At 35.5% G+C, this 144,179-nt stretch overlaps 8 protein-coding genes and 1 non-coding gene across 14 annotated transcripts in view; 5 read left to right on the top strand and 4 right to left on the bottom strand.

Moving 5' to 3' along the window:
* Positions 1 to 6,892, bottom strand: part of LOC110788984 (serine carboxypeptidase-like 16) — an 8,954-nt gene extending 2,062 nt beyond the window's left edge. The window contains exons 1-11 of one of the 2 annotated variants that reach the window (XM_021993624.2): positions 6,626 to 6,892; positions 5,705 to 5,853; positions 4,743 to 4,846; positions 4,511 to 4,633; positions 4,135 to 4,237; positions 3,911 to 3,948; positions 3,106 to 3,210; positions 2,349 to 2,429; positions 1,923 to 1,997; positions 1,740 to 1,811; positions 1,449 to 1,576 (exon numbers count right to left, since the gene is read on the bottom strand). In XM_021993624.2, the coding sequence (XP_021849316.1) occupies positions 1,449 to 1,576; positions 1,740 to 1,811; positions 1,923 to 1,997; positions 2,349 to 2,429; positions 3,106 to 3,210; positions 3,911 to 3,948; positions 4,135 to 4,237; positions 4,511 to 4,633; positions 4,743 to 4,846; positions 5,705 to 5,853; positions 6,626 to 6,750 (1,103 nt within the window). In that variant the 5' untranslated portion in view covers positions 6,751 to 6,892. The remainder of the gene's footprint in view (positions 1 to 1,448; positions 1,577 to 1,739; positions 1,812 to 1,922; positions 1,998 to 2,348; positions 2,430 to 3,105; positions 3,211 to 3,910; positions 3,949 to 4,134; positions 4,238 to 4,510; positions 4,634 to 4,742; positions 4,847 to 5,704; positions 5,854 to 6,625) is intronic. The other variant, XM_021993625.2, reaches the window with a different exon arrangement.
* A 6,460-nt stretch (positions 6,893 to 13,352) lies between these two features.
* LOC110780748 (uncharacterized) lies at positions 13,353 to 14,249 on the bottom strand. The gene has a single exon (XM_021985071.1). The coding sequence runs from the start codon at positions 14,247 to 14,249 to the stop codon at positions 13,353 to 13,355; it is 897 nt and encodes a 298-aa protein (XP_021840763.1).
* Positions 14,250 to 20,801: 6,552 nt separating this feature from the next.
* On the bottom strand, positions 20,802 to 86,425 carry LOC110788985 (serine carboxypeptidase-like 16). Of its 5 annotated transcripts, XM_021993626.2 has the most exons (14): positions 86,084 to 86,406; positions 85,823 to 85,968; positions 85,560 to 85,663; positions 82,121 to 82,249; positions 81,349 to 81,451; positions 67,580 to 67,617; positions 61,287 to 61,388; positions 60,765 to 60,854; positions 48,723 to 48,797; positions 32,678 to 32,752; positions 32,432 to 32,565; positions 32,176 to 32,292; positions 27,008 to 27,062; positions 20,802 to 21,116 (listed from the first exon to the last, which is right to left on the bottom strand). In XM_021993626.2, the coding sequence occupies exons 1-14, from the start codon at positions 86,254 to 86,256 to the stop codon at positions 21,030 to 21,032; spliced, it is 1,428 nt and encodes a 475-aa protein (XP_021849318.1). In that variant the 5' UTR covers positions 86,257 to 86,406; the 3' UTR covers positions 20,802 to 21,029. The 5 variants fall into 5 exon arrangements, with proteins under 5 accessions (XP_021849318.1, XP_021849319.1, XP_056693468.1 ...); XM_021993627.2 differs by lacking the exon at positions 27,008 to 27,062 and having other exon boundaries at positions 86,084 to 86,409; XM_056837490.1 differs by lacking the exons at positions 60,765 to 60,854; positions 61,287 to 61,388 and having other exon boundaries at positions 86,084 to 86,407.
* A 5,480-nt stretch (positions 86,426 to 91,905) lies between these two features.
* LOC110788973 (cell number regulator 6) lies at positions 91,906 to 94,335 on the top strand. The gene is made up of 4 exons (XM_021993613.2): positions 91,906 to 92,210; positions 93,163 to 93,277; positions 93,617 to 93,885; positions 93,962 to 94,335. The coding sequence occupies exons 1-4, from the start codon at positions 92,109 to 92,111 to the stop codon at positions 94,196 to 94,198; spliced, it is 723 nt and encodes a 240-aa protein (XP_021849305.1). The 5' UTR covers positions 91,906 to 92,108; the 3' UTR covers positions 94,199 to 94,335.
* Positions 94,336 to 94,450: 115 nt separating this feature from the next.
* On the bottom strand, positions 94,451 to 104,253 carry LOC110788988 (3-hydroxyisobutyryl-CoA hydrolase-like protein 1, mitochondrial). Its single transcript, XM_021993628.2, has 14 exons — positions 104,073 to 104,253; positions 103,885 to 103,965; positions 102,841 to 102,909; positions 102,677 to 102,740; positions 102,218 to 102,297; positions 100,502 to 100,585; positions 99,317 to 99,401; positions 97,547 to 97,632; positions 97,340 to 97,461; positions 96,235 to 96,295; positions 95,400 to 95,498; positions 95,182 to 95,283; positions 95,059 to 95,100; positions 94,451 to 94,861 (listed from the first exon to the last, which is right to left on the bottom strand). Exons 1-14 carry the CDS (start codon positions 104,187 to 104,189, stop codon positions 94,742 to 94,744), a joined length of 1,212 nt encoding a protein of 403 aa, XP_021849320.1. The 5' UTR covers positions 104,190 to 104,253; the 3' UTR covers positions 94,451 to 94,741.
* An 89-nt stretch (positions 104,254 to 104,342) lies between these two features.
* TRNAQ-UUG (transfer RNA glutamine (anticodon UUG)) lies at positions 104,343 to 104,414 on the top strand. The gene has a single exon. It is a non-coding gene; the product is annotated as a tRNA-Gln (tRNA).
* A 750-nt stretch (positions 104,415 to 105,164) lies between these two features.
* Positions 105,165 to 108,709, top strand: LOC110788989 (malate dehydrogenase). Its single transcript, XM_021993629.2, has 7 exons — positions 105,165 to 105,392; positions 105,943 to 106,101; positions 106,507 to 106,682; positions 106,774 to 107,051; positions 107,168 to 107,303; positions 107,420 to 107,531; positions 108,377 to 108,709. The coding sequence occupies exons 1-7, from the start codon at positions 105,218 to 105,220 to the stop codon at positions 108,478 to 108,480; spliced, it is 1,140 nt and encodes a 379-aa protein (XP_021849321.1). The 5' UTR covers positions 105,165 to 105,217; the 3' UTR covers positions 108,481 to 108,709.
* A 22,292-nt stretch (positions 108,710 to 131,001) lies between these two features.
* On the top strand, positions 131,002 to 132,986 carry LOC110788990 (squamosa promoter-binding-like protein 8). The gene is made up of 3 exons (XM_021993630.2): positions 131,002 to 131,808; positions 132,007 to 132,173; positions 132,478 to 132,986. Exons 1-3 carry the CDS (start codon positions 131,225 to 131,227, stop codon positions 132,582 to 132,584), a joined length of 858 nt encoding a protein of 285 aa, XP_021849322.1. The 5' UTR covers positions 131,002 to 131,224; the 3' UTR covers positions 132,585 to 132,986.
* A 6,836-nt stretch (positions 132,987 to 139,822) lies between these two features.
* Positions 139,823 to 141,350, top strand: LOC110788965 (metalloendoproteinase 4-MMP). Its single transcript, XM_021993603.2, has 2 exons — positions 139,823 to 140,223; positions 140,433 to 141,350. Exons 1-2 carry the CDS (start codon positions 139,884 to 139,886, stop codon positions 141,194 to 141,196), a joined length of 1,104 nt encoding a protein of 367 aa, XP_021849295.1. The 5' UTR covers positions 139,823 to 139,883; the 3' UTR covers positions 141,197 to 141,350.
* Positions 141,351 to 144,179: the final 2,829 nt, after the last annotated feature.

The raw sequence follows: 144,179 nt of genomic DNA on the forward strand, positions 1-144,179 counted from the left end.
GGTCATCCTCAGGGGACTTATTCTTTCACTCTGACAGTAATGACTATATCAGGCTCAAGCCCCAGGTGCAAAAGGTATCTTCGCGCAAAATGATTTGGAATAACTACTGTACCAAAACATGGCTGCATATGCTGGTTGACCATGCAAGGTAGGATGAAAAGTGAAAACAAAGAGCATGTTTGCTAGGCATATGGTCTGTGATTATAATTCTTGCCTCATCTGTCAATACCCCTGAGAGTCTGAGACCATTTCACCTTTTCTTTAACTGTATTTCCAGTATGTTTGACTTCAGGTTTCTTACGCAGAGTGAATATGAGGAGACTATGGAAGTGCGCTAAGTCAGCTAACCAAAGATAAGATTCTGTAACAGGTCATGTTCTCAGATATTGGCATATTGCAGCCACTGCCTACAGCATTTTGGGGGCGCGAAACAAAGTTTTACGGGATAAATGTTTGACATTGATAAAATTGTTTAGGGTGCTAATTTTTGTGTTGTGAATAGAATTTGTAGTGTGCCTAGGAAGTGATCTAGCTAGGATTGATAGGGAAGTTCCCTACCCATAGCAGGTATCTCCTCTCTGTCCAAGAGTATTGGTTCTTTTTGGTGTTATAAAAAGCATCTAATTACTTCCCTAAAAAACCAAAAAACGGAATTCCAGACTCATTCGCATGGTTGTCTAAAACTCTCCAAACCTTTCTTAGAAGGTCGAGGAAGGATTTACTATGATGCTTTAAGTAAATATCCAACTCTTTCTTTAAAATACATTATCAGATACTCAGGACGTTTAAGGATGTCGCATTGGTTATAGTTCTGTTCTTAGTTTAAAAAGGCGTGCCTTGAGCTCAAGGCTCACCTAGGCTCAGCCTTCGGCGCCTTAAACTCTCCAGGCTCACTGATGTCAACCAGGCGCGCGCCTTTGTGCGCCTTAAGTAAGGCGCAAGGCGCAGCGCCTTGTGCGCCTTCAGTCTTCAGGCGCAGCAGGCTGACGTGGATCTTTTATTTACTTTTTTTCCCTTTTTAATGATATAAACACACCCCATGACTCATGTGACCTATCAGTGGCATATCTCTATAACCTAAGCTTTTTGGGTAGTACCAGTAGCATCATATGAGTTAATTTTCATATTTCCAACTTGCAATTACCATGGAAGGTTCTAATTCAGGCACTCCGTCGATGAGATCTAGCGATGCTTATAAACCGGCAAGAAAATTTGACACTCCAATAGTATTATGTTGTTTTGATTATAAATTGTGTTAATTTTGTTCTATACCGAATTTTAAGGTTTACTAGGAAATTATGTGCGCCTCGTATCCAAAAGGCGCGCACCTGAGCCTTGTGCCTTGCGCCTAGGCTCCATGACCCTTGTGCGCCTTAGTGCGCCTTGCGCCTTTTAAAACTAAGGTTCTGTCCTGTCAAAGAAAAAATATGATAAGAAGTATGTATTACCCGTATATGAGTGCCCTGATAGGCCTGTTTGTAAGATATTGATGATAACCAAAGCTGCTTATCATTGTTGTCATGTAAGATTGAGTCTTCAATGTTTGGTTGCATCGAGTCCAATGACCCACTGTTCCCTAAAAACCAATTTCAAGGTTAGTTTTCAAGATTAGTGATGAAAATAAATTGAATCAGAACGGTCATAATATTAACCAGCTTCCGAGCTCAATTAATACAGACTAGTAAAATAACGTAATACCGCCCTTGATGATCAGAATAGTAGAATATTAACCAGCTAACCTCCCGAACATTAAGTGCTTCTCGGACTTGAGGATTATTAGCCCAATTGTCGATGATCAAATTATAATTTTTCTATACCACAGGAAAGAAGAAAGGTTATTACTTTTTCTCCCATACATGGTAATTGATTGACACAAACACAATTTAACTTGTACAAGGATGAAGAGCAATAGAACTACATACCCTACACCAAATACTCGGGAAAGAATTGTCACATTTAGGCTCCAACATATTTTCATCGTTAAGTGGAGCAACAAACTGCATAAGAGATAATTGTTAGTCCAATACACAGACAAAGTACTTCTCTTTCAAAAAGACAGGTCAAATTCATTTTGGTCCAAACATCTAGGAGCTGAATAACTTGATTCAACACTTTATTTTGACGAAATTGTTTCAACGATATATAACAGTACCCTCATTGTTTCTTTGAACTCAGACAGGATATATAGTGCAATCATAGGCATCCCCTCTTAAAATTTCACAAGCAAAAGAGCTTGAATACTTGAAATAGACTAGAAGGCGTTGCAAAAAAGAAAAAGAAGCTCGATAATGGCCTGATAGCTCCAAATACGTATACCTACATGAAGATGTGATCATTCAATCACTTACATCAAGTACAGCTTGAACGTTATTTTCGCACTCTGCACTGCTAACGTTCCAGTATGGGGCACCGCAGCTCACTTTGGTTGACTGTAAAATTCAGAAAATCAAAGGATGAATAATTATATCAGCGCAGAGGATGATCCAGATTTAAACTATATCTATTGTACTAACATTTGTGCCTCTTTTATCTAAAAAAAATAAAAAATTCAAGATTCATGTAGAAAAAGTTGATTTCACTCCAGCAACTTGAAAGTTCCTATAGCTTGAAATTTCTCTTTGAATGACAAAACCACTGCTTACCTTTAACAAAATGAAAAACCTTGCTACACTTTGTTCGGACATGGTTACACTTACACTGCCATTTAAAAGAAAAATATCCTTTCATCAAAATTATTTAAAACTTAAAAGGAAATAAAATGGATGGGGGAAAACAGGAAATAATGCCGAATGGAAATTGGTAAAGAAACTTTAAAAAGGATTTGGGAGAAATTAATCAAAAAGATAATGATTCTGATTCAGTGATTCCAGTATTGAATGATTTGTGTCTGTTGCCGAGGTTTGTTGTAACATTTTAAGACAAAGAATTTATGAACTTGTTTTCTTTTGAGACTTCTACTGAGGATGAAAACTATATCCTTGTGAAAATGAGTGAAAAGGTCTGATCTCATAGCTGCAATTACTTGTGAGTAGTTTTTGAAAACAAGTTCACTTGCAGAGAACTACAAGTTTTTCACCATGAAATATTCTGCGTTCAAGTGTGTACCTCATACAGATCATCAGATAATAGGGATACACGATGAACAAATTTGATTTTCCCGATTCTATCAGTGTCAAATGGATCTGTCAGAGGACTTCCGAGAACATAACCCTGAATCAATAAAATGGTATGTGTAAGAGAAAAACTGAACATTTTTACCATATCTTACATGAAACAAACTGTACTACCCTGTGTGTCCTTAAAATTATTAACTAGTTTATTCCATCATTTTAATTACTTTAAATATGTTAACTTTTATGTCCACGGTGATACCATCAAAAGGTACAAGTCATGTAATAGTCTATTACTATCTGTTTACTGGCGACCTACCAATGCCGAATTATAAGGTGATCTTTTGAGTTCAAACTCATAACATAATTTCTCTGAAAAATGAAGGTGCACAGCAACCAAAATCATTGATTCTTGTTTGGTTTCACTAAAACTTTGTACGTTTCATATTAAAAAAAAATGAACAGGAGAGAATAGGGTAAAAAAATGGAAAACAAAGGAGTTAGGCTGGGTTTTAGAGCAGCCAACAAATACTTCATTTAATTAAGAGGGAGTAACTGCCACGTGGGAAAATCTACCTATTGTAGCAGGTTGATTTTTTTTACAATGGCCCAGTTTGAGAAGGTACCCTATAAAGATTGGATTATTCTTAGTTAATCAAAAGGTTGGACTGTTTAAAGCGGACCGCTTAAAGGTTGGATTACTAGAATCAAATTTTTCAAAAAGAAATGCACCTTAAATAGTTCTTAGAATATCAATAGATACTTAATAGTCTCTGACTCTGGTAGTGAGCATATCATACCTTAATATTGATATGTGAACCAGTTTCACCTTCGTTCCCTACGTGACAAACACTTAAACAATGAGTGAAGGATAAGAAGATTGAAATGGATGACACACAAGTTGGCACATACGAAGTATGTATTTCAAGCCTCTGTATATGCATGTGCAACCCATTTTTGAGGGTGGAGTTTAATGACTAATCTCTCTCACAATAATAAGCTGGATTTATAGAACGTTCAGTACCATTTACAATGTCTTGCGTGATGAAAGGGACGATAAGTCCACAATACGAGCTACCACCAACATAGAGAGGATTTTTTGCAAATTGAGGATGCTCCATAAGAAACTGCATGCATCACAAATAAGAATTGGTAAAATGACAGAGTTTTACCAGACTGAAGCAAAGATATTACGAGTATTACCACTGTGCACCAGCTGATGAACTCACAATATTCTCTTTATCTTTTCTACAAGACTTACAAATTAACAGCCATCAATATTTTTTATGAACAGATTACAAAAACTAGCAGCTGGATTCTACACTCTAGGAACTGATCATACTTCAGCGCAATAAAACACTAATAAGAGGTTGAGTTCGTTAAACATTCAGTTCACTGACCTTTTGTATAAACTCGTATATCTGTTTTGATGATTTTATATCCGTAGTATAGTAAGATTCAGCATTTGTTGCATAAGAGAATCCAGTGCCAACAGGTGATTCCAGAAATAGTATGTTGGAAACCTGTTTATAAGAAGAAAAAAAAGAAGGGTAAAAGAAAAAGCTCCACTCCACAGTTATATGGTCTAGTATTACAAGATAAACACGAATAAACCAAGTGTATCATATATACCTTGGTCCAAGAGTAAGGATTTAATTGAAGAGCTGGTAGATCAGTCTCCCAAGTAGATGTAGTACGGTTGAAATATACTCCTGTATAGTTGAAAGACAATGGACCTGTGTGGTTGAAGTACCATACATCAAACATAGCAACCTTACTCATAAACAACTCTCATACAATTTTGGTCAATTACGAGACTATGTCCAGAGTCCAGGTATTGCCACAGAGAATATTGTTCAAATAGGTATATGGCCATACTGACAACATTAATTCAGCAATCTCAGTTGAAATAGATGCAGAAGACGAGGCATACATGATTCAAGCATGGTAGAGGAAGGAATCTTATATCAAGTGCAGAGATATGAAAACAGTGTCGAAAATAACAACTCTAAGTACTAAGGAAAACAATTGTCCTGAGGAAGTGATTAGAATTTAGAAGGGATGTGACTCATCAAAGAATCTATGCCTATGCCAATACAATAAATAGACCAGGTTATCCTAGAATCTTTTTTATGTCCAAGTGATTAAGTCAGTTGATGGACATTTCGATCATCTTAAAGTACCAAGAGAGTCAAAACAATGCTGACCATCTCTTCTATACTAGTGGAAAAAAGGAGCATCTCATTTGAAAGAGGGTTCTAATCCTGCATTTGGAGTTAAGCATAGCACACATCGCTACTAGAAGTAAATCTAATAATACGAGACACCAAGATCAAACCAAGCTCCAAGCTTGTTGATTCCTTATTAGGAATTTGAAGAAATTTTGAATTAGTTTAGAAAACAAGCTCCAAATTGAAGAATAAATCCCATTCTAGCTTTATCTTGTTAGTCATTCCCAGGCTCCTAGTTTTTTGTTACTCTTTTCACAAAATACTCCAACAAAGTTATTTCGTTTTCCACTTTGATACATCGGGAAATCAAGTAATAGGTACTAGTGTACTACTTCATATTCAATAGAAAAGATATCAATTTACCAATATGTTCAAAATAAATTGCAGACAGGGAAGTGCAACCAGGTCCTCCAGTGAGCCAAAGCAAAAGTGGATCGGTTTCTGGGTCTCGCTCGGACTCAATAAAGTAGTAAAATAGCTGCACCTCCTCCCCCTTCCCCACTCCAACATATCTACAATAACAACATTTATGGTCCATGTAAACCAAACATAATAATATGAACTTCAATACTGTACAAAATAATATAGTAATTTGAACTCAAAACCAATTTATGCAAGCCTTCAGGCTCAGTTTACCACCAGAATACCCCGAAAATACTTTCCCAAGACACCCAACCCAAAGTTGACCTGAACCCAATTCACCACAAAACCGGGCAATACTAACTTGAAATCTTAAAAACCCGCCAAAAGTTATTCAATAATGCACTTCAAGCCCGGAAAATTAGTAAAAAAAACAACCTTTTTAGCACATAGTCCAAACCTGACTCGATCAAATGTTGGAACTTACACAAATGCGCTTAAGATTCACTAGTACTATGAAGTACCAATTATAACTCGTTATGATTGGAGGCATTTTTAGGATAAGTCTCATGTTCGATTCCTCCCTCCCTCGTTTGTAATTTGTATTGAGCTCACTCGCCCACACACGCAACTACACAAGTATGTGTATGAACTATGAAGCACAATTATTTATTTTAATGAACATGGCAATAGTATTGAGCAAGCAAATCTCGGATAGTTCAGTTAAGGAAAATGGTATTCGCAACAATTACAATCCTCAGGAAACGGAAAAAGGCTCAAAATAGAAAATTAGAAATACAAAGCACATATAATCAAGCATTAATAACACCAATCCAAAATTTCAATCTAACACTTGAATCTAGAAAAATGTACTAGTTCTAATAGTATAATTAGTAAAAATAACTAAAAAAATTGCGAATATACCCAGTATGAAGCTTGAAAGGAAGATTTCCGGGAAAACCAGGTAGATATTTGACGAGCCTTGATTCGGAATTTATTGGGGATAATATTAACATCAATAAAATCAGAAGAAGAATAAGTAGCTTCATCCTCAGTTACTCACTGTAATTTCCTGCTATCAGCCTCAATGATCAAAACTCTTGATTGAGTTTGGTAGGTTTTTAGCAAACACTAATCATTGGTGCTCCGTCGTCTTGTCTTTTATCCTCTCTTTAGCACATAACGAACACCATTCCATTAATACTCACCCATACTATTAAATAATAAAGGGAAATTTCCATTAGTACACTCGTACTATTGACTTCTGCCAACGATACACTCAATAAAAAATTAACTTGCCAATAATACACCTATAATGTTATTACGGTGAACTTTTTCATTAGATATTTTAACTATAGTTAACCATTGGTTAAAAAATAAAAATAAAAATAAAATGAAGAAAACATAACACTTTGATTTGAAGCAGAACCCTAAAATATCTTCCTCTTATTTTTTTCCCTTTCTTCTTCCTTTATCATCTAAAAACCTAAACAAAACTGAACACAGTCTACACTTAAATCTGAAAGCTACTGAAAAGGCGGCAAAAGTCGCTGAATTTGTAGTAACAATAGCAAGAGCAGCACACAACGCAACTAAAACGTTAGGTCCATAAGGGGGAGACACAACAAGTGAACTCTCAAATTAGTACTCAACCGACACAATCCCAACAAAAAATCTAATTTTATATATGGTTAATTGAGACTTTATTTTTGTAAGGCATAACACACATTTTTGCTGGATTTTTTTTCTAAATGTTGTCAAGTACTCCTAAACAGCTTGTGTACTAACAAGGAAAATGTGAGATTTACTTATTTTTAATTTTTTAATTTTTAACCCAGTTAACCACATTTAAATATTTAATGGAATAAATCATGGTAAATATTTAAGTGGAATAAGTGTGCCATTGGCAATATAATTAAAAGTAAGTGTATCATTGGCAGAAGCCAATAGTACAAGTGTACTAATGGGAATTTCCCAATAATAAATATCCCAATTATTCCTCCCAATATTTTAACGCGCGGATAGTGCAGGCGTGTGCACCAGGCGTGTGCACCTAGAGGAAGGTAGATCTGCACCAAAACGCAAACAATTTAACACAAAAAGCAAAAGAGGAAAATAAATGGAAAAACGAAAAAAAAATACCCTCAAAAGCTATAGCAAAAGAACATAATAAAAGCTATAGCAAAAGAACATAATGAAAAAAACGAAAAGAACGTTAAACAGAACTTAAAAAGAACACTAATATTAAAAACCTAAGAAAATGTACAAAGAAGAAAAGAACATGATCAATGCAGCATCAAAACAACAAAATAAATAAAGTATCTATAATATAAATGAATTTAAAAAAATAGAAAAGGTAAATTGAACAAAAATAATTAAAAAAGAACAAAAGTAAAAATTCTACATTACTTGAACAGAACAATGGAAAGAGAAAAAAGAACAAAAAAAACATAATAAAAGGTAAAAATATCGCCAAATAGAAGTTTTTAATATAAAGAAATGAACGTGGCAGTTAATTTATCTCTCCTCAATATTTTTTGAAAAAATTACAAAAGTTATTCTATAAAATAAAGAACGTGGCAGTTATAAAAGAAAATACCGATTATAATATTAAAAATTAAAAATATAATTAAAGTAAACAACAATATTAAAAAGGAGAGCAGAGATATGTTGTTTGGACACGTGGAGCTTCATCCTCTTCGAGCGATTGGTTTTTGCGATTTTAGGCGCTATTCTATTGGGTTCGTTTTTTCACATATCTGATACACACATATCAACTAAAAGACAAATAGCTAAAAGACAAAAAAAGAAGTACCATTCATGTAAAAAAAGTACCATTCTGTAAAAAAAAGTATCATTCTGTAAAAAAATGTACTATTTGTGTTTAGAAAAGTACCATTTAATTTTTTTTTGTCCTTTTTTCTATTTTGTCTTTTGTTCTGATATGTATTTCCCCATACATATCTGATATGTATTTGTACTTCCTCCTATTCACATTGCCACAGAAGCACAAAGTTCAAAGGGAAGAGAGGGGGGTTCGTTTTTTCGCATATCTGATATGTGTGCACATATCATTAAAAGACAAATAGCTAAAAGACAAAAAAGGAAGTACCATTCATGTAAAAAAAAATGTACCATTTGTGTTTAGAAAAGTACCATTTAATTATTATTTTTATCCTTTTTCCTATTTTGTCTTTTGTTCTGATATGTATTTCCCCATACATATCTGATATGTATTTGTACTTCCTCATAGAGAGGAAGGAGAAAAGGAGAGCAGAGAGATGTTGTTTGGACTTTGGGCACGTGGAGCGGTGGAGTAATTGAGTGGTCTACTGATGGGCTGGGAAGGGTACAAACATTAATGACACGGGTGTATTGACATCCGTTGGATTTAGTTGATCCATTTTTAAGAATACTTCTCATGCTTCTCACTTAATATATACTTCTCATACTTTTTAAAAAAATTGCGGGCTTTGGACAACGTAAAACAACAATTTTAGTTATGAGTTTGGCCCGGTCTGAAAATAGCTCGAAAAACCCTCTATTTTTGGCCTAAAATAGCGGTTTCCGGCACAAAAAATCGGCCCAAAATTTGACCCGGCCCGATATAATAGACAGATTTTTATGCCATCGACCCACCCTGAACCCAGCTCGGCCCGCCTTTTAATCGGGTCTAAAAGAGAAGTAAAACCCCCGGTATGAAATCAGGCCCCCTAGCTTTTCATTTCCCCCTTTGAATAAGTCAGACCCCTCCTTTTAACTTTTCTTAGCTGCTTCACCTCCTTTTCCATCTTTGCTCCTCTCCTTCGCTTCATCCTTTTTGCTGCTTCTTTTAATCGCTGCGCCCCATCATTTCAAATCATCCTCCTCGTCCATCATCATCCCTCATCCTCCATCAACGCACCATTGAAAACTTTTGATGAAAGAAATGCAGAAAGTTCAGACCTTTGATTAAGAGAAACTAAGGAAAGATGCAAACTTGTAGCTCAAGTATTTTTGTGGATTTTCGTGTAGCTGCTGCCCTTACAATCATTTGCCTTAAATACCACAATGCCAATCATTTGTGGTGGCTAACCTAGTATTACAAGTTACCAAACTGACCTTGTACTAAGCCTAATAAGACAGCAACAACATGGCTACAAAGATGACAAATAAAACAAACAAAAGGCCTTAAAATGTAAATTGGGCTTGCTTCATTGGGCTGAACTCTGAACTCCCCTTAATACTCCCCCTCAAGCTGAGTGGTAGGTGAACTTTGCACTCCAAGCTTGCTTAAGAGATCATAATGCTGTTTGGTGTTTACGACCTTGGTGAGAACATCAGCTGCCTGAGCATGTGAAGGAACAAACTGAGTTACAATTTCTCCATTGTTGATCTTGTCTCTGATGAAATGACAGTCCATCTCTATATGTTTTGTTCTTTCATGAAGAATTGGGTTTGCAGCAATGGCAATGGCAGCACGATTGTCACACTTCATAACAGCAGTTGGTAGCTTTTGGATTCCCATATCTTTCAGTAGAGCTTTTAGCCATGTAAGTTCACAAGCTGTCAGGGCCATGGCTCTGTATTCTGCCTCAGCAGTAGAGCGTGCCACTACTGTTTGTTTCTTGGATTTCCAAGAGATTGGTGAGGAGCCTAGGAGGATACAAAAACCAGTAGTGGATCTTCTTGATGTAGGGCAGCTACCCCAATCACTGTCACAGTATGCTGTTAGTTGTGCAGAAGATGATGATGCTAGCAAGATTCCTTGATTTGCAGTCCCCACAAGATATCTTAGAAGTCTTTTTGCTGCTTGCATATGAACTGTTGTTGGGTGTTGCATGAACTGAGAGAGAGTGTGAACTGTAAATGTGATATCAGGCCTAGTGATTGTGAGATAGATCAGTTTGCCCAATATTCTCTGATATAGTTTTGGATCAGGGAGAGGATCACCCTTTTCTGGACTCAGTTTGAGGTGAACATCCATAGGGAGCTTTAGTGGGGATGAGTTGTTCATGCCAAATTCTTTCAGCAGTTCAGCAGTATATTTCCTTTGAGACACAAAGAAACCATGATCATATCTATCAATCTCTAACCCCAAAAAATAGGTTAGCTCCCCAAGATCTTTCATATGAAAGGACTTTGATAACATCTTTTTAAGACCATTAATCTCCTCCACAGAGTTTCCACATATCATCAAGTCATCAACATAGATGAGAGTGATGGTGATTGTTGTTTCTGCTGACTTTGTAAACAAGCTGTAATCTGCTTTTGATTGAGAATAACCAATGGTGATCAGAGTCTCTGAAAGTTTGCTGAACCACTGTCTAGGAGCTTGTTTGAGACCATACAATGCCTTGATTAGCCTGCATACTTTGTCTGTTGGTTCAGTCTCCCCCTGGTTTACACTTATCCTAGATCCTAGTCCAGTTTACCCCTGTGGCAATTTCATATACACCTCTTCTTGTAAGTCCCCATGCAAAAATGCATTGGTGACATCCATTTGTACTGCAAACCAGTCAAACATTGCAGTCACTGCTATGAGAGCTCTTAGAGTTGTCATTTTTGCCACTGGAGCAAAAGTTTCACTATAATCAATTCCATGAATCTGTTTGTTTCCAAGAACAACAACTCTGGATTTATGCCTTTCAATACTACCATCTTTCTTATGCTTTGTTCTGTATAGCCATTTACATCCAATGACATGTTTTCCAGGTGGCAAGGTTATTATTTTCCAAGTGTCATTTAGTTCAAGAGCATCCAGTTCTGTATTCATAGCATCTGCCCAGTGTTTGTGTGCAACAGCATGCTTGAAATGCACAGGATCAGTTGTTCTAATCATTGTGGATAAGAAACAATTGAATTGTTTGGTCAAAGGAAACTGTGTCACAGTTATGACATTTGCAGAAGGTGTGACAGATGGATTAACATAGTTTTCCATCCAAGTGGGTGGTTTTGTTTGTCTGGTGGACCTTCTTAGAGTTGGCTGGTTTAAGGGTTCATTGGTTTGGTCTGTTTGTGGCTCTGTGTTTGGGTTAGTGTTTGGGTTTGTGTTTTGGGCTGTGTTTTGTTCAAGATCATCAGTGTGGTCATCAGAGTAGTCTATGACATCATCTGAAAAGTTATGTGGATTGGTTATTGGGACAGGAAGAGGTTTCATGTAGGATGTTATACAGTTTTTGTTCAAGGGAAAGATATCTTCATGGAACTTTACATCTCTTGACACAAATTGGGACATGTTCAAGAGATTTAGCAGCCTGTATCCCTTTTGAGTGGCAGGATACCCTATGAAAACACAAGGTACACCTCTTGCTTCAAATTTGTCACCTGTGTGATCTGGGTTTGATGCAAAGCTCAAGCAACCAAAGACTCTTAAGTGATCATATGCTGGGGCACAGTTGTTTAAGACTTCATAGGGAGTTTTGTTTTTCAGAATTGGTGTAGGCAATCTGTTTATCAGGTGTACAGCAGTCAGAGCACATTCACTCCAGTATTTCAATGGCAAGCTAGCTTGAAATCTCAGTGCTCTGCTCACCTCTAAGACATGTCTGTGTTTTCTCTCAACTCTTGCATTTTGTTGGGGTCTGTTGACACTGGAAGTTTGATGAATGATTCCCATCTTTGCAAAGAACAGTTTGCACTCACGATCATCAAACTCTAAGGCATTGTCTGATCTGATTATCTTGATTTTCTTATTGTACTGAGTATTTGCATAATTGCTGAACATCTCAATTGTTTCATATGACTCAGACTTGAGTTTCTACAAGTACAACCAGGTCATTCTTGAGAAATCATCCACAATTGTCATGAAGTACCTATACTTCCCTCTTGCCTCTACTCTGTAAGGCCCCCATAAGTCAATGTGAATCAATTCAAAAGGTTCTGCGGCATGTGAGTCACTCATGCAGTAGGGTAACTTGGTGAACTTGGACATGGGGCAAGTTATACAGGTATGAGTCTTATCTTTCACATAGGGCTGTACACAAGGAATGTGTTTGAGTTTTGACTTGGGTGCATGTCCCAATCTGTGATGCCAGAGGTCATACAGATCTGTTCTAGAGCTCACATTTGCAATTGTTTTTCTTGTTTCTTCCTTTGAGTGTTTCAAGTAGTACAGACCATGCTTCATCTCACCTTCACCTCTGAGCTTCTTGGTCAGAGAGTCCACAATAGTGCATGTTTTTGGACAAAACAACACATCACAGAGATTGTCTTTTGCCAGCTTATGGATAGACATCAAGTTGTGTTTGAACTGGGGCACATACAATACATTTATCATTTCAAGACCATTAGGAAGAGTGATGTCTCCATAGTGAGTTATCATTGCACTTGCACCAGTTGGCAAATTAATTGTCAGATTCGATGGTGCTTTTCTCACATTTGTCAGCATGTTTAAAGTTCCTGTCATGTGGTCAGATGCACCAGAGTCCATTATCCACTCATCACATCTTGCATTCAAGCAAGTAATCATGCCAGAAAAGGCATTGTCCGGTTCATCATCAGTGTCTGAGTGTTTCATGGAATTGAGTGCTGACACTGCACTTGAGGGTATGAGCTTGAGTAATTTTTCCAACTGCTGACTTGAGAAGACAATTTCATCATCCTTCTCATTCATCCCTTGAGCAGAATTAGCAGATTTCATCCCACTTGAACTGCTTCCCTTGTTACCAGACTACTTTCCAGTGGACTGACTTCTATTTTCAGTTTTGCCTCCAACTTTCTTGCTGTATTTGTAGTGCCATTTTGGATATCCAACAACAGTCCAACATCTCTCACTACTGTGTCCTTTGATCCCACAAGCAGTGCAGCTACCTGTTCTTTCTATGTTCATTCCACCCTTGCTATACATGGCAGATGTGTCACCCTCCAGACCACCATTGTGAACAAGCACATCTCTTTGAGTTTCTTCTTGTTGTATCACAGCACAAGCAGACTCAACAGATGGTAAGGGTGATTGCATTAACAACTGACTTCTTTGTGGACTATAACTGTCATCAAGACCATTTAAGAACTGAAACAGTTTGGCTTCCTCTTTTTGAGTTTCAATAGCTTTCATTACAGCTGATACATCTTGTGCAACAGTTGTGAGCAAAGGAAGCATGTTCGTTGACTCAATTTCATCCCACAGGCTGCTCATTACAGTATAATATTCATCCAATTTTCTACCATTTTGTTTCAGATTAAACAAGTCTTTGTTTAACTTATATTTTCTAGAGCCATTTGAAAGCATAAACCTTTTTTCTAACTGTTTCCATGCTTCATGAGCATTTTTAATAAACAAGATAGAATTTTTGATAGAATCAGATACATTAGCATGAAGCCAGCAAGTTACCAGATCATTGCAGGTGTCCCATTGAGTTGCATTGACTTCTTCCTCATTGCTTCTTGTCACAGTGCCATTGACAAAACCGAGCTTTCTTTTGGATGAGAGTTGTATCTCAAATGACCTCCTCCATGCTCTGTAGTCAGCTGCACCTTGTAACTTAGTCACACTGATGGAAAGAGGTCCATCAGATGGATGAAGAAACAAAGGATTTTGCATATCTGAGAATGTAAACCTCGAACCCATAGCAACTGTGAATGATTGTTCTCAGATTCACTCACTAACAGCTATAAAGCTGGGACCTTTGAGGTGGTTTTCTACGAAAAACTTCACTCTTGCAATTTTCACACAGATTCTCTGATAATCTGAACTCCTACAGCTCTGATACCATGAAAACTTTTGATGAAAGAAATGCAGAAAGTTCAGACCTTTGATTAAGAGAAACTAAGGAAAGATGCAAACTTGTAGCTCAAGTATTTTTGTGGATTTTCGTGTAGCTGCTGCCCTTACAATCATTTGCCTTAAATACCACAATGCCAATCATTTGTGGTGGCTAACCTAGTATTACAAGTTACCAAACTGACCTTGTACTAAGCCTAATAAGACAGCAACAACATGGCTACAAAGATGACAAATAAAACAAACAAAAGGCCTTAAAATGTAAATTGGGCTTGCTTCATTGGGCTGAACTCTGAACTCCCCTTAATAACCATCTTTAATCATCCATCAGCAATCGACCTTCATCCACCATTAATTGTCATCATCAACGGTCATCATCGACGCATTATCATCAGCAAATCGCAACCAATCACACGGCTACAAATAACGATGCTCATGACAATCAATCGTAGCCGTTCAATTTCATTAATTCCGTGCAGAAATTCACGCTCAAATGTTCGGACGAACTGATAGGAGGTCCGGTCGAACTTAGTTGTGGTTTGGTCGAACTTCATTCAGGTTCGATCGAACCTCAGACTTGCAGGAACTTTTCTAAAATTCAGGTTCGGTCGAACTCAATTTAGGTTCGCAACAAACATAAATACTCTGCTTTTTGCTCTGTTTCTTGCTGCTTTTGGGGTGATTTTGTTTGCGGTTTTGCACTGGTTGTGTCCGGCTGTTGCTACTGCGTTATTGGAGTTTCTATGATGCGCGGTTGTGTGAGGTAAGGTGGAGATGGAGTTGGGCGGTGAAGTTGGTTGCCTTGGTTAGGGAGGTGTTTGGTGTTGTAGGTTGGTTGTGCGAAGGTGGTGAGGAGGTGTTGGAGTTGCGTTGTTGACTTGTTGTTGCTGTAGCTGTGGCAACTTGGTGCTGTTGGAGTTGTGGGTGTGGGAGTGAGGTGGCAGCCGAGGTTGGTATAAGGAGGTGGAGTTCAGGTGGGCTGAGGTGGTGTTGTGTGGTTTAAGTAGTGTGGTGTAGGATAAGAAGGGTTTGAAGCTCCTTGCTTTGTTGTTCTTGAAGTCAAGTTTGACTTTTCTTGACAATGTAATGCAATGCCATTGATTTCTGCTATTGAAACGTGTACTTCGGACACTCCGAACAACACACACCTACAAAATTAAAATAAAAGACGAGTAGAGAACGAGAAATACAAAATAAATAATAATAGTAATAATAATAATAATAATGGTAATATAATAATAATAATAATAATAATAATAATAATAAAAGAAACGGAAACAAATAATAAAAACTAAACTATTTAAACTAAAAAGTTATAAAAACAAAGAAATCAAACAAATTATTAAAATAAGACCTAAAAGTTACTAATTAGGCTAAACGAATTTATTAATAATTAAAACGAGAAATTAAGGAAAATAGAGATTAAAAACACTAAAAATAACTAAAATGACTCAAATCTATCTATTATACTAAAAGAGAGGAAATCAATGTGGAGCTGACAAATGTCACTCTCTGATTGCCTCTCTTATAGATATAAAAAAAAATTAAAAAAAAATAGTTTGTTAACATTTTCCTTATAAAGTATTTGATTCTATTTTCCTAAGAAAAATATGTTATTCTATACATGTGGAATATTTTGTAAAATCTTTTCTATATTCTGTTAACAAATATAACCAATATGGTTATCTTTTTATAAAACAATTAATCCATTATACGGAGTACTCCGTACATAGTAAGATATTTATATAAAAAAAGGTTTAGAGTAATCTACTAATTTGTACTTACATAATATATTAGAATACAAATAAATTAGAAAACTAATACAATATGAATAAGAGTCTATGAAAAAGGTTACCATACTACTCCATAATATTTTAGCTACTAAACGATAATTATAGCCGTCAATTTATATATTATACTAAAAGATAGGAAATTAATACGGTGATGATAAATGTCACCCTCTGATTCACCCCTCTTTTCATATAAATTAATTTGAATCAAAATATTTTATTTACTATATGGGAACTAATACTCTAGGTACAAAAAAATTATAAATGATAAAATAGAAGGAAATTTATCCAGCTCTATAATGCCAAGTTTTACGTTTCTTATGGAATTATAATAACATTATATTATTATTTTTCCATTCTCACGCAAATAACAAACTATTCCAGAAACAATACAAACACATATGTGTAATCTTCAGCTGCAGAAATATTATGTGTGCAATTGCTTATTAAAATATAATAATAAAAGAGACACTAAGTATGACACATGTCATCTCATTGTGTGCCTTTCATTTTTTTTTATTTTTTAAGTTAGTAAAAAATTGTCTATAGAAGAAAAAAAATACACGGAGTATATAGTATTACCGATTGTTATACAAAATTAACGAGAAATTATTACCAAACTTAGAATATTCAAAGTATCAAATTTATCATTTATCAAAAAAAAAAATCAACTTTATCAATTACTTATTTGTTTTAATTTGAATCTCCTAATAAAACATATACTTATAGAACATAAAAATTAATACGGAGTACTCGGTATAAATTTTAACCATGGATATGTTATATTTTGGTCAATGAGGATTAATTTTTTAATCTCATTTAAAACTTTTGCTATAAATATGTACTTACGAATTACAGTTACACTTGGTTTATATATACATATAATCTTCTTATTTATAAAATCAAGCTAAAACCATTGTGCTCATAATTTTAGGTATATATTTATTTTTCCTCCTACGTAGTTGCTTAATTTAACAAGTCGTATACAACTCATACATTTACAAAAACCTGTGGATATAAGTATAAACTAGCTTAATTAATAGGTAAAGTCTTACGTAGATGCTAACGAAGATCTGAGATTAAAAAAAATATAAAGTTTCAAGAGGTAATAAAAAATGACTTAGATATAAACATCATAGTAGAAAATCAAATATGTATATCATAGATCTTTCACCTTAGAAAGAAAAAAGAATCACCTATATTAAGAAAAGATCACCTAGCTAGGTTATACGGGAAATATGTAAGACTACACTATATTTTAAGCTAAAAATAGATCATTCATATTATAAGACCTTAAACTAGCTATATGACACAAGACTATTTCATAATATTTTACAAACTAAATATCTAGGTGTTGATTTTATAAATGTAACACAACCATAAAGATATTGATCACCTAGACTATACGGTAAAAAATACTCACAGATAAAGAAAAGTTATTTAATTATATCATAAATCTTTCAACTTAGAAAAAAAAAATCACCAATATTATGAAAACATCACCTAGGTTATACGAAAAATAGGTAAGACTACACTATATTTTAAGCTAGAAATAAATCATATTATAAGACCTTAAACTAGCTATATGACACAAGACTGTTTCATAATATTTTACAAACAAAATATCTAGGTGGTGATTTTATAAATGAACACCACCATATATAAATATATTGATCACCTAGACTATACGGTAAAAAGTACTCACAAATAAAAAAATAAATTAATTTGAGGGATTTGGGACTACGTTAAGAATTAATTAAAGTTCCAAAGGGCCGGGGGAAAAAATTATCTAGATTATACGGAAAATAAGTAAGATTACACTACAGAGTACTATTTAAGTTAGAAACAGAACATTCATATTACAAACTGTATGACACAAGACTATTTCATAATAATGATTTACACACAAAATATCTAGGGGTGGTTTTATAAATATAACGCCACCATAAAGATAATGATCACCTAATACTCTAATACGCTAAAAAAAACTAACTAATAAAAGATTTTAATTTAATTTTAGGGATTTATGAATACAGTAATTAATTGAAGTGCCAAAATTTATTCGCATAGACAAATAGGGATGGCAATGGGCCGGATTTGGATTGGGTGGAGCTTCACCTGCATCCACCAGTTTATCAATCTCCTCCACCCGCATCCATTAGTCACCCTCATAACCCATCACATGTGTCCACCCATCCATCATCCGCATATGAAACAGGTAGATCGGATGATAGCAGATGAATGGTTTATTTTTTAAAAAAATACATTAACTTCTATATAGTCATTTTCATCAATAAAAAATTATTTTATACGGAGTATAAAAAATAACAACAAATGCTTTGAAAAAAATAATTTGCAACAAGAATTAAAAATATTTTCTTGAATACGGTTATTGCTTACATATTGTAATGTTTTTTTATTTACTCAATTACTCTAATTAACCAAACGAATTACAAAGACTCTAGAATAGAGTTTTAAAATTCAAAAATCTCTTATATATATATAAAAAAAAAGTCTAGGGGTGGGTTTGAGGGTGGCCTGTGAGGATACACGGGAGGGGGGTGATGAAGAGAGGATGAATTCTATTTTGTACTTCTCAAGACGGGGATTAGGAGGGGTGGGTATCGTTCGTATCGTGGATGGAGGGGGTGAAGATGAGAATTGTAGGAGGTTACGGGTGTGCAACCCCTGTCCGCCTTAAAGTCATCTCTAACTGAATAAAGTAAATGGTGTGGGAGGTGTTAAGTGATCGGGTAATAATCGATATTGATGAGGCGATTGTGCGAGTTTTAAGGGGGTATTACTACGAACTATCAAAATGAAGGGTGGGTGAGATAACTTTATGTTTGACAAATGTGGTGAATGAGAATGAAAATTAATAATTTTGTTTATGTACCTTATTTGTTTTAATTGTTTTAATAAATAAGACACCGAATGAGCAATAACTAATCTATCCATCATTAACTTTAAATTGGAGAATATCAATAAACACTATTTTGAAGATAGTTGTCTATATATTTCTTATAAATTTATATTTGGATTAGAAACCGTGCATCGCACGGGTACTATACTAGTAATTGACTAAATTATTACCCGAGTGACATAAATGTCACTCATCAGCGAGCATATCTTCAAGTATGGATAACTTCAATTCCATGTTTTGTTCCTGGTCATGAGATCAATTGGTTTTTTAAGACAACTCTTTGTCGTATCTAATGTCATTATGCTCAATAATTTTCATTATTAGATTTTGGGCTTCCCAAGTTTGTGATTTGATTACATTTGATGGTATTATGAGAAAACTATCTATTTACTCCATTATCTTAGAAGATTTGCATTAATTATGATCTAAACTTTCTTTTTTAGCTTTTCTGGTTCTTGTACTGTGAACAATGATTTTGATTGGCTTTTTAAGGTTCATCACTTCATCATGAACGTCTTTTCTGAGTTTAACTTGTGTGTCATGCTATTTAGCCTTTGTCAAACTTGCTTCACAATTTGATAATCTTATGATCTGTCAGGTTTTTAATGTTTGTGTTGCACAATGCTATATATATATATATATATATATATATATATATATATATATATATATATATATATATATATATATATATATATATATACTCTTTTTTTTTTTTTTTTGAAAGACCAACATGAGAAATATATGCACTTGTTATTTCTTCCTCCTTTCTTCCTTTCTTCATTTTGGGCATAAGTTTATGTGGTTACATCTCATCACCTAAAATGCCTTTGTGATGAGAGCTTTGTAAACCTTAGGGAACGAACCGGTGAATAAAATTATGCACCCGATTGCACCGAATCTCGTTTTCAAGACAATGGTTTGGTTACCATGGCGCAACGATTTCCTAAACAAGTTCTTATTCTTATTCTAACTAGCTTTTGAGCCCGTTCATAGAACGGACGGTTGTATAGTGGTTGTTCAGATGTTTTTTGAAGTTTTAGTTAGTAAATACTCCTGATTTTTGGTAATATATGAATAAAATAGAGGTGTAATTTGAAGGTTGGAAAAATATAAAAATTATAGGTTGAATAAATATTGGATGTTAAAGGGGTGGAGTGGAAGAGACTAATGAGTATTATTAATAACTTGATGTTGAATAAGAAAAATGGAGTGGAAGAGGCATTAGAAGTTGTAAATCATAGTAACAATAAAGAAAAATTGTAAAAAAACAAAACAAAATGATGGATGAAAGGAGAGATGCCACATGCCTTCTAATAATGAGATACCACATAACTTCTAATAATGTATGGTGTTCCTTTTAAAATAATAGGTATAGAGGTATAGACTAGGTATAGATATTACCTTGAAAACCCAATAATTACAACATCAAGTAGTCTCTTAAGATTGGCCCATTTGCCAGCTTCTCACTTGCCAAATCATAGCAAGTCAACTACATCCCCCACATGCGCCAAACATGATTACACATTGGTCATTTGCACGCAAATTCATGTCTACAATTGTATACGAAGTACTCCCTTCTTTCCTTAATGTTCTATCCATTTGGAATCTCGACACTATTCATAATGGAAAGGAATCTCTTGAATTACTACCAATATATAAGAAAAAATATAGTCATGTGGGGTCTTATTTGATCCGTCTCAACGAGCACTTTGACAATATGAAAATTTTATAATTTTTAATAACACGTAATTAGAGATATTAATGATGTAAAATGTGCATTGGTAAATGTGCCAAATTGAAATGGATAGAACATTTAGGAACAAAGAGAGTATTAGACATTGGACAATAAGCCAATAACGTAATCTAATCAATCCAAATCACGAATTTAATAAACAATAATGTTGATCATCTTCATGATAGAGGCCTAAATGCAATCCATCTTTGAAACATTGCAAAACTTTCTCGGGGCTTATATTCAGGGGCAACATGTCCTGCTCCCTGCAAAATTAAGTAGTAATTTAATTATTGGTTATTAATAATAATATATCAATGAAGATTTGGTCTAGTGATAAAAAATGGAAGCTAGTGTATAATGAGTCATAGGATCTAATTCCCCTTGTAGCTCATTAGAAACCAAAAAATAAATACTCCAGAAAAAAACATTAGTGTCACGTTATTTTTACCCGCCAACTTAAGGGGGCGTTTGGTTGGGGATTTTCAGGAAAGGGGAAGGGCAAGGGAATGATGGATTTTCATCCCATTATTATTGTTTGTTTGGTGATTTTTGTCATTCCCTTTAGTCTTTTACCCCCTTTTCTTTTTCACTTACCCCCAATTCTCTATACAATTATACCCCCCCCCCCCATCCCACCCACAAGACTTTCCATTCTCTTTCTCTTGAACACCTTCTTTTCATAAATAATAAAATAATAACAGTAGTAATAATACTCCCTCCGTCCCAGATTAGTTGTTACACTTTCTTTTTTCGTCCGTCCCAGATTAGTTGTACTTCTAAATTATAAATGACCCCACAATTATTATTATATTGTCCCTCTCTTCCCACTAAATATTTATTTGTCCCCACACCCTTTCTCATTCAATTAAAAAAATTCCCCACTAACTCCTATCACATCTACTTTTTCAATAAAATAACAATTGATAACCAAACAACCACTTATCACCTAAAACTTTGTGCAAAGATAAGTGTAACAACTAATTTGGGACGGAAGGAGTAATAATAATAATAATAATAATAATAATAATAATAATAATAATAATAATAATAATAATAAACATCGACATAACGTTTTTCGTGATACGTTGGTTGATGTTTGTTATCGGTCTGGGATCTCAGCTGGTAAAGAGGTTGATATTGGAATGTGCGGGGGAAACGACACACATCTCCGTCCTGCAGACATGTTACTTTACTCCTATGATGGGGCTTGGTGTGTGTGTGGACTTAACTGGGCCATCGCCTCTGACACAATCTGGTTTGTCTGATTTCATTCCTGGACGTGTTGTCATTGATGCAGCGCGTCGTAAGAGGGTCAAGTATCAGGCTAAGTGTGCGGCAATTGGGTATAGTTTCCTACCTTTTCTCATTTTCTTCATTGGGGGAATTAGAGGCAGATGTTATTTCCCTACTTAAACGGATACATAAGTTCTCCAAGTCTCAAGATATTGGGGTACGGGATGCCTATTATATCTTCACTAGGATCAGTTTTGCCATTGCTAAAGGAGTGGGGGCTCATTTAGTATACCGGCTTCCCACTAATTTTTTGTAGTGCTTTGACTTCATTTATTATATACTACATCAGTGGTTATAATAAAATAAATAAAATAATAATAATAAAAAATAATAAAAAATAAATAAAAAATAAATAATAAATAATAAAAAATAATAAATAATAAATAATAAATAATAAATAATTAATAATTAATAATCTATAACTAATAATAAACAATGTATAATAAATAATAAATGATTAATAATTAATAATATATAATAAATAATATATAATATACAATAACAAACTTTCTCAAGGCTTATATTCATGGGCAACATGTCCTGCTTCCTACAAAATTAAGTACTAATTTAATTTTTATTTATTAAAATTAATATACCAATAAAATTTTGGTCTAGTGATTAAAAAATGGAAGCTAGTGTATAATGGGTCCTAGAATCTAATTCCCCTCGTAGCTCATTAGAAACCAAAAAATAAATACCCCAGAAAAAAAAAAAACAAAAAAAACAAAAAAAAAACAAAAAAAACCAAAAAAACATTAGTGTCACGTTATTTTTACGGACAATATTTCAGTGTCTTTATTTGATTTTGTATTGCAAGAGTTCAAATTCATTCGTTACCATCATTGTACGAAGTATTAACTTAACTAGAAATTTTGCACGAGAGCATTATATAAAGTGTTTGAAAAACTTAAATCGTTCGATGTACAACTTTTAGGTATCACAATTTTTTTTTTTTTTATGGTATCAAAAATTTGATTAGTGTAAATAGAACCATTTTATTCTTATTACTCTTTCTTTACATTAAAGTATGATAACTATAAATTACTTCAAATAAAAATTCGGGGAAACAATCAACGACGATGACATTTTTTGAGGGGTAATGTAATATACAATATAGTTTCTCTAAAATAGCAAAGAAAAATAATTATAAATTATAATAATAAAAAAAATGAGGAAATTTGAGATTATACCATAGAAAAAAGGAACATAGATAAAGTAAAAACATATTACTTTTGAAAAATATATGATGAATTGATAATATAGTTTGTTGTGTGTGGATGATATAACGATAATGTTTGAAAGTCAAATTTATTTATAAGGAGGATGAAAAATGAGAGATTGATGGCTAATTTATTGCGGAATATTTAGTTTTCTTGTACTCTTATTATTTGTATAAGTTAAGAGTTTAAAGACTATTAAATATTGACATATCAGTACTAATATGAATTATTATTGTTATTGGTATGAATATTAATTGATTAATAACAATTTATGTCAGCTCATTGATTAGTGATTATACATACATTTTTATTATAAGTGTCTTTTGATTTGTTTGTGTTGTTTTTATATACATGAATGTCTTTTGAATTTTCCATGTTTTAATACAAGTAAGTTTTAATACAAAGTATTGAATTAACATTAACATTTTTTCATGTTTTCCTTTTCTTTTTTGTTCGACTCATTTTAATGTTAATTCAATACTTTGTATTAAAACTTACTTGTATTAATATATATATATATATATATATATATATATATATATATATATATATATATATATATATATATAAAGGAAAAGGTGACACATGTTAGTGATGTAACTAAGATTTGAGTTTTTAAATACTATATATAGGTAGATGTATAGATGTATAGATTAATGAGGACGACATAAATACTCCCTTTATTCTTTTGTTGATATACCTACTTTTTATTTGAGTGAAATTGGGCGTTCGCTCTACTTATTAATGATGAGGGAATGATCAAGTATTAGGCTTACTTATATACGAAGTATAAGATATTAGACCTTGTTCTTTTCAACTTATAAGACCTTATTTTCATATCAATCATATCAGTTCAGATAAGTTCCCAATAAGTTAAATAAGGTCTTATAAGTTTTAATAAAGGCGTGTAAGTTCCTATAAGTTCCAATAAAGTCATATAAGTTCCAATAAGGCCCTAGAAGTTCTTATAAGGTCGTATAAGTTTCAATAAGGTCTTAAATAAAATATATGGAATATTGTGATTATTTGTGTTGTTATATTAAATAAATCATATTTATGATATTACATTAAAATAACGGTTTTTTCATGAAATACCCTCGAGGTTTCGCGTAATGCACCAAATACACCCGCGTGTTTCAAAATACATAATATACCCCTATTTAAACTTATTTGCACTAAATACCCCTGAACTTAACGGAAGTCTAACGCCGTTAGTGATTAACCCCAAATCTGTTAATTAAACCTAATTAATTAAAAAATTAACTCCTAATTAACTAATTAGCCCCCAATTAACTAATTAACTTCATCTCCTTGCTTCTCTTCCTCCTCCTTCCCACCATCACTCAATTCAACACCACCATTCTCCAGCATCCCAACCCGACACCACTACCCCAACCGGCGGCACCACTACCGACCTCCCACCACCACCACTACCGAACTTCCACGCCCATCTCCATCTACCTGGGGAACCGCAGCAGAGGCAGCGACGGTGGTGGTTCGACTCGCTCATTTCTACCCACAACCGCCACCACCCTTAATCAAAAGTCCCCCGTAAACCCCGCCGGCAAACCAACCTACGCTACTTCATGTGGGCCCAAGCATGGTGGATCGGCTCGCTCATTTCTACCCTCAACGCCCAATCTGAAGACCCAGAAACCCTAACCCCTAATTGATCAAACCCTAACCTTCATCTTCTCTTCTCTTTCCCCATACTATTAATGGGATTATGGAAAAACAAAATTGGTGTTTGGGATGATTTGTGATGATTTGCGATGATTAAGCACAAATAATGGGATTATGGAAAAACAAAATTTGTGTTCCCGGCGGTACTTTGTAGGCGGTTGAATTTGGGATGTTCTAATTTTATTTTGGTTTGTTCTTGTAAATTGGTGTTGTGTGGTTTCATATTAGAATTGGGTTTGATTTGTTATCTGATTTCTTGTAATGTATCCCTTCCCCTCTCATTCGTTCAAGCCAATTCCATGGTAGTTAACCATGGATGTCCTTTAATCGAAGCCCAGATCCTCCACCATTGTCGTAGTAAAGCTCACAACTCCCTCCACTACTAGCAGCAACGGCGTTCGACTTCGACGAAGCCCACACGTAATTTAGTGTTAATGGTGATGGGGTAAAGGTGGAGAGATGAAAAATGAGAGACTTCGTGGAGAGTTAACAGAATTGGGTTGGGTTGTGGAGGCATGGGTTCATGAATAGGGAGCAAGAATAGGGGACGGTGAGGTGCGTCGGCGGCTCTGACATGTCAAGCGAGGGAGCCGGAGTATGCCGACGTGACGCAAGGGCCAGCGAAGGTGTTTGGAGGTACGGTGGTTATGGTATTAGGACGACAATGGTGGATTGGTGTTTGTTGTAGTTAGGTAGTTATTAGGATTAGTTTAGGATAGTTTAGAGTTAATTAGGTTTAATTAGGTTAATTAAGGGGTTAATTAGATTAATTAGAGGTTAATTACTAACGGCGTTAGACTTCCGTTAAGTTCAGGGGCATTTGGTGCAAATAAGTTTAAATAGGGGTATATTATGTATTTTGAAACGCGCATGTGTATTTGGTGCATTATATGAAACCTCGAGGGTATTTCATGAAAAAACCGTTAAAATAATTTGTGATTACTAATTGAAATTAATTATCAATGATATGTAATTAAGTACTCCCTCCATTTCTTTTTGATCTTCCTGTTTCTATAAATGTCGTTTCTATTTGATCTTCCTGATTCTATTTTGGGACATGACTTTTTACCATAAATTTCTCCACCATTCCTTATTTAATTCATTCGCATTTCCCTATTCACCCACCCAACTCCACTTTTATGATTTTTTATTACTTTCATAAAAATATCTTCTCTCTCCTTAATTTCTTTATTACTTTCTTCATTTATTTATTATTTTCTCTTACACTCAATCATTACTCTTACACCCAATCATTAAAAGATTCCAATTTCTTAATTTCCACCCAAAACTCCAAACAGGAAGATCAAAAAGAAACGGAGGGACTTATACGATAAAGAAACGGAGGGACTTATACGATCTTATTAGAACTTATAAGTCATAGCTTATTGGAACTTATACGACCTTATTAGAACTTATACGACATTATTGGAAGTTATAAGACATTATTTAACTTATACAAACTTATCTGAACTTATAGGCCGGACCTGAAAACAATGTCTTATAAGTTGAAGAAAACAAGGCCTAAGTGGTACATAAATTGTGTGTAAGAAGATTCATATTCTTATTACAACTATAGACGTATATAATTCATATCTAGAGCTGGCAATCCCTGATCGGACCTGATAATTAACCTGACTCGAACCCAACCTGAAGTTACTGAGAGAAAGCCTAACTCTGAACTAAACCCGAATGAACTGAATTCGAATTTTGACTAATTTATCACATTTTGTAGTGATATAATTATATCTGATATTTTTTATATCACTTGAAATCGACCTAAAGTCAATAAACTCGAACCCGTCCCATTTACCTAAATTGTCACCCCTAATCCCATTATGCATTTCTAAATTAATATGGAGTACCAACCAGACAACCAAGATAATGCACTAAATGCTCATATAAAAATTACATAAATCGATCATTATCCTTTGGAAAATTAAATTGAGCGATTTTTTTACCTTGATTGTAGTAAATGTCAAATTGTAGCTACCATTTGAATAGTCTGTAACATATCTGCATGAAACACATGGCTACATGAATATTGCTACATACACGCTGGGAATGAAGTATACCAAACATAATATCGTGGATGAAAGAAGGAAAATTTATCGGTTACTCCCTCCGTCCCGGAATACTCAACCCGGTTTGACCGGCACAGAGTTTAAGGGACTTGAATTAACTTATTTAATTTAATAGGTAGTAGTTGATAGTGGGGTATTATTTTAATGTAGTTAGTGGGAGGTGGGTTAAGAAGTGGGGTTGGGGGAGAGTAGGGGTTGAATTTTTAAATTTTTTTTGTATGGAGTAGGGGTAGGTGGGTTAATAGGGGTGGAGTGAGAAATAATATAATATTGTTAGAATATTTCCATTTTTAGAAACATGTCAAGTATTAAGGGACGACCCGATAAGGAAAACAGGTCAAGTATTCCAGGACGGAGGGAGTACTACCTAAGTTGTTAGGAAGTTCGTCAATTAATATCTATCTAAAATGTTTAAAATTGTCAATTACTAGTTTACTACCTATCATTCTAACAGTTGATGCCAGTTGCCATCTTAGATTCTTAGCTAATATTTCGACTAATTAGTCTATTAATGACATCATCATTAATCATTATTTATAATTTAATCATTTTAATTAAATAATTGAAAATTAAAATCCGAAAATTAAAAAATTAAACGAGTTGAGGTAGAGTGTATTTTGTAATTGAGGTATTACATTATACTTGTGTAAAAAAGTTGGAGGTTTTTACTTCTTAATCGGTGTCAAGAAGTTTCCTCATATCACATCTTTCTTCTTATTTTTGTTCACTGTACCTTTACAGTTTAAACTCCGCAAAAAACTTTATTAAAGTTTCATGTACAAATTACCCTCTTCTTGTAGTGTTCCTAAATATCAGGTATCATGCACCGTTGTCCGCAATTTGACCGATAATTAATGTGAAAAAGATTCAATTTTGTTTGTTACTTAAACAACTCAAATTACTTTTATCATTAGGTAACATTTAGGGACTATTATTTGACGTTTATTATCTTTTGTGGACTCACTTTATTTTTTTCACCTTTTAGGGACTCACTTCCAAATTCCGGTTAATTAACCAATTATTAACTCACCATTAACCAAACTTTGATCTTTTTTTAAGTAAACATTTAACCATTTTATATCAAAAAATTGTGTTAATAATCCATGCACACAAAGAAAAGCAGAAAGTTACGTTTCGGTAATGTTGCATTGACATCGATTATTAGCAATCATTTAAAACTAGGTAATGACCTGTTTTAGAACCATGATTTCATTTAAAATTCTGGATTTTGTCCAATTTACTTATTTGGAAACACTTGGAATTTGGAATAGAATTTGAGCCAAATCCAACCCTTAAGGAAATAAGTCGAATTGTAAGATTTGAAATTACACTTCCAATTTTGTCATTTTAATTCCACGGCTCTAACCACTCTTTGTCCTCCTTGCCCAATATCCTAGCAAGTAAGAACTCATTTTCTCTCTCCTCTATCGTACCCACACCGCCTCAACCGACCATCCCTTCTCTACTTCTCTTTCTTCTCTTTCAATTAACCACCGTCTTCATATTGAATACCCTGTTAAATATGGGTTTGGACTGCACCCGTCACCGAGAGAGTCCACTTAACAAGACCGCTAGAGGTTCCACCTTAAAACCATATGGCTATAAGCATCAATTATATAAATTTCTTACATATGTCTAATTTGGTGTTTATTAATTTGAAGTACGTAGTTTCATTAGAAAATAAATTAAACTAATTGTAAGATGTTCAAATTGAAAAATTCCTTGGCATAATAAATGACATAGTGTATCTGGGTAGTTGATGAAATTAATGAATCATTTCACTTTAATGGACTACATGCATTTTGGTCAAAGAGAACTGGAAATATCTCGAATTTTAATTATTCAAAGTAGCAATCGGAGTAAAGTTAACTAAAAAAATCACTAGTTCTTATTTATAAGTTGTGTACAATAAATATTGTACAGCGGAGTAAACTTAACTCAAAATTCTTAAAAGTTATTTATTTTGTAGTGATACACTTCTTCATTTTAATAAAAAAAATATTTCTTCAAAATAACTAATATAATGTATAAAACTAATCATTTAACCCTTTAAAATGTTTATCTATCAAATTTTTTTTATAAATATAAAATTTAATTCAATATATTACAAGTTACAAAAAATAGGTAAAAGTTATAAAAAAAAAAGGGTAAAATTAACTTATTCTTAAATGGACTCGGTCCACACACAAAAAAGATAACAATTTGATTCTAGTTTATTTTGACGTGTTTATTAGAATGGTTATGAAAAAGTATCAAATTAGTGGTTATGTAATGCATGTTGTGCTTGAATAATGTGATTTTAATTCATAAATTCTCTTTTAAAAAGATAGGCTTACTTTAATACAAAAAATAGTTACTATATTTAAGAAATTTGGTGTTTAATTTATTATAGCCAATATGTGAATACAAACTTTTAAGTAAGGCGGTCTTACAGGAAAGACCGCCTTGATGGCACTGATAGTGACACGTAATTACTGACATACTGCTTATGTCAGCAATATATATAGACATTTTTCTTCCCTTTTGCAAACTCTAATTCATTTTTTTCCCTCCCCTAAACTTTGCCTCCTTTCTCTCTCTTAAACACTCTGATCCTCTCTCTCATCTCCAGACCTAATGACGGTTGTCGGAGGCAAGAAAGTGAATCTCCGCCGCGATCGACGCCAGCGAAGTGAACAAATTTAGCGTCGCCGTTGACCGTTGTGATGAGTTCGTGGTTGCGCGAGGAGCCATCAGCCCATCAATGGTCGCGTTAATGGTTACATGGCCAGGGTGGTGGTTAAGGTAATTTCCACCTCTCTTCTTCATCTCTCCTCCATTCTTCTTCCTCATGTAGCTTTAATTTCGAAATCTTGACTTGGATTTTCGATCGATTTTCGATTGATTTTTTCAATTGATTCAGGTTTTTGATCTTTTAGGGTTTTTTAATTTTTTTTAAACTTTGTTGATTCTAGTTTTTGTATTTGATTAATTTTGTCGATCGAAGGTGAGGGGGAGCATCCACCGCAAGATCTGTTCCTTCGGTGATGCGGCGGCGCATAAGCTTGACAGATCTTTGATGGCGGAGCTTCGAAATGAGGTAGCGTAACTCGTTCATCTCTCCTCCATTCTTCATCAATAGTTTTAGGTTTTTGATTTTTCAACTTTTTAATTAATTCTGTTGATTTTACAATTTAGGTTTTTGTTTGATTTTTTTTATTTTTCTAGCAGGTGGTGCTGTGATGAAGGTGGCGCCGGTGATCGCCTTGTCGCAACAGCCGTCGGAGATGGGAAACGAGAGAAATGGAATGGAGGACCGAGTGGTGGACCGAGTGGCGGTGGCTGAGGTGGAGAAATAATAAGCGGCGAAGGAGATAGAGAGAGTCGCGGGGATGCTGGTGGCTGTGGTTGCGCGTCGCCGTCGAAGATGGGAGGAGAGCGGAATGGAAAGGCGTCGGGCATGTGGTGGCTGAGGTGGAGAAAGAATGAGCCGCCGCCTGATGCTGAAGGTGCTCAGTCTTACCATGGCTGCGAGGCAAACGAAGGGAGTTGTTGATGTTGGTGATTTAATTTTTTTAGTTTCAGTTAAGAACTGTAATCTTTTAGTAATGCTTTTGTTGGATTTAGTTAAGAAATAAATGGTTTTAGTTGATTTTTTCTGAATTTAAGTCAATTATTGTTTAGTTAACATTTATTCTCTTTTAGTTAAGAAAAATTTTGTTTTAGTTATGTTGATTTCATTTTAGTTAAGAATATTGCTGTTTTAGTTAAGATTTTTTTTGTTTTAGTTAAGAATATTATCTTTTTAGTTGTGGTTAAATTTGTTTAGTTGTGAATAATTTTGTTTTAGTTAAGAATTTTTGAGTTTTAGTTACGCTTATCTCGGATATAGTTAAGATTTTTTGAGTTTGATTTACGTATTTTTGTGTTTCAGACCAGTTTTAGTTAAGACCACAATTTTTAAAACAATGAAACTAAATAGTTCAGCAATAGAACCAATTAGTTAAGAAATAAAATCAATTAGTTAAGTAATAAAACTAATTAGTTAAGGAATGAAACTAATCTAATAACTGATAAAGATTTTTTTTTTTTTTTGAAATCAATTAATTAACATTGAAACCAATTAGTTAAGCAATAGAACCAATTAGTTAACCAATAGAACCAATAAGTTTATATAAAGAAAGTATTGTTAAGCTTGAATTCAATTAGTTATGCAATGGAATCAATTAGTTAATCAGTGAAATCAATTAGTTAAGCAGTGAAATCAATTAGTTAAGCAGTGAAATAAATTAGTTAAGCAATGAAAGCAATTAGTTAAGTACTGAAACTAAGTAGTTAAGCAATGAAATCAATTAGTTAAGATTTTATGAGTTTTAGTTAATAAGAAGTTTGTTTAAAAATAATAACTATTCGACTCATAAGTTTAACTAATCGACTCATAAGTTTAACTATTTTGTTATTCAATTAGTTATGACATTTATTACTTTTAGTTATGTTTTACACTAGTTTAGTTAATATCCAAAAAAAATTCGAAAAAAAAGAATTCGAATCGAAAAAATAATAATTTAAGCCTGAAATCCAATTAGTTAAGCCTGAAGTCCAATTAGTTAAGCCTGAAAAACAAAATTCAAATTTTTTTTTTTCAAAAAAAAAAAAATAAATTTGTTTTTTATAAAAAAAATTATATGCTGACGTCAGCACATGCGCCCACATGGCTGCCAACGGGGCTGCCAGCAAGACTGCCAACAAGGCGGTCTTTCCTGTGAGGCGGTCTCACACAAAAGTTTCTCGTATGTGAATAATAAAGGTCACATTGTATGTAAAGTATTGTTAGAGTAAACTGTTGGCTTTGTTATGGTGGACCAGGTCCACACAAGAATAAGCCGGTAAAAATTATCCTAATTTATATATTGTACGGCTTATGAGTGTAATTATAACCGTTTTGTACTATGTATTAAATCTTTCTCGTGAAAGGATGAGAGTTCTGTGTCTAGAAGGAAAACATTCTTAATTAATTTATTACGTAATTGATATATACATAAGAGCTCTTAAATTAAAAAACTTACCCCGCGACTTGGCTGTTCACAAACCAGGGCCTCCAATCTACAATTGGGACAATATTTAGCTTGTTCTTGATCCATTTGAATGTGCTCGTATATGGAACTATCATATCTTGGTCACCACTGTTAGATCAACTCAATGTAAAATATATTGTACCGTAGTCTATGTACGTAAATGTAAGATTTACAGTTTATGCGTCGATAATATGTGTAATAAATGTCTCGTGAAACACATACTAACCTAAAAAAGAGTATGAATTACCTGAAGATTAGTGCCCTAAGAGGACGGGTAGTCAGATTTTGATGATAAGGAATGCTACTGTAAATATCCATGTTATAGTCGTACACATCACCTTTACTACGACCGCGACAGCGGAACCATCGGCTTATCGTTCCCTAATATCTCAAGATCAAGCTTAATAACATTTTGAAATCATGTATTGATACTTCTTTGTCTTATTTTAGTTGTGACATTTATCATGTCACGTAGCTTTAGCGATTTGCTTACCTTTCGAATATGAAGAGCTGCTTGGACTTGGACGTTATTTGCCCACTTATGAGATATATCATTATGATCATGATCCTGCACATAAAAAGAGGTTTATCTATCTCTATTATATAAGTGTAGAGGGGAGGGGTATTCGGTAACACCACTTTTGGTGTCCTCCTAGGATAAAACTAAATTACCTAAATTTTCACAATTAAATTCAATTAAAAAGCTAATTATTTATTGATTTAAATATTTGATTATTGATTGATTTTAAAATTGAAAACTAATAACAAATTAGAAAACTTTTTTGGTGCCAGCATTATGGGTTAATCCCCATATGTGTAAAATTTAATGGTCTGATATTTGGAGATCTTTGACTTTCTATAAAATTAAGAAACTATTATGACATTTATTTTTCATAAGATTGGTAAGATATGATTATGTAGAAAAGACTATAATAGTATAGTTGCATGTAGTATGTACAAGATTTTTGCTTACGCTCATACATCAATATTAAGTAAAAATATTTACAATTTTTTAAGTTTTTAATATTTTCGAATGCATATAAGATATATATCTCTATTTTATAAAGGAATTCATGAGGTCATTTTAGTAAATGGTCTTTTGGTGTGCCCCTATGAAATAGACTATAATACCCTTAATAAGTTTTAATTTAATTTAATTATAATAATTCTAAAAACTGATAATTAATGTCATACTGTAAAAAATGAAATTTCAATGCACGTGACAACCAAAAGTCAACAACAATTTAATTTAATTCCTATAGCAAACAAGAAAGCAATTATTAAGGCAGTTAAAAAAATTGGAATTCATCCCTTCAATCTGACGTTTTTTTGTATTACAAAATTAAACTTAGTCTTACTCTTAATCATACCCTAATTATATATGGTTATACAAGCACTTTGCGGAAAACAAAGCAAAAAAAATGAAAAAGTTAAAACACAATCTTTTACGTTTATTTTAGTTTATTGGTTATTACATTAATTCCTAAATAGATTTTATTACATATAAATATGTATATTTATTTTTTTAGTTTAAAAAAAAAATCCTACATGTTTTAGAAAATGAACATACTTTTAAGAATGTGTAGCGTGTATATACGACTATGGTTTAATTAACAAATTAGAGAGACTATTCTTGCTTAGTGTACGGGTAGCCCTACCGGTATGCCGGTAGGACAACCCATAACAGCTGTAACATAGACATATACTTACAAGAAGCACCAAAGGTGCAGTCGGCATCCAGGGTTTACAAACCCAGTCGGCAGTTCTCTGACATCATCTGCCTATCAGAGCCGAAAGGGAGGATCCGGAACCAACGGGTAATAACCCGGGTCCTCCGTACAAATAACCCGTCTATATATACGGACCCCCATCAATGCCAAAGGTACGCAATTCCAATCCAATCATTCTTATGAGCATTTATTACAGAGCTACCAGCATAATCTGACTTAAGCATCGGAGGGGTAATTCTCGGATCACCCCCGAGGCTAGTTAACGGCTTCACTGTGCAGGATCCAGTCAGCAACCTCAGTCGGGAGTCAGTCATCCTTTTCCTGTTCCGAGTCCGCCGCCGGAACAATTGGCGCTAGAAGGAGGGGACCCCCACTTGTAAGCAGAACCCACAGCCAGGCAAAACAAACAAAAAAAAAAAAAAAAAAAAAAAAATGAAATCAATCATAATCATCACCCTTGGAAATGGAGAGTACGCAGTCAGATTCGTATAAGAGAAGCAAAAAGCAGGCCTCGAAAGCAACCCCACAGAGTACGCAGACGACAAAAACAACAACCCCATTGAAACCCACGCTATTCTCGGCAGAACCAATAATAACACCCGTCAATGACCAACCCACCCCCCAGCTAGAGAGCCAGTCGGTCGTCAGCAAAACTACGACTGCAGCAACACCCTTGCATGTTCTGGGATACTCAGTCGAGGACGACGACTCAGAAGAAGAGCCCAAAAGCCCAGCCCAGGACGATACGCAAATGCCGTCTGAACTCGCCGGTCAGTTCTCGGAGGAACAGTTGGCTACAGCAAGAGCGGTGATGGCCGCGTTGTCGGCCTTGAAGCCAGCAAGAAAGGCAAACACAGAACCTGTACCCAGGACAGTCATACACCAGACTGCAGAAACACCAGTCGGCGAAAAACGGAAGAGATTGCCGATAAGAAACCTATTCGGAGAACAGATCCTAGTGCAACAAGAACAACACCCAAATACAAACCAGGCGATTGCTCTGCGCAGTCGGCCGGAACCCATGGTCATCGAAGAGACAAGAGAAGCACCCCAGAGATACGCGTCGCGCCGTTACACCATCCAACCTGCAAACTCCCCCCTGTGCGCGGACATTCTGGAGGAACCAATGGAGAAATTGAAGTTCCCACTCTGCAAGAACGACGGATCCACAGATCCGGAGGTCCACTGCAACACATTTGAGCAACATATGATGTTGTATACAGATTCCGACGCCATGTGGTGCAAGATATTTCCCTCAACACTGCTGGGAGTGGCATCCGGCTGGTATAAGGGACTACCAAAGGGGTCGGTATATAATTACCGACAGTTAGAAACAGAGTTCATGCTACGGTTCATCAGCCGGCAGCAGAGAAAGAAAACGTCGGGAGAGCTGATGGCAGTCACCCAGAGAAGCGGAGAATCCTTAAGAGATTACCTCACCAGATTCAACAACGAGTCCACCAGCATACCAAACTTGCAGCAAGAGATAGCTGTGGTGGCCCTGATGAGAGGAATGAACCACTGCGAGTTCAAAAAATACTTGGGAAGAAAATCCTTCACCGATTTGGGAAGCGCACTGATAAAGGCCCACGAATACATCAAAAGCGACGAGCTGATGACAATCCCAAATCACTATCAGTCGGCACAGACCAGAAATGCCGCACCAAGGCCGGTTCAGCCGGCGCAGCAGAATCAGAACAGGGGGTTCAGAAAGGACGAACAGAGGAAAGACCCAAGAGGGAGGGATTACCAGAAACAATCAACCAGCATATACCCCACATTCCACGAATACACTCCATTGAACGCCCCAAGAGCCGCGATTTACAATGTCAACAAGAACGAAAACTGGAAGAGGCCTCCACCAATGAGCGACAAACCCCGACCACAGTCGAAGTACTGCGCATTCCATGATGACTGTGGACACTATACGGAAAACTGCAGAGATTTGAAGGATAACATCGAGGATATGATCAGGAGAGGCTATCTGACACAATATAAAGCCCGACAGAACAACAACAACCAACAGAATAGCAATTGGCAAAGCAATAACACAAACAACAGATTACCATCCACCCAAACACCGCTCCGAATAGAGCAGAAAGCACCAGAAACCAGTCGGAATGGGGAGGCTAGAAACAGTGGCCAGAAGGGGCCGACAGTCTGGGTCATATCTGGAGGACCATGCCATGGAGGAACAATCAGTGGAGCCGGCAGAAGTCTGGGCGAACACCGCCACCTGGTAAACTACCACAGCACCATAAAATGGCCGGCAACCCAAGTCATGCCAAATATTTCATTCACCCCAGACGACTGTCGCGGAATTATATACCCTCACGACGATCCACTGGTTTTGGGCCTCGAAATAGCAAACTTCCCAGTGAAACGAATACTGGTGGATGGAGGGAGTTCAGCGAACATTATCTTTTGGGAAGCCTTCGTTCAGCTGAAAATAGACGAGACAGAACTCACACGAGTCAACTATCCTGTGATGGGATTCTCCGGAGCCACAGTCTTCCCGGAAGGTAGCATCAGACTACCAGTGCAGATTGGAGAAGGTAGAGCCGCAAGGGACCTAATGGTAGACTTCTTAGTAATCAAAGTGCCTGCTGCATACAACGTAATAGTGGGCCGGCCATTCATCCACGATGCACAAGCAGTGGTATCAACATACCATCTAACTATGATATACATGTCTAACTTTGAGAAGGCTGAAAGAATCCGAGGCAGTCAAGATTCAGCAAGATCATGCTACTTGACGGCATTAAAAACACCAGGCCGACTGACCCCATCTAGGAATATAGCGAGAGAGGCAGCAATGAAAAGACCGGCAAAGGGTCAAGCCCCAAGATTGGGGGGCGAGTCATCTCTTTTGCCCAAGAAGGAGAAAAGGCAGAAAAGGGAGTCACCCACAATCGAAAGCATCGAAAAGGGGACTTCTCTACCTAGGGTAGAGGCCGGAGGAAGGTCAGAAGAAGTCGAGCTGGTAGAAGGAGAAACTGGCAGAACAGTAAAATTAGGAACCGACATTGACCCCCAGTTGCGGGTAAACATGATCGGTCTGTTGAGAGAACATGTGGATGTGTTCGCATTTTCCGCAGACGAAATGCCCGGTATAAGCTCGGAGGTAATCGAGCACCGACTGAATGTCGACAGAGCAGTCAGGCCGGTAAAGCAAAAGAAAAGAAACTTCTCAACAGAAAAAAATCAAGCAATACAGGAAGAGGTAGAAAAGTTGTTGGCAGCAGGATTTATTGAACCATGCGACTACCCAGAGTGGTTGGCCAACGTCGTAATGGTTAAGAAGTCAAACGGCTCGTGGAGAATGTGCGTAGATTTCACAAACCTTTATAGAGCATGCCCAAAAGACTGCTACCCACTACCAAGAATCGACAGGCTAGTCGACTCCACATCTGGCCACGCGCTGCTCAGTTTCCTTGACGCATTCTCCGGGTACCACCAAGTCAGCCTCGCAAAGGCCGACAGGAAAAAAGCAGCATTCATCACTGAGGGGGGAGTATTCTGTTACAAGGCTATGCCGTTTGGGTTAAAGAACGCTGGGGCAACGTACCAAAAACTGGTCGACAGAGTGTTCCCAAACCAAAAAGGCCGCAACATTGAAGTATACGTCGACGACTCCATAGTGAAAAGCAAATTGGAGACCGATCATTTAGATGACCTCAGGGAAACGTTTGAAACTCTGCGCCGTTACCAAATGAAACTAAACCCCAAGAAATGTGTGTTCGGAGTGAAATCGGGGAAATTCTTGGGTTTCCTTGTCAGCGAGAGAGGCATAGACGCAAACCCAGATAAGGTAGAAGCGATACTCAGTCTGCCTCAACCAAAAAGCATCAAAGATGTACAAAGGCTGACAGGAAGAATGGCGGCTCTGACAAGATTTGTTAGCAAATCAGCCGACAGGTCGATTCCATTTTTTAACACTCTTAAGCAGAACGGAAAATTCCGGTGGGGGGAAACCGAGGAAAGGGCCTTCGAGAAGGTAAAAGAACATCTTCGTGCTTTACCGACGATAGCCAGGCCGGAAGAGGGCGACAAGCTACAATTATATGTGTCCGCTTCAGCCCAAACCGTTGCTGCTGTACTAATCAGTGAAAAAGACAAAATCCAGCAGCCGATATACTTTGTCAGCCACATTTTGAATCCGGCAGAAGCAAGATACTCGCTGATAGAGAAAGTGGCCTATGCAGTCCTGATAGCCGCCAGAAAGCTCAGACCATATTTTGACGCACATACCATACAAATTCTGACGAACTTTCCACTAGAGAAGGCTTTGCAAAAAATGGATACAGCCGGCAGACTGTTGCGATGGGCAATAGAGCTGTCGGAGTACGATCTTGAGTTTCACCCGCGCAATGCAATAAAAGCACAAGCTTTGGCTGACTTCGTAGTTGAAGCATCCTATCAAGAAGAGGAAACCAAAGCAGAATCCTGGAAAGTATCAGTAGACGGTTCAGCCGCTCAGTCGGGAGCGGGAGCCGGCGTTGTCATGATCTCTCCGACAGGAGATAAGTTCGAATACGCAATAAGATTCACTTTCGCAGCTTCGAACAACGAAGCAGAATATGAAGCAGCCATTGCAGGGGTACATCTATGCTTGTTGGCAGATGCCAAGAGGATAGTAATGACAACGGATTCTCAGTTGGTGGCAAATCAGTTTTCGGGAGAGTATGAAACAAAAGAGCCGTCAATGCGGCGGTATCAAGAAAAACTGAAGACGCTGACAGCGAAGTTAGAAGCTTTTGACATCGAATTGGTCCCCAGAGCGTTGAACACTGCCGCAGACAGCCTAGCAAAACTGGCCAGTTCGAAAACAATCGAGCTCAGTCGATCAGTAATGATAGAAATCATGCACAGAAGGAGTACGGAGGAAAAAGGAAAGGAAATAATGGCCATCACGGCAAACAAAGAGTGGTACGATGATATCTGGGCGTACAAGACGACTGGAGTTCTCCCGGCCGATATCAGGGAGGCAAAGAAAATCAAAAAAGACATCTGCTGGTACGTCATATATCAGGGGCAAATCTATAAAAGAGCCTTCAGCCTCCCCCTGCTGCGGTGTTTGACGGCATACGAATCCGCAAGGTTAATCGAAGAAATGCATGAAGGAATATGCGGAAACCATGTAGGAGGAAAAACACTTGCTTTGATCTGCCAAAGACAAGGTTACTACTGGCCAACCATGCTGGAGGACGCACAGAGCTACGTCAAGAAATGCGAAAAATGCCAGCTATTTGCCCCAGTAATACGTATGCCAGCAAACGACTTGATGCCCATTTTGAATCCAATCCCATTCGCCCAGTGGGGAATGGATATCGTGGGACCCTTCACAACAGCCTCAGGAGGCAGGAAGTTCTTGATTGTTGCCGTCGATTACTTCACAAAATGGATTGAGGCCGAGCCGGTAGCAAAAATAACAGCCAACCAGGTACGGAAGTTCATCTGGAAAAACATCATAACAAGATTTGGAATACCGACAGCAATAGTATTCGACCACGGATGCCAGTTCGACTGCGAACCTATACGAGCATTCTTGGCAGACTACCGGATCAAATTCGCATATGCCTCAGTCTGCCACCCGCAGAGCAACGGGCAAGCCGAGGCTGCAAACAAACAAATACTCGTAGCCCTTAAGAAAAAGTTGGATGAGTTCAAGGGCAAGTGGGCAGACACAGTCCCAGAGGTTCTATGGGGTAACAGAACGACGGTTAAAGAAGCAACAGGAGAGAGTCCTTTCAAACTGTGTTTCGGATCAGAAGCAGTCATACCGGCTGAAGTAGCACTACCCACCTTTCGCATCCAGCATTATGAAGAACAGGGAAACGACAGCTTACTCAGACACCAGCTTGATTTCCTACCAGAGGTCAGACTGCAGGCGGAAATTAGGTCGGCCGCATACAAAAACAGAATGAGCAGGGCCTACAACAAGCGAGTAAAACATAGGAAGCTGGAGGTAGGCGACCTTGTACTCCGCCGGACGGCAGCAACCGGCAAAGCTCAAAAACAAGGAAAACTGACTGCAAATTGGGAAGGGCCCTACCAGATATGGGAAGAAGTGGTAGCTGGATCATACAGACTAATGGAGATGAATGGAACACCGCTGAAGAACTCATGGAACGCAGATACTTTAAGAAAATTCCATGTGTGAAGTTGTATGAAAACATGATGTAGTAGGGCCGACGGTGCCATATTTTGAAATCTAATATATGAGCTACAACTATATTCCAGGGAAACTATACGGCATAAACAAAACGAAGTAAAAGGTTGAGCACATTGGCTCAGTCAGCAATGTTGCAAGATACGACAAAACGAAATAAAAGGTTGAGCACATTGGCTCAGTCAGCAATGTTGCAAGATACGACAAAACGAAATAAAAGGTTGAGCACATTGGCTCAGTCAGCAATGTTGCAAGATACGACAAAACGAAATAAAAGGTTGAGCACATTGGCTCAGTCAGCAATGTTGCAAGATACGACAAAACGAAATAAAAGGTTGAGCACATTGGCTCAGTCAGCAATGTTGCAAGATACGACAAAACGAAATAAAAGGTTGAGCACATTGGCTCAGTCAGCAATGTTGCAAGATACGACAAAACGAAATAAAAGGTTGAGCACATTGGCTCAGTCAGCAATGTTGCAAGATACGACAAAACGAAATAAAAGGTTGAGCACATTGGCTCAGTCAGCAATGTTGCAAGATACGACAAAGCGAAATAAAAGGTTGAGCACATTGGCTCAGTCAGCAATGTTGCAAGATACGACAAAACGAAATAAAAGGTTGAGCACAATGGCTCAGTCAGCAATGTTGCAAGATACGACAAAACGACATAAAAGGTTGAGCACATTGGCTCAGTCAGCAATGTTGCAAGATACGACAAAACGACATAAAAGGTTGAGCACATTGGCTCAGTCAGCAATGTTGCAAGATACAACAAAAAGAAATCAAAGGTTGAGCACATTGGCTCAGTCAGCAAAGATTACCATACGGTAAAAGTTAAAATCTAAATTTGAGCACATTGGCTCAGTCAGCAATGATGCAAGATACAGTAAAAATTAAAATCTAAGGGTGAGCACATTGGCTCAGTCAGCAACGAGGCAAAATACGACATAAGCATATGCAAGGGTTGAACACATTGGCCCAGTCGACAAGAGGCAAGATGCAATATATAATAAAATCAAAGGCAAAACGACGCCATTACGTGACAAATTGAATAAAAACAAACGGATAATCCATCAAGTGCATCACATAGGTTTTAAACAAATACAGGGACGACAGCCACCACCCAAAAATAACTAAATGCGGAGTGAGTAGCTGCTAAAAGGCACAAACATACGCCTCAGACGGCGCAGCCAAGACGACAATAACGTTCTTGAAACAGTTAACACACGGCAAAAGACAAAGTGCCACAAACAGCTAAAAGGTACCAAAAAAGGAAATTGTTTATAAGTTACATCCGCTAAATGATATTCAAAAGCTACCAACAGACATTAACAAGTATGAGGCCGGAAAAAACTGTTGGAAGAACCACAAGAAGAGCCTGGTGATGACTGCCAAGACCGTCAAGCTGAGTAGTCTGCATCACTCCAGTAAGCAGACTCGGGAATCTCCCTGTCGGGCAGAAGGCGAGGGTCAGCATTCTGAATGACGATGTCTGGGAAGGTCTGGGTCTCCATGCCAGTCGGATCAATATGGCCACCCTCTTCATAGGATCCCTCCACCTTACCCCAGGCATCCTCAGTCAGCGTCAAGGCTTTGACGGCACAACGATGAGCTGCAGTCCACCCACCATTGTAGCGCCCCTTCATCTCCTCGCAGTAGAAGTCAGACTTCATGAATTTCTGCACAGCCTTCAGCGCCACAGCCTTGCGATCATCCTTAGCAGCTTTCTCAGCATCTTGGGCCGCCTGCAGCGCCGCATCCAGCTTGATCTGCAGCTCAGCCGTCTTCTGCTCTTCGGCCGTCAACTTGGCTGGAAGAAGCTCTAGTTCAGCCTTCCTATTGCCTGCGGCAATAACATCCAGCTCAAGTCTCGCAATCTCCTTCCGGCAGTCACCTTCAGTCCTGACCGATTCAGCAAGGTCCGTCTGAAGCTTCTCTTTCTCAGCTTGCGATCGTTTTAAACGACGCTGATAGCTCCGATAGCACTCCACAAGCTCGGTAGCAGATTGCGTCACCTGAGGAAAGTAAAATCGCTCAGAGCCGAAAATAAAAGCAAGTATAAAAAACAAGCAAGTCAAAGAGGGAAGTAAAATACCGAGTACAGGTCATGCGTCAACTGTGCAGCCGGCGTCTCAATCTCCTGGGGCGTACCGTCGGCGGGTGTAACAACTTGGCGCAGAGACCGGTAGCCCAGTGTACCTCCGTCTTTAGGACGGTCAAAAAGGATAGACTCACCCCTCAGAACATCATTCTGCGGCTGCCAGTGCTCTTCAGCATGACCGGGAGCAGCGGCTAGACCGGCAAGAATATCCGGAGATAGCACAACAGTTTTGTCCTCGATGAACCCCCCAGAACGAACTATAACCCCATACTTAGAGGCCGAGCTGGCAGACCGGTTCAGGGAAGGGCTATGCCTCGACACAGGCGCATGATGGATCGGGTCGCTAATCAAATCGCTCAACACCTGCTTCCGGTTCAATTTGGACAAAAGGTCAGCATCCAAAATCTCAACCGACTGAGCAGGCTGTTCAGCAATCTTCTTTCCAGCGCCAGATGTCTGCAAGGGCTTGTCGACGCTGGCGTAGACGTCTTTCACCTTCTCCTGCGCTGTCTTCGCAGCGTCATTTTTTGACCGTTTGGGAGAACTGGCCTTCGCCTGGCTGGAAGACCTCTTCCGAGTAGCATGTCCCCCCCGACCGGTAGGAAGAGAAGCAAACCTGCCAGTAGTCATTTCGTCTTGGGCTGAGGATGTAGCCTGGTCAGCTGCCGGAACCTTTGTTCGAACAACGCGAGGAACAACACCTCGGTCCACAACGGCAGAAGGAGTCACAAAGCTGGCTGACCGACCACGACAAGCTTTCGCGCAGAAAGTAGAAACAATGTAATATTTCTCAGCAGGACCCGCCGGACACTGTTCAGCAACCCTCCAATTCTTGTCAAGGCCGAGTGAAGCCTTGTTTAAAAGATGGTGCCCTAAGAAAAATAATATAAATAAATAAATAAATGAACGAGGAAGTCAGAATTTTTTTTAACAAACGCAACACGACACAACAGAGATCCAAGAAATATAAACAAATACAGCAGATAACGAGTGCAGGCAAACAACTGCATTTACCAAGGGGATGTGTAGGTGCAAGACCGACTGCGCCCAAAGCGGCAGGACTAAGAATATAACCGGCAGGAGGAAGCCAAAAAGCCGGCAAGGTTTTAGGCTTAGACAGCCCAACGTCAACATAGTCAACCAGCAGCCTGTCGTACGCACGTTGCTCTCGGGGCCCAAGGTCGGCTTGGTCAAATTGTTCCATCCTAGGTTTAGGCTGGTAGAATGTACGCCGAAGGGGGTAATCTTCGGGAACAGCCATGAAATAGAAGTGGTCCTTCCAGTCCTTGCAGCTGGAGAGCCGGGGGCTCACAGTCTGACGCTGACTCTTGGTAAAGATCGTCCACCAGCCGGTATCTTTCCCATCACGCTTCAGCCAGTGCAGTTTTTTGAAAAGGTTGAGGGTCAAGGGCCACTGTTTGAATGAAAATAACCAAGTGTACGCAACCAGATTGCGAATAACTATGGGCGATAATTGAACGAGGCCGACATTCCAGGCCCGCAGAACCTTCTCAATGAACGGGTGCAAGGGAAAGCGCAACCCATAGTCGAACATCTTCGTGTATACAACAACATGACCTACGGGACAGTCGGCCACCGTTTGCTCTTCTTTCAGCACAGTCAACTTGTAGCCCTCAGGTAAACCCAAAAAGCGACCACCAACCTCAGAATGCCGGTTGGCAACGGCCTCTTTTACAAAGTCACTATCTATCTCAGTGGTGAGGGCAGCAGAATCATTAGGAGGAGGGGCCGGAACCAAGAACGCGGCAGCCTCACCTTCGAAATTCACATCGGCGTCCAAGGCCTCTTCTTCAAACACTTGCTGCAAAATCGCAGCATCCTCCTCATCTTCATCAGAGTCGGCAATGGGCGGCGCCCTTAGCCCGGGAGACCCAGACTCAGAAGACTCCAGTATGGAGTCGCCAGGGGTGGAAGGCACATCACCACTAACGGCGGCATCAACCTCACCCGCATCATGGACGGCAGGATCCTTCCCGGCCCGTCGATTACTTGTAGACGGTTCGGCGTCTGACGGCATGACCCTAGAAACATATATATTGCCGATGTTAGTACCGTACTCCCCAAGACCAGAGCCGCCAGGCTGAGTAAATTCCCGATAATCCCGCAAATGGTACCTAACCGAAATCGGATCTACGTCTAATATCGGCTCCCCAGCCGGCACGTTATGCTCATTCGGCCTAAGCTCTCTCTCCATTCGTGCCCGCAGGCCATGTAGCTGTTGTGAGCGAGTAAACTGAGCCGCAGTCATGGGTATAAAAGGGCCGGTAACAGGATTCCCACCCATAAACTCCGCAAAAGGAGGTGGCGTGTTCGATTTTACCCCCCACCCAGCATTCTTAGCATTACTACCGGCCGTATTCCCGTCCATATTTAGTTCTATACCAGAATCGCTACTTGTGTCTGACAGATCTATCACGTTACTAACCCCAACCCTACCAGTCATGTTTTGGCTACCCCCACTCAAAACGCATGCAAGCAAAGAACATAAACACCCGACAAAAAGAGAAAGTAAGACCAGAAACCGTACCTAATTCTGGAAATTCACTCTCAAACAGCTGCAAAGTCCCTCAAACAACCCAACTGAAAGAGCAACACGAGAAAATCAGACAGCCAAACCTTAACAAAACAGCAGACAACCTAAAAAAAAAACCAGACTAAGTTCAAAACTTACCAAGAGAGACAACCAAACCCCAACGGAAAAGTACGGCAGGAAGAAACGGACAAAAATTAAGAGGAAAAACAAGAGAGAGAAAGAGAGCAAATTGGCAGCGCGAAAATTGGCAAAGGAAAATAAGAAAGAGCGGAAATGAAGAAAAAAAAGAAGAAACGGTTATTTAAAAGAACGAAAGGAAGTTGAAACGACAAGAAGCAGATCTGGGCGGTTGAAAATATCACAACTCCCCACACTTGCCGGATGGCCGACACGTGTCCAAAACACTTTTCAAAATCTCCCGCCACGCGCATAAAGAAAAATGAACCGTCACCACGTGTCAGTCAAGGGGGCTAGTCAGCCTAATAAAGTCAAGGGGGCTAGTCAGCCTAATAAAGTCAAGGGGGCTAGTCAGCCTAAAAAGTCAAGGGGGCTAGTCAGCCTAAAAAGTCAAGGGGGCTAGTCAGCCTAGAAACTCAAGGGGACTAGTCATTCAAAGAAATCAAGGATAACAGTCAGCCAAGAGAATCAAACACAAACATGGGCAGCCGGCATACAAAAAACCTTCCACTTAAAGCAATCAATCCTTGTCCTAATGGGGGCTAGTCGTGACATCAGAACAAGTATTGAGCTAAAAACCGCACTGTAAAACAACCATCTACAGAACAATCACACCCGTGGGGTGTTGATCGTCCCCGAGGGGGCTAGTTGTATAGGGGGCTTACCCCAGCTTTCGCTTTTTTCTTTTTATCAGAGCAACTACAGACCGTAAAAACCAGCTGTAGTCACTCTGAGGGGGCTAGTTGTACGGGTAGCCCTACCGGTATGCCGGTAGGACAACCCATAACAGCTGTAACATAGACATATACTCACAAGAAGCACCAAAGGTGCAGTCGGCATCCAGGGTTTACAAACCCAGTCGGCAGTTCTCTGACATCATCTGCCTATCAGAGCCGAAAGGGAGGATCCGGAACCAACGGGTAATAACCCGGGTCCTCCGTACAAATAACCCGTCTATATATACGGACCCCCATCAATGCCAAAGGTACGCAATTCCAATCCAATCATTCTTATGAGCATTTATTACAGAGCTACCAGCATAATCTGACTTAAGCATCGGAGGGGTAATTCTCGGATCACCCCCGAGGCTAGTTAACGGCTTCACTGTGCAGGATCCAGTCAGCAACCTCAGTCGGGAGTCAGTCATCCTTTTCCTGTTCCGAGTCCGCCGCCGGAACACTTAGCACCATTAATTTTGGGATGGGTGGGAATGGAAATGGAGCTTCTTATGGAACCGCGAGTTACGCCCACAAGACATCCAAGAACATGAAGCCTTGCTACAGACCATTAGTTCGGCTGCCATCTCACCCCTTGATTCTGACCACCTCTCATGGACACCTCACAAAGTGGGTGAATTCTCAGTGAAATCTTTTGTCCTAGAGCTTGCAAAAACCGGAGCACACCCCACCTTTGATGTGATCAAAGGCTTATGGCGAGGTCTTGTACCACATAGAATTGAACTGTTCACCTGGTTGGCCTTGCTTGGTAAACTCCACACCAAAGAAAAGCTTGCTAACATAGGTATAATCCCACATGCTGCAAGTACTTGTGTACTGTGTGACTTGCGCACCGAGAACATCAATCATCTCTTCATTCACTGCTCCTTCTCATGGAAGGTGTGGACTTGGTGGCTCAATCTATGGGAACTAGAATGGACAGTTCCATCCACATAAGAGAGGCTTATGATCAATAGGTATCGCCCTCCAGAGGCACTTTCTTCAAAAAAGTCTGGACCACAAGTTTCTTTGTAATCATATGGTCAATATGGAAGGAGAGAAATGCCCGATGCTTCGAAGATAAGTCTACCTCCCTAGACCAAACACAGGTCCTTGTGCTCCTACGCTTATCTTGGTGGATCAAAGGTTGGGATGACACCTTCCCCTACTCTTCCAATGAGATCCTTCGAAACCCCTTGTGCCTCAATTGGTCCCCCAGTATGCTGCCAGGCCCGAGGAAAGCGCCAAACTCGCAAATGATAACATGGACACCTCCACCCCAGGACATTCTAAAATGGAATGTAGATGCATCCCTTAATCCTGCTCTCTCAAAATCAGCAATTGGAGGTGTCTTGAGGGATCATACCGGGAAATTCGTGTGCCTTTTCTCAAGCCCAATACCCCTCGTGGAGATTAACCATGCGGAAACACTAGCCATCCATAGAGCAATAAGTATCTCGCGCATGGCTGAGCGTACAAAGAACTCAATCATCATCATAGAGTCCGACTCTATCAATGCAGTCAAGTGGTGTAATGGTGAGATCAAAGGGCCTTGGAATCTCAACTTCACAATCAATTTCATCAGGGGAGCACTTACTAAAGGACCGAGCATCTCTGTAATTTATAAAAGTAGAGAATCCAATATGGTTGCTGGCTCTATGGCAAAGCAAGGGCTTAAATTACGAGGAGGGATGAGTTCTTAGCCTGGCTCTAATTGTCCCTATCTCCAATGTTTTATTGTATTATGTAACCGACAATTCATGTCCATCTAATATAATAAAACAGCAAATTATCAAAATTTTTTTTTTTTAACAAATTAGAGAAGGAAGTCATTGAAGTATTATTTTAGTTCATTATGATCAACCATTAGTTTAATAACTTAGCACTTAGGTGTCCGCATAAAATATCGATAATACACTTATAAAAATTGTTAAAAAATATATAAAAAGTTAGAAAATACTTGCGTATATATCAGATTTTTATAAATATCTGCACGCATCTACTAATTAACGTTTTAACTCCATATCTAGCTTTGTTAAAAAATGTTATTACAAAATGTCTTGCACATACTAACGTGGTAACTTTTACCCAATTTTTGGTAACTTTTAACATATTTGATTAACTTTTATACGAAGTATTACATAATTTTTATCATGGATAAACATTTTAAAGTGTTATATATTTACTTTTAACATTATTAGTGATTTTGAAAAAATAATTTTTATTAAAACGAAAAATTATCATACAGAGTAGTTAACTTTTACACTATATCGGGGTAACTTTTAAATTTTTTGACTTAACCTTTACTCCGATGTACAATCGTTAAGACCTATTGCTTGAAGTATTAATTTCTTCTTATTTATATTATTTTATCATCGTTGTATAAGTAGTTGTTTTCATGTAATCTTATCACGTGCATTAGCACGGGCACATACTAGTTAACTTTTTTATAAATACTTCATCTGTTGCGCAATATATGCCCTATTTTTACTACTCCGTACGTAGTATGTAATTAGTCTACAATTAAACTCTACTCATCAGAAAAATATGACGTGGCACGAATTTACGGGTGAAATTATTGTGTAATGTGCAATGTACACTGTGCATCAATTCGAGGAAATAGGGAAAAAAACAAGCACTAAAACAAACGCATTTTTCACATACAAACGTCATTTTTCACATAACAAGCATAATTTTATTGTTGTGTTTTGTCATTAAGTGTTTTGTCCTTTAGTGTTTGTCTTTAGCATAATTTGTCGTTTTTTGGTTGAGATGTATTTTGTAATACATATCTGACATTGAAATTTACTTCCTCTCAATTCAAGCACAAATATACGAGTTAATAGGAGATATATACAGAGTAGTTATTTTTTTTTTTTTTTTTTTGACATAGTACAGAGTAGTTATTTGCGTCACATTTCTCTAGCTTTCTTAAAGAATGATAAAATTCACATTTCAATAATAAAAAAAAATGTTTCAATTGTGCAATGTACTTCTAGTTTATCTTTTTAAATGGTAAAACCGAGTATAATGTACGTAATTCGATCAACATTATATCAACAGAATGAGAGGAGAAAATATATTACCCGGCACCACATTTCTGGTGAAGAATCGACGCATTTGGGATCCAGGACATAGTCATTTACTATTGGATTACATAACTGCATAGGCAATACATTTGTCAAGTTTAATTTAGAATACGTATATACAGTACACTCGAATTTAAGGAGTTTTTCTAAAATATATTCAGATATATTTGATCAGCCATAATAAGTTTAAGGAGTTTTGCTAAAATATATTCAGATATAGATCAGCCATAATAATTTACTTTTAGATAAGTTCAGACTAACATAATATCAGATAGTTTCAAGCACATATGAGTTTATTTCGTGCTATGTACTAAATATGTTAGATAAAAATGAGATTATATAAGTTCAACTTGCTATCTTTGGGTCATGATATAAAACTATTTCAAGGCACCAAGCTGGCACGACAAGCACCGAAGTTCACACAATTGTTCTTTGCTAAAGATGCCATGGTTTTTTTATCTGGGCAACTGAGAACTCGTGCTCGAATATTGGCGACATCCTAGACCGATATTGCCGAATTTCATGTCAATAGTTTAATCTTGCTAAATCGTTTATCAAATTTAGCCCTAATACTTCGCTTCCGCTACAACAACTTTTCAAGTCAATTCTGCGAATGTCATTGGTTGTAAATTTTGGGCAACACTTGGGAGTGCCCATTGATTTTATAGGCCTAAACATTCTCATTTTAATTATTTGATTGATAAGGTTGGTGACTTGATAACATCATGGAATGGAGTGTTACTGTTCCAGGCACAAAAGCCAGTTCTGATTAATTCAGTCCTCGTTGCTACTGTTTCTCATGTAATGATGAGCTTGGAAGTACCAGGGGCAATTGCAAATAAAATTGATTCTATGATTGCCACTTTCTTGGACAAAAGGGAATGCACTGGGTTCGTAGGAATATTTGGCATTTACCTTGGGGGATGGGAGGCTTGGGCATCCGACGACTGTCAACAATGAATACAACTTTTTTGATGAAACAAGTGTGGAGGATGCATCAGAATCCTCAACTACTACTTTCAAGAGTCTATGCTGCCAAAGACAAATTTGGGTTGATCACTGGAGTGCTGAATACTTGTCGAGGTCGTGTTTCATGGGGAATGTGAGGTCTTCGCCGAGCAGAAAATGTTTTGCTTCAAGGTTGTGCTTGGAAGATTGGGGATGAGAGCTATGTTATGGTTGGGAATCATAGTTGGGTCTTTGGTAGGATCCCAGTTTTTGCTTCTCATATTCGACTTTCAGATGCTAAATCATGGAAGGTAAGTCACTTTATTCAGGGTTTCCATTGGAATGCTTCTCTGGTTAGAATCTCCTTTGAAAATTTGGATGCAAATTCTATTATGTCAGTTGAATAACCATTTCTACCTACGCCAGACCGTTTGTATTGGACTAGCCACAACACCGGAAATTTTACGATTAAAACTGGTTATGCTTTTTTGCGAGAAGTTGACATACAACAGGTAACATTTTCTGGCCTGGATCAGAACAGGTTTAAACCTTTTCTAAAGTTATTATGGACCTTGAAAATCCTTCTGCAATGGAAATTGTTCATTTGGAAACTCATAGTTGAGGGGATCTCGGATAAAGAAGACCTAGAACGCCGGGGAGTTATTTTGGTTACGACATGCGACTTTTGTAGCAATCATTGTGAAGACGCACAACACATTTTCCGCATGTGTAAGTTGGCTCGAGATTTGTGGAAGAGTAGTATGCTAGGCATATTCTCAAACTTTAACGAGAATCTATCTCTTCAGGATTGGATTCTCAACTATATCCATCTTTTTACTAGCTTGGATGACAAGTTAAGTGATAGAGTAATCACTTTTATTGCAACTTTGCGGGCTTTATGGGTTACGCGGAATGCAAGAGTTTATCGCTCAAAATCTGGGGATATTCCAACGGTTCAAGTGCATGTCAAACTAGCTTTGGAGCAGTACACTACCTTCACCGGGAAAGAGAACGGAAATTTAGGTTTCCTTCATCCTCCAGAATATGCTCTCAATTACCTTCGGGTTTCTACTTGGCAGATATAGGTTTGGAAATTTCACCTATGCCTAATACGGTTATTCATATAGATGGAGCATGTAACAAGACTATTTCAAGAGCTGGTATGGGTTGGGTTCTTCAACAACTAGTTATGTCATGGACTGGAATTAGCGGGGGGTCGTGACTATTGTTTAGGGCTTTCAACACCACAGTTGAAGCAATGACTTGTTTGCGGGCTCTTCAATGGGCAAAAGGTTCCTTGTTTGATAACATTGTTCTATATACTAATTCAGCTACCTTGCTCTCTTACTTGCAAGGACAAGTTGTTCCAAATATCCATCTCACATGGACAGTGAAAGCTATTCTAGATATGGGTAAGAGTTTCAGAAGTTGTATGGTCAACAAAGTTTATCGAGATCTGATCCAACATGTGCATGATCTAACGAAAAGAGTAGTGAAGGAAAGATTGCATTTTGTCTCACCATTTGGTGTTAAGGTCAGATGGTTAATTTTTACTTGTTTTATTTCTTATTTCTTTATCTATGTAAAAAAATATATATATATATAGATGCATGTTATGTTCCCTCAAAAAAAACATATTACATGCATGTTGTGTTGTGTCCAAATATATTGAACAGCGCAGAGAGTCAACGTATATTTTCACTTCTATGTTCAAAGCATATAGATAACATACGAAGTATATGTTATATACTCCCTCATTTCGATTGATGCATCTTGAACTCTTGTACTATTTATATACAAAGTACGAAGTGTATACTAATTTTGACTTGATTTCATTCCTAACTAGTTTTTAGGCCCGGGCGATGTCCCGGGGTACTACATTAATAACATTAACGTTTACTTATATATAATTTTTTGTAATGATAACATGAAACATGTAATAGCTTAGTGGTAAAAGCTTTATTGTTTAAACTCAAGGTCATGAGTTCAAACCTTACACAAACCATGTTTGCCATTTTTTTTATGTAGATGAATATTGCATGGAGAGAATGAGCCATAAGCAGAGCGCCACGTGTCACGTACACTTTCTTGTAAACGCCTTTTAATATATAGTATAGATAGATAGGTAAAAACTAAATGTTATTATGTAAAATGTTGTTTGATTATTCATAATGTTGATTTAATTTTCACATGTAATACGTACGAGTACGAGTAGTATACAATTTTTCTAACTTAAATCTATACCTAGTACTCCGTACTTAAAAAAGGAAAACTGTAGATTGTTGGATGACACGTATCACCCCATCTTTCATCCATACATTTGTTTTTTTTTTTTCAATATTTCATTTGTTGTTTGTTATACGAAATATTTTACGGCATCAACACATCATGATCATCTCCCTCTTTAACACTCAATACTTTTTTTTTTGGGGCAAGTAAAGAAATATCATCTCCCCCTTTAACACTCAATATTAATTCAGGCATTCAATTTATTTATTTCGTTACTTAAATATCGCATCATTTATTTTTTTTACACTATTAACACTCACCTTTAATTGGTCATCTTTTGTGATTTATACGTAAGGAAAATTGTAGTCATGTGAGATCTTGTTAAATCCGTGTCGACACATATTTTCTAAACATCAACTTTTATAATTTTTACTTCTACGAAATTCGAAATATTAAGAGTCAAAGTTATGTGTTGGAGAGCATCAAGTCAACATACATGGTGCATATTTTTTTTTCAACTTTCACCTCTATATAAAACATACTTCGTATATTCCCATCATACTCACAAGTTATTAATTAAATTAGAATTTTAAAATACGGCTAAACAACCACTATATAATTATTTGTTATTTGGACGCGCTCAAAAACTAGTTTTATTAACCCGTCAACCGTCGTAGACAATTAGAGATGAGTCGTCAAAATTTGTGCAAATGCATGTTTCAGTGCACCTATTTTATAGTCCATTAAAGATATTCATTATCAAATTTTTTTTTTTTTTTTTTTTTTGCTAAGCAAGTGAGAGATATATTAATGTCAAACAAGAATACAACCTAAGCTAACTCCAAGCATTACGAATCAACTAGGTTGGACCCTAATCACAAGGAGTCAGCAACAACCAGCTATACAAAGCTGCAAAAAACAACAAGCTACAACATTACAAACGCATGAACCACTCACTGTCTCTTTTGCTAACACTCTTAGGCATGACAGCATGTATTCTACCTCTCACCACTTGCTTCACCTTGTTCACAGTATGATTCACAGTAGGAACATAGTTTTCCCAGAAACTAGTATTCCTACAATTCCAAATCAGATACACTGCAGCCATCAAAACTGCATAATATACCTGCTTCTTAAATTTAGACCACCTGCTATGACCAATTTGATTAATCAAACTGGTGAGGCTGTTACTATTAGTGGACATACCCAACCAGGATTTAACAGCTCTGATGCAGTCACAACTATAAACACATTGAAAAAACAGATGCTGATGAGTTTCATCTCCTTGCCCACAGATCAAACACATAGCTGACTGACTAACTCCAATTCTGGCCAGCTTTGAGGTGGTCTGGAGTCTTGACTGCATAGCTAGCCAGCCAATAAATCTATGTTTGGGGTTATTCAATCTATTCCAAACTACTTTGTCCCAATGTACTCTAGGTTTATTGCCAATTATGGTTTCATAAACCTGCTTCACAGAATAAGTTGTCATACCTCTGAAGTCAGACTGAGTGAAGAACTGCTTCAGGTGTTCTTTTGTTTTACAGATTTGCTTCCAATACCAACTTGCAGCAACTGGAGGTTTGTACTCCCACCAATCCCCATCTTTGAGATACACTGAAGAGATCCACTTGATCCACACATTATCCTGCTTAATAGTCAGAGCCCAAACATATTTGCCCATTGCTGCTGTATTCCACAGAATTATATCCCTAAAACCCAAACCACCAAATTTCTTGCCACAACAAGTATTATCCCAAGAAACATTGCTAGGTTTCTGACTGTATGCTTGTCCACTCCACAAGAAGGCCCTACAGATCTTCCCAATGTCATGCAACACACTCTTTGGCAACACATAAATTTGAGCCCAGTAGATATGCAGACTCAACAAAACAGAATTGATCAACTGCACTCTTGCAGAATAAGACAGATTTTTGGAGCTCCAAATTTTGATTCTAGCTACAATTTTATCCACCAAATGACTACATTGAGCCACAGAGATCTTTTTAGAGCAAATTGGGACCCCCAAATATTTGAAAGGAAGATTGCTTCTGGTAAAACCAGAAACATCTACCACCCTCTGAACTTCAGTATCAGACATGCCATGACAGTAAATAGATGACTTCTGTTGATTAGCTTTGAGGCCAGAAGAAACAGAAAAGAGTTTAAAAGTCTTGAGCAGCAAAAGAATAGAAGGATACTCACCCTTACAACATAAGATCAAATCATCAGCAAAGCATAGATGGGTGAGTTTGATCCCTCTACACCTTGGATGAAAACCAAACAAAGACATATCACTCATCTTATGTAAGAGTCTTGACAGATACTCCATGCATATGACAAATAAGAGTGGTGAAATGGGATCACGCTGCCTCAAACCCCTCTTGGATTTAAAAAACCCATGCATGGAACCATTGAACATCAGAGAGAACATGGGAGTGGAAACACATTGCATCACCAAGTTTACAAAATGCTGTGGAAACTCTAACTGCTCTAACATTTCCTGAAGAAATTGCCAATCCACAGTATCATAAGCTTTTTGTAAATCAATCTTCATGAGACAACTAGGCTTCACACCCTTCCTTCCATACTGTCTCACCAAATCCTGAACAACCATTATATTATGAACAATGAACCTACCATGCACAAAGCCCCCTTGGTTTTCTAAGATAAGATCTGGCAGAATCTGTCTAAGCCTTCCACACAGCACCTTAGTAAGACACTTGTAAAGTGTGTTACAACAAGATATTGGTCTAAATTCAGTCACATCTCTAGGGCAATTGGTTTTTGGAATCAAGGTAATCACTGTATGATTCAACTCTTTCAAAATTTTGCCATGCTGCAGCATATCAAGAACAGCAGCAACCACTTCATCACCAACAATATGCCAAGAATCTCTATAAAAATGAGAGCCAAAACCATCTGGACCAGGTGCCTTGGCTCCTGGAATAGAAAAAAGGGCAGCCCTAACTTCATCTGCAGTGTAACTTGCATTTAAAATTGCTTTGTGATGAGCTTGACACACAGGGCCTAACTGCACCACCTCCTTCAATACAAGGGTTCTATTCTCATGTTTACTCCCCAACAGCTGCTTGTAATAATCTAGAAAGGCATCAGCAACCTCAGTAGGATTATCTTTCCATACACCACCCATATCATGGATACTGTAAATTTGATTCTTCAAATTTCTGCTTCTGATACTCTGATGAAACAAAGCAGTATTTTCATCTCCATCTTTTAGCCATGCTACTTTAGCTTTTTGGCTCAAAAACTCTAAATAAATCTTATGCTTCTCTTTGTACTCCTGAATAGCTCTCAACTCAGCATCAGCTAGCTCCATATTAGTGGGATCTTTATGCATAGCTTCTTGAGCTGCAATGAGCTCATTGTGAGCTCTCAAGTCAGAAGCATGCACATCAGTAAAACCACTCTTGTTCAATTCCTTGAGAGCAATCTTCACTTTTTTCAACTTGCTGACAACTATAAACATTTTACTCCCCCCAATCTGAGTGTTCCAGGCTGTCTTAATAGTATCAGCAAAAACTGGAGATGATTTCCACATAGTAAAGTATTTAAAAGGTTTTTTTTCCTCCATTTACTCTAGGATAAACAGTAAGTAACCCTGGGGAATGATCAAACTGACCCTCAGGTAAGTAACAAACTTCTGCATCAGGATAAGCATCTAACCATGCTTGATTTGATAACATTCTATCAATTTTTGAAAAGACTCTCTTACTCCCTTGTTGTTTATTATTCCAAGTAAACAAATTCCCTACACTCTTCAAATCCTCCATACCACAATTATGCATACACCCACACATTTCCACTATATCACATTGTTTAACAGGAGCACCTATCCTTTCCTCAGGGGCCATAACACAATTAAAATCTCCAGATAAAATCCAAGGGGCAGCAGTATGGATTAGATTTAAATCTCTCCATAGATCCTGTCTCAACCCAGCTTCATTATGTGCATATATAAAAGTACAGAAAAAAGCAGGCATACCACTAGCAGGAGTAATATGACAATGCAAAAACTGACTAGATGCAGCAACTATATTGACATTAAAGCTACTAGCCTTCCAAGCCACAACTATTCTACCACCAGGATGATAACTAGCATTACTAGTAAAACACCACTTTGCAAAAACTTTCTGATAAAGCTTACCCAGGTTAGGCAGCTTCACCTTATGCTCCAGAAGCCCCACCAATCCTACTTCATATTTCTGAATGAAGTGTTTAACTTCATTCTGCTTCTGAAGTGAGTTAAGGCCTCTGACATTCCAAGCAGCTATTCTATCCATGAGGGTGGGAAGGGTCCCCCCTTCCAGGAGTAGTAACTCTATGGTCCTCACCAATGTTGCCATCATCACACACACCTGCATCTCCATTCAATCTAGTATCAAGAATCTGAAACACATTGGAGGTTCTAACTGGTTCCCTTGGAGATGTTCTAACTCTAATAGGTCTTAGAGATCTTTGGAACCCATCTGGATCAACCACTGGACTTGTAGCAGTATGCAGTGTTGTATCTGGCTGCACTTACTTAGCCTTCTGCACCCATACTCTTTTAGCTTTGCCCTGTCTACACTCCTCCTGCAAATGTCCTATCATCTTGCATTTAGAACACAAAGTAGGCCTCCATTCATAATACAATCCTACTTTCACCATCAAACCATTCTCATCTCTAAAGGAAATACAATCAGGGAGCTCCTTAGATAATGGAACATCCACCATCACTCGAGCAAATTGCAACTTGTCCCTATTTATTGTAGCTTGATCTCTCTTAATAGGTTTCCCTATTTGGCTAATGATCTTGAACAGAGCTCTCTCCCCCCAGTATTTGAAACCAAGCTTCAATTGCACCCAAATAGGCACTGATTTCACCTCCTCTCTATCCATGTCCATATCAGAATCCCATGGCTTCATTATTAAGGGTTTGCTATCAAAAAAGTAATGGCCCTTTAAAACCTTATCCCTCGAGTCCATGGTTAGAAATCTAACAATGAATACTCCCCTCTTCACCATAATCACTTTATCAACATTCAACTGTTTCCAGATGCGCCTAATGAATCCCTCCATAACATTGATTGGAGGATTAGCACCCACAACATAACAAACTACAGCTGACATCCAAAACTCAACCTCTTCCTGAATATCTTCCAACTCAATTTCTACAGGATTATTGAGTTCAGTCTCAGTAGAATCATCACCATTCACATCCAGAGGCTCAACTTTATTCCCAACCTCATTATCAATCACAATATTATTCGATTCATCATCAGTATTATCATCAACAGTTTCATCAAGTAGGATAGGGATTGTACCTACGTCCAAATTGCTTCTGGATTGAGTGCGACTCGCAATACCATTGGAATTGTGTATTGCTTGCAAGTAATCATTGAAGGAATGTCGCAATTCAGAGCGAATTTGAAGTTGGTGCAAACTCGATTTAGGCGTCAGCACTTCATTCTCAATGCCAAAATCAATTGCTTCCACCCCAAGAACTTCCTCCAATGAGCGAGTTTTCAGAGCTTGAGAATCAGATGATGGACCTCGAGGTTTCGACTTACCATTTCCATGCTTGTTCCCCTGATTTTTCGATCCAGATTTTCTTGCCATGGCAGGGGTGCACGATAAGGTATCATGCACCAGAGAGAAACTTGGAGAGAAAGTCAGGGATGCTTACACTATTATTCTTAACCCATTATCAAATTTTTACCATGTCCAAGCAATGATGCGCCCTTGTCCATAGTTTAAGGCCCTCTTTAGTTCACCTTATTTCAGGACTTTAACATATTTTAGATTTAATCAGATTATATCAGATCAGATCAGATCAGATCAGACTAGATCAGATCAGACTAGAAAAAATAAGTTCAGATCAGATCAGATCAGAAAAAATAAGTTCATATCAAATCAGATCAGATCATATCATATTATTATGATTATTGTTATTGTTATTATTTGGTATATATTTATATCCCTGTTATTATTACTATTATTGTTTTAATAAAAACAAATGTTATTTTTGGTGCAATTAACACTACAAGAAATTGTACTATTAACGACGGGAAATCCCGTCGCGAAAGGCCAATAATCGTTGATTAACGACGGGATTTCCTGTCGCGAACCCGTCATAAAAGGGGGCCGTCGTTAATAGAAAATCCCGTCGTAAATCCGTCGTAAACCCGTCGTAAAAGACATTTGCGACGGTTATTCCCGTCATTGTTTGGTTGTTAGCCCCGTCGCAAAAGGCTTTTGCGACGGGATTTTTGACCCGTCGTAATTAGGTTGTCATTAAAAATACAAATTCTTGTAGTGTAAAATCTATTATTTAAGGCATAAAAACATTAACAAAATATTCAAATTCATCATGTTCAAATTAAAATCATTAAGTCCAGATCAGAAACAATATGATCATATCATGTCCATATCAGAACTGATTTTTACAGATCAAAACCATTATATATCCAGACCATAACCAGTATGATCACATAATATCCAGATCATAACTGATTTGTACAGATCATGTCCCGATCATGATCAGATCTGCAAAGATCTTGTCTAGATCAGAACTGATCCTTACAATCATGTACAATCCTTACAGAACCATTATGTTCATATCATAACTGATTTGTGCATATCATGTCCAGATCAGAATCGATATGTCCATACTCCCTCCGTATTTATTTAAGGGATACACTTGCCTTTTCCGGACGTATTTATTTAAGAGATACACTTGCCATTTTTAGTGACTTATCAACCCCACCATCTACTTAAATAATACATCTAATTTACCATATGACCCACCATCCTATTAAACAAATAATTTCATAACCCCCACCCTCACCTCCCACCCCCCAAAATGACAGGGTCTCCACTTGTTTACTTATTAAAATATCTACCCAACCCTACTTGCTTTATTATTTTATTTCATTCAATTCTTTTCCTTAATACCCGTGCCCGGCCAAGTGTATCTCTTAAATAAATACGAAGGGAGTATTAGAACTGGTCTAGATATCGACTCTTTACAGACTGCAGAGATCATGTCCATATCATAATTGATTTGTCCAGACCATGTCCAGATCAGAATTGGTCTTTCCAGATCATAACCAGATTAGAGCTGATTTATATAGATCATGGCCAGATCAAAACTGATCTATACAAATTATGTCTAGTTCAAAGTTGATCTGTATAGACCATGTCCATATTAAAATTGATATGTTCAGATCATAACCGATCTATCTAGATCATTTCTAGGTCTATCAAATATAAGGAATAGTTGAATCATGAGCAAAGTCAAATAAATAATAACAGTATTATAAATTTGTTATTTTACACATAAGTCGTTTAATATTAATAAATATAGATTTTTGTTTAAACTTAATTCTGAAAAATCAGTTCAAATCGGATCAGACCAGATCAAATCAGATCAAATCATACCAGATCAAATCAGATCATATTAGACCAGACCAGATCAGAAAAAATAAGTTCAGATCAGATCAAATCAGAAAAAATAAGTTCAGAACAGGTCAAGAGAAATAAGGTGAACTAACAGGGCCTAATAAGGAGAATTAATATGCGGTAAGGAAAAATATAAACGGAAAAATATAAACTTGTACTACTCCCTCTGTTTCTTTTTGTTTGTTACGTATTCCTTTTAGGGTGTTTCACAATGTTTGTTACATGGGAGATTCTTTCCTTTTATAAATTTATTATAATGTTATTTTTTGGGGTTCGGATCCTCTGGAGTTATTAGATAACTCTATATTATAGATTTGGTAAAATCTCAACCATCCAATATAGTGAATGGCTAGATTACATTCCACATCATTAAAGTTTGGGAAAAACACACAAAACATCAAACTACTCCGTATGTTTTAGCTAAATACTATTTTTTTTTTAAAGCACCACCATGGCAACATCCTGCATTCATGCGTCAAATTACCATTGTAGATTTGTCGGCTGATCGACACATTCCCACCCCCAACAACTACAGACTACAAAAATACTCTCCATTACCGTCCCCTTCTAATTTCCAATTACTCTCTTTCCCTCCTCTAGCACCACCACAGTTCATCCATATATGAGTGATATGACAGACGACGACTTTATTAATGGTGACTGTCCTGTTGAATTAATGGAAAATAAAGGGGGGTTTGGGGGAATATTTTTAAAGATTCATCCAATTTGAATACTGGTGGCGATGTGTTCCGAGAGAGGAGGGTGTGATTAATTATTGAGTTACTGAGGAAAAGTCAATTGGGTGGTGAGGGAGGAGAGGTGGCCGACGATTACATCGCCTGGTAATGGGAAATGGTGGAGGTCTGAGAGAGGAAGAAACATGGAATTTGTATTTGAGTAATGAAATGAGTTTCCAGCAAGGTGATCTATGATGATGATGAATGAATGATTAATTAATTATGTGAATCAGGCCGGGGAAGGAGAATGCTGTTTTTTTTTAATTAAATTGAGTTAGTGGGACAATCTTAGCCATTAATTCTGGTAGAAGGCCAAGATTCGTTCAACTCTACAAGTTAGAGTTCTCTCCAACTCTAGAGGATCCTAACGCTATTTTTTGTGCCAACTTTTAATTTTAATTGGTCCAATTTTTTCAACTCATCAAATTCTTTACAATTTCCTAAGTAGGTTAAGTTAGCAATCTGTGTGCTTTTTCATTATTGATTCATTTTAATAAATAAAACAATCTTATTGGTTGTAGTAATGATTAGTGGAAGGAATTTACTTGAGTTTGTTTTTTCAATAAAAAAATCTTTATTATACGTTAATAACCGTGCAAAAGTCCAAACGTAACAAACAAAAAGAAACGGAGGGGTATCATTTAACATTTGAATCACTCACATTCATTGCAGCTTCAAGATTCTTCGAGCATTGTGCATTCGCATGAACAATGTTTATCCGATAATCGCCGTCGCAACTTACTTTAATTGCCTAGAAATCGGGAATATATAATTGAACAAATTGCTTAAAAAAGAAGTGCATAAATGTCTTCCTCAAACAAATGATTTTTTTTTGGAACTTGTTTTTTTTTAATTTTTGACAAGAAAAGAAATGATATATGAGGTTAACAATGACTTGATTTACCCAATTTTCTTAAGTAATGATATATGAGGTTAACAAAGACTTTTCTTAAATGATATATACGTACATCAATTTTTTAACAAATAAAAGAATTCCATACAAGCTATGCTCTTAGTAAATTAATTTTGTCACGGTTTACAATATAACCAACAATTTAATTAGTAATTTTAGATAAAGTAAAAAAAAAAGGATTCATATGTGCATTTAGTTGATAAACTATCAATGTTATGTAGTGATATGAACATTTTGATGAAACCAACCAAGTTACAACGTACTACTAACCTCATAAAGCTCGTCGGAAAGTAGAGATATCCGACGAGCATAGTCAACAGGTGCTTGGTCATCAAGGTACCATTCAGTTAACGGATTCCCGAGAATATATCCCTGAATTCAATATAAACGTAGTGGACATAAAGATAAAAAAACAATTTTTTTTTACCTTAATATACATAATTACATTTTCTCTTAGGGGCCGGAGTTGCATAAATACATAAACATCCTTTAAACATAAAAAAAAAATGTGAAGTATTTTTTACTTCGTAAACGACTATCCCCTCTCCATTCTTTTTGTTCATGCTATTAAAAGCTTGGGAAGCGAGAACCAAGGAGGAAGAGAAGGATCGAACCATAATATTTGAGAGAGATAAAATATTTATTAAAGTGATAAAAATTCCCATTTTCCCACAAAAATACAAGAATCACAAAAGTAAAAAGTTGAGAGCAAACTAAATATTTCATCCGTTTTATAGATATTGTATTATCTTATTTTTTACATTATTCACATTAGACGGTTATCTTTTGTGAATTGTGATTCATACCTAAAATTTTTTTTAGTTATTCGAGATCTTGTTAGATTTGTGTTGACATAGAAGTATATATTCTAAATATCAGCTTTTTATAATTTTTAGTTATACATAATTCTAGATATTAGAAGTCAAAGTATGTGTTGGAAAGCGTAAAATCAAGTGGAGCGCTAAAAGCCGCCCCATATTACTCAAAGCCGCCCCATTCATTTACCCATATACCCTCCTATATTTACCCTCCCTTTTCAACAATTACCATCCTTATTTACCTTTTACTTTCCCACCCCAATCTTGACCACCACCGGATATCACTGTCGCCGGAAACCACCGCCGGCTGCCACCGCCGACAACCACCGCCGACAACCACCGCCGGCTGCCACCGCCGACAACCACCGTCGGCTGCCACCGCCGGAAAACTACTCCTGCCACTGCCTGCCAACACCGCCATCATCAATGGCCGATTCATCGCAAGAGATATTTTTTTTTTTTTTGTTCGGAATTTTTTTAGGAACTTATGAATTTCTAGCTTGCACCATGGTACAGGCTTATGAATTTCTAGCTTGCACCATGGTACAGGCTTATGAATTTCTAGCTTGCACCATGGTATAGGCTGGTGCAAGCTAAAAATTCATAAGCCTGTACCATGGTGCAAGCTAGAAATTCATAAGCCTATACCATGGTGCAAGCTAGAAATTCATAAGCCTGTACCATGGTGCAAGCAAGAAATTCATAAGTTCCTAAAAAAAATTCGAACAAAAAAAAAATTAACTCTTGCGATGAATCGGCTATTGATGATGGCGGTGTTGGCAGGCAGTGTCCGGAGTAGTTTTCCGGCAGTGGTTTCCGGCGGTGGTTTTCGGCGATGGTGATATCCGGTGGTGGTGGTCAAGATTGGGGTGGGAAAGTAAAAGGTAAATGAGGATGGTAATTGTTGAAAAGGGAGGGTAAATATAGGAGGGTATATGGGTAAATGAATGGGGCGGCTTTGAGTAATATGAGGCGGTAAATAGTAAGCCCCAAAATCAACTATGGTGCAATATTTAAGGAACAGATGAAGTACTATATTACTCCCTCCGTCACAGAATACTCACACCGGTTTGACCAACACATAGTTTAAGGTAATTTAATTGACTTATTATTTAATTAGGTGGTAGTTGTTATTGGATTTTTTTTTAATGAAGTTAGTAGGAAATGTGTCAACTTTTTGAGTGTGTTGGGGTGAGGGTGATTTTTTAAATATCTTTTTAGATGTTAGGAATACAAGTAAGACTTTAGCTAAGCGAGTGAAACAATATAAAATTAGAAAAAATATGTCATTTATAAAAACATTGCAAGGATTCCGAGACGACTTTATAAGGAAAGTGGAATGAGTATTCCGGAATGGAGGGATTACGAAGTACTCCGTACTCCGTATTTCCAAATATCATACTCCCTCCGTCCCGGAATACTTGACCTGTTTTCCTTATCGGGCCGTCCCTTAATACTTGACCTGTTTCTAAAAATGGAAATATTCTAACAATATTATATTATTTCTCACTCCACCCCTATTAACCCACTTACCCCCTACTCCATACAAAAAATAATTAAAAATTCAAACCCTACTCTCCCCCAACCCCACCCCTTTACACATTTACCACTAACTACATTAAAATAATACCCCACTATCAACTACTACCTATTAAATTAAATAAGTCAATTCAAGTCTTTTAAACTCTGTGCCGGTCAAACCGGATCGAGTATTCCGGGACGGAGGGAGTACTTTGTATATGGAAAATGTATCAATGTGATAGCGTGTTACATTCATATTACTCCGTCGGAAGTAATTCTAAAATGAGATTTTTTTTAATCTCTATTCTATAAATAACACTTAATTAAGGTCATTATCGTAATAATCTTTTGGTATCCCTTAAATAATAGACTAAAGGGTACACCCTTTATTATTTACAAATTGTATAACATTAATTACTCTATCTTTCTCACATTACTCGTTACACTTTTTTTTGAATTCGTTTCAAATTACTTGTTACACTTCCAAATTGGAAATTATCCCACGATTATTATATTGTCTTTCTCGTCCCACTAACAAAATTTTGGTCCTAACAGGCTCACACCCTCTCTCATCAATTAAAATGATACATCACTAACTCCTATCACATCTATTTTTCAATAATATAATAATTGATAACCAAACAATCATTTATCACCTAAAACTTTATGCAAATGTAAATAGAACAAGTAATTTGAGACGGAGAGAGTATAAAATAAAATAAAAAGGCCTAAAGAAAAATCAATCAATCATGCACTTTATCACAACAGGCAAAAACTTAAAAAGAAAAGAAAAAGGAAAGTCAAATCAATATGCACATGCCAAATATCCTAATTTTGTCATTCAATTTGGATAGATAAACAGACGGAAACATGAACTCCTTATTACATAGTCCCTCCGTATTTATTTAAGAAATACACTTGGTCGAGCATGGGTATTAAGAAAAAAAATTGAATGAAATCTATATTATTAAAGCGGACTGGTGAGGACTGTGAGGGCTCCAAAACCCCAATCCCCACCTCTCATGCAAAGTTATTTAAGGAATGTAATAAATATTTTTAAACAAAAACAATAAAGTAAACTTAAATGTCTTTAACTTTTAAAATTGGAAAGTTGAATAACAAAAAAGATATAGATTGAATTTTTTTTAAATGTAATAAAATACTTTAGTTAAAGAATATACCATACACTTTATCACTTATATGGAGTATTAATTTTAAAAAATATATATAACTAGAAAAAGATAATATTTTAGACCTCTTCTCTCCATTAATAAGTATTGTTGTATTATCAATATTGTTAGGCACTAACCAATGTTCAATTCATGTCATTTGTAGAATGTATTGATCTCTGTGTCGTGGATGGGATGAGACAATTTTCACCGACGAGGGAGATTTTGATTGTTGTTGAGTTGGTTATGGGTTGGTTTGGAAATTTTTGTTGGTGGTGAGAATAATTTTGTAGTTGTTGGGTAGGGTTTGTTGGTGGTTTGGCCGAGCAATAGTTTCTCATAAGTAGGATAGGAGCTCGATCCAAACCACTTTGTTGTTTTTGTAAGGAGAAAATCAATTTAACAAGATCAAATTAAGCTTATCATCATTGGCGAGACTCAACTGAGGTTTAAACAAATTAAAACTACTTTTTGTTTCATTTCTTAGACCATTCTAACTTATATTATAAAAATAGAATGAAATAACATTCAAAATCCTTCTTCCCTTTTAAAAAAAACCGTATTGTTATCTTATCAATATTACTACATGCTTCGTCAGTATTCAATTCTTGTCATTTGAAGAAGATATATATTGTTATGAGAAACATGTAAGTAAGTAGATAGTATAACATACATATAGTCCTCGAAGAAAATCTAGAATTTCAGAGGAGGAAAAAAACAAAGAGGATTTAAATGTGTAGAAAATGACTACACTAAAAGAATAAAACAATATTGTTAAATGAACAATATGGAATCTTGGTATAGAGATCATATAAACAAAGAAAATATGAAACTCATTCAATAAAATTTAATTTAAATTATTCATATTCAAATTAGTATAAGTAATAAATCATAATACAGTTACAAAAATTCACACATTAAACTACCAAATGACACATAACCATAAATGACCAATCAGTATAAAAAAATTTATTTCTTTTATAAAGTTTTCTAAAAACCATAAAGTAATACAATATCATCAATTAAACAAAGTCACTTACCAACTGGTATAAAATATGTTACGACATTGTTAGAACATGACATTTTTATCTTAGACATCTAACCATAATTTAATTATCTAATATTGAGAAACCATTATTTATCATATACTCTGTAAATGTTTGTTTTCATTCCCATTACACATAGTACTTTGTAATTGTAGGCACTGAAAATTTGTAGACAATTTGTGTAAACAGTAATGGTTTTATCTAATGTGCGCATTGCATTCTTTTAATATCATTTTAATTTTATAGAAGTCCCGTGCATTAGCACGGGCTCAAACTAGTAAAATAATAAAGCAAGTGGGGTTGGGTAGATATTTTAATAAATAAACAAGTGGGGACTATGTCATTTTGGTGGGGTGGGAGGTGGGGTTGGTTTATTAAATTATTTGTTTAATAGGATGATGGGTGATAGGGTAAATTAGATGTATTGTTTAATTAGATGGTGGGGTTGATAAGTTACTAAAAATGGCAAGTGTATCTCTTAAATAATTACGGCCGGAAAAGGCAGGTGTATCCCTTAAATAAATAGGGAGGGAGTAAGAAATTTTAAAAGTTTAAAAAATATGTTAAATCTTATACGGATAGTTGACTATTTTACGATTAAAAAGAGAAATACATAGTACCAAATATTAACCTGTAATCAATTATAAAATCACACTATAAGAAATTGTACTATTAACGACGGGAAATCCCGTCGCGAAAGGCCAATAATCGTTGATTAACGACGGGATTTCCTGTCGCGAACCCGTCATAAAAGGGGGACGTCGTTAATAGAAATCCCGTCGTAAATCCGTCGTAAACCCGTCGTAAAAGACATTTGCGACGGTTATTCCCGTCATTGTTTGGTTGTTTGCCCCGCCGCAAAAGGCTTTTACGACGGGATTTTTGACCCGTCGTAATTAGGTCGTCGTTAAAGATACAAATTCTTGTAGTGTCAATATGAACCCAAATTTAGAAGAAGTTATTTCGAAATCAAACGACAATTGCCAATTAAATAACCAATTTTTTTATATAAAAAAATAATTATTTACCCTACTTTATTTTTTCCTTTCAAGTGGAGTACTTTATCATGTCACGTTTTAGTATTATCACAAATAAATCATATTGCAATTTAGTTTTTTAAACAAAAATCAAGCAAACATATATAATAAAAATCCACCCCCCAATTATGCTGATGTCTACTTTTCTTTTGTTAAACCTTTGCAAATTAATTTTTACAATTGTTTTTTCTTATATATCTTCGCACATTGAGTGTACATAAAACTACTTTTTCAGTAACGAAATACTAGAAGAACAAATAGAAATTTACTCCCTCCGTCCCGGAATACTCGACCCGGTTTGACCGGCACAGAGTTTAAGGGACTTGAATTGACTTATTTAATTTAATAGGTAGTAGTTGATGGTGGGGTATTATTTTAATGTAGTTAGTGGGAGGTGGGTTAAGAGGTGGGGTTGGGGGAGAGTAGGGGTTGAATTTTTAATTATTTTTTGTATGGAGTAGGGGGTAGGTGGGTTAATAGGGGTGGAGTGAGAAATTATATAATATTGTTAAAATATTTCCATTTTTAGAAACAAGTCAAGTATTAAGGGACGGCCCGATAAGGAAAACAGGTCAAGTATTCCGGGACGGAGGGAGTAGTATTTTTGTACGAGTTTCCTAAAATGGATAAAATGTTCTCATGCCCAACTATGCCCAACCACTACAAGAAATTGTACTATTAACGACGGGAAATCCCGTCGCGAAAGGCCAATAATCGTTGATTAACGACGGGATTTCCTGTCGCGAACCCGTCATAAAAGGGGGCCGTCGTTAATAGAAAATCCCGTCGTTAATCCGTCGTAAAAGACATTTTGCGACGGTTATTCCCATCATTGTTTGGTTGTTAGCCCCGTCGCAAAAGGTCCGTCGTAATTAAGTTGTCGTTAAAGATATAAATTCTTGTAGTGAACTTTGATAAATTAACATCGCATTGAGAGTAATTGAGATACCATTGTCTATTCATATAACATACCTGAAGATTAATTCTTGACCCAGATCCTGCTTCATTCCCTAAAGGGCATGGGAAAAGAAAAACAAACGAGTATTACAGGCTTTACAAGGTACTATTGTGAAAAACTGAAAATGGTGATAGACTTTAGGGAAAAGAAAAACAAACGAGTATTACAGCCTTTACAGGGTACTACTGTGAAAATCGTGATAGAGTAATAAAGTTAAGAGTATAAGATTTAGGGTATGTTCTAGTTAACTAGTTTCACTTCTCTGTACTTATTTAAATTTATAATTGAACTTATCAAAACTTATGTCGATGTAAATTATATTGTATTTAGGCGACCCTTCGTTAAATTAATTTACCTAAATTTATTTTTCCTTAAATAAGTTTAGTATTTTTCTATTTATTTTAGTTGCAACAATTTGTTTGTCTCGTTTACCAATGCATTGCTTTAACAATTAATATATTTATTTACACATAAGTAAAAAGTATATAAAAAAAATTTGATATTTAGAAGAAAAAAAAAAACATTAAGAAAATATAACAAGATCCCACAATCATATGTTTTTCCTTAAGTATATATCATAAAAAATAACAAAATAGAATATGTGAATAGTGTGAAAATAAAAGTGTAGCAACTATTAGAAAAAGTAGAACATATTAGGTGCACCCGGATATACCATGCACCCTCTCAAACTTTTCCCTTACATGTGAGGAGAAATAAGGTAAACATAAAGTAAGAGAAAGTGAGTGGAAATATGTAAATTTTGTGGGGTGAGAAGGGAGTGATGGTATAAAGTATAAATTGCAATGAAAAGAATATTATAAAACGGACTAAAACGGAAAATGTAAATATCATTTTGAAAAGGAGGTAGTAAGTGTTATGAGTCATATAAAAAGCCTCGTCAATTAGTCGTCAAAAGTTTTACGAAACACAAACCCTATTTCTTCAACTTGAATAATCTTGAGCAATTCCAATTTTCGAGTTTGGGTACATGAATTATAAAAATAGTTGTGTTAATCTTGGGAGACGTTCGTCACTCGGAGAAACAAGAGTGCACATAAACAAGAGTGGTATGTGTTTTTTTTTTTTTGGAGAAACGAGGGCTGTGCACTTTTTCTCATAATAATCGTGCTCTTCTACCATTGAAAAAGAGCATGCATGCATCCATTATAGTGCAATTAATTAAGCTACTCATTACTGTGCACCCTCTTGTTTCTACTATACCAAGGAGGAAGTATTTTCGGATATCAGATATGTGTGGATAAATGCATATCATAGCAAAAGACAAAATAAGAAAAATGACAAAAAAGAAATTAAATGGTACTTTTTTAAACAAAAATGATACTTTTTTTAACTGAATGGTACTTTTTTTTTTACAGAATGGTACTTTTTTAACATAAATGATACTTCCTTTTTTGTCTTTTAGCTATTTGTCTTTTAGCTGATATGTGTGTTGCCACACATATCTGATATCCGAAAAAACAACCTCCTATACCAAGTGGCCCATGCAATGACCATATTACTCCTCTGCTCAACCTATTGACATCTCAATGGTTTGATTAAGTCACTTCATGAAACTTCTGGTCGAGTGCCTGACCTTGACGTGGGCAAAGGGGAACGTCGCTGCTTGGAGCCAGTGATCCCTCCCTTGATGCTATGACCATTACCCACCCTCCATTGAATCCCATCAATCAAAAGAGACTTCTCCCCCCAACATACTCCGCCAACAATAACTCGGGTCGTAGCCTCGAAAAGCTTCCAACACATAGCTATTTTTAAAATAGCGAGCCTTCAATAGAGAGTATAAAATAGTGCCTGAGTTGTTATGAATACGCCACATTTTCTTAGCAAGGAGAGCTTGATTAAAAACCTTGTGGTCCCAGAAGCCCATATCATCCATAGCTTTTGGTTTGCAGAGCCCCTCCCAACTATGCCAATGCATCTTTCTAGTCGTACCATCCAATCCCCACCAAAAGCGGGCACACAAAACATGAATTTCATCTAGGTAGACCATCTGGGATTTTAAATATACTAATCATATACGTCATGATTGCCTGAGCCACAACTTTTATCAACACCTTTTTAATTACCTGGTCTAGACAACAATTTCTACTTCCATGCATCCTTGTAGCTTCTTCCATATTCTCCTCTTCAGGCACGCAAAAATATTTTTCTTTGATTTTTCGATGATAGTAGGAAGACCCGGATACTTTTCGTGCTTCCCAACTTCTTTTACTCCCAAAGAAACAAAAATTTCCTGTCTCCGGCTAACATTTACACATTTGCTGAATACAATGTCTGTTTTATCTAGGTTAAAACTTTGACCAGATTCTCTCTCGTATTTTCTGGTAATGTCAGCTATAACCGAGCATTCTCCCATAGACGCTCTTGTAAAAAGTATAAGTCGTTGACGAAGAATAAATGAGATACCTTGGGGGCATAATTACAATTTTTTACTCCATGGATCCTGTTTTCCCTAGCAGCATTAGACAACAATGTGGAAAAGGCGTCGGTGACAATGAGAAAAAAAAATAGGGAGAGATAGGATCACCTTGACGCAACCCTCTTGATGAAATAACAGACCCGAAGATTTTACCGTTAATCTTGAACGAGAAAAAGACACTCGAAAGACAGTTTATTGTACATCATATATACACAATATAAATTATCACTAAACCCCATCTTGTACATTACTTGCTCCAAAAAGACCCATTTAACCCTGCCGTGCGCCTTTTTCATATCTAACTTTAAAGACACCGTTCCCTCCCTACCACCACTCCTTCTCTTCATTGTATGAAATATCTCAAACGCAACTAAGGCATTGTCGATTATCAACCGTTCTGGCATAAAAGCGATCTGGTTGACAGAAACAATATCGCCTAGAAACGACTTTAACTTATTTGCCATAGTTTTTGAAATAATTTTATACAGTAAATTGCAACAACTTATGGGTATAAACTTCATAATACGTTTAGGATTTTCACATTTTGGAATAAGGACCACACAAGTTTTATTCACTGCATTCAAATCCATACTTCCTTGCCACCATTACCTCAAAAAAAGCGACAGTATAATTACCCACAATATGCCATAATTATTGAAAAAATAAAGCATGCATACCATCTGGCCAAGGACCTTGTTTGGGTGCATTTGAAAAACTGTTGCCTTAATTTCTTCAGTTCTTGATTCGCATCAAACACAACGTTCATCTCATTTGTAACAAGGGTATTAATGCCTTCCATTGCATCTCAAATACACTTGGTGCGTCAGAAGAAAATAAATGAGAAAATAGTTCGAGAATTTTTTTCCAACTCCTCCTTGCTACTGCACGACTTATCAGAATCATCTAATAGGCCTTTAATCCCATTTACTCGACGTCGGTGACTAGCCTTGTGATGCAAGTACGACGTATTTCGATCCCTGACTTTAAGCTCATAAGCCCTCGATCGAGCATGCCAATATGACTCCTCCAACCTGTGTAACTCATCCAATTCGGCCGACAGAGCCGAACATAATTCGAACATCTATGCATCAGGAACCCGATATTGCACATCTTTTAACTTCACTTACACCTCCTTTTCCCTCTTCTTGATACTACCAAAACACTCTTCTAGTCAGTCAATCAATCAATCCTCACAAATAGATAGATGATGATCTGCTTGTTCCCCTATACAACTAGCATATGCTTCTGCCACAATCTTCCAACATTCATCACTTGACAACAATAATATCTCAAATTTGAAATCCTTCTCATCGCATCCCCTGTCATAATAATTGCTAGAAGTTAGCATAATCAGGGCATGGTCAGAGTTTCCTATCAAAATGTGTCTCACCGCATAATACGGAAAAATATTACACCACTCCACATCTGCAAGAAATCTGGCCAGCCTTTCTCTCATAAACGTAAGTCTCCGGAGTTTTTCCTCTCTTCCATGTGAAACAACTGTTACGGTAACCCATATCATGTAAACCACAATAGTCAATTGTACCCCTGAAAGCATTCATCCACCTATCTTCCCGAACAACACCACCTTCCTTCTCATTCGAACAAACGATCTCATTAAAATCACCAAAAAAAATTACACATGGAAGTGTACTACTCTCTTTAATATTAGACATAAGTGACCACGCACGATTCTTATTTTCCTATTCCGGCCACCCATACACATCTACAGTCCTCCAGATCGCCACATTGTCTTAATTATATACGTCTGCACAAAAGTGATGAGCCGAGAAAGTTCTGGTCGCCACATTTATATCGCGCCACCTAAAACCATTACCGCCCAATTTTCCCACACTACTTAAGAAAACACCATAAAAAATACTAGATATGCTATGCATTCTCTCTAAAGTACTTGCATCAATCATCGTCTCCATCAAAAGACGATATTCGACCTATCTCTCCAACACTAATCCCGGAGAGAATTAAATGTCCAAGGTTTGCCAACCACTTGACAATTCCAGCTTAATATTTTCATTGATGTTCGAGGGGTTGGCATCCAACATCCTCTACTTGATTAAGCCGTCTCCGGGAACTTTTGGTACATCAACCCAAGCCCTTTTCTCACACACACTATTGTTCGCGTCTTCCATGTTCACATCCTCATCAAACCACACCATTTTCCTTGATATTTTACCAATGGTAACATCATTATCCATCATAATAAAACCCACAATTATAGTATCCCTCTTTAATTTATGTAATTTCTTCGATTTTGGACACCCTGCACCCGCTGCAAATGGATTTGATGCCCCCTCACTTGAAACCATCTTATTCCCATGTAGCACTTCCTTACCCCTTTTTGGTTGTGTTAACTTTGACGATAGCTCTACATCATCTGGATTCAAAACAGGATCACTTAGAATTGGGGAAGCCACACAACCTTCCACAGTTACATTGTTTGTTGACTCAATAACATTAGTGCTCAAGCCTATCGGTCCAAGGACTAGCTGTGACCCACTCCCCTTCAAGGCCACCAACTTCGACTCACGCTCACAAGGAGGAGATGGATTGCGCGTTGCAGACGATGAGGCAAAGCTCAACTTCCTAGACGCCCCTAGAAGCTCAAGTCTCACATAATTTGGATCATTATACCTAGCATACCTAGAGAACGAACCACGTACATTCTTTACAGTAACCTCATTTCCTTTTCTGTCTCAAAAAAGACAATCGAGCAGACATCTTATGAGGAGACGCCCCTAGCCATGAGCCACAACGGTACACCAAGGCCTTACCTTCACCGCAGAGCATTGAAACATATAGTCACGATCAGAATGCCCTAGTCACCACAGTAATAGCAAAGGTCACACATCGGTTCATACTTAATCCCAACTCACTTGAAAGAGTCAAGTCATGCTGCAATTTTAATAACTCTACGCAATGGCTTAGTTATATCAATAATAACTTTCACCCTCATAAACTCCTCCCACCCAGAGGACGAGAGTCATCAAATTCAAGGAAACCCCCCAAGTCTTTCCCAACTTCATATGCAAAATAGGCATTTCTTTTACCAAACGAGACATCTTCTAGGAGATTCCAGAATTGGGACAGATTAAAGATTACCTCCGAAGGTTATCCGTCGCCTTGGAGTCTTCCGGCAGTAGGAGGTGGTCCGAGAAGGACCATGGACTCCCATCAATGACTATCTTTGTCAGCATCACAGAAGAAATGGAAGACGAATAAATTAGATTGTGTTGAACCAATATGGTTTTGATGATGACAAACTAAAGTAATCAACTAACGTGGTTTTCAAGTTGTATGTGTGCAAGGATCATTAATAAATATTTGTGCGTCATCAATAATAGAGCTTACTAGAAGTTGATGATTGTGAGATAGTTATAACAAAGAAGCATAAAATCCAGAGCTGGAATCGCAGAGCAGTTCCTAAGGATGAACTCTAGAGAAGCTGGGAGTTATAAAGTTCCTGAGGAAGAACTGAAACTCCAGATGAGCTAGAGGAACTCCGAAAGAGAAGCAACAGTTCTTGAGTGGGAACTCGGAGAGAAGAAGTCTGGAGCGTATGGGTTTACATTACGAGCTTCAATGTAAAGGAATTTGTTCCCGAGGAACTCAGGTATGAGGAAATTATTCCTTAGGAACTCGTGAAACTCGTGGAACTCGAGGAATTATATCTAAGGAACTAGTGGAACTCGTATCTGAAAAACTTGAGGAACTCGTATCTGAGGAACTCGTGAAACTGAGGCCTGAGGAACTCGTGGAACACTTGTTCTTGAGGAAGAACCGATATGCGGAGCACTTGTTCCTGATGAACAACCAATATGTGGAGAACTTGTTCCCGAGGAACAACCAATATGCGGAGCACTTGTTCCTGAGGAACAATTAACATGCAGAGCACTTGTTCCCGAGGAACAACCAATATGTGGAGCACTTGTTCCCAAGAAACAACCAACATGTGGAGCACTTGTTCCTAAGGAAAACCAACATGTGTAGCACTTGTTCTTGAGGAACAACCAACATGCCGAGAAACATGGAACATGAAGACAAGAAATAAGAGTTTATTTTTTAGGATTCATGTAAGTATGTGGAAACGTGAAAGGTAATGGAACAAAGTGTCAAAAGGAACTGGTGGAACTCGTGTCAGTGGAATTCATGTCTAGGAACTTGGTATGCATCCTAAATATAATGCAAGTATGCTTAATCTAATTGTGAGTTAACTTAGAATATAAACGTGCATTTAGGATAATTTATTTAAGAGTTTCAATTTGATTAAAATTCTTTAATAAATAGGTAATTGACTAAGTCTAGGATTCTAAATAAGATAAATAAGATTTATATTTTAGAATAGATTAATTAAATTAATTGATTAAATAGAGTCCTAGAAAATTGGGAATCCTAGGTTGGCAAGGCTAAATAAATGTTTATAAGTAAAACAATTGAGATTCCTATTTACATGGGAATCCTATGAAGTCATGGGTAAATCACGTTTAATATAACTGACATATTAGTTATTGGTTTTAGGATCATGCCTAGAAACTAGGATGCATTACTTGGTATTGGCTTGTTCCCCAAGTATAATTAATAACATTATACTCCACGTTAATATATCACATTCAACAGTTAGTGGGTTAGTGGTTGTGCTTGTTTCCCAGGTAAAGAATCATGGAGTAGTGGCCAAGACATTCTTAAATGCTATAAAAGGATGCATCATCATTCATTCTATAGTGTCTGACTCTAGCACTCATTCCAGTAGGTCTGGTTTAAGAGGAAAAACCCTCTAAAAGAAATATGTTTTTTTGCACGTTCTTGAGTCAGTCTATTAGTTCCAAGTTTCTATGAGTGCCTTGTTCCTCATTGTTATTTCATGTGATATATACTAGAGGGATACTAATCAATTCATTATCAATCATCTATATTTTGAGTGTTGGTCAAGGGTTGAGTGAGCTCTTGTAATGGGGTATTGGTCAAGGGTTTAAGTGAATATATTCTTGTATCAAGTTTAGGGAAGGAACTTGAGTGAGTTCCTGATGTGTATTGGGTAGGAACTTGAGTGAGTTCCTATTGTAATTGGGTAGGCTTTGAATGAAGTCTATAAGAGAGGAACACATAGGCTTTGACTGAAGCCAAAGAGCCAAGAGAGACTTCTAGGGAAGTAGTGAGAGCGTAGTTGTTTGAGGAACAACTATTGGGAACTTGAGTTCGTAGAGGAATTCAAGTAATGCTCGAGTTTCTTATAGAATTGGAACTGAGTTGTTGCCCTATAGTGAAAAGAGGTTGAGTTGAAATCCCTAGTGGGTCGAGGTTTTCTTTCTAGTTGGGCCTAAAAAGTTTCCTCAAAAAAACTCTCTTGCATTGTTTCTCTACTTGCTTTAAGTTCCTTTATAATTCCGCAAAATTGGCTAGCAAGATCCTTATTACAATTCAACCACCCCTCTTGTAGCGTTCCATCTGAATAACAGATTGTCTCGATCATGCGAATGAAAACATTCTCCTTAAGCCTCCAAATCGTGATCAACATTCTCTTCATCGCCTCAACATTATACGACCTGGTGGTTAGCCTTTTTCCCACCAGCGATAAGGATAGTTGTGTATTGGAGCTCGATCGAAAATTCTTTCACCATATTTCCCCCGAAAACACTATCTTCCTCATCTGCAAGCTTTAGTTTCTCCCGTTCCTTCACAAGGTCGTCAACCATCATTCCCTTCCTCTCAGAAACCCGCAAAGGAAAACGTGAACTAGAAACCCGTTGGTCGATAAAAGTTACCGGAGATAAACATAAACAATTGATGGGAAACACACAAACTCAGGCCTAGGGAAAGAACGTCGCAAAACCTTAAGGGAGGGTACTCCAATAAAATAATATTAGCTCTTGTAAGTCCCTAATTGTTGTTCTAGAGCTTTTTTAAAACTAAATAAGCTAAAATAACTAAACATCATGGGAATATATATAGAATCATATATATATATATATATATATATATATATATATATATATATATGTGGAGAGCAATGAGAGCATCCACGTATAATTTTTATATCACAGAATAAATGATAAGCTTTAAAATAAAAATAAAAATTAAATATCTTAAAAAAACATAATTATTTTAAAATAATTTTCGTTTTTACATAGTTGTGATTCTTAAGATAAAGAATTGCTTTACTCAACAAAAAAAAAGAAAGATAAAGACTTGCCCATTAAAAAAAAAAAGATAAATATTGTATTTCGTAGGTTACACATGTATTTATACCCTTGAAATCTATCTAACTAACAACCTCACATCCCAATCCCCCATCCCCCTTAAATACGTTTAATGTATATTCTTTTCGTGGTTTATTTGTTCTTATTTTGAGGTATGTTTTGTAGTTTGGGCTTCTTTGGTTAGTACTTAGCACCGAGTAATAAGTTGTATTAGAATATTTTGTTCATTCTTTCATACTTAATAATTTTCTTGTATCGTGTAGGATATTAACGTATACAAAGTACACTTTAAAATAATCGAGGTATGATTTCATAATTTTTTAACAAGTTAATTTTTTTTTCCACTAACCGTTTGTTTGTTGCTTCTTAATGAATAAATTATGTGCAGGTATACATAATCCTTCATAAAATCATGGTTTCATTTCGTTAAACCTTAGGTTTACCATGTGTAATCTTTCCATTTCAACAATTGTTTTCTCGAAATGCAAGAATTTCATGGATTAACAAAACTAATACATTTGCAATATTTGGTTTAGTATGAATATGATGAAGGTAAATGCCCATTAATTAAATATCGACCAATTATTTTGGCATACGCGACATGGTCGATCATGAGCAACTATAGTGTACAAAATCTAGAAGAGATTACAAGCTCTACAATTTGACGATTGACCACATAATGTATCGAAATTTCGCATGTAACCTAAACAATTGTTTGTTTGTGCAAATAAGTTATATTTCCTTTATGATTGACGTGACATCGTCCTTACTGAATGATTTTATATGGTATGAATTCTACATTTTTCTAAATGTATTATTAGGTAATTAAGTAGCTTTAAAAGTAAATTTTAAAATATAGTCTAGATAATGAATAATAATGTATGTTATAAGTTGAACGTAAACAATCATCTAAATTCTAAATAACCAATTATGCACATCCTTATGATGAAAATAAACAATCATCGACAAATATATATATATATATATATATATATATATATATATATATATATAGGGGAGGGATCCGGAGAGAACACCTCCTTATGTGAGAACACTTCTTATGGTGAGAACACTTTTACACTCTCTATGTTCTATATTTGTTCAACAATGTTCTAAATTTTCAAACTCATGTTCTAAATTTATTCAACCATGTTCTAAACTTATTTAACTATATTCTAAATTGGTTCAGCCATGTTCTAAATTTATTCAAGCATGTTTTAATTTTATTCAACCATGTTCTAAATTTGTAAGCTCATGTTCTAAATTTATTTAAGCATGTTCTAAATTTATTCAAGCATGTTCTAAATTTATTCAAGCATGTTCTAAATTTATTCAACGATGTTCTAAATTTTCAAAATCATGTTCTAAATTTATTCAACCATGTTCTAAACTTATTTAACAATGTTCTAAATTGGTTCAGCCATGTTCTAAATTTATTCAAGCATGTTTTAATTTTATTCAACCATGTTCTAAATTTTTAACCTCATGTTCTAGATTAATTCAAGCATGTTCTAAAATTATTCAACCATGTTCTAAATTTGTAAGCTCATGTTCTAAATTTATTCAAGCATGTTCTAAATTTATTCAAGCATGTTCTAAATTTATTCAACGATGTTCTAAATTTGTTCAACCATGTTCTAAATTTGTAAGCTCATGTTCTAAATTTATTCAAGCATGTTCTAAATTTATTCAAGCATGTTCTAAATTTATTCAACGATGTTCTAAATTTGTCCAACCATGTTCTAAATTTGTTCAACCATGTTCTAAATTTGTTCAACCATGTTCTAAATTTGTAAGCTCATGTTCTAAAATTATTCAATCATGTTCTAAATTTTTAAGCTCATGTTCTAAATTTATTCAAGCATGTTCTAAATTTATTCAAGCATGTTCTAAATTTATTCACGATGTTCTAAATTTGTTCAACCATGTTCTAAATTTATTCAAGCATGTTCTAAATTTATTCAAACATGTTCTAAATTTATTATATGCTTTCCTAGCACAATAAAAGCGGTACAAGTTAATTATCAAGAGATTCAATCAAATTATAATGCGAATTGAAAAAATAAATCAACCACATAAATCAATAAAATAAGTTATTGAAATTACAAAATTGATAACTAAACCAAAATTTGGAATAATTCATTTGAAACAAATCTAAGAAGAATTACAAAATAAAAATCAACCAAAACAGGGGACGTGGTGGAGGAACAAGGAACAAGGAACTGTGATTGAATTCTTGCGAGCAGCGGCGGCGGCGGTGAGAGGCCACCAGCGTTGTCGGCGAGAGGAGATAATCAAAATTGCTGCGAAAATATAATCGGAATTGGAGGAGGAAGGAGGAGATGATATGTGGCCGGATTGCTGCGAGCGGCGAACTGAGAGCAGCGAGCAATGAGCGGCGCCGGTCGAAGAATCGATTGAAATAGATTTTGATTTTGAAATTAAGAAATTGAATGAAACTGATTTTGAAATCGATTTTAAAGAAAAATCGAATGAGAATTGCTGAATTGGAATTGTGTTTACCTGATTCGCGAAACACAACCACCGCCACCAGCATTTTTGGTTCGAGTTCAGGTTTCGCGACCGGCGATTTTGTTCGAACATCGGCGAATTTATTTGAGCGGCGGCGAGCAACGAGAAGAAATCACCGCGAGATGGAGAATTTGTTCGAACAGCGGTGAAATTGATGGATTTCTGGTTCAATTTTACCGATTGTAATTGCGATTGAAATGCTGCCATCGGCGGCGGCCAGAGGCGATCATCAGCGGCGGCGAAGAGAGGCGATCATCGGCGGCGAGAGGCGAGAATTGACCGGCGAGCAGCGACCGGCGAGTGTTGGTGGCGACCGACGGCGAGAGAGTTGGAGAGAGAGAGAGGGGGAAGAATTGGAGAGAGAGAGATGAATCTGAAATGAAAAAAAAAAGTGTCGTGAAAAAATAAATTGGGGGTATTTGTTATAATTAATTACGAAAATGCCATTATAGAAAGTGTTCTCACCGTAAGAAAGTGTTCTCACCGTAAGGAAGTGTTCTCACGAGAGCCTTCCTCTATATATATATATATATATATATATATAGGGGAGGGATCCGGTGAGAACACCTCCTTATGTGAGAACACTTCTTATGGTGAGAACACTTTTACACTCTCTATGTTCTATATTTGTTCAACAATGTTCTAAATTTTCAAACTCATGTTCTAAATTTATTCAACGATGTTCTAGATTAATTCAAGCATGTTCTAAAATTATTCAACCATGTTCTAAATTTTTAACCTCATGTTCTAGATTAATTCAAGTATGTTCTAAAATTATTCAACCATGTTCTAAATTTGTAAGCTCATGTTCTAAATTTATTTAAGCATGTTCTAAATTTATTCAAGCATGTTCTAAATTTATTCAAACATGTTCTAAATTTAGTCAACGATGTTCTAAATTTTCAAACTCATGTTCTAAATTTATTCAACCATGTTCTAAACTTATTCAACCATGTTCTTAACTTAATAAACCATGTTCTAAATTTATTCAACCATGTTCTAAATTTTCAAACTCATGTTCTAAATTTTTAACCTCATGTTCCAGATTAATTCAAGCATGTTCTAAAATTATTCAACCATGTTCTAAATTAATTCAAGCATGTTCTAAATTTATTCAACGATGTTCTAAATTTGTTCAACCATGTTCTAAATTTGTAAGCTCATGTTCTAAATTTATTCAAGTATGTTCTAAATTTATTCAAGCATGTTCTAAATTTATTTAACGATGTTCTAAATTTGTTCAGCCATGTTCTAAATTTGTTCAACCATGTTCTAAATTTGTAAGCTCATGTTCTAAAATTATTCAATGATGTTCTAAAATTGTAAGCTCATGTTCTAAATTTATTCAAGCATGTTCTAAATTTATTCAAGCATGTTCTAAATATATCCAAGCATGTTCGAATATTTGCATTTTTCAAGATCCGAATACATTTTCCGGAAATGTCTCTTAACCGCAAACAACCAGCAAACCTAGTCCTTCCATTTAGCCAAGAAAACTGAATCTCGTAACCTCAGACCAGTTCAGCCACGAAATCAAAAAAAATTCGAACAATCAATTGAGAATGCCGATTGAAAAATCGATGTCGAAAAATCGATTAAAATTTCCACCGCGAGCAGCGATTCGATTGAATATTTCCGATTGCAATTGATTTCGAATTGAGAAGTGCTGATTGAAATTGATTTCGGATTGGAGGAGAAAGGAGGAGGATTGAACAAACTTACCGAAATTGCTCATTGAAATCGATTTCGATTTCGAACACCAGCGATTGAAACGATTCATGATTCACGAACCACGACCATAACCACCGGCGATTTAAATTACTGCAGCGGCGGAAGACGAGCAGCGGCTGTTGGTGGTGGTGTTCTGGTTCGATTTCGTGACCACCAGAAACACCGCTGCCACCAGCGATTATATTTGCAGCAAGCAGCGAGTGGCGGCGAGCGGAGATCGGAGAGCCGGATGTTGATGGTGGCTACGAGCGGTGGCCGGATGTGGTGGTGTTCGAAAAGAGAAGAGAGAAGAGAGAGAACAACCGCCGCCACAACCGCGAGATACGAGCGGCGATAGGCGAGCGGCGATCGGCGTCCGGCGAACGACGAGCAGTGACCGGCGAGCAGCGGCGGCGATCGGCGGCGGCGAGCAGCGAACTGAGCAGTGAGAGAAGCGTTCGAAATGAGAGAGAGAAAGGGGAATCGAAGAGAGAGAATTACGGTTGGAAATAATGAAAAAACAATGGTTAAAAAATAATTATATTGGGATATTTGTTCATAATAATTACGAAAATGCCATTATTAAAAAGTGTTCTCACCGTAAAGAAGTGTTCTCACCGTAAGTAAGTGTTCTCACGAGAGCCTTCCTCTATATATATATATATATATATATATATATATATATATATATATATATATATATATATATATATATATATATATATATATATATATATATATATATATATATATATATATAAAATAATAATAAAATAATAATAATAATGTCAAACACAACAAAGAAAAAAATTAAGTATTAAATAACTTGTGCATCGCGCGGGATCAAATCTAGTATATACTTTATATATGAGAACGAAGGAAGTACCATTTACAATCTGCCATGTAAGAGATGGAGTAACTTTTCCAGTATACGAAATACCAACTATGTAAACAGGATTCCTTGAAAATTTAGGATGCACCATAAGCCACTGTATGCAACACAAATTAGAATTAAGTAAAACAAAATTTACCAACTACTAACTTCATTATATTAAGTATTATTAAAAAAACTTCATAATATTAGGTTTATTTTCTATTCAACTATTTTTCACATATTTTAGAAAAAATAAGTTCAAGTTAATTTATTTGGATAAATTAATTTTAAGAAAAAAAATTCAAAAAAATCTAGTTAAAGAGAAATAAGTTCAATACTTTCTAACCAGCAAAATATATCCAGACAATTAAAAGTTCAAAAAAATAAGTTTGAAAAGTCCAAATATTTTATTAGTTTAATTTTATTTTGGATCATAAGATGATTAACATCCCGTCAAAAAGAAAAATATGCATGATTAACATCATATTTTGAAGTCTTGATCATTACCTTAGAAAATATACTAGGCCACTGAAGAAAAAATCAGTTGAGAATAGACATAAGAAAAAAAAATCTCACTCCCTTTGATTTTGTATGTGTTAAAGTATAAAGGTGGTAATAAAAGTTTGCTAAAAATGAAATAAAGTGTAGAAGCGTAAAAATAAAAAAGGGAGGAAACCAAAAGTTTAACTAACAAAAAAAGAATTATTTTTTGACGGGATGACATTTTCTTAAATTTCTCAGATAAGATCAATAAATAAGAATTGACAAATTCAAATAAACTGACCTTTTTCAGAAACTCATATGCTTGCGTTGACGTCATTGTATCACTAGGTTGCAAAGATTTGCTAATTGGAGTAGTCGCATAGGAGAACCCGGCGCCAACTGGTGAATCAATAAATATTATGTTTGCAACCTAAAACGTTCACTTTCATGTTACTTTCTCGATTTTTGGTGCCTTGCCCCGCTCTCTTAATTACACAAAAAGTTACTTTCGCGATGACCATTAAATAAATTAACATGCTGGCTTACAATGCTTCAAACCTAAATTAAAACGTTCATTTTCACCTTATAAAAGAGCAAATTTGAGAGTTATCTAAGTTTTTTTTTGTAATTTTTTGAGGGATTAGAGTTATCTTTTTTTGACATATGCTTAAACAAACTAAACAAAAACTAAGGAAAGCACGAAAAGGAAATAGAAGTCGAAGATGCTTTGTTTTCTAGTTCATGCGCCTGTTGAACCTGTTTGTCGACTTACCTTGTGAATGCTACACCAATTCATCGTACTGCCAATCTTTGTATTTCCATCAAACTCCAGAGAACTTGGATGTTGCAAGTATCCTGAAGTAGTAACATGTCAACCACCGTTTGAGAATCTGTCATAATTGTAACACGTTGAAGAGTAGCTTCAATACTCCATCGGAGAGCACATAAACAAGCGAGTGCTTCAGCTTGTAGAACGGAGTCCGCTATTCCTACTTGTGCATCCCTAAGATTCTATCTACAGGTGTTTGGTGATTTTCAAGGAACCAACCCATACCAGCAGTTCGAGTTCGTTTTTTCTATGAACCATCTGCTTGAATAATTTGAACTGATCCTTCCAATTCTATACCAGTAAGTATAGCTCTAAAAAAACCCCATAGGAAACAGTGGGTCGTTCTCCGGAGGATGAAGAAAGCGCAAGTTAGGCAATGGCTGATTGGTGAATAAGCGATGTTGATTCATTCCCTCCGTGACAAGAGCAAGAGCTGTTGTAACATTACCTTGATCTTTCCTAAAAATCCTATTGTTCCTGAATATCCACAAACCCCAAATATAAGCAATAAAGTAAATAGTCCCCGGACTATCTTTCCTATCCTGGCATTGAAAAAGCCGAATATATTAGAGAAACCATTCAACAAAGGAAGGTCCTCATTGTTTTTTGATTGGATCGCAAAGGTATCCAAACCTCCACACTTGTTTCGCTAGCCCACAAAAGCGAAATAAATGTTGAAAATCCTCACTCTTAGTTACACAAAGATCACAGGTGGTAGTTGAATTCCATATTTCACAATATTCACCTTTGTAGAAAGTCCATTGTGAAACAATTTCCATAAAAAAAAATTCATTTCGGAAGGATCTTAAGTGCCCAAAGAATCTTAAAGAACTCAATTCCCCGATGAGGTGTAGCTAAACCATAGTCCTTGATGGATAACATGGCGTAAGCCGTTTTGACAGTAAATCTTCCGGTCTTATGGAATCTTCAATATTGGAAATCATCAGCAGTAGTAGAAGGTAACTCAAGTGCAAAAATTTGTCGTGCATCCTCAAACTCAAAACAAGAGTTGACTCTATGAAGATCCCAACTAGTACCAGTCGGAAGAATGAAATGATTTAATTTCCAAGTCTTAGCATTACGGAGGCTAACATTGGACTTGAACTCTAGGATTCTACCATTCACCCATCTATCCTTTCCAGCCCGAACATACTTTCCATTCCCAATTTTCCAGTCACAGCCTTGAAGAAGTATATTACTGGCTCTGCATATCCCTCGCATACCCCAGGATAACCTTCTGCCTATAGGATTACAAATATTCCTTGTGGCAATAGGGAAAGCAAACTTTCTTTTACAAACTTTAGCGAACAAGGAAACACGAGTCTTATGAATATACCAAGCTTGTCTCATCATAAGCGTCTTATTAAGCGTAACCATAATCCGAATTCCCAGCCCTCCTAAACCTTTAGGAAGTTGAATGATATTCTTTCTCATCCAATGCATTCCAGAATTCTCTTTTTTAGCCCAAAAAAACCTTGCCAAAATAGAGTCCACCTTGTAAGAAATCAAGAGCGGAATTTCCATACTGTTGAGGATATGGGAAGCCATTGCAATGAGCACTGAAATTACTGAAAATAAGCTTCTGAATTTGAGATAGGTAACTGAGTTCCAAGCGCTAACCTTGGCATATTATAAATCTAAACATAAACCAATATAATATTACAAATATTTTAGAGGAAATCCTAAAATTGTGACATCCTATAATTTTGTAGTGGTTCACTCAAAATGAGCTGCATCCACTTTTGGGGAGCATGATTAATTCTTGTATTAATCAGTTCAATCTTTCAGAAGGTATTACTAGTAGAAATAGTAATTTTTTGTGCATAGATCTACTTTATCTCTCTAACCTATTTATTTTCTTTTATAAGAAATCTCACAAAAAAATCAAAATTAAGTTTAAATAGTCCAAAGAATCAATTAAAACAATGGAGAAGAATGAGCCACGTAGCCTAGCAAAGAAAACAGGAGCAGATCCGTGCGGGCACATGCCCAATCTATACGTGCGCACAAATGACTCAAAAACAGGCATTGAGTCTTGAGACTTTACGGGTGGGCGCAAATCATCTTCCATGCAGTCAGATCAAGGCGGAGACAGGGGGTGGGTGCCCCCTCCCCCCCAAAAAAAAAATTGGTATTAAATGCCCATAAAAAATGCCAAACTTGTCTTGCCCCAATGATTGAGTGTTCAATGTTGGACACTATTAATTCAGGATCAAATCCCTGCATTGGCACGATATCTACATTTTTTTCTTGCCCCTTTTTTTTTTTTTTTTTTTTTCCAGTTGACATAAATTTCTCGCCTCCCCCCAATCTGAAATTATTGGCTCCACCACTGATGCAGCCATGCAGGCGCACAAACATAAGAAGCTGTTGCTTCTTTCTTTCTTCTCATTGGCAGCTGGGCTTAGTGGGCAATGGGCTCAACACCAACATTTTGGGCGCTTATACAAAATGAAAGCCAACTGCTTTCTTTTCTTACCAATTAAAACCCACTAACTCAATTTAGTTCCTCCTTTTAGTTCATCTTTGTACCATTAGTAAACCCATCATATTAATCTTTTTATTAAGGATTTAATTCACCTTGATCATAATACAAATAAAAAAACTTCCTCCGATTTTTATACTCGTAACATTTGGACTTTTTACGCTATTCACTTATTCTACTTTGATTATTATTGGTTATATAAGTAAGATAAAATACAGTCAGGTAAGATCTTGTTAGATTCGTCTCAATGTGTACATCCAAACTATCATTTTTTTTTTGTAATTTGTACTTAAAGAGAATTAAAGTTAATAATGATTAAATTTGTGCATTGACATGCGTGAAGGTGACAAACATTACAAGTATTAAAAATAAGATGAAGTATAAGGCAATTGAAGCTGTTTGGTTGGTGGATTAGATAATACATACCTTGGTCCAAGAATAAGGATTTGATTCAAGACTTGGTTCATCAACCACAAAACTTGATGTTGTGTAGTTATAGTGAAGCCCCGAATAGTTAAAGTATAGAGGACCTAATTGTCGTCACATCGCAATATATATTAGAAAAATAAAAATAAAAATAAAATACCCTTTTTGAATTTTAAGGAACACAAACGGAAAGAGTAGGAAAATCGTTTAAATAATCGCTAAAGGATGCATGAAGTGGTAAACAATATGGATTAATAATTTACCTATATGCCCAAATATAAGATCAGTAAAGCCAGAGCAACCAGGTCCTCCAGAGAACCAAATCAAAAGTGGATCTGTTTCTGGATTCTGCTCTGATTCAAAGAAGTAATAAAAAAGTTGCACTTGCTCCTCCCAAACTCCAATATATCTACAATAAAAATCCATTTTTGTATGTAACATACTTCAACATAATATATTTCTTTATCAAGGTAATTTTGAATTTTGTATATAAAACCGCGAAAAAGAAAGAAAAACATACTAACCCAGTTTCAAGGACGAAAGGGAGAGCTCCAGGAAAGCCAGGAAGAAATTTGACAATGGTTGAATTCCAATCCGACGTAGTTGCCCCACTATTACTATTAGAGAATGCCGATGATACCAAACTTAGCACAAGAAAATGAACAATACTCCATACTTGCTTACTATTGTACCTCATTATTATATGGATCGGATTACTAGCTAGCTTGGTGTCTAACCTTCTACGCACGGAGTATATGATTATTTTGTTTAAAGAGAAGGTTGTGAATTAACGGTTGGTCGGTGGCAACTGGAAAACATTCATCTATATACTCCGTATAAATTTTAAACCTTTAACTACTCATCCGTTTGATATCACTGTCAATTTTCAGTTTTTGATTTTTATATTTTGACAGTCATACTTCCTCTGTCTTTTAATACTCGCAACGTTTGTTAGTTTCACGCATGCTAATGCACAACTTTGATCATTTATATCTTAAATTCTCTTTATGCAAATATTATAAAAAGTTGATATTTTGAAAATACACATTGAGACGAATCTAACAAATCTAACAAGATCCCACATGATTATGTTTTATCTTATATAAAAAGCACTAAGAATAGTCAAAGTAGATTATATGCATAGTGGCAAAAGTCCAAACGTTGCGAGTATTAAAAGACGGAGGAAGTATGATTTAGATTGAATCATAAATTAAAATATATAGTCATACCTATAATAATTATGTTGATTTTGAAAACTGACATATAAAACTCGAAACTATTTCTTGTGATTTTCATATATATGTAGGTTTTTAATATTATATATAAAAAAAGAAAATTAGAAACAAAAAAAGATACAAAAACAGGATCCGACTAATCTATACTACCTCATTTTCGAAATAATAGGGACACTTTGACTTTTGACACTAGTTACAAATTTCAATTTGACTATCATTTATGATTTATGGTTAAGGAAAAATATAATCGTGTGAGATCTTGTTTGATTCGTCTCGATATGTATTTTCGGAATGTTAACCTTTTATAATTTTTACGAATACAAAATTAGAGATATTAAGGTCCAAACATTTACATCGGCAAGCGTGAAAAGGTAAATTGTCCCCATTATTTTGAAACGGAGGGAGTATAAAATTATTAAATCTCCAGAACAATCCATGACATCCCTACATGTGTCACAATGACTTGACAAGTAACATATCATTGTCGCGCCATGTCATACGCATACCTGATTGTTTAATGTGTCCTTACAAAAAAAATGTTGCTACACATCCTTGAACACGTGAGCTCTCATATGTTAATGCTAAGTTTTATCCATCAATCCAACAATCCAATTTTTGACTCTACAATTAAAGAAAGAGAAAGTCGTTCTTTTTTAACGTATAAAACTTTAATGCCCAAATTTATGTATTTGAGTAACAATTTACGATAACACTTTTTTCTCAACTTTTATTCATTTACTAATCAAATTATAAATCTTTTCAAAAAATGTATTTAGATCAAACATAAAACCATAAAATTAACAAAGGAAAGAATGGGCAATAATAATAATAATTCACGCTGCACTTTCTTTTAGCTATCAAATGTGTTGTTTCCCCTCTAAAATGTATTTTGACTTTGTAACTTATTATATAGTTGTAACTTAACAAATTTCTTATAAGTTATAAGTAAGTAGTACAAAAAATTAAGTTTTACATGAATATACAAAATTACTCAAAAAATTGGTTATTAATTGTTGGTTAACAAATTTTATTCTCAAACTGCATATATAATGAAATTCATATTCCGTTCTTTTTTTTCAAACTGCATATATAAATAAATACGAGTAAGTTAATTTGAAATGAATAGAAAAAAAATCAAACTATATGAGATACTAAGGGACATCGCCCAGGCCACTAACTATTTTTTTTTCAAAAAGTTATTTAACCAAAAACTGATTATCTTGTCAAACAGTATACTGCTCATATTTGTTACATGCATTTACTGAATTTATTGCTTATCGATATACTAGCTCCTACTCCATACTATTTTGGCCCCCCGTTTTAAATGCGCAAGGGATCAGCTGGGTTGCCTGAGGTCCATGCTAGCAGTTACAGCCACAGGACACAGCCGTACGTACGTGGATAGCCTAAACGATATCCATTAACCTTTTCTTACCTACCACCATATATACCGCTCCCCTGCAGCCACGTTAAGGGACTTTAGTCCATAGATACAATGGGGATTTATTTATTTTATTTTATTTTATTTTATTTTATAAGGCAAGATCAATTGTCTTACCTGACTAGAATTTTACAATGGTCAATCCGTTTAGATTAGTAGGCTAAACACTTTTAGAATGGAAGAAAATGGTAAGTCAATAACGGAACCTCTCCCTCAAAGTACACTTAGTGAGGATTAAGAAAAAATTGTCAATTACTACCTAGGTCTTTAGTGACTTTGCTAATTTCTACCTAACTAGTTAAAATGTTGCCAATTACTACCTAGATGTTTAGTTATTGTTGTCAATTATTACCTTAGTCAATATTCTATCCAATTAGTCAATAATCATATCATAACCAACTGTTAATCATACTTTAACTATTTTAATTAATTAATAATAAAAACAAATTACAAAAAAATTCCAAAACTAATTAAATCAAAAAATTCGAAAATACCCAAAAAAGATTAAACTACCTAAAACAAAGAGCTTTCAAGATTACCAAAAATATATAGGATTTAATTTTGAGATTTTTTTTGGACTTTTTTCGAGATTTATCATTTTTAATTTTTTCCGAAACTACCCAAAAATATTTTTAAAATTTAAAGATCTAAAACCCATTTTATTTTTTTTTATTTTGGGTCATTTTTGTGATTTAATTAATTTTGATTTTTTTATTAATTAATTAAAATGATTAAATTATAATTAATATTAATTATGATGTCATTAATTAGTAGACTAATTGGACCGAGGTAGCAATTGACAACAATAACTAAACACCTAAGTAGTAATTGACAACTTTTAACAAGTTAAGTAGTAATCCGCGAAATCACTAAAAACCTAGGTATAATTGACAAATTAATTTTCCGAGGATTAAACCCCAAGTTTTTTTTATTGAAAGGTGAAATATTTTTTACTTGGTCAAGACTTTGTTTGGCAACAACAAGGGAGTATTACCAAAAGTTGTACAACGTGCCAAATATGTGAATTTTCCGTTTATACGTACAACCGTTTGTATCTGGTAAGTATAATCAACGCTATTTAATTTCTTTATCAATGTGTTTGTGTTTTATGAGGACAAATCCGTAAAGCTAGTATTGGTTATCAGTTGTGACTTGTGATGTAGCACAAAATACAAATCCAACTAAGACCGCACATACCATGACACTTGGCACATTTTGGAAGGATATGTAGTACAAAAAGCCAGTTAAGGCCCAATATATCTGAGGAGGCCCATTATACAAGCGAGGGACACATGTCTCCTCCAGAGAGACTAATCAATCAGAAAGCTAGGTTTTGGGAACAATTCCCAAAACACTAGCCCTATAAATAGTCCAATTCCCAAGGTGAGAAATGATTGAATTCATTCCCTACGGATTTTGAAATTTTGAATCTTGAAGGAGTAGCCACCAAACATTTTAAGGGTCCGATTTGGAAGGACCAAAATTGACTCTTTTGGATAAGGCATTGAATTTTGAAACCGAATGTGTGAGATTCGGGTACGGGAACGAACCGCTTATTTTGGCAAGCTTTAGAAATACATCCGAATACAAGACAAGGATCGTTTTCGTGAAATCCTAATCATGGCACTAGGTTGAATCATGCATTTTAGAACATTGAAGTTGCTACTTGTACGTGGTCACTTTGCTTTAAAGTTAATTAAGGGAACCTAAGGCCGGTTTGTCCAAAAATTATCTTTGTTAAGCGTGATGTAACATTTTGTATATTGTTGTATTTAGCATGTTAGGTGATGAAAACGATAAACATGTAAAGCATCATCACAAAATAAAGGAATTATCGAAATGCGTACAAACCACATCGCCTTAAAAAGACGAGTAAAGAGTGCGATATTGAAATTGCGGAATTGAAATTGCGATATTGAAATTGCGATATTGAAAGTACGGAATTGAAAGTGCGATATTGAAAGTGCGATATTGAAAGTTCGATATTGAAAGTGCGATATTGAAATGACGATATTGAAATTGTACTATTGTATTTGAAATCCGAACGCCAAACAACTTCTTAATAATAAGTGTGCCCGACACAGATTCAATTCTCTAGAAAATCTTAACTTTAGATGAGTTGCTCATCTTGAAGCATCATTGATTTTGAATATAGAATTTGAAATGAAACTTGAACTTGAATATAGAACTTGAATATTGAATTAGGAGTTTTGACTCTTAAATATTAGACCTTTCCATGTTAAGAGGCCTCACCTTTAATATGCTCAATGACTTGAAATTGATTCTAGTTTAAGGAGAAGTTAATCTCACTTAAACATCATTGAATATTGAATATAAACTTGAATATTGAAGATAGAAATTGAAATGCTCATGTGTTCTAGTTTGGAAAAGGTTTGCACTTTCCCAAACATCATTGAACTTGTATAAAGTTGAGGTTTTTTGAAGATTTGATGATGATTTTTGTAAGGAATACTTTCAAGGATGAAAGCTTCAACTTACTAATCATGTTTTTTGAAAACAAAGCATAAAGATTGAAACTTGTAGAAGGAGTTTGGATGATCATTTGAGGAAATATTACTCCTTTTTGACATTTCTTAGTTCAAGTTTGTATGAATCAATAGAACATCATAGGATTAGTAAACTTGAACTTAGAAAGGTAGAAACTTTGATTGAATCATGGTAATTTGTATTAGGGATTCGGTTTACCTTGCTAGGTTTAGGCTAGTTTCCCGATTTGTACTCCCAATTGCTTTGATATTTTAGAAAATTGTAGGAAAGTTGAAAGTTGAAGATTGAATTAGTGTTTGAATTTTGAGAGGAAAAACCAGTATTACGACGTTGTATTGAATTGTTCCTCCCCTCATTTGGGTGAAAATGAGGGGTTTAAATAGAAGATTATGCGTATAAATGCCAAGCCACGTCAGCATCCAACGCAAGGCCAACGCCCGACGCAGGTGACGTGTCCCAGGTCCCGCCAAACTAGGACGATGACGCCGTCCTTTTCTTTTGTATTGTAGCTTTGTATCTTGTACGAATTTGGAGTGTAGCTTTACTTGGTGGTTAAGGCATTTTGCGACTAAAAAACACACCTTAAATAGTGTGAAGAATTTTGTTCATAAGTATCATGTTGGGTTAGTTGGGCTCCTGAAGCATAAGGTGAAGCTTGCCAATCTTGAAAACCTTTACCAAAGAGTTTTAACAAACTTGTGCTATACTAGTAATGCTAGCTATCATGAAGGGGGATAATAGTTGTGGCTTGGAATCCTGGATGTTTTTAAATCAATATTCTTGTTGTTTCGGGTCAATTCATTCATTGTTTTGTTTCTCCAATGAGTGGGTTGCCTAGTTTCTATTGTACTTTCATTTATGCATTAAATGAGTATAATCTTAAGCATAAAGCTTATCTATATTTCTTAAAGCAGAAGGCAAAGATTGACTGGATTAAGGCTGGTGATGAAAATACATCCCTTTTCCATCAGAGTATTAAGAGCAGGAATATTCAGAACCAAGTTTATAGTATTCATGACATGAATTAGGTGGGCTAGCTGATTTGGTCTTAGACGTTGATAAAACTCGGTACTGAGAATTATTATTTACCATAAAAAGAAACCAATAATATGCAACTATCGAAGAATTTGAAAAATTAGTCTACCTTGCCAATTATAGCATTCCAAGAGCCGATTTTTCCTGGGATATTCATTTAACACCCTCTCTAAATCTGAATTTACTTCATTCTTGATCAAACTTTACTTCCAGACTTTCAGGGCATTAAAAAAATTAATTAGTATTAAAAGTGAGCTAATTTTTTAATTATTTTGGATCATGTGATCGATTTTTAAAATATATTTGCAGATTTGAAAAAGATAGATTGAGATGGGGGATAAAATTCCATCACAGTACGTGAAGCTAACAAGGGAGCAAGAAGCTGTAGAAATTACCCCTGGAGAGCTCAATCAACCTGTTCGTGTTCCTCAGGTTTTTTGTTTGTTTTCGCAACTATTAATTTTTGACTCGTGTGTGATCCTGGCGTTGCCCCGCGTTTTGACTTTTATCCGGGTTTAATTTTTGTATGCCCATATAAATAGTGTCGTCATTGAATTACGGTGGTGACACCAGATTAGCTGTCAATCAACAACCTTTCTAATCTGAAACCCTCATTCGAAAATCAAAACAAAGGCGATCTTTTTCTTCATCATCAGTTGATTAATTACTCAACCTTCATCAATGTCTCCCCTCTTACTCAATACACTCCATTACTGATCTTTTTTTCTTTTTGATGCTTAAGCTAGGAAAGTAATAACTATACATTTATAAATTAAGTAATTACTTTTTATTTTTAATGGCAGAAAGTGTAACTTTTAACAAAGAGGTCTGGTGTGACACGTATGCGTTCTTAAAAACGTCTTTTAATATATTAGTATAGATTCTTATCGAGTAAAATATTCTAAAAACATAGATTAATATATTGGTTAAAATAATAATTATATTTTTGGCTCCCTAGTCCTGTTTATCCAAAATTACATAATTTCCATTTATACAAAAATATAATGTACATTATTGAATCGTATTGGCAAGGTGATACAATTACGTATAGTTTGACAAATGGTGTAGACGGGATACGATCTGAGGTCTTGGATATCATCCCCTCAATACTTTACCAACTAAGCTATTTGACATTCACATATAATTGTGTATAGTCCGTCGTACAGAGGTCACATATTGAATCCAAGTAAGCTAGTAGACTTCACTCGTAGTTCACACTTGTATCAATAGGGGATGCATCATCATGGTGGTAATTTACGCTATTAGCTGGTAAATCTTCAAGAAAACTGCTTTCCTTGGCCACACCAAAAAAGTTAGGGATTTTGTATTTGATCATGTATAACATGAAAATAATTACATAAATTGTGCATCGCATAACGTACAGTTACATGTCAAGTTATGCCCGGAGTGTGGACAACAGCTACCTGTTGGGTTTGAGATTCCTGCTGATGAGCCATGGATGAGTGGAATATGTGGATGCGCTCAAGATCCCGAGATTTGTAAGCCTCTATCTCACATTTATGTGCTTAGTAGTAGTAGTGGTGGTGGTACGATGTTGGAGAGGCGGCATGCTGTGATGGGTGAGCAAACACATCACAACGCCAAACATGCACCATTTCTTTTAAAAAGAGTACCATTCATTAAAAAAAAAGTACCATTTCGTTAAACAGGTACCATTTCGATAAAAACATGTACCATTTCATTAAAAAGAGTGTCATTTCATTAAAAACAAAGTACAATTTCGATTAAAACATGTATCATTTCATTGGATTTTTTTGCTGTTATATTTTTACAAAAGCATAATAGACCACGATTTTTACTTCCTCGTACTCTTGTAGGCATGACTGGATTATTGTGCCCTTGCGTGTTGTTTGGTCGTAATGTAGAAAGATTTAAGGAAGAAATACCTTGGACAAACGCATGTGTATGTCATGCTGTTTGCATCGAAGGAGGCATCACTATTGCAGCCTTGATATCCATCTTCAATGGTTACATCGATCCGAATACCATACGTCTTGTTGGCGAGGCCTTGCTCTTTGCTTGGTGGATATGTGGAATATATAATGGCTTATTTCGAGAAGATTTGCAAAAGAAGTATCATCTTCAGGTAATCTACCAGGAGTAGGAATTATTTCTTGGATATTGCAGAGATCAAATAACTGATTCAACATAAAATATAACAGGATTCGCCATGTGATCCGTGTGTGGTGCACTGCTGCATGCACTGGTGTGCACTTTGCCAGGAACATAGAGAAATGAAGGGACGACTATCAGAAAACACTACTATGACGCCTATGACTGTCGTCAACCCTCCACCAGTCCAGGAAATGACTTCAGACCACACGCACGATTCTTCATCATCTTCTGAAAATGGAAGTCAACATCACAGACACACTGATCTACAGATTCAACCACTATAGATGTTTCCTATCAAAGTGGACACTGAAAGTTCATTAATTTTCATTTTTATTTACATTTGCATTTAGTTGCAGTTTGATGGAAGTTAAAAGTACACAGTTTGCCTCAGTTATGGTTGAAATGTTATACTCTTCGTATATTTTATCATCTTGGCAAATTATTAGGTGCATTTAGAAATATGTACTGCTAGTTGATGTAGCACTAATCCAACCAATAAAATTTCCCATCATAAATTAAGAAAATCGACAATAGAATTGAAGTCAGACCCCTGTTTTCTTTTAAATTGCTGTAACATCACCTGAAAAAAAATCATGGCACACCTAATAGATAGATTTATTCTTATACACACAATCGTTTGGAGCACACCTATGAACTCTATCTGTCAGCTGTTTAGAACACATATATAAACTCCTACGCTGAAAAAGGTTTCATTTATTTCAGTTAAATCATTCTCTTCTAAAAAAATTCATTGGTTTATTTACAGTAACAAAATCACCCAAAATGTAAAATGTAATGTTTTGAATAGTGATGGTTCTTCAAAGTGATTAAGAAAATGCTTCGCGCTGCTTTGTTGGTAGCTCTAGCTCTGGTTCAGACACACTGAGAGGGGAAAAGTATTCATCCACCATATCCTTGGAAACTCTATCTAAACTTGGTGGATCCCACTGCAGATAAGCAGGAACATACTATTATATTAGATGAACTTCCAAACATATGAACATGCATACATGCAATGTGGTGGCTAAATCCTTTCAAGGATCTCAGCAACAATCATCCAGGGGGAATATAACTAGGGGAAATCCAAAAAGAAATACAGAAATTTAACTCAGTATTAGGGCAGGAGATTCGTTTGAATTAATACCTTTGGTGAGAAGTCCCTGTCAACCATTCGTGCCCGTACACCCTGAAAGGATGCCAAGAACAATTAATGAGAGACCATAGAGGTGAAGTAGTAACAACTAACAAGCATATATTATGATAATACCTCCTGGAAGTCATTTGAGACCTTTCCAGAGATTCCCTGAAGCGACATCCGATATTCACGAGCCAGACATTGGTCAAGAGTCTGATATCTACCTTCTCGTATCTGGTGGGGTATAATTTAAATTGTTGGCATCAGAGACAAACAAGATTTCCTTTTCCTTTTTTCGAGAAGACGGGGTCTGGGGGTGGGGGGATGAAGAATGGGTGGAAGAAACTCACTGATCTCAAGGAAACCTTCAGGCTCAGTGGGGACACTTCCCTCAACCTCTTCAAAGTGGAAGCACACCAGGCATGATCTGTTTTTGTTGCCTCATCTTCCTGAGACCGAATAAAGACGAAACAGAGATATTTACCATCACAGGCATCAAACAAAAAAAAGGTAATAAATCAAACAATACTACTGGAATGCTGCACATATTGAACACCAACAAATCTGATCCTGCAAAGTTCGTAATCCAGGCATTGGTAGACAGAAGAAGCACCCAAATTCAGCAGATAACTTAAAAGACAGACATCATAAAGGAAACAGGAGCCTAAAGGAAGATTGAATGTGCAGCACCTCTGACTTTACTTTTCCAAATTCCAAACTATTGTGCAGGCAACACAGAGAAACTTCGTAGAATAGAACATTCTATTATCTGTAAATAATCGTTATACGAAGTATGATTTTCAAGTAACAAGTTTTACTCGCCTTATGCACTAGTTTCATTTATGAAATACTGGTACCTACTGTCAACTATTTGCCTACCCCAAATGGGACTCGTCTAGACCAATATTAGTGTGGCACGTGATTAATATCATTGATACCGTAGGTTCCCACACAGACAGCACTAGCACATAGACCATCTCCATATTCAGCTCTTTATTTTACATTAGTGATGAAAATCATAAGTAACTATTATAGGACATGTGACAACCTTTACTGGAAATTCCAATAGTAGTATACATGATTAATATTTTCAGTCAAAGGAAGAATGTGCGTTTTGAACTGTAAGAATTGCAATAATTAGGCAACTCTAATTTACTGGTGGAAATACTAATAGAGAAAATGTACCAGAGAATCAATTATCTCCTCGACAGTGCCATGGCCAAAACATTTGTTGAGTATCTCCAGCCTGAACAAGTACATTGAATAACATGTATGAGGAATCAACGATAAAGACAACGTTAAATCGTTAATAGCCATCTGTCATTGCTGTATAAAACAACCCGACAAACAGACAGCAAGTACAGAAACAAGTCCTAGTCCTAGCCAAGTGTAGTTAGCTTCCAATACTACAGCCAAATAAAAGCATTACGGAGTATTATTCTGCAAAGCTCCTTCATCATTCACCACTACGACACAATGCTAATTTCTACTGCAAGAGGGTAGTGAACTAGACTTGACAAATAGCAAGGATTCAGGGAGTGTGTGCGGTTTCAGTAATAGTTGAATCAACTGGGAAAGAAGCTAACAGCATCTATCATATATTAGAACTCTTTTCTGAGCTGACGATGTCCTCTATTGTTCAAGCTGTAGATAAATGGCCGTTCAACATATGCAAAATATGCACATAGAAGTAATTTACGAAGGATTTGGACACCCCATCCCCCCCACCCCGAAAAAACAATTTTCTCTTTCTGCAGCTCGTGGGAAGAAATGTTTTGGCTACTTATAACCGCTGTTGTATAGGCCTGCAGCTAAATGGTGGTTGAAACATCAATGAATCAACATGCGAGGGAGTGAATTAGAAAGTTTATGGAACATTCCTGTCCCACCTCTCCGCAACAAACAGATGAAATATTGTATCCAGGTATGCCAGCTAGTAAGAAGAAACGGAGTCTTTATTGGTTAAGTCAATCAAATAAGAGTACACAAAAGGGATTCTGCCCAGGCCTTAAGATCCAGAAGTTCAATCTAAGTCACACCCGATACCCTTTATTTGTGGGGATGATTGAGAACTTAATCCCCATTATTCCAGTTGAAGTCCCAGTGAAAAGTCAAAATCCCTGCTTGTGGCGTCTTAACTTTTACCTAATTTTGTTCCTTGGGAATAAATCCATTCATAGAGCACAAGACAGTGCCTTAAGACAAGGTAGAGCTCAAAGTCCTAGAAAGAAAATTGTGAACCATAGAGAAGTTAAAAGCCACATATCAGAACTCACAAAGTAAAGCAAACCTGTGAAGTACGCTCATACTGTCAGGAGACACAACATCAGCAAACTCCTGCAGGGAAGTCTCAACAACAGAAAAATCATCACTGACCAGATTGACTAGATGTTCTTCTATTTGAGGAAGCTTCTGTCAAGTTCAAAGAAGCGTAGTAAGTATATGCATCACTAACAGGAAGAACAAAGTATCAGGAACGACATGCAATAGAACAGACGGTGCTAAGTGAATAATGTGTTGCAAGCCCACACGCAAGCATTTCAGCACCACTGAGAGATTTGCTAGTCAGAGCCAAATATTCTCCTACGGAAAAAAAAAATTGTCAAATTAATTGCATATTTAACTCGAAAATGCATTGACCATATAGTTCAGCAAAAGATAATTAAAGTAGTCGAGTCAAATATAAGCATGCTATCGAAGACCCATGAACCCAGCTGCTGAGTAACGTCATATTAATGTTCCAAGAGGCACAGTAGGGTAAGGAAACATTGGTTTCTGACTTCCTGTAGAGGAAAACTTTACTAGGGTGCAAGATACATGCAATATAAAGGTTCAACCAACAGAGCTAGCTCAATAACTCAAAACTGCTCTTCACCCAAACAAAAAACTAAAACTCTTCAACTTTTGCAGATGTATGCAACCAAGAGGGGATCCACCCTGTAGCACCACACATCTACCAGGTCATAGCCACCAATCTGCTATCCATCAGATTCTCCTCTTTCCTTTCTCAATTTTGAAGATTCTGCATTTATTACATTTCTCAAAAGGACAGATCAAAGGTTTTTCCTTTATATGCATGGATGCGGACACAACGACCCACTGACGGAAGACAAAGACAGAAGGTAGGGTGAGGAAACAAAAGGAGAGGAGCAGAAGTGAAGAAGCAATTAAAAGATCCTAATTCACAAAAATCCTTAATGAAGAAGCAATTAAAAGATCCTTATGCACAAAAATCCTTAACAGCTGCATATTATACTCCGTTGGTCACATGCTTGGTCTGCTTACTCTTTTGATGAGTTGAAGAGGGCTCACGAGCCTTATAAGTATTCCCTCCGTCCCTAAGATTGCCCCATCCCCAAATTTTACTTTGTTAAGAGTTGTATTGAGAAAGTTGATATAACTGTCATTTTGTGGGGTATTAAATAAAGTAGAGAGACACTGTGGGGATGTTAACTAAAATGGAAATGGGGCAATAATGGAGCAATGTTTTGGGACGGAGGGAGTAACAAGGGATGCTCAATCATAGTGTAAGCCAGAAAAGAAGTGGAGAATTTGAAAATCATAAGATGCCATTTCTACGAGAAGCTGAAGATCAATGTGGGTCCAATTGTCCAAATTAAGAATAACAACATTACTACAAACCTCTGTCCTCTGTATTCAACAAGGTATTAGTTGAACAGCTGAAAGTAGTCAGCCAATATGAATGGATTTATGGAAGCTCTATGGATTTTCAAAGACTTTCCTATTTCTCAGTACTCAGGACTTTCCAGAGTTAGTTTACACTTAAGTAAATTCCTTGGTAGGAAGGCAATGATAATAGTCAAAAATAACCACGAGTGCGCTCGAGAGGAGATAGACACTGAGTGAGTGCAATACAGTTTGTGAAGAGAAAACTTCTAGGGAACTTCTAATAGACTGGGAATCAGAAATATAGAATTGAGTTTGAAGATGTGCATCTGGGAAAGTTTGACAAATGATTGTCGATGCAAGTAAATCACCAACAAAGGTGAATCCCAAATTCCCAACTTTAGAGTGGCTGGAGACTAACCAAAGCTAGGCAAAATAAAACTATTATCAATTTTCATCATGCTTTCTTTCTCCCTAAACGCCTTTATGTATAGACAAGCTAATATCCCTCTTATTGTTTCTCAATCTACCTTTAACTTAATTCAAACAAATAGTCATACATTGCTTGTATTACCCCCTTCCTCTTAGACTGATTTATTACAGAACACAGTTGCATGTTACAAAAAATGATTAATTTTACCAATGTGCCCAGGTAAATGAGAAAGGTAGAAAGAGGCCCCAGCATCAGGATGAAAACCAATCATAGTTTCTGGGGTGGCAAAAACCTGAATCACAAAAAGGAAGCAAATAGAGTATAAATTTGGAGTCAATATACAGAGAGTGACAAAATTAATGCAGACATCAGTTTAAAGGAAAAGTGCTGCAGATTTGTTCTCCATTTCTATGCTAGATAAAACTAAAATTAGTAAGACAAATAGACAACTATCAGCAGCCCATTTTTCTAACTCACGTCAGACCTCCCATGTACTACACCTACTCAAGGAGAAATAAGGGCAAGTAAGTCTTTTCTTAAGTTTGTTAGAAAGCTTTTTGTTCGAAGGTTGGTTACCAGATTTCATGGGAAGTTGTTATGCAAAAGAGTGAGCTAGAACCTTTGTGAGTGTAGTCTATAAATAGGGAAGGCCATTCAAAAGGGGTTATGTTGATTGTAGAGTAGAAACTCTTGATGGGGGGAACTCACAGTGTGATACCCATTGTATTGATTAATTAATACAATATCCTAAGCTTTCCTCTAAATTTCTGCTAACTCTGTTATTTTCCTGCAAATACACTCACTATATTGCATAAACACAATTTAAAACAACCAATCAGACCTGGTATATAGCACACATTTGGTGGGTGGTAAGCTGGTAACTGGTAATACATGGTGGTAAATTGGTAATGGTAACGACTTATATATATGGTAATGCTTGTCCATAAGGCCATAAATGTGTTTTTATTCATATATTTCCAGCATCAACAAAGCTGGCTGCTGGTATTAAGCAGTGATGATTTTTTTTTAAGAAAAAGTATGTTTTGCAATGGAGTTCCATTACTATTGTCTATGGAGTATGACATTGGCATGAGTTCTACGTTACAAAAATGACAAATAAAATCATTATTATCGATACTGAGATTTATCGCAAACTACTAAACAGGCCCCCCTAAGCTCTCCATGCGTCTTCAGATACCTCACTATTCAACTAGTCCACCAAGAAAATGATGAAGCTAAGAACAAATAGTGAGGAATTCACAAGCGGTCTTTCTTTATATTTCTTCTTCATTTTTATTAATAATTAACTGCAGTCAAGTACATACACCTTGGTTCAAAGCTGACTAAAGCAATATGCAAGACTCCGGAAGATTAACCAAGGAAAACACTCACAGTTTTTTCGGTTGCAACTCGAAATGTCCCAGGAATTGAAACACCTCCTCCACCACCCATTGTAATTCCATTCAAAAGGGCAACCTACACAGAGATTACAAGAACACAAATGAAAATAAGTACCCACAAAACATAACTGAAGGCTGAAGCTTCATATTTTTTCATCTACATTACTAATTACATTAGAGCGTGAAAGAACAGCACCTGATGCTAAAAGTCATACATCAAACATCACAAGAACGGCATCAAACTGTAACTATAAAGCAATTATGGCCATTCCACAAAATCCTTGACAAAGGGTGGGTTAACTGCTTAAGAAACCTTTTTATTTTTTTGAAGAAACCAAAAGGAGGGAGCTTAATTTAATAAATCAGCTGCAGCAACATTCAGAACATCACAAGGAAAACCACCATCCCACTTTCTAGTCCCGAACTCCTTAGGTTGGAGATGGGCTAAATCGTGAACTTGTTACCCCTACGTTTAACAAATAACCAAACAACATTAATAAAACTAGAACATAAAGCAAGAATGTCCTCCACCACAAGCCAGAAAGTGCTGCAACCGTTTGCTCCACTTCGAAGCGCCTAAACTACTATCAGACAATCACTCTCTACTACAACATGCTGTAAGCCCAACTCCGGACACAACTCCAAGCCTAGCAGCACAGGCCACTACGCCACCCCCATCATCGCGCACCACAGCCCCCAATCCCGAACCAACCTCATCAAGTAAACCCGCGTCCACATTCACCTTGGATGAATAAGCTTAAGAAACCTTTTGAGATGAATAAGCTTACTCTTGTGTTCTTAGTGCGAAAAAAGGCTGACTACTAGTACACCATTACGAGCTCCACTGGTCCTAGAAAATGTCCAAAAAAATCTGCTATTGAAGGCTCTACTTTATCTTGCAAGCAGTAGTATATCTCTTTAATAATATCACTCTCTTTGCGGAGGCATAATTCATAAATTCTCACCTATTTTGGTTAACTGTTTTGAACACAAGGAGACATTCTTATGGGAAGTTCTCCTAACTATTACCTCATTCTCTGATAATGCAGCACAAAAGCCATGGAAAACTACCAATAACCAATTTCTCAAGGCTCAAGCATTACTAAGATCAAAAGTAACAATTAATAGGACTGCTTCCAGACATTTAATCTGTTTTAATTTGTTTTTCTTACTACAGACTATGGAATAATGATTAAAAGATTAAAGATCAAAAGTCTGGTAGTACTTAGCATGTCAAACCATAGAAAAGGCTCTTAAACCACATCCAACATCAAAGATGAAAAAGGTTTACATAAAAACAAGTTACTAACATGAAACCACTTGCTGGTAACTCTTCACCAGGAGCTGGTAATACATATGCCATTGTCAGCTGAGGTTATTGTGGTAACTTGAAATTCTAAGAACCACGAACTCTATGTATACCCTTATAATTGATATAACACAGTATCCCAATTGAATAGTCAGTTTCATTTCTATCACATGGGAACTGTTTTAAATTCCTGGTGGCTGGATGAGAAAACATATTTTCTTCTAAGAGTACGCAAAATTATCAGTTGTCGACACAACTTTTACACCATCGCGTTACTATTTGTATAATTGTATACCAGTCCAATATATAAATAGCAGACAGAAATACATGGATATAGAGAGAAGTTTCTCAACGGCGTAATCATCTAGTAGAAGGGCTATTTGCTGGCAAAGTACTCACATGTGGTTTCAAATATGTGCCAAGCACGTATATAAATGTGTATAGAGTCCAAAAAAACTCTTTACATTCTTCTATCTTCCCTGCATTGAAAGACAGATACTAAATCCATCAAACAGGGTGACAAAGTAGAGTAACCCAAAAAAAAAACCTTTTTAGTATGAACATGATCCCCGCAGAAATCTATTACTTCCTCCTATTAGGACCTTGTTCATGCAAGAATACACAATTACAAACACCAAATAAAAACTGTTTTTCCCCGAATGCAAAGACTTTAACACCCCTAATTCCTATCTAAGAACTTGTAAATGCAAGCCTACAAACACCATATCCAAATAAGCAGGACGACACACATTGAAGAATAAAAAAAAGAGTTTAGGGACCTAAAGGTTGCAAATTTAAAAGCTGAAGTCATGGCCTTTGCAAGGCTATATCTTAAATTAAACAATATTCAGCTCAAACCTTTATTAATTTGGCGATACAGAGTAACAATATCTCCTCCAGCACAAAATGCCTTTCCACTGCCCTTCCAATATTAAAAACAAAAGAAATTCAATGTCAAGCAATAATTTCCCTAACAGATTGAAAAGACGCCTAAACAGAATCAGATTTAGTCATTGACCTACCTTCATCATCACAAAACCAACATTAGGATCATCTTCCCAGCATTTGTAATACTTTTGGAGCAAAGCACCCTACGTTTGGAACACAAGCAACATTCTTAAGTAAATGTACAAAAATAAAATAAAATAAAATAGTTATGCCAATATTCAGTGTCCAGTCATGCAAACAAGTTCACTATAACATACTCCTAGAAGAAATTACTGAAATCATTGTCACTCTTATTAACCATGCATCCTTTTAGCATTTGGCAAAGCGTCTCTTATGTCTATACATCAAACCAAGAGAAAGGGGAGTAATTTGAATATTCTCCTAGGAGTTTCCACTGCCTTTTTTATTGTTTTTTCCTTCTAAAATAACCATTTGACTAGCCACCACTGATACCTTAACAAAATAGTAAAAAACAGAACACATAACTTTAAATGCGATGTCCCATATGAAAGCAATGATAATGCACCTCCATCCCCAAGTGTGTATTCTGCATTTTTTTCCATTACCTTTCACACCAAAACCTCTAATTATAACAAATACAAAGTACTCCACATTATATAAAAGAAGTTATTACCTGACTCACACATCAAACATCTTACATAAAAGTTACAGAAACAAACTCCTAGTTAAATTTAGTGAGAAGAAAGAAAGTAACTCATTCATAATTACAAAAAAATATGATCAACTCAAAACACCAATGAAGTATAATCCTTGAACCACATAACATCCTACAAAAGACAGAAAAAAATTCACTCTTCATTCCCTTAATTCATGAAATGGAAATCACCAATGAGGCAATGGAGTATGATGCTTTAACCACAAACTTTAAACCTTTAATTTATTTTATTTGTACTAAAAAATAATGGTATTCTAAACTTCCATATTTAACTTTCAAACCTCTAAACTTGAATAGTTCTTCTACCAGAATTGCTCACACCGTTTTTGTTTATCTTATATGGATTTTTCTACAAGAATTTTCCGTTAAACTTATACTACGGTACAGAAACAATTAATTAATCAAAATGAGTAACAAAAAGTAGAAGGAAGAAATAAATTACCATGGAAGTATTGAGGGCATTAAGAGCTGGAGGACGATGAAGAATAGCAGTACGACTATGCGAATTTCCTTCGACCAGCACCTGTTAAGATAATCGATTAATAAAAAATAAAAATAAAAAAGCATAGTTGTGAAATGCAATTAATTGATGATTAAATCCCTAATTAAGCAAAATAGAGAAAAGGAGACCTCATCGTTGAGATCAGAAGAAATAGTTCTTCGACATTGACATTGAATTGACGTTCTTCCTCCTAAAATGCGACGTAATACTGATAAAGACGACGATGCTGCCTTCAACCTCGCCATTTTTTTTTAATTTTCTCTCTCCTATTTCGAGCTTTTCTGCAAGTATTCAGTGGCGTCTTTCTCCAGCTTTCTTCACCAATTTGCCAAATGGCACAAATTTAAAGTTTTTTATTTTGTTTAATATATTATAGTATAAACTGTATTACAACATTGGGTTCTATGGTGTAGTGGTTAGCACTCTGGACTTTGAATCCAGCGACCTGGGTTCGACTCCCGGTAGGACCTTTTTTTTTATCCCTCAATCTTTAGGTTTTTAGTGCAATGGTTTGATCATATGGTCAATTTTTTTAGAAAAAAATTATAATTGTAATTTTGTTAGTCGACTCCAGATTATTATGGGACTATGGCTTTGTTGTTGTTGTTGTAGTAGTTTTGTGTGTACCCTATAGGTGGAAATGCAATGCAGTGTTGCAGTTTAGTAGAAGGATGGTACAATTTTGATGTATGAATGTTTGTTTCTTTTAGCTCTCATTGGTGAATATGGTGTTAAATATACGCTTATAGATTGCCTATGTTTCAAAAATCTCATGCATCGATGCACCTTACATGCATAGGGGATCCGGTGTACCACCTTCTAGAACATAAATTTGGGAGTGTGTGTACATATACATTTCTACTCAGTTAGGTCCCGTGCAACGTACAATTATTACTAAATAATTTTATTTTTTTTCAGCAATAACTTATTAATATAATATTTTAATGAATTCAAATAAAATCAAGCTAGTTTTTGCTATGTGTAATTGGAAAAATAACAAAAAGTAAAAACTAAGGACATAGCATATATAATATATTGATTGCCATTGATATTCATATATTCCTTTCTTGAGGTTGAAGTGAGTGCAATGTGGGTTTGTTATTCCTTGTACTCATTGGTGTTCCATATTTCAATTCATACCTTGCATGAAACTATAGTTTCTGATTCGTGGAATTGGTATCTAACCTCCTAATCTAGTACTACTATATTATGATCAACTATATTTTGCTAGACATAATTAATTGATTAAGATTGTCATTAACTAGTTAAAATTATGGAGAATTCTCAATTAGTTGAAAAAATTGGAGTTTATTTGAATTCAGAATTGGTAGAGAAAATTGGGGTTGTTTCTGTTTGTTTTATTTTATCATATTTGTTGATCAAACATATTTGGAGCTCCGTGAAGATGGAGAAAGAGCCTACTAGGGTTCTTGTTACTGGTGCTGCAGGCAAGCAATTTTGATTCCTCTTCTTAATCTTTCCATAATCTCTCCATGTTTTAATTTTCTTAGTTTAATTCGTAATTTAGTAAGGCAGGTTTTATTGTAAGCTTTGAGTCAAAATATGCTTGAAGCTTTTGGTCTGACTATATGCTCAAAAAAGATAAAATTCGTGTTCTGTCCTTTATTCTTGCTCTTTAGAATTAGAGATAATTTGACAACATATTGTCACGGACGGGCCTTTTGACCCCCCGTACGGCGCCTGAATCCCCGAGGCTTGATCTCGGCCAGCCTACCCCATAAGTGCAACAAGCATTGAACAACACATAATGATACTAACATGCACCAAGATACATGCATCAGTAAGGCATACAGGCTCATGGGAGTTGTCTCGTATGGGACACGCTGGGCCTTAGCATCGAGAAAATGTCAACACGTGACAATATGCTCCCTTGAAAATGTGATTAGGCAAAGACTGAATTAATTAGAGATGAACTTGTTTGTTAATTTTTCTTAAAATGACAGGATATACGTTTGTCTAACATGAAGAATTTTACAGGACAAATTGGGTACGCGCTGGTGCCTATGATCGCGAGAGGGCTGATGCTTGGTCCTGAGCAGCCTGTTATTCTCCATTTGCTCGACATTGAACCAGCTGCAGAGGCCTTAAACGGTGTCAAAATGGAACTAATTGATGCTGCCTTTCCTCTCCTCAAAGGTATCAAAATTAACCCTTTTTTCAATATCTAGAAGAAGAGCAGCATTAAGAAATTTGTTGAGGATAATATTAATTCAAAATATGGCTTATGCACCCGATGCACAATGCTCACTGTGCACCCTGTCTTTAAATTAACATACAGTTCAAATACAAAAAACATATTGTTCATATCCAAAGAACATATAACAAATGAACATATTGTTCAAATCCAAAGAACATAAAGCTCAAATATTTCACTTGTACATGTACATTGAAATCATTCTCCATGTTCATTAGATTCTCAAAAAATATTCATCAGGGTGCACAATTAGATTCTCAAAAAATATTCATTAGGGTGCACAATGAGCATTGTGCACCCGGGTGTATAATCCAAATTGCGATATTAATTGGCCTTGGTTTAAGCAGACGTGATAGCCACTACCGATGTTGTGGAAGCCTGTGAAGGTGTCAACATTGCGATAATGCTTGGCGGGTTTCCTAGAAAGGAAGGGATGGAAAGGAAGGAAGTGATGTCAAAGAATATATCCATTTATAAAGCTCAGGCTACAGCCCTTGAACTAAATGCTGCTGATAATTGCAAGGTCATAATACTTACACATCTGTTTTTTAGCTTAGTCATTGAGATTTCTGGTGTTTTGCTCTTAAAATGTAGTAGTCATTTTTTAATTACAGGTGTTGGTGGTTGCAAACCCTGCTAATACAAATGCACTCATTTTAAAGGAATTTGCACCTTCGATTCCTGAAAACAACATTACATGCCTTACAATGCTTGATCATAACAGAGCAATTGCTCAAATTGCTGACAAGTTAAATGTTCATGTTAGTGATGTGAAGAATGTCATCATATGGGGAAATCATTCCTCAACACTATATCCAGATGTTAATCACGCGACAGTCACTTCAACCGATGGAAAGAAGCTTGTTCGAGAACTTGTAGCTAATGATCATTGGTACGGCTTACAGATTCATACTTTGCACCTGAATTCCCTTACGCATTGTTCTTTTGAGCTGAACTGAATTGAAATTAGTTGGAGTTATAATCAGATAATTGATTTGTATTTAATAGGGTAAACAAAGAACTAGTCAGTAGAGTACAGCAGAGGGGTGCAGCTATAATCAAGGCACGGAAACTATCAAGTGCATTGTCAGCTGCAAGTGCAGCTTGTGACCATGTATGCACTTGGGTGCTTGGAACCAAAAAGGTTTTACCTCATGTTTTGGGATCAAGTGAAATTCGATTTTGTAACATCAGCATTTTTACTGAGTAATTTTCTTGCTTACCATATCATTTTCATAACTTGATGTTTATACAACTTAGGGAACGTGGGTTTCGATGGGAGTGTACTCCGATGGCTCTTATGGTATCCAACCCGGTCTTATCTACTCCTTCCCTGTAACTTGCAAGAATGGGGAATGGTCTATAGTGCAGGGTAATCTCCTATTTCATTTATTGCTATGACATTTAGGCCCTGTTTTTTTCGCTTAATTTCAATTTCAGAACTTATTTTGCAGTTCAGTTCAGTTCAGTTCAGTTCAGGAGCATTCAGTTTAGTTCAGTAGTTCAGGAGCATTCAGTTCAGTTCAGTTTAACTCAATTTAATTCAACTTAATAATAATAATAACAATATTAATTCGTATTATTATTATTTGTTATTTATTATTATTTATTAGTTATATTATTATTATAAATCAAATGCTAACAAAGTCAAATATTTTACAAATAGTTAGTGGGCAGCTGAGATACAAATATTTATATTATTATATTACTTATCATTTATATTTATATTATTATTATATATAACTAATTATTTATTATTAATTACGGAGTACTATAATTTATTATTTATCATTTATTATTATTCTTAGTAATTAATTACGGATTACTAAATATTAATTATTTAGTTTTTTATTATTTAGTTATTAATTATAAATTATGAATTATTACTAATATTTATCATTTATTATTTATTATTTATTTCAGTGATATTCTGTTAAGTTAACTTAAATTCAATTCAGTTCAGTTCAGTTCAGTTCAGTTCAGGAGCATTTAGTTCAGTTCAAAACAGGGTCTTATTTCACAAACTCAAATGTACTTTCCACGGTCTTCAAAACTAGTAATGTTTGAAGTACTTATTAACCACTATTATCTTAATAACGTAGAAGTAGAATTTATTCACTAGTGAGTGCTATAACATTTGAAAAAGTTGTAGCGGGGCATTGCTAGTGTGACAAGGGATAGCTTGAAAGTTTGAAACCGTGTGTGTATGTGTTTCAGGGCTGAAGATCGATGAATTTTCGAGAGAGAAGATGGATGCAACAGAGAAAGAACTCATTGAGGAGAAACAAGTGGCATATTCTTGCCTTAACTCCTCGGCTTAGCTCAAGTTGTCATTTTAAGCAATGATATAGTTCAAGCTGTCAAGTTTGGTGACTTGGTGTGGTGTACATATTTCATGTTAGTTACTAGTACTTAATTTAGCTCATACATTTCACCTTGTCTTGGATTTAAGATTAAGAGAACTAATAATAACCGCTCGATCGGTTCATTTCAGATTATAATTGTTCATAGTTCATCATGACCCGATTTAAGCTTAATTTATTGGTGAAATTTTATTTTGATTTTAATACCAGAACTACTTACTATAATGGTTGTTTTAGTAGTACTTGATATGACTCAGCGGCGGACCTAGCTTCATTATGTCTGTGGTGAGTTTGATCTTCCAGCCGAAAAATAAATTAGTGTAATTTTAGTTCCATCCCCGTAAACTTTAAGTATAAAAGTGCTCAAAATTATCTAAAGAGATTGGCTCGAGCCTCGAGAAGACAACTACTCCAAGAGTCCAAGTCCATATATACCAGAGTACTATGTACTTGGTATTCAATTGATGGATTGTGTAACGTAAGTATGTGACATGCATGTAAAAAAAGAGCAAAATAATTGTAGTAGATGGAATTAGCAAAATACAAATAAAATGGGAGTGGTACGGTGGTGGTCCAATAGGAAATAGGGCGGTGGGCCAAAAATGTAAACCCACCAAAGTCATCATTCACCAGTCACCTCAGCAGCACTGACGTTGTATGAATGAAGGTGGTGGAGCACCTTCTTCTTTAATTTGTATGCTTTTCTTGATGAGTTTTCATGGGCATTCATTTGGCGACTCGTCATTTTCAGCTACCAACGACTCTATTCATTCTCTTTTTTTCATTTTTGTTCATTATTGCTAATTAAATTTACCCTTTGTTTTTTCCTTTGTCTATAACGTACTTATGATCCTCTGTTTATTTTCTGTTTTAGGCTGTTTTATAAAGTTATATTAGTACTCGCTTTGAGTACATTTATCTATACTTAGTATTATTAGTTCACCTTAAATAATTAAAGCGGTTTGTCAAGCACCTTAAATATAATATAAGGTCTTAAAATTGACTTAAATTGAAACGTTACTTTGAGTAAATTTTCAATTTTAGGTCCTCAAATTATGTATTTTACCTTCAATTTTTTATTTAAAACAATTATTTTATAAATTTCAGCTCCTTAAACCATTAATTCTACCAAACAACTCATTTAATTATGTACCTTATTAGTTTCACCACCTTATTAGTTTCACCACCTTATCCGTTTCAGCTACCCTTTTCAGTTTCAGCTAACTTATCACTTTCATCTCTATTTCATTCTATTTCATTTACTTTTGCCACATAACCTTAATGAGCTAAAACGAGCTTTTATTTTATTTTGTTTTATTTGTTCGAGTAGTTGAGATCATTTAGCAAAATAGATATTCATGCTCAGCTTGAGCTTGCTCTTTGTATTTCAAGCTATCAAGCGAGCTTTAAGAAACGAGTTTTGTAACTCATCCTTTCTTTATAAAGATAAAAGATAAATTTAAATAGGTACTTCATAAAAAAATTGGACATAACAATTACACTGAATACACTGAATAATACTTCGTATATCTTATAGTTAATTATAAGATTTTTAGGGATACAAATATTTTCATATTATTCTATTAATATATGCGAGCTATTAACAAGTTGTAAAACGAGTTGAACACGATGGTGTTTGAGTAAATTAATTAAGCTGGTTTAGTAAAAGAGTCTAGGTTAAATATATGTTCGAGCTTGTTCATTTTCTTGATGAGCGAGCTTTAACCGAGGTTATTCGAAAGTTATTTATGAACATATATATCGACTCATTTACACCCCTAGTGAAAAAGTAATTTAATGGGGAGATGTAAAACATCCTTAAAAACATAATGCTGAAAATGAAAAATGTATCCCATAACTCGTAAAAAAATAATGTACTCTATACTCGGTACTAGCTAGGTACGTAAAATGTTGTCCTTGTTAGGAATACATATACATGCAGTGAGATCAAGAATAATGAGCAATATGGAAAATGAATGAGCAGTGTTATGCTCCTTATATTCCAAGCATACTATTACTGGCTGGTCTTCTACAAAGGGTTTATGTTTTTCCAATGGGTACATAACTACATAACTGTAACCGTGCATCATTCACGCCTAATTAAAGATACGTAGTGGTCCATTCTATTTCTAACAAATAACAATCAATAGATCACTCTTTCCTTTTCCCACTTTCTAACATCACTCTTTTCACTTCCATGCATCTTAATTCATGCACAATTAACTTAATTATTTTTAAAGGACCACAATGTCTCACACAACACACACACACACACAAAAGTTGCACCTAGTAGTAGTTTTTTTTTTTTTTTTAATAAGTGTATATCGTTGGATTGTGATTTTGAAATAAAACCGTCATGCACGAACGAAACAATATATTTATTTTTGTTTGTATTAGCTGGTTGAATTAGTTGTTTGTGTAAAGTGTTTGGTAAGTTAGTTGTTAGTTAGTACTCCTTAGTTGTTTGCTGTATTAAATGACCGTTAAATATATACATTTACATAAAGTTACATAAAGTGATGTAGATTCGTAAGGGTTGTATTTTTATACAACACTAAAACAAACTCGTCATTTTACACTGATCACTTCTTGAAACGTCTAATGCAAAAAGCTCCAATATTGTTTTTTTTTTCAAAATTAGTTTTTCATTCCAAAACTCTCTTGCTTCCAAACCTCTCCTAATTAACCAAACACTCCCATTAATTTTTTTAAAGGTAAAACTTTAAAGTCACTTCAAAAATCTTTTTTTTCTTCAAACCTCTTATAACCAAACACCCTCTTTAACATTTTTGTATCTTACACAATTACAGTCATCTATATTTACATTCACATTCTCTTACTTCATCCATATTTTATTACTATCTCATTTTCATAATGTTCTTAACCGATTACAAATATCACGGTAGAAAGGTTCATCCTCTTGGGCTTTTGAAATATTAAAGTATATTCAATTCATGTGTAAAATAAAATAAATTTTTTATTACTCTAGCTACTTTCTTAAACCCAAAATTCTATCATATTTTCTCCGGTACTAGGTCTTACGATTTGCAGGTTCAACAATTGGTGGGATCTTTTTATCCTTCAGGATTTCTTCATGTTCACATAGGTTAATACTACAATGTTCAAATACTATATAACATCACCTGCATTCAAGTAGTCGGAACATGCAAGAAATGTTCTAAAAGAGCATGTATGGGTTGGGTTTTGAATCAACATGATTCTCTTAATAGGGATATTATATATAGGTGGATGTGATTTAGGAAGGGCTCACTCGGTCATTCAAGCTGAAGCTTCTGCGTGTCTAAAAGGGATGGAATGAGCTACTGCTTCTTCACTTCCAAGCATCACCATTTACACAAACTCCGCAAACCTTGTCAGTGTTGTCACTAATCTCAAGAAGGGAAAGAATGGATCAGATGTCCAACTGAACTGGACGTTGACAAATATCCTAAAACGGGAAACGGATTTTACTTAGTATGATATACGTAAGGTTGATCAGGACCAGGTAAGTTCAGCACACAATATGGCTCAAGCTGCGATTAATGGAGAGACTACTAGCTTTTGCTAGGTTGACAGACTTTGCAATTGGGCCGGATTAGATTTTTAATGATTTTTTTCCAGTACATTTCTTATGATTATGATTATGTAACCTCTTTGATTATGATTATGATTATGTTAGCTTGTTTGGTTGTTCTACTGTGGTTATTCGGGGTGCATAGGTCGTTGGGGATAGTTGTGTTGTTGGTTCTTTTCGTTTTTGATGGTAAAGGCTCTTGTATGTTTGTTGTTTGTAGTGGTAATTAATTGTGGTTTCTATCTCCTTTGTCTGTTATGATAGGTGGTAGTTTGTGGGTATGGTTGTTTAAGAGGTTTGATGTAGCAATAAGTTTGGTTAATAGTGATGGGGAGGTTAAGATTTGTGATGTTCTCCTCTCCTCTGCAGTAGGGTCTTCCTCTGTTGGAGGGGTTAGGTGTGTAATGGAGGAAGACATCATCTTCCCGGAAGGGATTGGAGGTGGGCATTCAATTAGCTCGACGAGGGAAGGAACTATGGGTTTTAGGAAGGGTCAGGGTATAAAGGCTTTGGTTGTTGTGTGGTCTGTGAGGTCAAATTTTGTTAGTCCTCTTTTTAGGTTAGCGTCAAGAGTTGTTTTTGACGCTTTCAAAAACCAATATTTGAGCGTTGCTCTCCATTTTTGGGGAATTCATGGTATGTTATTCAAGTCACTTTCAGTGACTGTAAACGCTTGTGTAACTTTCACGCGTTTGAACCAAATTACTCTCAATTTTGTTACTCTTTCGCTTCTTTCGTTGTTTCTCGTGTTCTACAGGATGTTTAGGAATCCCAGGGAACCTCCATGTGGTAGCCAGTTAAGCTACGGCTCAATCTCCCACAATGAAGTCACAGCCACCAGTAATCTTGGCATAACAAAATGGTGTAAACAAGATTTCAACAATGAAGGACCGCCACAAAAAGAGTCGGCTACCCTTGTAAATATTAAGCTTATACATTCAGTAGGTTTCGTAGTATGTGTAATAGTCCATAAGGACCTTAATGCTTTATTTAGATTGTAAAACTTTTAATTTTTGTAAGATTTAGTCTATGTCAAAAAAAAAGTTGTATTTTTTCCCTTCCTTACATACGGTCACATTATACTCACCATCGCTTACATTATATACCCCGTCAAAAAAAAAAGTAGATATTATATTGTATATTGGAGAGGAATTAACTTGCTCTATCTTCAAAAAAAAAAAAAAAAAAACCCCAAACACACACCCTCTCCCTCCTCTCCTTGTCCTCTCGATCTAGGGTTCATAAATGATACTTCCTCCATTTTTTTTTAATTGCACCATCTGGGATTTCACGCTTGCCAATGCACTATTTTAACCACTAATATCTCTCATTATACATTTTAAAAAGTTATAAAAATTTGATAATTTGAAAGTATATTTCGAGACGAATCTAACAAGATCCCACATGAATATATTTTTTCTTACATATAAATCACAAAAAATAACTATATAAGAACATGCATGTGAATAGTGCTAAAACCAAGATGGTGCAATTATAAAAAAATGGAGGAAGTATGATTTTCTAGACCGAAAATAGTTAAATTAATTTTCTGTAATTGATTTACTTTTGTTGTTGTTAATTTCAATAAACTATACTTTATGCGTGTAATGAGTTTGTTTCGTGTCGTTAGTCGATGTATTTTACAACGAAATCATCTAATTTCTATAATGGATGCACATTATTCAAGAATAATTTCAAATATGAATTTGAAGCATGTTTTAATTTCAATACAAATATAGCTTTAACTACGGAGGTCTCCGTTAAACTGAAAAATGCTTTGACGATGAAAGAAATTTTCATATGGTAACGTATATCCCATGTTTCATGGCTACATACATCCTATATTCCTATGATCTCGGAGTCATTCTTGAATAAATTTACAATTAAGGAATTGATTTTAATATTTTTAATTTGTTCTTGTACAGAGATATTCTTGGTTGTATAACTTTATTTTAACCAAAATTTCACTTACCTGCCAAAAATTTTGCACGTACACTCATTCACATTTTTTAATAATGTTAGGTAACGCGCGTAAATGGGTCGATGTAAGTAAGACTATGTTCCCTAAACCCAAAAAAGCAGATCAAATCAAACCAAAGCACACAAGAAAAAGAAAAAGCTAGGCACTCACAAAAAACATTCAAATATATCATATCATACCAAAAACTAGAAAAATCATACTAAACCAGGTAATAACACAACTTAAGTTTTGTTAGAACATCCTTATATATCATGTGGACAAAGATATGTTGAAGTATTAAAGTTTAAAAGTCAAGAGAATACAAAAATATAATCAAATAAACAAAGTCGGAAAAATGAAATTTGAATGTTATATATGAACATCATTTATATGATGAACAGAAATTACAGGGACATGTGAATGACACAAGTGTGTGAGAAAGCACCAGCAAAAAGTACTTAACAAAGCTTCCATATCAAGTTTGTTAGTTATGAACACAGCTAAGTGTTGAATGTTGATGTTGCAGACATTTTTATTGTCTTTTACAATACTTGTATTACTTTTCCATCCAAGATAATTAAATAAATACATTGGTCCCCTTCAATTTTTTGTGTATGTCACTAAATGCTCCACATGGGTGGGAAACTGGGAATTGTGAACTGTAGAACAAATAATTAGTAGTTGCTTTGATAGCTAAGCTAGGTACGCACACATGAAAGAGCTTCCATTTTTGAGAAGTTTGTACCAATGTTTCATTTTGGGAGGTAAGCAAAACTCTAATGGACAACTTGATTGATCAATCTACCCTATTTATTAGGTCGTGAACGTACTAATTATAAATAAAGCGGTGTGACAATAAAGTTAACTTGTACCAATATTTGTTTGCGTGCAGTGTTGCATCACATGCATGTCGATTGAATTGAATAAATATTCATGGTACTGACAATCTGGAGTCGACAACGAGATTTTTACAAAGGATATCACAAGACATAAAAAACATATACTGATATATATACAGCGTACTACGTACAAATTCATTCTCATTACCTAAACATATGAACTATGATGGTGTATCAGATCGATAATTAAGACGAGAATAGGATAGTGGCCTATTAATTGAGAACAAAGAGAATAATTGTTGCATACTCGTACATAATTAACAAGACTGTCTAATGTTGATGGCTAAAGTAGACATGAAAATCAGGAGTATATGATCGAGGAAATTAAAGCAAACGTGTCTATAATTGGCTCTCACACTCAGATTCAGACTTAGGGAATAGGTTTGGAAGTTGCTTTCACAAGTTAATACTGTTGCATAGTTTTGAATCCCCATGTTATCCCAAACGAACCACTTTTCTCACTTTGGGTCCCAATAATCAAAATGCATCCCATGAGACAAGTTCAATGTTCCATGACCCCTCAGCTAATCACTTTTCATAAAAATGAGTTATCCAGTATATATTAATAGAAGACACAGTTAGGTGGGAGAAATGAAGATTTAGAACGAGTTCAGCGGTATCGTTTGATGTAACTGGTAGCGTTTTAACCTAGTTAAGACGCTATTTGTAAAATTTACAAGTATTTGGAAATATAGCGATTTAGCTAGTTGTTTGAGTAGCTTTTGTCAAACGATAAAATTAGTAATGTTTAAAGGTAGAGGATAGTATTTGATAAACTAATAGTAAAGTTTTAAACCATTTATGTAGCTTTTGTCGTACTTACAATATCAACATGCGACTATATATTTTTACCGAACACTAGCTCATACACCAGTTAAACGGGTCGATCGGGTCGGGTTGTAAAAAAAAATATTTTCGGGTTCGGGTTAGATCGGGTCGGTCACTTTCGGGTTCGGGTTTACAAATGCTTGTTCAAGACCCAGAACTTCCGGGTTCAGGTCCACCCAACGGGTTGAAAGATTTTAAAACGCACATTATATTTTCTTTAATTTAGGTGATAAATATACAAAATATGGGCACAAATTAACAAATTTTCCTACACAAGTTTATATTTAGTCAAATTCAACCATAAAATGGCGTATAATTCAAATTAAAATAATATTACACACAATAATAGTAAAAACAACGTGTTTATTATGCTTAAATTTTCTCATAATCTCATTTATTACTATAAATACAATGATTTTCAATCGGTCGGGTCCAAAACGGGTTTGGTCGGGTTTTGACCCATTACTTTTCGGGTTCCTCGGGTTCGGATAAAATCGGATTACGGGTCATAAAATCTTGTTCAGGACCTAGTATTTTCGGGTCGGGTTCGAGTCGGTTTTCGGGTCGGGTCGATTTTTGACAGGTATACTAGCTCTAGCTCATATTAGTTACCCGCAACTTTGACAACTAATCGTTACCGACCGCTATTCATCACTATCGTACTCGCTACTCTAATAACTACCTGCTACTTAACCGCTTACCCGTTACCACTAGTTTTGCCGAACAGTGCCTTAGTGGGTGATGGGGACAATAATTGTACTCGACATAGAGTGATAAAGGTGGGCGATATTGGAAGTTCTTGTTGAGAACCGATTAAGGATAAAAGTCAATATGTTTTCTGGTTCCACTAAGCCTAACCTTATATAACCCAAAGCTAATAATAATTCTGATAAGTTCAAGGAAAAGAACAGTTCGTTCAAACTGCAGGGTCAAGAAGAAATATTGGCAGAATCAAGACAACCATATTGCGAATCCTAAAAACATGGTTGTTGTTGTGCCATAAGCTAACATCACAATTTACAAGCAATGTTGATGAATGGATCGTTAAAATTGGAGCATCTAGCACATATGCACCAACAAAGATATTTTTCACTAGCTATGATAGAATTGATGGCGAAAATGTTTCTTGAGTAAGTTAACTTCTGCAATTGACCAAGACAAAGGAAAAATTGTTCTCACTCTCACTTCTGGAAAATTACTCACTCTTACTAATTAAAGTTTTGCATGTTTTAGAAATGCACATGAACTTAATTTATAGTAACTAGCTCATGAAGGCTAGACTTAAACTTTCTTTTGATATTGAGAGACTTATTCTTACTCGCAATCACCCACCGTATGCTTATAATTCTTAGACTTAAACTTTCTTTTTCATTTTACCTTATTTACTAAATTCGTTTTTTGTTGTAATAAATTTTATATTAGTACTTTGAAACAATTGAAGTATATTGCAATCAGGCTTGAAATATCATTAGTAATATTTCTCTATTTGAAAATAAATATTATTAAAAAACTTAAATTAATTTATTTTTTAAAAATAAAATTATTTTATTTAGTCAATGTTTATTACGCGTAGAAAAATATAAAGAGAAAAAAATTAACACAATAAACTATTTGTCTAATATTAATAAGTAACAAAGTATGTCAATGTCCTTAATGGTAATTTTTCATATTAAACAGTTAACAACTATCAGCTAATTTACCAAACAATTTTACACAAACAGCTAATGCAACCAGCTAGTCAAATCAGCTAATGCAAACAGTTAACCGCTAACAACTAGCCAAACCAAACAAGGCCTATGACTTTAGAAAATAAGATGATTTCAATGCTTATTAGTTATACACTTTATGATAGGATGTAGGGAGGCTATTCTTCCTGATAAATTATGTAGTACGGAGTATATTTTAAAAATATAAATATATTAAATTTTGTAAAGAGGAAAAAATATATATGTTCAAATGTTTTTTTTAATTTTTTATTCTTTTTTGAAGGGATTCAAATGTACTACTTCTGTTTCATAAAGGTCTTTATAGTTACTATTTGCACAAATATTACAATAAAAGTAGAAAAGTTCGTTAAATATAATAAAATATGGATAACGTAAGAAAATGTGTAAAATATTGGGTGGATGTAAGAAATAAATGACTAAAGTATGAGAAAGTGAGTTGGGAATTGTAAATATTGTGGGGGTAAGAAGGGAAAGGTAATAATTTTTCATGTCCAAATATAGAATAAAGGAAAGTGTAAAGAACATTAAAACGGACTGAAAGGAAAAGTGTAAAGAACATTAAAACGAACTGAAACGAAAAATGTAAAGGTCATTTTGAAATAGAGGTAGTATTTCATTAATTGTACTCTTATGTTCCTATTTTTTTAGAATTATTAAAACTCTAACTTGTTTAATTATGAGAGGCGGATCTTGAACGGGGGAATATCGGCGGTGAAGAAAATGAATGAAATAATTAAGACTAAGTTCTGGTAAGAAGGGCAAGGTAATAATTTTTCATGTCCAAATATAGAATAAAGGAAAGTGTAAAGAACATTAAAACGGACTGAAAGGAAAAGTGTAAAGAACATTAAAACGAACTGAAACGAAAAATGTAAAGGTCATTTTGAAATAGAGGTAGTATTTCATTAATTGTACTCTTATGTTCCTATTTTTTTAGAATTATTAAAACTCTAACTTGTTTAATTATGAGAGGCGGATCTTGAACGGGGGAATATCGGCGGTGAAGAAAATGAATGAAATAATTAAGACTAAGTTCTGGTAAGAAGGGCAAGGTAATAATTTTTCATGTCCAAATATAGAATAAAGGAAAGTGTAAAGAACATTAAAACGGACTAAAAGGAAAAAGTGTAAAGAACATTAAAACAAACTGAAACGAAAAATGTAAAGGTCATTTTGAAATAGAGGTAGCATTTCATTAATTGTACTCTTATGTTCCTATTTTTTTAGAATTATTAAAACTCTAACTTGTTTAATTATGAGAGGCGGATCTTGAACGGGGGAATATCGGCGGTGAAGAGAATGAATGAAATAATTAAGACTAAGTTCTGTTTTTTTTTTTTCCTTTTTTGGAAAACTAGTTTAAAACATTTGAAACTTTGAAAAATAGGTAATTTAGTTTTAGCCTCCTATATACTCCGTACTTCCTCTGTCTTTTTTAAATGACACAATTATTTAGACACGTTTGTCAATACACGATTTCAAACATTAATATCTTCACTTATGTATAAGAAAAAATTAGAAAAAATTGTTATTTAGAAAATATTTATTGAGATGAATCTAATAAAACCTTACACAACTATGTTTTGCTTAACTATAAATCACAAAAGGAAGTCAAAAGAGTTTATATAAATAGTGTCCAAAGCCCAATTATGTCATACTGTCATGTAAATAAAAATGAAGGAAGTATAACTTTATATTCCGCCTTTGATCTTGAAGCGGGTAAAATAAATATATATTGGGTGTGGATGCGGCCGGGGTGGGGTTAATCTTATTTTTAGTACACGTTGAGGCGGGGGTGTGGATAAATTTTACCCCTGCATTATAATGAGTGACTGTGACGCCATGATATGAGGAGATGAGGATGAAATTTTAGGTGGGCATGGGTGGCGGGGCGAGCATAGATTTAACTTCATGCTCATCGAGTCGTCATCTACCGAGGTAAACATGAGTGAGGTGTTTCAGTGTTTGTCTTGTTTGTTTGAATCCTTGGGGGTCCTTCATTGAATTCCTATAAAGTCGTTTTCTTCTGTTAGTTCTTAGGTTGTACTCCATCCGTTCCGGAATACTCGCACCGATTTGACCGGCACATAATTTAATACAATTTAATTGACTTTTTATTTAATTAGATGGTAGTTGATATTGGTTTTTTTTAATATAGTTAGTGGGAAATGTTTTAACTTTTTGAGGGTGGTGGGGTGATTTTTTTAATATTCTTTTAGATGGTAAGAATACAAGTGTGACCTTAGACAAGTGATAGAAATAATATAAAAGTAGAAAAAATGTCATTTGTAGAAACGTACAAGTATTCCAGGACGGCTTTATAAGAAAATCGGTGCGAGTATTCCGAGACAGATGGAATATACTTAAATGGTTCGTGTGGGAAGCAATAATATAATCCGCAAGATATTTAATACTCAATATTGAAAATATTGATTTTGTTGCATTTACTATGGTTTAATGCACTTAATGGTGGTAATTAAAGTAAAATTTATATTGAATGGCTAGGAATGAGAAAGAAGAGCTGATTTTTTCCATTGAAGTAATGGGACAATGCCAGTGGAATAATCAAATCATTTGCAATAATAATTATACTGATTATTTGACTTAATGTCTTCTTTTTAATTGTAGAGCGCTAAAAGCCGCACCAATATATTCAAAACCGTCTCATAATTTTATCTTAATATTCGTATTCCAACTTTTCATTTATTTCTCCACTAACTTTCACCTCTCCCATTATTGGAGAAAATACCTCCACCAGCGCTTCACCAACCAACCACCACCAATTACCGTCTTTTTTTTTCGGATTTTTTTTACAGACTTATGCATTTTAAGTTTGTACCATGGTACAGACTTATGAATTTTAAGCTTATAACATGATATTGATACATACTTATGAGTTTTGAGCTTCGGCCATGGTATAGACTTATGAATTTTAAGCTCGTACCATGGCAGGAGTTTAAAATGCATAAGTCTACACCATGGTGTGGGCTTAATATGCACAAGTCTATGTTATTTAAGGGTTTAATTTGTTGTTGAATTTGAATTAATTTACCCAAAAAAAAAAATTACAAATTTCGAGCTTCGACCATGTTATACACTTATGAATTTTAAGCTCCAGCCATGGTACGAGCTTAAAATTCATAAGTCTATACCATGGTCAAAGCTCAAAATTCATAAGTTTCTACCATGGCACAAGCTTAAAATTCATAAGTTTGTACCATGGTACAAGCTTAAAATGCATAAGTCTGTGAAGTTTTATCGAACAAAAAGAAAAAACTATTGTGAAGTCGTCGAGGTTCTGTCGGTAGACTCGGACATGTAACAGTATGCGATGGCCGAATTGACACCCGGAGGTGGCGGCCAAAGGTGGTGGTGGTCACTGGTCAGAAATGTGGTGTGAAGGTTAGAGGTGAAAGAAAGTAAATGAGGAATGTACATATAGGACTGTAGGAGGGTATATATAATACCCCAATATTTTATGATTTCGTAAAATATAATTTATAGCAAAATTAAGTTATAATCCTTATTATATCACTTTCAAATTTTAGGTAGTCTCTTCTAATATTTTCAGAAAATTTAAAAACCTAGTTTAGTTTTTAGTAGGACTGTTTTTAGGAGCATTATAAATACTCCTAAACCCTATTATTTTGACTTTAGCCGTTTCTTGTTAATTATTTTGCTGAACGAAGAGTTTTGACGAAAAGCAAGAAAAATTATTCATATATCCTTTGATCATCTTCATCATTATCACCAAAATCCTTTTTTGCAAAATAATACCTGGCGCATGATTACTCATGGCCATGTGTTTAATTAGTCCTTTCTAAGCCCAACCGAATTAGAGCAATCATGCGTATCGTACAACATTTCGCAGCCGTACCCGCACCGTGCTTGGTTGTTTTACTCGTTCAATTGAATTTCATTATTCAGCATTACTCTCGGGGAAGGTAATCACACTTAGTCCCATCTAATTGTTTGTGTATATTATTAGTTGTAATCACACGTGCCAAAAATTTTCGGATTATTTGTGGGATTTAATTATTATGCGTAATCACGCGCACCTAGTCCTTCTAAGTTGTTGTTATAACTATTATAATTGTTACTATGTGTAATTACACAAACCTAGTCTATTGAGTTATTTGTTCTAGTAGTTGTGATATCCCGTATTTTTGGAGATGTATTATAATCATGTATGTCATTGTTGTAATTGTTGTTTTTGCGGGTTGGTTATATGCATTGTGTTTGGAGTATACATGATATTTTATTTATAAAGACCAAAGTAATTATTTGTTGTATTGACTTAGCTTGCTGGCTAGTTGTCTAATTATTTATTTTTTCTTACTGAAATCGACCGAGTAGCTAGTCGAGTAACTCGAATTGAGGGGTTGAGGTTTATCTAGCATTGGAGATTAAATTATACAATAAGGTGTGAGCTATTATCAATTTAAGGATGATAAATATATGAGTTTAAGAGTAGATTTATTTCAAAGTTATGCGATTTGATTTTTTTGGGGTCTTGTGCCGTTATTGATAAGTTTATTATGAAATCCATTATGGGTATATTCAGCAGATTATGAGAAGGTTGAGAAATTATTATATTTTTGGTTTGAGGCTCAACGTTATACACCTTAGTCCTTGGCATGTTAGGTAATGAGATGATAACCATTAGTAGAGAAGCAAGATACAATCTTAATTTTTCTTAATCTCCCCCAAAGAGGGATTTGGTCCAACAGTGGCCTTGACTCAGAGAGTCTTTCTTAGTAGCTATTGAGAGTTTCAAGTTTTTATACTTGTTTGTTTATTTATTCGAATTACCCATGTCCAAGGCTAGGTATAGAACAAAGAGCGCATATGGAACCTATTGGTTTGAGTACGTTTAGTAGAGGAAAGTACCATATTAATATATTTGAGGTTCATATGAAGAGAATAATTATAGTTTCCATAGAGTATGGAGTTAGTTTTATCTTTGGGATTATACTTGAAATGTGGTTTCATACTACATTGTTTACATGAGCCTTTATATATTATTCTATATTGGTATGTTTTTATTACAGGTGATTACTCAGCTTTTTGCTGACGTGTGTGTTTATTTGCTATATGTGTTTGCGGCCATGTCTTTTTCTTATGGTGGCCCTGCGACGATCCTTTTGGAATTTGTCCTCTATGGTGAGCAGTCAAGATGACATGAGCAGATTGATCGTGAAGGATTGCAGTTAGAAGTTAAAGGAGCTCAAAGTGTTACCGTTAGTCTTTTATAACAGTTACGTAGTTGTAAATAGATCACCTAGTAATTGAGTTGTAATAGTTTGAGTTTTGTAAGCCTTAGCACTTGACAATGTGGTCAAGTATGGCGGTGATACCTCCGATTTAGTTATAAGCTTCCGCAATATTTTTATAAAGTCTTTTATATTTCTTATTTATTTAAAGTTAGTAAATCGGGGGTGTTACAGTATATGGGTAAATGAATATGGCGGTTTTAAGTAATATGGGGCGGTAAACAGTAAGTCTCTTTAATTTGGCCCCGCTGTAATCATTTTTTATTACCAGCTTTACTTTCTAGAATAAAAATAAGGAAACCATAAGAAATTATTTTTAATTTTTGTTGTCATTTTTCAAAAACAACATGATTAATATAAGTATGAACACTTAAGCGAATCAAAAACTAGTTTTTACATTCATTTACAAAATTAAACTTTAATATTAATCATACAATAAATTTATATGGTAATACAAGCACCTTACGGAAAAAATAAAAAAATAAAAAAAATACAAGTAATAAAAAAGTAGCTTTTTACGTTTATTTTAGTTAATTTGTATCCTAAATACATTCTATATAATATAAATGTGTTTATTTTTTACTTTAGTTTTAAATAAAATTTCTTACATGTATTTAGCAACTATGCATACTTTTAAGTGCATGTGGAGGCCAATAACTATTATTTGTTGTTTAAAATTTTAGTTATTTTCGCTTCGTAATTCTGGTACTAGCCTTAGCCGTTATCACTGTGGCGATAGTAATTAGCCCAATGTGACGGTCCAATCTAGTTTGATGCATCGACGAAAGGGACATGCATTACTACATTACTAAACTGTATTATTTTAATGCACAAATATGAACTAAAAAACGTCAAAAAAGTGATTTAGGTTGATTAAAGGTACTTAACAATAACATATTTGTCCAAAATATCTTCTTAGGCGTGATAAAATAAGCAGATTATGTGAACAATTTATAAGGCGATGAAAGCAATAATAAAACATAATTCCGCTTACAATATAGTTTTGGCTATATTGCGGTTCTCAGGAACACATACCACTTGTCTTTGTTGAATTTCCTTTTATGCTTAGAACTTCCCTTCAACTGACTGCATGTTCCCGAATCTTGGTGCGATTCCTCCAGAGTTTCCCCTTAGACTTCCTTAGTTTAGGCTAAGAAACAGGCTATAATCTGGGCAGGGAATATGATGATTTGGGTGCTTATACGGACAGGGGTTTGATAACAGGAGTTAACAAGGTTATTACGAACTTAGGGGCAATTTAAAGCTTCGGTTAATACTCAATCTTAGGGTTAGGATTCGTTGGAAATCGGTACCGATTTCCGGATTTTCTAGGCCTCTATTTATAGTGAAACTGGACGGGTAAAGATAGAAATATGAACAGGTAGAAGTTCGCTAAAATTGAAATGCCAGTGCCAGAAAATTCTTGCGCTTGCTTGCCAGCGCTGGAAATTAATAGCGTTGGCCTGGCTGCGCCAGATGTGTTGGAATTCACGTCATCGATGGAACATTCTGGAACCTTATCCGTTACTGTGATTGGGTGAAAACCAACCAGCAGCGCCAGAAAAGAGCGACGCTGAAGTGCAACGCTAGAAATAAGTGGCGCGTGGATTCTACTTGCTAGAAAATTCTAGTGTCGGTAAATTCTATCCACGTGTTATCTAGATTCTTCCAGTTTATTCTGGATTATATCCCTTTTCTACGATTCTATCTCTTCTACAAGATTAATTGGAGTGCAACTCTTATCTTTTCTAAAAGATCAATTGTAATGCAACACAATCTCTTAGATGTCTATCCTATACGGTTATTATATTTAGTAGCTACTTGGAGTGACAGTTACTATAAATAGATGTTACTGTAAATGGGAATATGGATTCAAGGACCGCTTCAGCCAGTCGTAGGATGCTCGTTGCCTACTCAGGAAAGCGTTGACAAGTAGTTTCCGATTTCATCATTAAACTTACCGCTTCTGGCCAGGGGTCAAATGTAGGTGTCTACACCTTTCTTTTATTTAAAAATAACATATTCAAAAGTTCTCTCTAACACATTTATGGAATAATATCACAATTTAATTAAGCAACAGAAAATACTCATATAATATCTTTGGGTATACTACTCATTTAATAAATCATGTTTTTTTTCCTCTAATTCTATATATACTTACTCATTATTTCTATATTTTTTACTCATTTATTTTATATTTTTGACTTTTAGGTTTTATATACACTTACTCGTTATAACTCCGTTACTTTAATCAGACAACCGGATTGTCAAATATTATAAAATAGAGTTTAAAAAGTCAACACTCTTTTTTAATAAAAATATGTCGAGTTTAAGGGTGGGTTTGAGGAGGGTGTGGATACTCGAGTTGGTAATTGGAGATGATTTTTATTTTGTATCTTGTAAGACGAGGATTGGGACAGGGTTGAGTACCATATGTATCGTGGGTGGCGGGGTGGATTATGTGAATTTTAAGCGGGCACGGATGTGAGGCTCTGCCCCGCCTCAAAGTCATGTATAGAAGTATAGATCAATGAATTAGATGATGGGGATATGTGTTAAGTGAACGACTAATGAGATAGACAGTAGGATGACTATTAGTTGAATATGACTTAAATGATGGATGAAAATAACTTTATGTTCGACATGGGTGATGAATGAGTATGAAAATAATTTTATCTATATAATTTTTTAATTTTTCAATAAATAAAACGTCGAATGGGTCTACAACAATTAGAAAGTATTTATAAGCTTTATTTTAATGATAATTGTATATACCTGTAATTTTGAATTTATACAAATTTAATAATTATATTACCGTACATCGCTCGGATATTATTCTAATTATATTTTTATATCTTACCTATATGCACGCATTGTGTGCACTAAATACGAGCAATTATTCAACAAAACAGGTACTCCCTCCGTCCCTTAATACTCGCACCGCTTTCCTTTTCGGGCCGTCCCTTAATACTTGCATCGCTTCTATAAATGGAAATCTTTACCAATATTATATTATTTCTCACACTTACCTACTACCCCACCTACACCTCTACTCCCTACACAAAATCATTTAAAAATCCAGACCCCACACTCATCACTCACCACCCCTTACACATTTTCCACTAACTATATTAAAAAAAAATACCCTACTATCAACTAACACTAATTAAATTAATAAGTCAATTCAAATATCATAAACTCCGCACTGATCAAACCGGTGCGAGTATTAAGGGACGGAGGGAGTATCCGTTAATACGATTGTTCCGTTCAAAACATTAGAACTTTTTTTTTTTGGGTAAAAAAACATCTATTACTATATACTAAAAGAGACATCAGGAATGACACGTGTCATTTCCTGGTGCAATTTTTTCCCGCCAAAATATATTTTTATTTTTTACTTTAAAATAAATAAATTACATTGCGTTTTTTTAGGAAACTAAGATAAAAATATATTTAATTACCATAGATGTGTAATGCATAATATATTATTTGAGGAAAGCTAAATCAATATTATATTTTCCTTTATGATATAATTTTATTTATGTATTATTATAACTTTTTAATCTGATAAGAAATATAAAAAATATTGATAAATGAACTTCTAATGTTAGTCTACTATTAATAATATAATACATGGTAACTGGTAAATAAGAATGTTAATTAAAATAATAATACATGGTAAATAGACTAACAAACGGAGTATAAGTTTATTTATCAAGATTTTACTCAATTCAAAATATGTTGTATTTGACTAACTCGGTTATGCTCGGGTCTTTTCGAAAATTAGTCTTGAGTCATCCAGGTTTGGTTAACGTTGTTACATCGTTCTACATACAAGTAAACGACTATAATTTTTAACTTTATATAGTAATATGCAAATTTAGTTCATTTGAATATTTTTTTTACACAACTTTGAATTTATTCTTTTTCATATATCCTTTTTACTTTCATGTTCTCCTAATATCACAAGTCTTTTAGTTACTATTAAAATAGTAATAGATTAAAAATTATTTTAGTAGTAACCGTGCATTACACGGGCCCTAAACTAGTTAGAACTTATACAAGTGATGATTAGGATTAAATTTATGGAGGTAGAGGGGGTTAGAGGAGGTGGGACAGATGAATAAAAGAGGCGTAGCCGACAAGAGCGTAAGATGGGCCGTGTGTGGTTATGGTAGTAGCGTTTTGGCAGTAAAAGATAAAAAATAAATATAAAAAAAAAAGGAGAAAAGAGAAAGCCTGCAACGACGTTGACTCGATTGTACGGATAATTGTCAAACATTAGTCAGACTCTATCTATCACTATTAAAATAATAATAAAAAATAATAATTACCTTTCTTTTTGATGATTAAATAAAGTCTTGTGCAAAATATTTGTGGGTCCCTTTGCACAAGACTTTTCCAGCTCCAAATCTCTGCAACCAAAGATTATGGTGCATCACCTTTGCGATTCTCTCTTCCTTTACGATACATGACAAATGCTCCCTCGTCTCTCATTATTATCCATACTAAATAATTTGGAGTATGCATATAATATAATAAAATGAAAAATAAGTCATTAGTTAAAATACTAAAACAAAGTTATAGGAAAGTAATTAGTTAAAATAGCGTGCTACAAATTACGAAAATGTATAAACATCAACGAGAATGTAATTACGGAAACGACAAATTTTATGAGAATGTGATATTTTTTCTCCCAAACTGGGTTGTTTTTATCACTAACTTAAACTAAACTCCCATCAACTTAAATCATACCCCGTAATCGTACTCAACTCCATTAAGATTAAGTTCTTTACTTTTGGACTTAATTTTAAGTTTGTATTTCATTTCAGATCAAGTAAATTCAGCTCGGTTTTATGCAAATTAAAAGACCTAAATTTCCTTATAAAATCACAAGATCCTTCAATTATTTGGTTGCTTGAACATCCAATTTACTAGGTCACTAGACCGTGCTTAAAAAAACAAAATCTTGACAGGATAGCAAGGTGATGATGATTGGTAAAGTTAATTCATGCTACCAAGAATTCCTTCAATTATGTAACTGTTTTTTTTAAAATGCACATGTTAGCATGTTTACAACATACTCCGTGGTAACATAGCATTCGAAATTGTCATGTAACAAAATTATGTTTACTTCCTATTTTAATAATATTGATATTTTGATAATTTTGAAACTCATTTAGTCTGTTGTAAGTAAAAAGAGTAACCTTAACCGTTTACACATTATTATGTACACATGGGTTTATAACAATGCACCTTAGTTGGATTTAAAAGCCATATAGTTAAAAGGTGCGTTCATTTCATATTACAAAATACTGAGTATATATTTATGGTCAATAAGTTAAGATAAGTCATAATAAGATCATATTAGGTCAATAAATTTCAATTAAATCCTACAAGTTTCAACCATATTCTTTAAATTTACTCTTGTCATCTTATCGTATATATTTATGGTTCAATAAGTTTCAATTAGCTAGGTCATATCAGGTCAATCATATTTAATCATTTTTAGTTCGGCCTAAAATTTCAGTTCAAATAAGTTTGTAATTCATCCGATGAAGAAAATGCATACACCCTTACGAGTCAACATGATAAATAGGAAAACAAAAATATTTATACCATGCATACTCAAAAGAAAATTGTGGTACCAATTTTTTTTTTTTTAATGGTAAGAACTAAGAAGTACATGGGAGACCCTCCTTTTGAGGGTAACACCTAATTAATCACTATTAAGAATTGAGAGGAGTTGTAGGTTGTTGTGATTATCAACATACATACTAGAAGTCTAAAACTAACTAAATGACCAACATTCGTTATCCAATCTTCTCAATAAATGTGCTTGATTTCAGAAGTTGAAATGTTGTAAAAGACTTTCGGCGTCGACAATTAGTATATGATCTTACAATTAGTAAATGTACAACCGCACAAGTACAAACGTAGAAGGTAATGTCAAGCAATTTGTTTGCAAATAGTAAGGCGTATTTTACGAAACGGGAAGAATGAAGTTTCCTCGCATCTGCTTCTTCAATATGACAATCAAATTTAAGACATTTTAGGTGATGATCACCTAATTAACTTATAATTATCCTTTTTATTATATACATATTATATGGTCCCACATCAACACTAAGATAATTGTAGTACAGTACAATTTGAAAGCATCCAAGTGATGGAAGTGGATAATCATTTACGGTAAACACCCAAAAAATGTTCACAGACAGCTATTGCTTCGGCAAGAATCGGTCGGAGAGGGCGTGCCAAAATTAAACGAACAATGTTGCCCAAATTATCTCTAATAACAATGCAACACCGACTGATCCAATATTATTATGAACATAATTGGGAGTACTTGTAATAGAATTAAGTATTATTACTACACCTGCTTCAAAATTATCTTTACACTTTCCCGTTTTAGTATTTTTCATAATGTTCCTTACACTTTGCTTTATCTATTTTTTGACATAAAAATCTACTACCTTACTCTTCTTAATTACCTCATAATATTTACAATTTTCCATTCACTTTCTCTTACTTTATTCATTTTTTTCTTATATCCACCCACCTTTTACTACAAGAATTTATATCTTTAACGACAACCTAATTACGACGGGTCACAAATCCCGCCGCAAAAGTCTTTTACGACGGGGATAACATTTAAACAAAGACGAGAACAACCGTCGCAAATGTCTTTTACGACGGGTTAACGTCTTAACGACGGGATTTTTCATTAACGACGACCCCCTTTTATGACGGGTCCGCGACAGGAAATCCCTTCATTAATCAATGATTATTGGCCATTAATGGTACAATTTTTTGTAGTGCGTACATTTTCATACATTATCCATATTTTAACCAAATTTTCTACTTTTATCTTATTATTTGTGCAAATAGTAACCGTAAAGATCTCTATGAAATGGAGGTAGTACGTAGGTAGTGTTCTCTTCACCTGAATTTCACTTATCTTATCTTATCTTATCTTATTGGCCCTGAACTTATCTTATCTTATTGAACCTTATCTTATCTTATCTTATCTTATCTGAACTTATTGACCCTTATCTTATCTTATCCTATTGACCCTTATCTAATCTTATCTTATTGAAACTTATAGTATTACCTTATGTAATATTTACCTCATCTTATCTTATCTTATCTTATTGGCCCTGAACTTATCTTATCTTATTGACCCTGAACTTATCTTATTTTATCTTATTGGCCTTGAACTTATCTTATCTTATCTTATCTTATCTTATCTTATCTTATTGGCCCTTATTTTATTTTATCTTATTTTATCAGACCTGAAATAAGTGAAAATAAGGTGAAGAGAACAGAGCCGTAGTATGTCATTGTTGAATGTTGCATGATTTTAACGATCATACACTTTAAAATTACTTAAAAGTATGTATAACCCAAGTAATTAGCAAGTGATTAGGAAGTACGAGTATATTACGTATGTATGATGTACTCCGTACACTAGTACTCCGTAATGATTGGATTGCAAATGGATCATTCATATAAGATTGATTAGTTGTGTTCTTGTGTATTGGGGATCCAACGTTATTTTGCGTGACTACCTCAAATCTTACATGTTTGTCTTTGGGTATAGAGAGAACCACAAAGGACGTACAACAAACGACGTAGTGTACACAGGATTCGATCTCAAGTCTAGAATACTCCCTTCAAGACTTTACCAATTAAGGTACTCCGTAGACCGTGGTTGACATCCAGAACTCAAATCTACATGGTTATTGTCTAGGATGACAAATTAGGTAAAACCATGTCCAGTTAAAAACACATTGTAATGCGGTAAAGGATATAACGAGTAATGAGTAGAATCAATAATTGATACCTCCAAGTCGATCTCCAACCTCTAGTTTACCTCTCTAGTCTCTACGGAGTATAGAAAACTACGTATAAAGTACTGTACATGAAAGAAAGAGTGAGATGCTTATTACTCCCTCTGTCCCTTAATACTCGCACCGTTTTGACTTTTCGCACTATTTACACAAATGTTAAGTATATAAGTATATAATATATTGTTGGCTTCATCTTAATATATATTTTCAAAATATTAATATTTATACAAGTTTTTATAATATGTAGTTAAAGATATTGGTGGTCAAAGTTGTGCATTAACAAGCGTGTCAAGTAGAAACGGTGCGAGTATTAAGGGACGGAGGGAGTATAACTTATTGACATATATTACTCAAGTGAGAAAGCAACATTATATTGCAAACTCCATAAAGTATTCTTTCCCAACTTCATTCTTTTATCTTACATGTTCCAAACAACAAACTCCTCCCATGTTTCCAAACAACCCTTCTGTTTCATCATCCATTAATTCTCTTTCTCCTTCTCATATGGTCGATCTCTGTGCTCACTCTCTTCTGTTCAAACTAATTTACGTTACTAGTTACGAGCAACTTTAAGCAAATAAACAAAGAATGTTACGCTACGAATGGAACAACAATCATTCTTCCCCTCCTCCTAACCTAATTCTCTCCGATATCGACCTCCACCACCATCATAATCACAATCATAATAGTTATAATCATAACCATGATTTCTCCACTCCTCCTTCCTCACACCGTCCGATGTTCGACGACTCATTTTCGATGCCCTGTACCTTCCCACAGGATAACAATCCCCAACAAGTCCCACTATTTTCCGACCCACGCGCTTTCCCTACAGCTGCCTCTTCCTCCTTACTCACCCTCGAGTCTCTCTCCTCTGTCATGCATATCCCTAAGGCTGAACCCGATATTTTTACCAACCGTCCTATCGGTTTAAACTTAGGCCGCCGCACTTACTTCTCTGCCGATGACGACCTCATCAGCCGGCTCTACCGCCGTTCCAGGGCGGTTGAGCCTGCGTTGCACACCCCGAAATGTCAAGTTGAAGGTTGCAATGCTGACCTCAGCAATGCTAAGCACTACCACCGCCGTCATAAGGTGTGTGAGTTTCACTCCAAAGCTTCCACCGTCATCGCCGCCGGTTTGACTCAGCGATTCTGCCAGCAGTGTAGCCGGTATTTTGAGTCTTCCCTTTTTTACCCTTTTTAACCCGTTGTAATTACGACGGTTCTCCAAATCTCCAATCATTTGGGGTTTGGTTTCCCGAGGGTACTTGTGTCCTTTTGTTGCAGTTAAATTGGGGTTTTAGATTAGGGTAGTTAAGAGTGATAATACAAAAATAACCCTGTGTTTTTGTGGTGATTTTAAATAAGGTTTCATTTGCTGTCGGAATTTGATAATGGAAAGAGGAGTTGCCGGAAAAGATTGGCTGATCACAACCGTCGACGTCGAAAATCGAACAATCAACGGACATTGCCTACTGTGCTTTCCATGTCACCTGGGGAAAATGCTCAAACTTCTCCCTCCCAAAACACTTTAAGTAATTCTTTTGCGATTACTACTAATCTACTATGTTTAGTACTTTGAATTTCCCTAAAATATCTTTGATTTTGTCACTCCTTAAAATTATTCAATGACAATTGTGTGTCTTATTGGCATAATAGTAAACGAGTAGATGGATATGTTATTAATAAAAACTTAGAAGCGTTGAAATTAGTCCACCAGAAAACGTCCCTACCATGTTAGGACATTTAACAAGTATCGTGTTTATTTTGATGATGTAGGTTTTGTTCTTCATTTTTTCGGTGATATATAATTGATATTTTAATTTGAACAATTTGTAGGGTCTCCTTCGGACTCAGGGATGAACTCATCATCATCGGTGACAATTGCGGTATCTCCACCAAGAGTATCATTTGATTCCAGTTTCATGCAAAGATCGTACGAATAGCTAGCTCTATCGAAGTAATGGCCGGCAATTGATCAGGAAATCGAACTTCAATCTGTGGTTCAAGATTAGTGGTACTATTTAAATTAATAAGCTAATGTACGTAGTTAGCTTTGATTTCATTATAAATGAATAATTAGCTAGATTAATCGATCTCTATCGTTTGAATGTGTAATATAACCCAATTCATCTTGTTAAGTTGTGGTAGAATGAAGACCCACAATCCCAATGTGCCTTCTTTTGTTGTAAGCATTGAAATTACCTTTCATTCAGTGTAAAACTGTAAACTGGTGGTAGAACCGTACAAGGGACTAGTGTGTAGTCGGTTTCTCTAAACCGTGTATGTATGTTAGCAACGACAAAATTAGTAATTCAAAAAATAAATAAATTGTAATTTCAGCTTCAGTATTTTGTTAGCATTATACTCCGTAACTAATTAAGTGTCGTTTGGTTCATATAGTAAGTAGATTTTCCCATGAAATACAAATTCATATATATCAAATATGTTCTTAGAAATTTAATGTTGTCAACCAAACAACCCACTTACTTTGCAATCCTTAACAATTCTAACTTCCCTTGTTTTTGTATGTCAAACAAACAATACCTTAATTATCAACATTAAGGTTCCATTTAATCCAATACTCCAATAGTGCAAGCAAATTTCCTACAAAAACTTATGTTCTCGTAGTCAATACAAAGACTTCTTACCAAGTTAGATATTGCCTACCAATTAGAGTGATGGGTAGCTCAGTTGGTTAGAGCTTCCATCCCGATTTCAGGTGATCTTGTGATCGATTCTCATCTGCGCCTTTATGGCTCATTTGCAACAAAATAAAATAAAATATTGCCTACCGATAAGGTTTGCACCTTGTGATCAAACCTATACTAGGTTATGTTCATCTGCGCGTATATGAGTGGGACCATTAAAGAGTCCCTTATCTTTCCCTCATTTTCAAATAGCCTTGTGCGCTTAATTGGAAAAGTTAATGTAAGGTTGTTCCTTGTCTATCAAAATTAAACTACACTCCGTATATGAAGGCTTTGACTTTTGTCAAATTCATCTAAATTTCCCTCATGCATTTGGTAATTTTTATTGTTTATGTAGAGTTTATTTATCCTGAGAATCTTTATAGGGTGAAAAAGAAGGCAAAACTAGAGCACTAGACCACAGTAAAAATAGTAAAAAAAGAAAAACAGTTCTCCACCTAATAAGGCAATTAGCACAGCATTACGTAAATAGCAAAAGGTTAAAAAAAAAATGAAAATTGTATTGATATTTCCAAGAAAATGCAGTGAGAATAATTGACAAAGGCGGTAAAAAAAAAAGGTGGGGCCCAAAAAACTACTCCAGTTGTAACAAGTGGTGGAGGGGGGGAGAGAGAGAGTACTGGTAATAAGAAGAGCAATCAGCTTTAATTTCTGTCTCCTGCGGGGAAGCCTGATATTTTTGATGATCGACTTGATACAGCTAAGCTACTAACCCTAGTAGAGTTTAGCTATTCTATTTTTTTGTTTATTAAATTTGTTGGTACAGTGTGATTATTTCCCTTTCTATTTGCAACCATCCATGTCACAATCATGAAAGTGAGAGATGTATTTTGCCAATGCTTCACTTTGGTTGGTTGGCCTCTTGCACATTGGTCCCCTCCTTTTCCCTTTCTCCTTTCTTTCAAGTTAGCTACGCCTATGTTTATCATCTTTGGTTTTTTCTCTTGGATATATAATATAATTATTGAGAACTTGTGATGCTTGGAAGGGAAACATTCTCACTCTTTCTCGTACTCGTACTCGTACTCGTACTCGATCGTATTTAAGTTATGGAAGTATTACTATGTATCATGTAAACTGAGATTTACACCTTGTTTTTCTGAGTTTTATTTGACTGAATGCATCATAATTGAATTGAACTGAAATAAAGTCCAAAAGAACATCACTTACTAATGTCAGTGAATATATAAGTAAAAGGAAAAACATGTATATGTGTGGAAAAGTATAGACCATAGCTTTCAATATGTAATTAGGAAAAGAAATATGTTATGGAGCAGATGGAGTACTTTGTAAATGTGATATTTTCTAAAACATTAAAGCTCGGCTTGTTACGTACGCGGCTTATGCATGTAGTGATGTAGAGGCGCACAATAACAATAAAAGGTGGTAATGAAGTACTTTATCTCGATGTAATCTACATTAGATAGGTGAATGAGATAAAACCACATATGCATATATGAATGAATAATGTGATATTATGCTCCCAAAAGTAAAATGCTTGATCGAGATAATTAAAACCACAAATCCGCAAGTGTATGAGAATATTGTTAGGTATCTGAATTTTCAGTGAAAAAACGCAAAAACCAATCCAAATTGGCAAGTTCAATTCAGTCATTCAGGATTGTGTACCAAGTACAGTACCAGATTCATCTTTCTCACTTCTGACATTTTTTTAAGCATACTATACCGCCCACTTTGTCTATGTGATACTATTTCCTATTTGTACCATTAACTTATCAATAACGCGTAATGCTAATAAGGAAAAATAACACACGTTTAATTACAACTTGTGATCCCAACTCCTAATTATTAATTTTATAATTTTGAGGAGTTATATCGATCTTTAATACGGAGTAGTTCTCTTACTATAGGCTTTCTGGCCATGGTGTAAGCCCGATTTTATGCTCATCAGTTCTTTGTTGATTGTTGTATCTATTTCGGTTGAGGATTTACAACAGTATTTGGGTTGGTCTGATCTTTTCTGCGTTATGCGCGGACTACATCATGCATGGTAAAAGAGGTCAATTAGCTTAGAGGTTGATTCGAGGATCCCCTCCGATATTTAAGTCAGTTAATACCGATTGCTCTCCAATAAATGTATCTTAGAAGGACTGTGGGAACATGTATCTTTGTCAATAAATGAGGATTCATATATATAGGCGGACGTCAAACGGCCAGTACGAATGATAAAGTCTATGGTCCGTGGGGCCATGGCTTGTGCCCTTAGGATTGACATGACTTGCCACTTAAGCCGACTGGCATAATAGTCATTAGGCCGACTGAGCCTTATATTATACTTGGGTGTCCTTTTTAGACGTTCGATCTTGAGTTAAGTGTGCTCATTGGTTTGTTGTTAGAGCATACGTACAAGTGTACAACACACTAGCACCCTCGGAGTGATTGCAGTTACCTTAGTACTTAAGATTGCTCTAAAGAAAGATCTTCCTACGGTATTTTTGTTCTACATAAATTTCTACAAGTACGTTTTTACTTCATTATACTTGGAAGTTACACAACATACCCTAATGATTAAGATTTAGGGTGTTTGAATTTAATTGTGGGCTACATGCATGTTCACATCAAATCATACTAGCCGGAAAATAGACAAAGTTTTAGAAAAGAAAATGAATCCTTAAATCAATGCACCTTTGATGGAGTGATTAGCATTCACCATGACAACATGCATGTTTTAGCTAGCTAGGCCATGATTTCTATCAACTTTATGTGACAAATATAACATGTTACTCCGTACTGTTTCTTTTTAATCCATTCCTCTTGCTTTTTCCAAAGTGCATTCATTTGAAATGGGGAAGTATTTTGGAATAGTGAATTGAGTTTAATTTACTTAAAAAAAAATTGTCCATTAACTGACGAAAAATTCCGTCGTTAAAGGCCAATAATCGTTGATTACTGACGGGAATTTTTTTTCGCAAACCCGTCATAAAAGGGGGTCGTCGTTAATAGGAAATTCCGGCGTTAACCCGTCGTAAAAGACATTTGCGACGGTTGTTCCCGTCTTTGTTTGGTTGTTAGCATCGTCGCAAAAGGTTTTTGCGACGGGATTTTTAACTCGGCGTAATTAGGATGTCGTTAAAGATACAATTTTTTTTGTAGTGAGTACATTGGTGAACGGAGATTACTCATTTTGGATTGCTTTTTAACAAAATATACTCCGTATATATTTAAGGGATACACTTGCCTTTTCCGGCCGTATTTATTTAATAGATATACTTGCCATTTTTAGTAACTTATCAACCCCACCATCTAATTAAATATTACATCTAATATACCCTATCACCCACCATCCTATTAAACAAATAATTTCATAAACCCACCTCACCCTCCACCCACCAAAATGACATGGTGCCCACATGTTTAATTATTAAATTAAAATATCTATCCAACCCCACTTACTTTATTATTTTATTCTTCAATTATTCTTCTTAATACCCGGTTGACGTCAACAGGCCCGGTCCTGACATTTTGAGGGCCCTAGGCGAAATATGGGATTTGGGCCCCTTCAAAAATAATACGTCTTTAACTGAAATGATATCTTTTTTTGTGTGAAGTCCATTATATTGTTGAATTCAAATCAATAAAAACTTACTATATCTCCTTTGCAGGATCCTAGAATTTCAAAATCCGGCTCTAGTCGATTTCTTGTAATATTTCAATAAAATAAATACTCACTTAATTACAAGATAATTAATATGCGTAAAGAGATATTTTTTAAAAATAAATGTTCATTTTGAGCATATAAAAGTATCAGTTAATTTTGTCTTCATTAAAATGCTTATCTATTTTAAAACTTATAAACCCATAGTCCATCAAATAAGCATTTTTTTGCTCACATGTAGTTATATCAATTAGAACTGAGTACTAAAAGTCAAATATTATGTACATAAACTCAACTTAAAACACAAAAATAAAAATATTGACAACGTTTATAAAAAAAAAAAAAAAAGAGTTAGTAAGGGGAGTCGAACCCTAGACCTCCAGTAAATATCAAACTTTAAAAGCTACTTTCTACCAATGAGCCAAAGAATTAGTGTATTTAATGCGTTGTTTATTACTAGTACTAAATTACTGGATATACAATTATTTTGGGCCCCTTTTCGCCTTGGGCCCTAGGCGGTCGCACCCCTGGCCTACCCCCTAGGGCCGGCCCTGCCGGTCAAATGTATGTCTTAAAAAAATACGGAGGGAGTAGTATAGTATGTGACTATGTGGTCCGTAAAAAACAAAAGTATGTTGTAAGTTTTTTAAAAGATAATTCAAAAGGCCTATTGGATCGGAACCCCTCTTGAACTATTGTAGCTCAGATTAGTGACTAGACGTTTTGAAAGAAGAATAAGAGGATCCACTCCCCTTCAGTGAACTCGCAGCCTTGAGGTTGGAACTTAGGTAAAATCGTTTTCATTAGATCAAACTTATCTTAGTACTCGTACGTAGTATGTGTTAATTAGTGAGCATACATTAGATAGAAATAACCATTCGAAATGATCTGTGTGAATTGATTTAAATGTTACTCATTTAGCTCCTGAATAATCGCAATTTTTTGACTTATATTTATCTAAGTATTAACTTCACCGACTTTATAAATTGAATTAAAAATATGACAAAAACTTTTATTGATGCTAAATTTATAAAATATCTTAAATATATTCGGGAATAAGGTGCAATCTCTTACATGAATAACCGAAAATACTTACGTGTTGAGAGCGCAAAGCATGTGATTAAGTAAATGACGGAGTATGAAATTATGAATGTATGATGTGGCATAGGTGCATGGCAAATTAGCAATAAGTACGGAATACAACCGAAGCAAATTAAGTAGAAGAGTGTGGCTTTGGTCAAATTCTTTTCCAAATGGGCTTTTATTTCCTTTTTCTTTTGCATAAAGGAAAAGTACTACGGGAGGAGGACAGGCTATGGAAAAGTGGTCTAGTAGAGACTAGAGAGGGTGAACACATCACACGTGTGTATGAGTAGAATGCGCACGTAAGAAGAGTCCAGCTTGAGTACCTACTGGCTACTGCAATGAAGGTAGCTTTTCATAGGGCACTTTATTTAAGGTTAGTAGCCACCAGACAGTAGTTATCCAATCAAGGTAAAAGATACGGGGGCCCAAAAGTAAACAATTGTGGATGGCCCATTTATATATCCAGACTTTCTACATACTTGCTCCATAGTAAATGGGCCAGATTAAACATTATTTTGGATAGCAGATCTCCTCGAAACTCCATAGGCGACCTGCTTATAAATCAATTGAGGTTTCAATGTTTCTTTCAAATTAGTTTTTCGGTCAAAGCGATGCTCTAGTTACTATATTATAACATTTACATTTAGTTATATTTGGTTTTTCAATGATAACAAGCTTAGTGCCAAAAATTTTATTGTTTAAATATAAGGCCAGGGTTCAAACCTTATACAAACCGTATATGATATTTATTTTATATATAAGAAGATTACATGGAGCAAACGACTCATAAACAGAGCGTCACATGTCATGTAAACTTTCTTAGAAGTGCTTTTTAATATACAGTATAGGTATATACTTACTCCATGTTATTTTCAGTAGTACTTTTTCAAGTGGAACCATATCACACGGGCAATTCCCAACCGTACTTCATAGTGAAATAGGTCATTGACGAACTTAGTGTATAGCAAGGAATGAAGGGAGTCTATATTAGTTGCTACAGAGTAGTTTTTTGTGTAGTTAGTTAGACAAAGGTTATGTTTGCTTACCATGTTGTTAGTTGATTTGACTAGCTTGGCATATTTAACTATTTGTGTAAAAGTGAGAGTGGCGGATAGCTCAGTTCATTAGAGCTTCCATCCTGGTTCCAGGTGATCCTGGGATCGATTCTCATCCCCGCCCTTGTGGCTCATTTGCACTCAAAAACCTATTTGTGTAAAAGTCTTTAGTAAATAGTTGCTACTATAGTTATTAGTTCTTCCAAAAAGTTTCTTATATAAGCTTTTTGGACTCTAAAATCTATTTGGAACAACTATTAACCAAACACTTCAAATAACTTTTTGAAATAAGTAGGAGTACCTTTAATAAGCTATTTAGCATCAAAAAGCTCTTTTGGCTCCAAAATCCTCATAACCAAACTGGGTCAAAATGTAATAATGCCATGTAACAGCCAGTGGTTGCTTGAGAAGCCTTTAACAATTTCTTCCACTTGAAAAAATCAGAAAAAAGCCTGAAATCTCCAAATGTCTAAATCCGCAACACAAGCATTCCCTTTCACCTTCCGTTAGGAACCCTCAACTACCAAATAATATAGTTGGTCAATAAAATTTGGACCGTTTTCAAGCAAAATTGACTAATCCATTAAAATCTATTGTTAATTAGTTATAACTTAGAGAGTTAGTTATAATTAACTCATTAAGTGTTGACTAATGGGAGTTAGTAGTGAAGATCTACAAAATGTATAAAAGTAGTTTACCCACTCACAATAAACTTAAGTATATACAAACTTGTACATTTTCTACCTTAGCTTCCTACAAAGATTAATTGTTACCATCATGTTCTCATTTCTCATCCATTCTTTGCCTCTCTTGCTCCTTTTCTCTCTTGTTTTTACTCGATCCTTATCATGTAATACCATGAAACAATCACCTTCTCGTCAAGGTCACCATAAACACCGGCCTCACGCATGGCATAAGTTCGGTAAACTTGTGAATGCTAGGAAAGGGAATCGCGTTGAAGACATAGCCGAGCTCAAGACTTACTTCCAACGTTTTGGTTACTACCACCCTCTACTTGGAAAGGATACGAAGGTAGCTAATTTCAACAACGAATTTGACGACCACTTAGAACACGTTGTAACTCGTTACCAACAAAATTACGGTCTACCTGTTACAGGTACTTTTGATTCTGTAACGCTTTTTACAACCTAAGTTTCACAATACATTGTTTACTAATCAACTTTGATAATATTTCTTTCACCATTAGGTAAGAAAAAACATAGTCAAATGAGATTTTGTTAAACCCGTATCAATGCAAGGATTTTAAATATGAACTTTATATAATTTTTACTTATACGTAATTATGGTCTACCTGGTGTGTTATAGGTACTCTTGATCCTGTGACGCTTTCTATGATCATGTCACCTAGGTGTGGCATTCCGGACCCCAATATTATGAAGAAGAGGTCATCTTCATTTCATTGGAGTCAACACTACCTATATTTTCCGGGGAGACCAAGGTGGAACCGTCAAGTACCTATGACTCTTACGTACGCATTTTCCCTAGACGACTTGATCTCTTACTTGAGCTTGCGTGATATAAAAGGCGCATTTGAGCGCGCTTTTACAAAATGGGAATCAGTTATTCCTGTTAAGTTCGTTGAAACTCGAGATCTCGGCGTTGCAGACATAAAAATAGGGTTTTACAACGGTGATCATGGCGACGGAGAGCCTTTTGATGGGGTGTTAGGGGTGTTAGCCCATGCATTTTCGCCGGAAAATGGAAGATTCCACCTTGACGCGGCGGAAAGATGGACGGTCGATTTCGACAAGGAGAAGTCGAATGTGGCTGTTGATTTGGAGTCCGTTGCGTTACATGAAATCGGTCATTTGTTAGGGTTGGCTCATAGTAATATTAAGGAATCAGTCATGTACCCAAGTCTCAAACCAAGAGAGAAGAAACTAAAGTTGAGGTTTGATGATATTGAGGGAGTTCAATATCTTTACGGTTCTAACCCGAATTTTACTATCGGGTCTTTGTTAGAATCCGAGACTTCTTCTTCTTCTTCTCGATCCATTCATTCGATTCAAGGGTTACCACACATACTAGCTTCTTGCTTGGTGATTTCAATTATAAACCTCTATCTATGATCCTTTCTTTTTTGTTCAATGAACTTTATCATATGTAAATATATATTCCATATTATACACAGGATGTTGCTATGTCTACCCAAGTTCCACATTGGAAAATCAAGTAAGAATTACCTTAGAATTAATATAAGTGACCACGTATTATGAATATTTATGAAGGTTTTCAAAAATAAATCCGCGTTGATTAAAAACAGATAATATTAGCGGTAGAGGTAGCGTTTAGGTAGCTTTTGTCAAACGTTAAAATTAATAGTTTTTAAGGTAGCGGGTAGCTTTTGACAAATTTATAATAATGTTTTAAATAATATTCTACCTTTTATTCTATTTTAGAAAGTCAACCGCTACTTTTACCGAACACACATATCAGTTACCCGCTACTTTGACAGCTAACCGTTACCCGCTACCATTCACCGTTACCCGTTACTCAAATCGCTACCCACTACTTAACCGCTACCCGCTACCCGCTACCGCTAATTTTGCCGAACAGGACCATAGTCTTGTTTTATTTTGTCTTCTCTCGTAATTAAATACTCCGTAAAAATGTTACCAAGTAAATATGTTTGCTTTTGTCTTCTGCCTTGACTAAATACTCCGTAGAAAAAAAAGAAAGGTAAACGTGGAGGCAATATTTGAGATAACAAACAGATCAAGAGGGAGTATTCGGAAAGTTTAAGTGGGTCAGAATTGCTTCAATGTTACTGTATGTGCACCAAACCTGAGCTTAGACAAATGTCGTAGCCGGCCCATCAACCTACAACGTGCGTCAGTCATGATTCTCCTCCTACTTGGAATTGTCGTTTTCTTTTGATTTTTTTTTTCCCCAGAATTCATGAGGCATGGCAAACTTTGGTACAAAATTAGCGTTAATCTGAGCTAAGACTCTATATCATCTTTCATTAATTTTTAATTTCTCAAATTCTTGTCGAGACCATTGCAAACTTTTCACTTCACCCCCCATACTCGTTATGACTTATGAAAAAAAAATTAGAAATTAATTGAGTCATAATTTATTGTTTAATCGTCTGAGATAGACTTTTGCTCAAACTATGTCCGTACTCACCCACTTAAATGGAAAGTGTTATCTTAATTCTCAATGAGACTCTTGCTCAAACTTTAACGCTAATAATAATACTCCCTTCATATAAAGAAGAATCATCTAACCGCAAAAAAAAAAGAAAAAAGAAGAAGAATATATGCGCAGAAGCAAGTTACATTTATGTCACATGATTAATAAGGTCATGAGGTGTTTTCTAATAGTAAACGAGACTCATATGTTGTATGATGAATTCATGAGTAATATTTTGGCGCTAATTTCTTGAGAGTAACCAATTAAAGTGGACATATGAATGAGTTATGATCTATTGAGACTTGTCAAACCATGAAGGAGCCAAAACACAACCTTTAAAAATTGGGTTGAGATGTGACAAATAAGTTGGTAAAGGTACTACCAAACTAAAATGAATATGTAGTGCTTGATAAAATAATATAAATAGTCATTAGCTAGACTAACGGAAAACATTAAGTAGAGCCAATTTCTATTTTTGTTTTTGTTTTTAAGGTATAATAGAAATTAGTAAGGTATTGAATTACAAAAATCGGTGCTCTTAAGTTTTTAAATGACAAAAAAATCCTTTTATTTATAACCCCTATAGTTAGGATTCATGATCTTGTCCTCTATATTATCAGACCCTGTTAAAAATCCTCCCCGACCTATTATCTCAGCTTAATTATGCAGTTTATGACTTTGCTTGATCGACGTTAAAACTTACAACTATCATGTGAAAGATCAAATTGACGAGGGAGACAGACAATGACATGAGATAGGATCGGAGGAAACAACAAATCAATAATACGGAGTACGTAGAACTAGCTTAGGTTCATACATTAATCAACTTAATTAATTCTTTTCAAAAGATGGGACCATTTAATGACTTAATTCAATGGCAACTAATTAAGCTCTGGTTTTCCTACATTCACGTCATGATTTAAGCTTAACTAGTATTTTGACCCGTGCATGCACGGGAGCATCCTATTTATAAAGTGTGAAAAACTTATATCGTTCGAGATACAAATTTTAGATATCATAAAATATAATTTTTGTGGTACATTCACAAATATTTGGTTAATGTAAGATACAAATAAATAGAAATATTTTATGTTTATTATTGTACTCTCTTTCTACTTAATTTAAGGTTTAAAATCAAACTGCACAAAATTCAGGAGTAACAATCAACAACCGTGATAATGTGATATATAATATAATTTCTTCTAAAATAGAAAAGAGTGAGAAATGATTATACATTGATTAAACCAATATAAATAAATGGAAAAAAAATTAAGATGTAGTCATAGAAAAAGTAAAAATACATAAAATTAAAGCATATTACCTTTGAAAATGTATGTTGATATAGTTGATTGTGTGAATGACATAACGAAAAATGGTTGGTAGTCATATTTGTTTATAAGGGGGGTACGGGCAGGGCCGGCCCTGGGGCAGGGCATAAGGGGCCGTCGCCCTGGGCCCCAGGGAAAAAGCCCAATATCAGTTAATCTAATCTAAGTGTGTATGTATAATATTTCATGCCCATTTGTTTACATTAGGAGACGCAGCCCAGTTGTATGTGTGCAAATGATTTCGGTATGCCCACCCAAGTTCGATCCCTACTAGGCTTTATTTTTTTTCCCATTTTTTGTTATTTCTCATTTGCTAACACCACAAAGTAGAGCCATATACAATCCTTATAATCATAATATTTTCTTCTTCTTCTTTTGTTAATCTAATCACACTCTTTGTTTTACTTTGGAGTTTAGAAAAAAATAATTGATTTTTAGTTTATTGTACTTCAAAAATTATTACCGACTTGCTGAATGGTCTGTTACTAAAGTGGAGCGCTAAAAGCCGCCCCACATTACTCAAAACCGCCCCACTATTTTCCTTTAATATCCTTATATAATGAAACTTTTCTCCTAAATTAATTACCCC

This window comes from Spinacia oleracea, chromosome 2 (genome assembly GCF_020520425.1).
Source record: "Spinacia oleracea cultivar Varoflay chromosome 2, BTI_SOV_V1, whole genome shotgun sequence".
In the NCBI taxonomy this organism is placed as follows: domain Eukaryota; kingdom Viridiplantae; phylum Streptophyta; class Magnoliopsida; order Caryophyllales; family Amaranthaceae; genus Spinacia; species Spinacia oleracea.

Coding starts and splice junctions, on each gene's coding strand:
- LOC110788965 (XM_021993603.2), top strand. CDS start 139,884: ATGTTCTCATTTCTCATCCATTCTTTGCCTCTCTTGCTCCTTTTCTCT. Junction 140,224..140,432: donor TTACGGTCTACCTGTTACAG/GTACTTTTGATT, acceptor GGTGTGTTATAG/GTACTCTTGATCCTGTGACG.
- LOC110788990 (XM_021993630.2), top strand. CDS start 131,225: ATGTTACGCTACGAATGGAACAACAATCATTCTTCCCCTCCTCCTAAC. Junction 131,809..132,006: donor TTCTGCCAGCAGTGTAGCCG/GTATTTTGAGTC, acceptor ATTTTAAATAAG/GTTTCATTTGCTGTCGGAAT. Junction 132,174..132,477: donor TCCCTCCCAAAACACTTTAA/GTAATTCTTTTG, acceptor AACAATTTGTAG/GGTCTCCTTCGGACTCAGGG.
- LOC110780748 (XM_021985071.1), bottom strand. CDS start 14,249: ATGGGTTCGAGGTTTACATTCTCAGATATGCAAAATCCTTTGTTTCTT.
- LOC110788988 (XM_021993628.2), bottom strand. CDS start 104,189: ATGGCGAGGTTGAAGGCAGCATCGTCGTCTTTATCAGTATTACGTCGC. Junction 100,586..102,217: donor GCACATATTTGAAACCACAT/GTGAGTACTTTG, acceptor ATCTCTGTGTAG/GTTGCCCTTTTGAATGGAAT. Junction 96,296..97,339: donor AGTATGAGCGTACTTCACAG/GTTTGCTTTACT, acceptor GTACTTGTTCAG/GCTGGAGATACTCAACAAAT.
- LOC110788985 (XM_056837487.1), bottom strand. CDS start 86,256: ATGAGGTACAATAGTAAGCAAGTATGGAGTATTGTTCATTTTCTTGTG. Junction 85,969..86,083: donor CCTTTCGTCCTTGAAACTGG/GTTAGTATGTTT, acceptor TTTTTATTGTAG/ATATATTGGAGTTTGGGAGG. Junction 48,798..60,764: donor ATCTTGAAGCTGCAATGAAT/GTGAGTGATTCA, acceptor TTGCCTATGCAG/TTATGTAATCCAATAGTAAA.
- LOC110788989 (XM_021993629.2), top strand. CDS start 105,218: ATGGAGAATTCTCAATTAGTTGAAAAAATTGGAGTTTATTTGAATTCA. Junction 105,393..105,942: donor TCTTGTTACTGGTGCTGCAG/GCAAGCAATTTT, acceptor AGAATTTTACAG/GACAAATTGGGTACGCGCTG. Junction 107,304..107,419: donor GGGTGCTTGGAACCAAAAAG/GTTTTACCTCAT, acceptor TATACAACTTAG/GGAACGTGGGTTTCGATGGG.
- LOC110788973 (XM_021993613.2), top strand. CDS start 92,109: ATGGGGGATAAAATTCCATCACAGTACGTGAAGCTAACAAGGGAGCAA. Junction 92,211..93,162: donor AACCTGTTCGTGTTCCTCAG/GTTTTTTGTTTG, acceptor CATAACGTACAG/TTACATGTCAAGTTATGCCC. Junction 93,278..93,616: donor CGCTCAAGATCCCGAGATTT/GTAAGCCTCTAT, acceptor GTACTCTTGTAG/GCATGACTGGATTATTGTGC.